General features: G+C 35.1%; 1 protein-coding gene across 2 annotated transcripts; it reads left to right on the plus strand.

Moving 5' to 3' along the window:
* The first annotated feature begins 50,674 nt into the window (after positions 1-50,674).
* LOC149580742 (protein MOR1-like) lies at positions 50,675-98,610 on the plus strand. Of its 2 annotated transcripts, none has more exons than XM_089793327.1 (54): positions 50,675-51,143; positions 68,713-68,818; positions 71,353-71,476; positions 74,567-74,646; positions 74,886-75,063; positions 75,179-75,243; positions 75,482-75,564; positions 75,790-75,875; positions 76,064-76,177; positions 76,275-76,394; positions 76,536-76,638; positions 80,533-80,669; positions 80,836-80,901; positions 80,977-81,097; positions 81,179-81,222; positions 82,469-82,540; positions 82,651-82,746; positions 82,855-82,960; positions 84,951-85,063; positions 85,190-85,277; positions 85,383-85,483; positions 85,597-85,704; positions 85,824-85,929; positions 86,024-86,103; positions 86,206-86,355; positions 86,462-86,537; positions 86,752-86,876; positions 86,977-87,087; positions 87,171-87,320; positions 87,451-87,525; positions 87,629-87,710; positions 87,790-87,920; positions 88,004-88,105; positions 88,195-88,269; positions 88,352-88,447; positions 88,587-88,688; positions 88,784-88,885; positions 88,990-89,172; positions 89,305-89,416; positions 93,733-93,809; positions 93,896-93,975; positions 94,399-94,461; positions 94,638-94,776; positions 95,041-95,163; positions 95,266-95,343; positions 95,455-95,613; positions 95,692-95,850; positions 95,941-96,038; positions 96,176-96,332; positions 96,484-96,600; positions 96,752-96,847; positions 97,040-97,111; positions 97,212-97,500; positions 97,598-98,610. In XM_089793327.1, exons 1-54 carry the CDS (start codon positions 50,981-50,983, stop codon positions 97,876-97,878), a joined length of 6,120 nt encoding a protein of 2,039 aa, XP_089649453.1. In that variant the 5' UTR covers positions 50,675-50,980; the 3' UTR covers positions 97,879-98,610. The 2 variants fall into 2 exon arrangements, with proteins under 2 accessions (XP_089649453.1, XP_089649460.1); XM_089793334.1 differs by having other exon boundaries at positions 50,708-51,143; positions 87,629-87,698.
* The last annotated feature ends 45,569 nt before the right edge of the window (positions 98,611-144,179 follow it).

Consider the following 144,179-nt stretch of genomic DNA (forward strand, 5'->3'; position numbering starts at 1 on the left):
TGTTCTCTTATGTGTGATCTATTATTTTTTGATAATGGTTATATTTGCATGTAACTATTATTTTGGTCTGAGGTTAATCCTAACAAGAGGTCCCTCTTTGAGAAATCCATGTATGAATTTAGAACAAATAGACTATGGAAATTTTTTTGGTGATTCATTATTTCATCCTCCTGGTTGTGAATATGTTGTGAAATCTAAAGATGCAATGGAAGAAACAAAGGATCAAGTATTTTACATATTTGATGATACCCCGATTCTTGATGAAGTTGAAGTAAAATTTTATAATAAATTTGATCCCATGTTGGATGAATGCTATCTTTTTGGTAATGTGAAACATGATTCTCGTGATCATGGAAAGAAGAATGCCATTATAGACTATAGCCGAGAGGCCAATGAAAAATTTCTTGAATATTGTTCTCTTGAATTCAAGATCTTTCTTAATTTGAGGAATGATATAGAAAAACCATTTGAAGATGAGGAATGGTTTGACAATCTTTGGTTGTTCAGGAAAGAATGTTGGGTTGCCAATTTTTTGCATACTATGAGCTTGAGTTTTAGCATTGAAGAGATCACCATTTGGCAATGGTCTGAAGTTGCTCCACTAAGGCACAACCTGCTACTACAAAAAGGTTCCTACTTCTCCAAGCCAATAAATGGATTCACGAGTTCTTTTTCTTCTCGTTCCCATGGTAGGTTCTTCTTCCTACCTTTTTATATATTATAAATATTATTTTTGTATGTGTAGTATTAGTTTGAATAATGTGCAAGCTTCGTGCTTGTTAGCAATTTAGGCTAGTTGGTTTTGCCCTCTTTGCAAGAAAATGCTTGATTTTATTTTCTCAATGGATCTATCACCCAATGGATAAGGCACTTATATGTTCCCAGAGATTGCTAGAGTTATCTATTTTTATGCCAAAAACAATCCCATAGTTAGAGGCCCTATTGGTACCCATATAGACCCTAGTAATGAAAGTTTTAGTGTCAAGTATCGAACCCCAACTAAGTTCAAAGTAGTTTGAAGTAGTTCATTTTGTTGAAGCAGGTTCAAATTGTAGACACCTAAAAACCTGTAGAAAATAAAGTTTTTTTTTATTTTCTGAAAGAGTCCTGATGACATCATCATTTATTAATTAAATAATTATTTTATTTATTTATTTATTTTTATGCCGTTAAATCCCTTTATCTTAATTTAAAATATTTAATTAAGGAATCCCTCCCAAAAATGTTTAAATCTTATTTAAACATTATTTCCTTATTTATTAATTATTTAATTAATAAATTGACCAAAAATCCTAAAATAAATAAAAAATTTATTTTTTGCCCAAAACTTGGCCAATTTCCTTAAGACCACTAACCTCTTCCAAAATCTTCTAATCCTTCTTTAATTTTGATTAAAGGCTAATCCCATCATTTCCTACCCCTAATCCCAACTCAAAATATTTAATTAAGATTAAATATTAATCCTCATGTTTATTAAAAAAGTTTTAATAAATATCTCCTCAACCCAAACCCTTGAAATAAATAAAACTTTATTTATTTCCTAAAAATCTAATTTATCCTCATCCTAAGAAGTTCTAGACTCTTCTACAAAGTCTTCATCCTCATCCTAGGAAATTCTAGACTATTCTAGAAAGTCTTTATCCTCATCCAAAGTCTAGACTCTTCTAAAAGATGTCTTTAAACCTAATCCTAATCCCCTCCTAACCTTGTGACATTCCCTAAACATGGGTTAAAACTTACTAACCCAAGCCAAAGTTAACAAATATCTCCTCCTTCACCCACCCTCATTAAATGCCATCCACTTGTCTATCCCTAAGCTAATCCTAAACCATCCTAATCCATCCTCTAATCATTTGCACAAGCCTAAACAAGCTTAAAACCTTCCTAATCAAGTTCAAGTCGAAATTGCTCTCATCACCCTCAAAATATCTCAACCATAAAACTTTATGAAGTCCACTAGGTCATAAATGACTCTTACAAGCCCTTTTATTGCTCTTACAAGTCATTATGAGGGTCTTTATGAAGATTTTATCCCTTGAGCCTCCTTTGTTGACTCATCCTTCCCCTTTCCTCCATCCTCTCACCATGTGACATGTGTCACTCCTTGATTGGTTGTAAGAAAGCACAATCCATGTGCTCTCCTCTCATGCAATATAAGCCCTCCATGAGCTTTTTCCCATCCTTGCATCTTAGCCCTCAATCCCTCAAGCCTCTTGCCTATAAATTGGATCCTTCCCCTTTGCAAAACAACACAATCCATGAAGTAAAGTCATAATGCCATTTTGAGAAGCCATTTTACATCAAAACCATACACTCACACCCAAATTCCAACTCCATTTGAAGCCCTTTTTGAAGCATAAGCTTGAGCATACATCCTATCTATTTAGACAAAGCTACTCAACAAGAGAGCTTATCATTGAGAGAGCCTATTAATGGCTCATATTCTCAATTGAGAGCTCATCTTAGTCTATCTTGAAGTTTATGAATTTTGTTTAGTTTGTAGAAGCTTTATTTAAATTTGGTTTCTATTAGCATACTAACATTGCTCATATACACAAATGAGTTTGATGGTTTAGAAGTCCAAGTACCTAGTTTGAGTTTAAAGTTCAATGATCTAGTGCAGAGGTGTAGAGATCATTCTATTTAAGTTCAGATAACTTCATAGGAAGTTTCACTAGATTTATCAAGTTCATTTAGGATATATCAAATCAATGTTTAGTCTTCGAAATGTGTAGCTACATGGCCTAAACTCTCAGATATATATGGTTCAAAATGTCTAAGAGGTCATATGCCTATATTTCCTTGCAATATAAAGAAATTTTGAATGTCTTTCCAAGTCTTGATTGAATCATGCAAGAATTGGCATATCTAAAGGATTTAAATTATCCTTTGCAACGCTCAAAGGAAATTAGAGTCAAACTATAATCAGTTTAGACAGATTATAGAATGCAACTCAATTATGAGAGCATGTATAATAGAAGAATGTGCCCCGGATTTAGACGAAATATTAGTGACAAGTCAACATGAATATAAATGGAATGAATATGATCTCCACACATTCTTAAGCATGATGAGGGTGCAAATGTGCAAAAAGGATTTGGCTCATAATGTGGTTTGTTAATGACTCATCCAAACTACAATGAAGAGTGTTTGATAAAGTGGCAGATTCAAGCCCTATGGATGATGATGGGAATGCTTTTTGCTTTGTTGACTAAGCAAGTTAGAATATGCAGATGGTTTCTCATAGCAAGTGATTCTATTCAAACAATGATTGGATGGCGATAGAGGGATGTCACCCATCTGATAAAATGTGCAAGAAACATATTGAGGCTAAATCTCCAAGCTTGGTGAGATTTAGAAGGTTTGTATTCAAGAAAGGTAATATCATTGCTTACAAATGGTATCACATCATTCCCATAATGTTTAATGCATAATGGAGAGTAGGAAAATGAAGAACTTAAGCATCTTTGGAGGTTTTCCATTGTCTTCTCTTAGTATGTTCGTTTTGAATGACAAAGTATGAGCATGGCAGTGGATATGTTAGAAATGACTTTGAACTACTCAAGAAATTATCCAATAAATGTGCCAAGCACTAAGACATAAAGATAAGGGGAACCTACAAGGCATGGTAGCAGTGTGATATTAATGGCCTACCTCGATACTCTGATCATCGATGTCATTGTTGATGGATGTATCTTAATACTGTCATCGATGGTATCGACTCCCATGGATATTCATGTGCTAGTGTATATGTTCCTTGAGACTCCCTTCCATGACACTAACCCATGTGTAAAGATCATATCATGTATGCAAAATATTGACATAGATCGAGTGATGGTCTCTCATAACCCTAAAGGTACTCAATTCAGACTTTGCATCAAAGCATGCATAATTAAGATAAAAAACATTATACATGGTGGTGAAACCCTTCACATCCCCTTGACATATTTTTAGTTCATTTTAAAGTATAGACCATGCATGTAATCGGCTTGGTAGAGAAGTCAAAATCCTCCATCATCTACCTATCCTTCATAAAATCATAATAGAATCTCAAGCAAAAGAAACTCAACTGCCACTAGAGTTGATCATGGAGTCACAAGGGGCATCTCTCCAACTACTCAATAGAGTGTCGAGCATAAATGGAGACACCAAGAAGATTCCCATAGTGCTATGTGTATGAGCCTAGTCATGTAGTTAAAAGATTGTCCACCGCATATTCTTTAACTCAACCCTCTACATTAGTCGAAAGTGAGCTAGCAGAACCAAATTTGGAACCATGACAATAGTCCTTGAAGCCTGAAAACTTAAATATAGTTGTGACCTAAGAGCATCATAGGAACTCTACCCAAGTCCATGGTTGTACACAAATGTTTGACAAAATGGCTCTGGCTTCTAGGGCATGCATATCAAATAGAGAGTATTGTTCAATGAAAGCCCTACGTGTAGAGGTAGAAGAATGAATTGGTGGGCACATGCATATTGGAGTAGTTTAATCACAAATCAACACAAGGTGTAAACAAAGCAAAAGGTTTTATGTTAAATCTTGTCAATTGGAATTCAAAATGTCAAAGCAGTTGTAGAGGCAAACCCATTCTACTTATTGTGCTCCATATCTTAACACTCCCAAGCACATCTTTGTTGGTGAACAGTGAATGATGGTTGCCACCAAATCATTGGTTGGTATCTTTAGGTGAACCCAATCCATGAGGATTTTGCCTAAGCTAGAATGCCTCTGTGTGGAAGGAATTGAGCTCGGGCACACAAGTATGCAAGAGACGTGATTGGGTTGATAAGCACTATCAGTAAATTATTCATTTCTCTAAGCATATCCTTGTTCAAGAAGGTGTGAAAGAAGCATCAGATTCGACATCAAGTTGGTGATTGATCAAACTGATACAGAGGAGCTCGAGTAGAAACAAATCAATGTTAAGATCATAGATCTATCACTCGAGAAACTCAATTTCTTTGAAATAGAGAAATACTTGATTTGGGTTGTGCTTAACAAATGGAATAAAAGAGAAATGTTAAATGACCACTAATCAAACATTTTTCAATTAATTTGGTACATCTTCCCAAAATTAGATAATAATAAATGGGGATGTTGAAACATTGGCTAAAAAGACTTTAAAGCTATTTAGCATATGATGACATTATGAGATTGAGGGGTCTCATGGAAATAATTTTCAAAGGTGGTTGATAAATATAGTCTTGTGACAAGGTTTATTTCATAAAGGTAAGTAGATAAGGGAAGAATTACAAACTTCCTAAGAATGTAAAAAGACTGGGACATTTAATAAATAGTTTCAAGATTCAGTTATTATAATCGGTAACCATCAATAGGAAAGAAATAAAAATGTTGGTGGAAGAGGAAACAAGGTTCCACTTTTTAGAGTTAGAGACTGTGTTGCAACAAAGAAAGGGATTTTATTTTAAAGGGGGTAGTTCTTCACTATAGACTGGGTGCTACAAGAAGGAAAGTAATTTTATTTTTAATTGTAATGCAGGGAAAGGGGCATTTTGTTTTTAGATAATGATAGTGTATGGGAATAAGCAGAATCTATGTTATCTTGTTGTGTTCTATAAGGGGAAATATCAACATACTAAAACTTAGAGTTTAGATGCTCATATTCTGATTAATACTCATCTTAGAATGATATTGGTTTTCCTTTGAATGCCTGTCTGTTACATCTGATCATCATCACGATCATCTTTGGACTTTGTGCTCTAGTTTTTTGTGTATTTGGAAAGAAAAGTTCAACTTTCTCTCTACGTTATTTTTATAATGTAGCATTCAGGTAAATGAACTTTGTGTTATTTACTATTTATTTCCTTTTAGTTGATTAGTCCTTTCGCATCTATCTTGTGTTTATGGATAGATTTTTTAAATCTTTATTACTTTTAGGTTAAAAGCATTATCGATTATAGTGTCATTGATTCATTATAAATCATATACGGGAAGCTGTACCTGAATATTCAAAGGGCGCTTGCACATTCTAATAGTGAAGTGACCCTAATGTTAGTGTTGATTAATTCTTCTTGTCCGGATATTTTAGGGTCAATTTGTATGTATTTCTATGGAAGACAATTTGTTCACTAACACAAACATAAAATAATCTTGCTCCATCATTTGCCAATAATATCCCATTCTAAGTAATTTACTAACCAGAGATACTCCACCAAAATGCCCTCCACAAGAGCTTTTGCGAAAGCTACCAAGATTTTAGTTCTATTGAGACATCTTAATAATAATCCTTCATAAGAGCGTTTGTAAAGCATATCTCCTAGAATAATGTAATGCATTGCAAGCTTCCTAATACAATTACACGTGTTTCTTGTTGTTGATTCAAGAAAAGTACAATCTTTCAAAAAATGAAAAATGTGGGAATACCATTCATCTAAATACAAAATGAAACAATCAAAGGTAATCTTTTTAGAAATTATAGGGTTTTAAGAGTTTGTATAGTAAATTAAAAATTTCAGCATTGTTTTCAAGAAACACCAAAGAAGCTGCACTTGCCATGGCATCTGCATGTCGATTATCTTTTCTAAGTAATATTTGAATCGTATAAGAAGAGAATTATGAAAGCACATCAAGAGCAAAATCTCTATATTGTGTTATTTTATCATTCTTAGTTTGATAACATCCTTTAATTTGTTCAATAATAAATTGCTAACTTCCATATATGTGCAAGTGTTTGATGTTAAGGGATGAAGCAGCTTGTAAACTAGTTATAAGAGCTTCATACTCTGCAATGTTATTAGTACAAGGAAAGGTTAATTTATACAACAAAGGGATTGGCTTTTTCATAGGAGGAATTAAAATAATACCAACATGAGAACCTGTCTTACATTTACATCCATCAAAATATAATTCCCAAATATCATCTTGTTAAATAGCTAAAATATTATCATCAAGAAATTCTATTGAAGTAGAACATGTATCTAAATGAGGACAAGGAGCTTCGGCTAGATAATCTATTAAATCTTGTCCCTTAATGGACTTCTGAGAAACGAAATTAAGATCAAATTTTGTAAGTAACATCACCCACTTTTCCAAATGGCCAAAGAGATCAATTTGTGAGAAAAGATGTTTCAAAGGATCAAACTTGACAATCACTTTGACTTTAGTATTGATAAGATAATGCCTGAGTTTCTGACATCCATAAACTACAACTAGACATTGTCTTTCCAAATCTGTATATCTTGTTTCATAATCAAGTAAAGTCCAACTAATGTAATACACATTTCTTCCGTTACCATTATCATCATTTTGAGCTAATAACACACTCACAACCTTCGAAGTTGTCAAAGTATATGAATGAAATGACTTATCAAATTTACCCGGCTAAAAAATAGGAGGATTTGCAAGGTACTCCTTAAATTTCTCAAATATTTTCTTACATTCATCATTCCAAGAGAAAGTGGTATCCTTTCTAACCAAGGAAGTAAAAGGAATAATTCAATCAGCTATATGAGAAACAAAGTAATGAATAGCTTGTATCTTCCTTATAAACTACGTAGCTGAGAAATATTCTTAGGAGGAGGCATATTAATAATAAGATCAATCTTTTCAGTATCTACTTATATGCCTCTCTTAAAGATTATAAATCCTAATAACCTACCAGAGTCTACTCCAAAAACACATTTCTTAGGATACAATCTCATGTTGTAACTTCTAATCCATTCAAATATTTGTCACAAAATAGTAACATGATCTTCTCTTTGTATAGATTTTGCTAAGATATCATCCACATAATCTTCAAAGATCTTGTGAATGTAATCATGAAAAATCAAATTCATAGCATGTTGATAAGTTGCTTCTGCATTCTTTAATCCGAAAGGCATCATGACCCAACAAAATTTTCCCCAAGGTGTTATAAATGTCGTTTTAAATTGATCTTCAAAAAAGATAACAAAGCATGACCCACTGTTGAATCCACAATCATATCAATATTTGGTAACAAGAAATCATCCTTTAAGGATGCTTGGTTTAAATCTCTAAAATAGTACACATCCTTATCTTATTTTCTCCTTTTGAAATAGGCAAATCCAATTTAAGTAATCAATAGAATGGATAAATCCAAAATCCAATAATTTTTCTATTTCACTTTTAACTAATAAAGCAATTCATGGATTCATCTTTCAAATTTTTTGCTTCACATGTTTCATATTTGGTTTTAAAACAATATTATGAGTAACAATCTTAGTCAATATACGACATATTTGAATATGTCCAAGCAAAAATATCCTTGAATTCAAGTAAAAGGGAATGCAATTGATCACATTCATCCTGATTTGAACATTTCCCAATCTTTATTATATTTTTTAGATTATTCTCACCCATTTGAATATCAATAGTCTCAGTTATTAACAAATCACTTCTTATCAGAGGATCCATTGATAAAGGAAGAATATCTTGATTATCATGTTCTCCAAAATAAGCATATGTATTTAAACAATAAGGTGTCCTTCGTTTATGATGGAACTTAGTTAAATCTTCATAAACCCCTAAAAAATCCATTAAGGTTTCATCTTTAGGAAAAATATCCAAATTAGGTGCTTGATTCATGCCAATAAGAAGTGGGTTAACCAATTTCAAATGTCCACCACATATATGATTAACATTAAGGGGAAAAGTCTATGGCTATTTATATGGATTAAATCCTAATCCATATGTATGATGATAAATTTCATTATCCAGAGGTACTTGTAAACCTTGCTCATATTTACCACGTCCTTTCCCATTAAATCTTGATTTCTTAAGCAAATGATATCCAGAACCATACCAATCAACCATTTCAAATGGAGTCTAAGGCGTGACATATGTCACAATGTCAGAATAATCAGGTTTTATCATTTCAATCATTTCATTTAATGAAGCAACAACAAAATTACTTTTTAGTTCCTTAGAAAGCGGAGAAGGAACAAAAACTTGTTTCTCAAATTCACTTTGTTGCTTCGTGAATTCCAAATTAGAGACCTTATATTCTCCGATGAAAGTAGGATTAAAATGCAATGACCCCCAATCATCCTTAGTCAAAGAAGAAGATGAAACTTATGGCTATTAAATCTCAAGTTGTTTTTCAATCTCTTTACTTAGTTGAAGAGGCTCAGAGATCTTAACATTTTTTGCATTTAAGCAAGGATTTGGCGCATCATCCACATGTAATGTATACATGTATTTGTTATAAATGAACTAAACCTTGTGATGAAGAGTAGAAGGAACCACATGCATAGTATGTAACCAAGGTCTTCCTAAAAGAAGGTTATAATTGAGAGATCTGGGCATAGCATGAATAAGTGTAATTAGAATAACTAGACCAACTTTAACATGCAAGGTAATAATGCCCAAAGTTCTCTTTGCAATATTATCAAATCCACGTATAGGGACATTATCAGGTTGAATAGTAGTAAGATCAACCTTAATTGCTTTAAGCATCTCCATGCTACAAACATTAAGCCCAAATCCATTATCAATTAATGTTCTTTGAATGATACTCTTATTAATAGAAACAACAACCATAAGAGCATCACATTAATTTTGCACCTCAAGCAAAGGTAAATCATTATCAGAAAACACAATAGGAGGTATAGAAGGCATAACATGCATGTAATCTAAAATAAAATGAATGTTCTCTTGATTAGAAGGTGAAGCAGGAAGAGTGGATAAAGCTTTTTGTAATGCCTCATAATATGTCAGAGAATTTTGAAGTAATACCCAAAAAGATATCTTAGCAGGAGTATCACATAATTGATCAACTAAGTTATACTCCTTAAAAGTAGAAGAAAACCTAGGAGCTTGAGGAAGAATAGGTTGATAAGGTGGTAAAGATACCGAAATAATAGGCTGAGGGTTATTCTGTGTGTGATAAGCATGTGAAATGGAATCAATGTTATCAAAGAAATCCAAAGGATCTCTAGGTTTACCCTTAATTATTATTTGAAGACATCCTTTTACCATCATCAAAGGTTTAAGATATATCATTTTAGGTTTATCAATGTTGCATATAGTGGAACATTAAGATAACCATGCACACACCCTATGGTAAAATTCAATTGGAGAGGTTGTGGAGGAGAGTGAAATAGGAATAGGATCAATGGAGGTCTTATCTAAACCATGTTCATCCTCACTACCATGTACCTCATGAGGGAATCTATCCTCTTTTGTATTGAAAGCCTCATCAAAGTATTCCAAACAAGAATCATACATATTGAAATACTAAAAGCATGAAAATGTAAATGTTTTTGTAATTTTAAAGAAATTTAGCAATTTTTTGGTATTTTTGAAACATATAAATAAAGGAAATCTAATGCAAGATTTAAATCTAACACCAAAAAAGAAAGAGTTGTCATAAATAGGCTCACCAAAAGGAATAAAGTAAAAATGGATCTTTAACAATGCCTCATACATTCACCACTATTCATATATTATTTTGAAGCTTGATATGCAATAAGTAATGGAAACCTTAAAATTCTTGAAATTAGACAAAATAAGATACATACCTCATGATGGAACTAATCTAGAAATACATTTTTTCTGATGCATATGTACATTTTTTGGAAATATTGCAACCTATTTTGGATTGGAAATGTCAAGACGGAGAAAACCCAGAAAACTTTTATCCTTTTGAGAGTAGGTTCACTTTGACCCAGATAGTAGGGCACAATCTTATCCCGAGGCACAATTGTGCCCCCAAAAGTCGACCTTAACATGTACTGCTCCAATGAAAATTTTGTTCATGAATCTCAAAAGTTTTTTAAAAAGAGTATCCAAATCTATACTCTGATTCATGAAACAACACCTGCATATATCTGAAAAATGGGGTTTTTGGGGGTGGCTATAGAGGGCTTTGCCTTCATCAAACCCCCATTTTGGTGATTTCCACCTCCACAAATAGTCAGATATAATAAAATATGTGTGTGTATTTGAATGTGTAATGCTAAGATCTAATCCACTAGATCAAAACCCTAGCATGAATGTGTACAAGAAAGCAATGCATAGATTTGAATAAGATAAGAAAGCATACTAATCCCCCAAGGCTAAAGTACTCCTATCAAAATCATAATCTATAATTGCTACCCCATGATTGTATCTTTGACTGCTTGAATATTGATAATGGCAGATCAAGGAAGATAGGATCTCTCCTACTCCAAATAGATGTTCACAATGTTGTGTTCACAAAAATGCTTGATATCAACGATGGCTTGATCTTCTATATCATCCTCTTGCAATCTTGTATCTTCATTTTACCATCACTTGCATGCTTCTCATGACTTCTTGTTGTAAATGAGTGCAAATGAGAGTTTTTATATAGAGGTTTCAAGGTGAGGCTCCTAGAGTAATGTGAGGACCCATAATTCAAATTTCACCTTGAATTATGGTCCAATCATAATAACTAACTAAGGAGGGAAAATAAATAAATTAATTTCAAATTAAAACCCTTCGGCATTGGATCCAATAACCCAACATTGATCTTGAGGCCCTTCGGGATCAAATCCCAAAGAAGGTCAAGGATGACCTCAACCTTGACCTAGGTTAGGGATGATCTTGACCCTACCCTAGGTCAGGGTTGACCTAGTCAACCTTGACGTGACCTAGGGGTCTAGATCTAGCTAATATAGAAAACAAGAGATCTTGAGGATGCCTGAAGACCTAGAAATGATATCAGAATAGGACTAGATACTAGGAATAGGCACAAAGCCTTATGATGAATATGATGAAGGTTGGGAGGACCTATGCCTAAGTCCTACCTAGAAAGTAGAGCCATAGAGGAGGGATATTAAGGAGAATCTTTGAGATCCTAACCCTAATTTTACCTAGAATAAAGGAATCAACTGCAGAATGTGTCCTAAATACAATTCCATCATGATAAATGTACTAAAAGAGGGCACTAAACCTATCAAGATGGAAGTGCTTCCATTTTAAGACTATACAGTAACACTAAACATATAGATCTTATGATATTAAGTTTGATCAACCTTAATTAACTTAGTTACAGAGTCATAAAGAAAATAACATGAACACAAGAGACACCAAGATTTAACGTGGAAACCCAATTTGGGAAAAACCACCAATTGCAACTAGTTATTGTTTTTTACTCTTCCGAATTGAGTCCTCTTAGTATCCAACCCTGTTAAAGGTTACAAAAACACACTGTTAAGTGTGACCTTATTAAAGGATTTAGTTCACCTTGCAAGGAGTGGCCTTGTTAGAGGTCTTTAGACACTTCAATCTAGAAATGTCACCTTGTTAGAGGATTTGGAAAATAGTTTTTAAGCTAACTCTATTAGGAGATTTGATTCACTACTACAATTATTAGAGAGTAACAATGATATGACCTAATTTTTGATGCAACTGTATTTGTTGATTTCATATCTTTTTTCTAGCTTGAATACTTGATCCTTCTTGATCAGAATGTTCTTTTTAGATCAGTCAATTCGGATACTCTTCCAATTTGCTTCCTTGATTTATATTTTTGGTCCCATGCTTCTTCTCCAATTGAATCCTCAACTTGACCTTGTACTTATATGTTTTACCTTGTCAAGTCAACTTGAATACTATTTTAAATAAATGAAATTCATCCCATGAGTTGGCTTGAACTAACCAACAAAATTGATATAGGAAAATCCTTCGTTAGCTAACCCAACTTGGTCAACACTAACTCAGAAATGACTTTCCTTTAGACTTCCTTTGGGAACCGAGTGAGCTTGGTTAACACTCGTTCCATGTCAACTTTTCTTTGGTAACTAAGTGAGCTCAGTAGACACTGTCCTCCTGCAAAATCCCTTTGGTATTCAAGTGATCTTGGTTAACATTGGCTCTTAACTTGGTTAATACTAAAATGCTCATCATACACTGCAACTTCCTTTGACTCCTGAGTGAGCTCGACATAGATTGATTGCTCGGTATATACTTAACATTTGTGTAACATCAAAGAAAACATACAATTGAATGATTATATCCAACATCCTCAAAATGAAACCATCTCCATGCACCATGAAGCACCTGTTGATATTTCAGTCATGTTTTTTATTAGTGACATACACTTATTTAGATTGTAAGCATATACCGAGCATATTGTACAATTAACCAAGGATTTCAGTTACTACCAAGTTCTACAGTTGTTACCGAGTCCTTTGGATAGATTTTAGTTTGTGTTGAGTAGTTACTACTATGGTGATGATCAACATTGTAAAGTGTGCATCTTCGTGTATGTTGAGTTTACCAGTGCAAACTGAGTTGTGCAGTGATTATCAAGTTTGCAGTTGATGTGATTTGATTCTAGTGTTAATCAAGCTACTTAGTGTTAACCAAGTCACTCAGTTTATATTGAGCTTGCAGTGATAGTGTTGATCAAGCTATGCAGTGAGAATCGAGTGATTCAATTTATATGCTAAGTTTCACAGTATTTGTCGAGTCACCAATGCAGACCAAGTTCAAGACTACTTGGAAGTGATCAGTATGGACTGAGCTTCTACATATATCGATTGAATGATGATGTCAAGCATTAATAGTGAATGTCAAATATAAGAACCTCACCGAGCTAGTCTTCAATTTCTACACTTTGGTCAACTTTGTGATTTTGTGTAAACTTGTATTGTGGCCAACTCTGTAATTATGTAATTAGATTGGTATATACATAATGTATTGTATCACATCCAAAGTAACAAATAAAAAGGAATGTAATCATTAGAGAAAAGAAAAAGAGCGAATTAAAAAGGCTACAATAGTATAAGGAGCAAAAAAAAATTATCTATCACAGCAAGGTGGTTTGTACACTTAGAGGAATCTCATTCAGCAAACTGAGTTGTAGATCAGAGATCAGCTACTGCTTCATCCTAACTGGGGGGTCAATTAAATCCTTTAACAAGGTAGTCATAACTGTCTTGTGTAAATCTTTTTACCGAGTGCATACTTCATTGTATGTTTGTAAATCCTTTTGTAAGGTGGACCTAGCAGTCCTTATTGCTCCTAATAGGGCAGATCATTAGAAGTGATCATTGTAAGCCTTAATGGCCCAACTTTATATTGCAATACTAAAGCTTGTGGGTGTCATCCCCACCCCAGTTTTACTTTCTATTTGGAAGGTTTTTGGGTCACCAAATTGTGTGTCAAAAGTGTTATGTATGATTTAATGTTTTTAGTTTCTCATGCATGCAATTAGATCAGAATACACATGAAGGATTAATTGCTAATTAAGGATTAAAGTTTAATAAGTTACTAATTTACCCCTCCCCTCTTAGTAACTTAGCCTGTCATAATATTTCCAACAATTGGTATTAGAGCTTTGTGGTTCTTAGAGAAAAGCTTAACAGATTGAGCAAAGATCAAAGGCAATGGAGGTATTTAGACTTGACAAGGCTATTGACAATGAGAAGCTAGACTCAGAATTGGCCATTGGACAACTCAAGAAAGTAAAAGAGAAACTCTCTCAATCCCTAAAAAGAAGAAAATATCTTGCAATCCAGATGAATGATCCACTCTACATTGAAGAAAGAATTGAAGACATTAATTCAAGCAATTCAGATGAAGTTGAAGAAGCAATAAAAGAACTATTGGGAAAGAATAGTACTCTTCAAGAAGGAGTAAGAAAACTAAGAAGAGAGAAAGAAATTTAGTCAGTAAGATTTTGTGAAGTCATGGAAGAGAAAAACAAGATAAGAGAAGAGATAGAAGGAAAGAGCAATGAAATTCAGCACCTATCCCTTTAGCAAGCAAACTTCATTAATCAACTCACCAATGCAAATGAAGAAATCATGAATCTAAGATCAGAGAATGAAAGATTGCAGAATGATCTAAACATTGAAAGGCAAAACAATGAAAGAATGATAAAATGTCAAGTAGACATGAATCAATTGAATGAGAAAAATCATTACAGGCAAAAAGGAAAAGCACGAATTGGATATACTAAAGAAGGTGAATCATCCAAGCAAGGAGCTCAAAAGAATCAAAAATCTACTTGCAATCACTGTGGTAAAATAGGTCAAACATCAAATAAATGTTGGAGCAATGGAAAAGAAAAATTCAATGGAAAGTGCTAAAATTGCAATCAACATGGACATAGGGCTAATGAATGCAAAGAGAAACCTAAGTTTGAAGGCAAATGTCACAAATGTAAGAAGCATGGGCACAAGTCATCAAAATGCAAAACTAAGCTATTGAATCTAGTAGAATAGATTGTAAAAACCATATTTGGTTGGGACTATGACACTTAGTGCAGATGTCATTATTGTGGAGAATTTGGATGCATTGGAATGAATTATGAGAAACATCACATGAGGAAAAGAGATACTACTAGAAGATGTTTCATTTGCACAGAACTTGGTCATCTTGCCAAGAATTGTATAAATACTAGAAGAATTGAAGATAAAAAGAAGGCAAAAGTTGATAACATCAGAAAGTCAATGAGACAGGAATAGGTTCCAAAATCTTTTGAAAATGCAAGTCTGAGCAATGAAGATCAAGTCACTCAAGAATTGGGTGACTCCACCGTTTCCACTTAATTTCTCATAGGAGAACTGGAACTAAGATACTATAGAGGACATCTAATATTAGTTCCATTATCAAGATGAAAGATCCATATCATCATTATAGATGCAAAGGGATCACCGAGTAAGAGATAGCAATCATTACTGAGTTACTATCCTTACCGAGCAAGGTCAGGTCGTAGAGTCTACCGAGCAAGGTCAGGAGTAATTAAATTTTGTGTGGTTATCGATTCATGGAAGACTCTACTAAGTATTCAATGCAAGTGAAGTGGATGACAGTCTGTCATTTGAGCAAATAATCCTACAAGGCATTTATGACAAAATTTGATAAAAAGGGTGAAATTGAAGTCATTTCTCACTGTGAATTTTTTAGAGCTATTTGTGTAGAGCGATCTTCAAAGCATTCATGTGTTTTGAGTGACTTTTTATTGAAAGTTTTTGTATTCTCTAAAACCCTACAAAGTAAAGATGGCATCGTCTAGCAACAAAATAAAGAAAGGATCAGACATGTTGGTTCGTGGTGTGGAATGGAAAGCACCAAATTTCAAGTTGACCCTTGCAATTGCAGAAACCCTAGATCTGAGTGGAGTGTAGTGTCAAATTCCTCCAAAAGTACTATTGATTAATGATATTTGTTCACATTTCAAATGTGTTATTCAATATATTGGTACACTAGAGATGGATGAATGTTTGAAGGAGTTATGCATTCATGGTGTGTTAAAACATGAGCATCAACATCTCGAGACAAAAAGCCTAACTCACATTCCTCACATGCCATAGGATTTCCAAATAAAATGGATAAGTTTTATCCTTAGTCGGGTGCACAATGGTCAGCTGTGGTTGGAACAACCAATTTTAATAACCAAGAAGATGATTCATAGGATCACTGGTTTTCTAATGTTGGCAAAAGCAAAAATGACTAAACCCACAGGTCAGGTTGAGCTAGAGAAGAAAACCCTTGCCAAGTGGGATGGAAGGGAATAAAGATAAGATATGCCATTGACATGGAATTGAAGTTCAAAATTCATGTTATCACCCACAAAATCTATAGTTCAAGCAAATTGAACAATGTATCTTGTGAAGCAATTGATTTAGCGTATAAGGTGGTCAAGAATAACCTTTCTCTTGACCCTGCCAAGTTATTGTTGAACCAGTTCAACAAAAACATGGAGAGCATCAAAACTTCCAAAAATAATCCATGTAAGTTTGGTTCACTCTTGACCTGTTTATTTTTCTATGTTAAAAAATTCTTCGCATCAAAAGGTACTGTGGTTTGGAGAAAAGACGTACTAGTCCTTTATCAGATTAATGAGTATATTGCTGAAATGGGAGAGAATTATGGAAGCATTATAGACAACTACTTTGATGCATTTAAAGAAAAGATGAATAACAAATTTAGGATTCCAAGGAAATTATTTGAAGATTACAAAGATGATATATGTTTCATGGTCGATATTGACAAAGTGTACCTTCAGGCAGTTAAGCCAAGAATAGTATGGGAAAAACCTCTAGGATATTGGGTGAACATTGATGAAACCAAAGACATAATTGAGGCATTGATAAATGAGCTTGTTGATCCTAAGGCTGCTTACTTTGGCACCTGTGATGAAGCAAAGGCCAGGATAGAATTGGAAATAAAACTCCCTCAGGCAATTAACAAGGGCAAGAAGAGGATTGCCAAATTGAAAACTAGTTCCACTCTTCTATTAACTGAAGGGAAAGGAGAGTATGAAGAAGTAGAAGATGAAGACAAATTAGAGGAAGAAGAGCCACTAAAGAAGAAGTGTAAGGCAATCATTACCAAACCTGCCAAGACGTCTACTGTTGTGTTCACAGGGAGATCATCTAAGAAGAACATAGACAAAGAAGGAGGAGACATAATCTTCAAAAGGTCTCCACCTACCTTTGAGGAAAGAATGGAAGAGTTAGAATCAGGTTCTATCATTACAAATTTTAAGGCACTAAAGTATGAGACCAGGACTACAAAGGAGCAGAAGCAAATTGAAGATATTTTAATATCTAAGATGGGTAAGTGGAAGTACTCACCTGACCAGCTAGCTTAGCAGATTTTGGATGCTTTGATGGACAAGATTAAGCCAAGATGGGAGCATGCAATGAAAACTACTAAAGATATATATGAGCAGACCCTAAGGCAACTCATGCCAAATTTAGATGACAAGGAGGTGAAGGAATCTTTGAAGAAAAATGAAGAAAAGTTAACTTTAAAATTCAATACTTGTCTTATATTGTTGAAAGATATTGAGCATGTTGTGAACGGAAGAATGTCTATCTTCTTCACAAGCTGAGTGATTTTGTAGTTAGTGTAAGTGATAAGGATGATGATGATGATGATCAGGAGAAAGATGAAGAGATTGATAATGAAGAAGTCACTCATTTTGACAATGTAGATGATGAAGAGGAATAGGAGCAAGAAGCTACCGAGGAAGATGCACAAGATATAGAGGAGATCAATCCAATAAAGATTGATGCAGTGGTCATAACCTCACTTCCTCATTCTCCCAGTAAAACATTGAAATCACCAAGCCCAAAGATAGCTTTAGTTGGATTAATTATGACCAGCACTAAAAGCATAAACACTCAATCAATCTTTGCATCGGTCCAACTCAATACTTCATTGATAGAAGTGTCAAGCACTTCATCTACTGAGTAGCAAGCTCTTCCCTCTACATTAGTTTTGGCTACATTAGGTATTTCTACTAATATTTCAACATTGAGTGCAGTATCAACTTTTTTAGCAAGTTATACCATTTCCACAATTGTTTCCATTCCTAGTATGCAAGTAATAAGTGTAAGGACAGTTGAGACCAAGCCTCAACCGAGTACACAAATTTTGGGAAAAGGAAAAGAGAAGGAAGAGGATATAGATATTGATGAGGAGATTGTCATTCCTAAATGGGATATCTCAAATCTAAATCCTGATCATATGCATATTTTTCGTGAAATTCTTCAAAAGAAAGCTAAGCAGCAAAGGCTTAGAGAAGAAAGAAACAAGGAATTCAAAATAATTGAAGATGCTACCGATATCCTTGCAGAGGATTTAAACATAGAGGTTGATACTTCTCAACCAATTTTGTATCAATTAGTAGAGGCAGTCCATAAATATAATGAATATTTGGATGGACATGACAAATTATTGCAGAGAGCTAAGAAAAAGTTTGAGAATAAAGTTTTAGAACTTATTGCTCAACAAATTGCCACATCAAGTAGAATTATCCACTATTTTAGGCTCCCTAGAGACCTCTTGCATCAATGTATCTTTACTTTTTGGTAAACTTTGTGATACATCAATCTTCACTAAGGAAATAAGAGATAAATTGTCAAAGATTGATGAGAATCTAAAGGAAAGTGTATAGCAATTGCAACTTGACCCGAGTTCAAACTCTACCCACTTCAACAAGATCAAATTTTTGACAGATAAATAGGTAGAATTGCTAAGAGAAGAGGCTAGAATAAGATCCACATTGATAGATATTCAAAACATGATTCTCCCAAACATGGATGCACTGTAGAAGCATATTGCACATTCAAAAATGCTCATCCATGACAATAACTTCTCCATTGCAGACCATATGATAGAATTGCCAGTAGAAGTGCAGGTTGCATTGCACACATGCAAGGTGTTGCAGGAGAATTGGAACAAGACTTTGGCACTTATCCTAAAGGTACACTCAGATTTCTTGTCAAATTTTGGCATTACTATGTAAATATATTGCATAAATCTTTGGCATTAATGTCAAAAAGGGGGAGAAGAAGATTGGAGAAGATGTGAGGAGAAAGGGGGAGAAGATTGAAAGATGATTGGAGAAAATCGTAGATTGTAGAGAAAATGTATATCGTATAAAGAGAAGATGTAAAGTATACTATATATTATGTATGGGGGAGCATTACCATGTATAAAAAAATATATTTCTTACAAAATCATTTTGAAAAATCCCAAAAATAGCATACTTTACCAAGTTGGAGACATAAGGTGATGGATAAAAATGTTCTTGAACATTCTTGAATTCAGTTTTGACTGATAAGTGTTTTTGTCACTAATGCCAAAGGGGGAGATTGTTGACATTCCAGTCATGTTTGTTATTAGTGACATATACTTATTCAGATTGTAATCATATACCGAGCATATTGTACAGTTAACCAAGTATTTTAGTTGCTACCGAGTTCTATAGTTGCTATTGAGTCCTTTGGATAGATTTCAATTTACATCAAGCAGTTACTACTATGGTGATGATCAGCAGTGAAAACTGTGCATCTCAGTGTATGTCAAGTTTACCAATGTAAACCGAGCTATGCAGTGCTTACTGAGTTCGCAGTTGATGTGATGCAAGTCTAGTGTTAAATGAGCTACTTAGTGTTAACCAAGTGACTCAGTTTATACTGAGCTCACAATGATAGTGTTGACCGAGCTATGCAGTGAGAATCAAGTGATGTAGTTTATATGTCGAGTTTCACAATATATGTCGAGTTACCAGTGTAGACTGAGTTCAAGACTACTTGGAAGTGATCAGTATCGACCAAGCTTCTATGTTTACCAATTACATGATGATGTCGAGCATTGATAGTGCATGTTGAGTATTAGCACCTCATCGAGCCAGTCTTCAGAACCCGAGTTTCTACACTTTGGGCGACTTTGTGATTTTGTGTAAACTTGTATTGTGGCCAACTTTGTAATTGTGCAATTGGATTGGTATATATATAATATATTGTATCTGTAAGAATTTGCCTTAGGGAAAAATTCACCCAAGAATAAAGAACTCAAACACAAGCACAACTATAGACCGGGAAGAATATGATCAAAATATCGATATGTATTCAATTAAATGTTAATAAAAGTACACTAGGAGTGCCTGTATATAAAGGCCTCTGAGATGCATCTAGAATGCCTAAGAATCAACATCATGATAAGTCATACAACCAGGCACATGTCCACCAGATATGGGTTATCCTCCATTAAGCACGGAAGTAAGTGCAATGATGAGAGGATAAGCCTACAAGGGTGTAACACACAAATTTATGTTGTAGACAACATGTGCTAAAAAAGGAGTGTGAATAACTGTGTTGTCTACATGACAACTTAGTGAATGATGCAAACTCCAATGTTGTAGACACCATGTGCTGAATTAGAGTTGCGTACTTCTGTGTTGTCAACATGACAACTCATAAAGGTACACAAACTCCTAAGTGTCTCACAAAATAAATAATAAAATAATGCAATATAATAAAATAATGCATTAACCTAAGTAAACTTAAGTAAGTGTAAATAGTAAATATGTATTTACACCAACACCCCCCCCCCCCCCTTGAGTGCAACTTAGGGGAATGCCCTTAAGCTTATGAAAACTAGAATGAAATGCAAGATGGGTCCTGACATATAAGCAATGTTAGGTACCCATGTACATAATGAAGATGCAATCTCTTATAAAGTGGAGAAAGAGGGAAAACTTCATGGGAAAAACCCTCCCCCAAAAAGAGAGATGAAAAGACAAGATGCATGGATGGATGGAGTAATCAAGATCCCCCCATTACAACATACATCAAGTATATACAATAGTGAAGAATGAGAAGAACAAGACCTCATAAGAGGAAAAAGTCCCCCCCATAAGAAAGAAGAGGAAGAGAGACAAGGTAGTCCCCCCCCCCCCCCCCCCCCCACCCAATGAAGAATGTTGACCAGTGATTGATGCTCCAAGGAAGAAGCTAGTCCATGAGTGTAGAATGATGTTCCTCCCCTTAGGAAGAAATAAAGGCAAAGGTACAATCCTAAAGATGTATGGTGGCCCTAAAACCTACTCAAGTGTCCCTGTGCCGATGCTGATGTTCACCTCTTCCAACATTGCTGAAAAGAATGAATACAAATCTAGCAAGGATGTCTGTAGAACCTATCCCAATGAGCCATCTATCTCCTCAACTGATAAAGAGACCTCCAAAAGCTCTTGTTCATAAGGATCCACAATCACATCAACCTGTAAAGATCGATCATGTAGAGAATGGACATGAGGGTCAAAGTGAGCCCTTGCAACAACTATAGAAGGATCATCTTCATCAAAGAGAAGATGTAAATCATGAAGGTTTTCTCCCAAATCTATGGTGTGTGACTCCATGAACAAACCTACAATGTCTGCCATGTAGTCATCTACTGAAGGTGGAACTAGAAAACAAAGTGTACCCTATTGTGTTGGACCTATCATTGTGGCAATGTATGCATGTAGACTATACATGACATCTCACTGCAACTATTGATAGAACCCCATGTATCTGAATCTGTTGAAGCACTATCATTGGTGTCACTATTAATTTCCACAATTTATGAAGTGTGGAGAGGATTAGAGGATAAGTTGGGTGAACTTTCCTCAAAGTGAACATCCTTCTTCACAAAAAACTCATGTGTCTCTAGATCCATAAGTTTGTAATCCTTAACACCATCTTCATACCCAATGAAAGTACAAGGCATAGGTGTTGGTGCCTTGCATCCCTTGGAAGATATGTTTGCCCATGTTGGAAAACTGAAGACTTTGAAGTGACTCACAATTGGTTTTTTGTTGCACCATGCCTCAAAAGGAGTCTTCCCATCTAGGGCATTATGAAGAGACCTGTTAAGTATGTGAGTAGCACTGCTAATGGCTTTGACTTCAAGTGTTGGATCAAGAGAATTTCCTTTTATCATGCAACTTGCCATGGAATTAAGAGTTCTAATCCTCAGTGTTACAACATCTATCTTGTGCGAACTGAATGCTAGTGAATTTTAAAGATCAATCCCCTCAAATTTGCAAAAGTCTCTTAAGTCTTCTGTCCACATATATGCTTTCGTTGTCCATCCGTAGAACATTGATGGCTTTCCTTTATTTGTGTTCAACATGAATCTTAAAGGCTCGAAGCTTATCAACCACTTCATTTTTGTGATGAAGGAAGTAGACCCATGTGAATCGTGAAAAGTCATCAAAGAAAGTAAGGATGTAGCGGCCTTGGCTGACTGAAGACACTACAAAAGGTCCTACTAATACCATGTGAACCAACTAAAGAATAACTGGTGCTCTTGAAGACTTCCCTTTATCATACTTCTCTTCAAGATGCATATCCACTGAACATGATGAACACTCACCCTTAGAAAAGTTGATGTTAGGTAGACCTTTGACCATGTGTTTTGAGCAAAGTTGCTGAAGAGAGTAAAAGGCAAGATGACCAAACCACTCATGCCATAGTTTGGTTTGTGAATGTGAGTGAGTTAACAAGGCTTAAGAAGGAGACTTAGGCACAAAGTGGGAGAAGGAATAAAGCATCTTGTCATGATTGACTTTCCCCACTGCAGCCAATGAATCATCTCTAAGACTACGCAACATCATTGAATCTAGAAGCAACTCAAATTTGCGACCATCTCCAAGGTGAGTGATTTGGTAAACTGAGAGGAGATTAGAGCTAAGGTTTGGAACATAGAGAACATCTTTGAATACCCCATTTTCCATTTCTACATGTCCTTTTCCTTCAACTTCCATTTTTGTATCATCTCCCATGAAGATGTGTGATACCTATGATTGCTTCAATGAAGAAAAATCTCCCTTTGAAGAACCCATGTGATAGGAGGCACCTAAGTCAAGTATCCATTCTGAAGAAGAACTTGTGTTTGCCATAAGTGCTTGCCTTTTTCCCTTTAAAGAGGTTGGAGTTGAATCCTTGGAAGTACTTGGTACTTGAATTTTGTTCTTCTTCAGTAGGTTTTCCAACTCATCGATTATTTTAGTCTTGCAATGATGCTCATCATGATTTGGCTTGTTTTAGTATGCACAAAAAAGTTTATCCTTCTTTTCATTACTCCCCTTCTTGTTAGAAGAAGAATTGCCTTGTTGTGAGGAGGATTGTTGTGTCTCTGATTGTGATTTCTACTTCCTCTGCTTCTTGTTGTTGTTGTTAGAACTTCTTCCTCCTTGACTTGATTGGTGTTCATCACTAGCCACCAATGCTTTGGTCTTTGATGTCGTGAGAAGTCCCAAATCTATCAAGTGAGATTGTTCAACAATCACCATCTCTGCAAATGCATCAAATGTAGGCTTCTAGAAAGCACTTCCCATGGTTAACCTGTGAGTATTATAACTTGAAACAAAGGAAGCATACTCTGAAGGTAGAGTCTTCAAGATGTAATGAATCAACTTGTCATCATTCATGGGATTCTCATAATCTTTAAGTAGTGTCCTATACTCATTGGCTTTGTTGATTTAATCATGAATTGTGTCAAAGTTGTTTGGATCTAAAAGAAGTAAATCATCCTCAATCTGAAAGCCCTTTTCCTCATCCACCTTACCATACAATGATTCAAGTTTGTCCCAAGTAGGTTTAGATTCTATGAAGCTGGCAATGTGGAAGAAGAGATCTCTATGTACATAACTCCTAATAATTCCTAAAGTTGAATTGTCTATAATTTTCCAATCAATGAGTTATTTAGCATCAGTGGGTTTTGGAATTGTACCGTCAACATAAAAATTTAGATCTTTTGCCATTAATCTACTCCATACAATATCTTTCCATGTAGAATAATTGCATGAAGTTAGAAGTGAAGCTTTAGGTGAACCCATGATGTAAAAAAGGAAAAGAGCACACAAGAGAGACACAAAAACACAGTACACCCCCCCTCCCTTTCACTCAATCAAAAGACCACCCCCCCCCCCCCCGCCACCCTCGAAAAAAAAGAAGTTTTTGGCACTTTATCTGTAGTGTATGTATAATAGGCCACTTGTCAAAATGAGCAAAGTGGACTTCTGATTTTGTTTTTTACAACTACCTTTTGAGGCCCAAATCTGTCACTAAGCATTGTAGCTCAGATGTACAACAATTTTGAAAAGTAATCAAAGCATTACAATGCGAAAAAAGCCCTAATTTTGAAAGTGAGATTTTTGTCCACACAACCCCAAAATTTGACTATAGATCTAGAAAGTAGACAAAAAATAATGTACTTTCAAAAAAATGAAACCTATTTTTATGTCCAGATGAGCTCGTACAGAGCGTTTGAAGTTGCAAAATGCAGGATTGAACAAGTACAGTTGCCAAAAGATGCAAATTGCAAAATAACCTTGCACTAAAACTAGAAAAGAACACCACTAAAAATTTGAAAAAATTCTACCCAAAATTTAAAAAAATTGTACCTGATTTGGAGTTCGGATGATCGAGTTATGGCCTCGCAAAGTCAGGCTACCAAATCAAAAAGCAAACTGAAGAGGGGTCTAGAAGGAAAACTATGTGCTTAAATTTGATGGTCAAACAACTATCACAATAGTTATAAAATTCTTGGTTTTGAAGGTCAGATGGCCATCAAATTTGACCTCATGTCTGGCTGATGTCAGCGAATAAACAGCCTCCCTGGTGATGTAGTAGGGCCATACGATGATGTGGTTGTACGGTGGCTTACTTGGATTGTATGGTGGTGCACATAGATTGTACAAAATGGTGATGTGTACAATGTGACAAAGCACCACATGTCACTATTTTATTCATGGCTAATGTATTGGAACTCTGCGTGGGAAGCCAAGGTGGAAGTCCACGTGTCCTAGTCCGCACTTAGCTGGCTAGGTCCTCGTGGTGACTGGGACTGGTACTTGTGTCCATCGTGGCAGACAAGTGAGCAAGGATGTGGCGCTAATGTACATGATGTGAACGCGTGTCCCTATCGTTGGCCAGCGAACAATGAGAGTTGCCAATTTTCAAAATCTTGGTGCCGTGAATCTATGCTAGAGGGAAGACTGCTCAGAACGACATGTAGTTTAAATTTTTTAACTTAATGCCAACCACCGGTGAGGGTCATGCTGAACAAAGGATAGACTTTGTCAAATTTATTCTCTATGACATCGGATGAGTTTTACGGGGGATCGATATTGATTTTTGGCAAGGACATTAGTCCCACATTTCATATGGGATGTCCTCCACTGTGTTATAAAACACATAGCTCGTAGGCAATAAAATAAAGCCACATAAATGGGCTTGACCGATGAGTAGGCAGCCACTGAGTGTGCTAGCCAAAATTTGTGGAAGCCAAAATTAATGCCCAAATGTTGAGGTGACCCGCCAGTAACATTGGAATATGTTGCTCCTTAAAGGAATATTCTACGAAATATTCTCTGCACAGGGTCAGGGTGTGACTACCTAGTACCTAGGCAAAAAAAAATCTCTGATGCCCGAAGGGAATAATTTTTTTTGAAAAAATACAGATGAAAATGACAAAGAAAAAAATTTCCAGATCTGAATTAAATCAAATTACAGATCTGAAAAATCATACCCGTACTTGCAAATCAGGGCCTCTAGGTGCTAATTTGCAAAAAAAAATTGCCTCACAATCGAATTTAGCCTAGGGTAGCCAAATTTATAACTGATTTGCACTGAATTGACATTTCGAATGCAATGAGGAGGTTAGATTTGGCTCTAGATTCTCCCAATTTCTACAGATTCTCCAGATTCAAGTCGAGGTGCTAAAGTGTCAATGGTCTCAAACGACTATGTGAAGAGAGATTCTCCAAGCTCTTATACCATGTAAGAATTTGCCTTAAGGCAAAATTCACCCAAGAAAAAAGAACTCAAACACAAGCACAACTATAGACCAAGAAGAATATGATCAAAATATCTATATGTATTTGATTCAATGTTAATAAAAGTACACTAGAAGTGCCTCTATATAAAGGCCTTTGAGATGCATCTAGAATGCCTAAGAATCAACATCATGATAAGTCATACAACCAAGTACATGTCAACCAAATATAGGTTATCCTCCATTAAGAATGGAAGTAAGTGCAATGATGAAAGGATAAGCCTACAAGGGTGTAACATGCAAATTTATGTTGTAGACAACATGTGCTAAAAAAGGAGTGTGAATAACTATGTTGTCTACATGACAACTTAGTGAATGATGCAAACTAAAGTGTTGTAGACACCATGTGTTGAATTAGAGTTGTGTACTTCTGTGTTGTCAACATGACAACTCATAAAGGTACACAAACTCCTAAGTGTCTCACAAAATAAATAATAAAATAATACAATATAATAAAATAATGCATTAACCTAAGTAAACTTAAGTAAGTGTAAACAATAAATACGTATTTACACCAATAGTATCACATCCAAAGTAATGAATGAAAAGGAATGTAATCATTAGAGAAAAGTAGAGGAGCAAATTACAAAGGCTATGATAGTATAAGGAGTAGCAAAGATTTATCTATCACAACAAGGTGATTTGTACACTTAGAGGAATCTCATTTAGCAAACCGAGCTGCAGATTAGAGATCAACTACTGCTTCATCCTAACAAGTGGATCAGTTAAATCCTTTAACAAGGTAGGCCTAACAATCTTGTGTAAATCTCTTTATTGAGTGTATACTTCATTGTATGTTTTTAAATCCTTTTGCAAGGTGGACCTAGTAGTCCTTATTGCTCTTAACAGGGTAGATCATCATAAGTGATCATTATAAGCCTTAACAGGCCAACTTTACACTGTAGTACTAAAACTTGTGAGTATCATCCCCACCCTAGTTTTGTTAGAGTAAATAATTATTTATTCTATTTACTTAAGTTTACTTAGGTTAATGCATGTAGTTAATAGTTGTAGTGATGAGTTGTTGACAACACGAGAGTTTGTTCCCTTCTAGCACATTACACCTTTTTGTGGAAGAGTACTTAGTTGTCAACTTTATCTTCTACCTCCTTCCAGCTTGTTCTACAAGCTTCCTTGAGGCCTTTATATTCGGTTTCTCTCTCATTGTAAATTCATTCATTCACATAGCAATTTCATTTTCCTATTGTGAAATATCTTTCTCTTGCATTGTTTGCTTCAAGCTCTTGCTCCTTTGATTTCTCTTCAGCAAGCTATTTACATGCAGGTGATCTTGGTGCATTGTGGAGTTGGATTTTATCAACTTCTACATGGTATCAGAGCCTCCCTGTTGCTTCTTGGTCTGAAGGATTTTTGAAGCTGCGATTCGGAGACACAAACCCTAGTTTGTTGGTGATTTTTTCTTCAATCGGGAGGAAGAATATTTTTTTGGTATTTGGAGAAAAAGGAGAAAGAGGGTTTGACATAACAAATCTGACATTTTTGGGCTTTTTTCTTTATTTTTTGGAGGTGTGATGATGATGATTTAGAAAAAATAATAATAGAGGTGATTTTCAAACAACGATATCTCCCTCGTATGAACTCGCTTTTTCAAGCAAGTTTTTTTTGTTTTGGGTTGAATTTCGTGATCTACACATTGGTGCAGGTGGTTTGAGATCTCTGTTCCTAAATTTTTCTACAACTCACAAATCTCAATTTTGGCCACTTTAAATGCTTTGTACGAGCTTATCTAGACACATAATCAAGTTCCATTTTTTTGAAATTGTATATTTTTTGTCTACTTTCTAGATTTGCAATTAGATTACAGGTTTTGTGGACAGAAATATTGCTTTCAGAAATAGGCCCTAAATTGGCTATTGTAGTTGTACTAAGTATAGAGCACCCAGATCATATATTAGGGGGGTTAATTGATCTCTTTTGCATTGTGGGGGGGGGGGAGCATTTTCCTTTCTGGAATCTCAGAATAGACCCTTCTGCTTCCATCTTCTTCTCATGTCAAGAGGCTTATGGTCATGTCTGGATGAGAACCAACCTGCTCTAACGCACCATTTTGAGGTTCTTCAGCACAAGAAAATGGATGAGACCATGGGATTGATTGCACTAAACATTTCAGATATTATGCTATTCCACTTGGATGGTTTGACCACTCCTAGGGCTTATTGGCTCAAATTTCAGACTTTGTTTGGCATAGTGAGTGAGATCCGAGCACTTTAGCTTGATGCAGAGTTGACTTCTTTGTCACCAACCAGCTTTCCCACCATTAAAGACTTCTTGATGAAGTTCAAATCTTTGTGTGTAGTTTTATTGGGATGTGGAAAAACCAAGACAGATGATGAGTGTATCTTTTTGATACTCTCAAAGTTGAGGGGACAGTATCAAATCTTCTCTTCCACTTTCTACTCCACTATGGATGCCTTGGGTGATAGACATAAGATGCCTTCATTTGAGATATTTTGTGATCGGTTAACTCATGAATAGTCCAAGATCACTTAGATGGATTCACTTTTAGGTTCACAATCATAGGCATTGCTTACCAAGGATACATAGGAGCAAAAGTTGAAGCAGATATCAAATTCGCCTTTTACTGGTTCATCATCTTCTTCTAAGAAGAAGGAGAAAAAGAAGAATCAAACTCCTACCTGTTCCTATTGTTGAAAAGGATCTCATGATGAGTCACGTTGTTTTCAGAAGAGATTTGATGGCTATGAGAAACAGATTGCTGATTTGCAAGCTCTTCTTTAGAAGAACATTGTTTCCTCTCCATCCTCTTCTACCTCACAAGGGTCTTCTTTTCAGGCTTCTTCCACCTCTTCGACATCTACACCGAATCTTGGAAAGGTTCATGCATTAAGAGCTTCCATTGCATCCCCTTCACAGGTCCCTTGGATACTCGATTTAGGTGTTTCTCACCATATGACATCTTCTCAATGTGTCTTCTCCACTATTGAGGCTTCTCCCATTCCTCATATTCTCATGGGGAATAACATTGCCCTACTAGTCTGCGAGAAAAGTTTAGTTCACATCCAGGATGGTATATTTAGTGATATATTGTATGTTCCATCTCTGTCTGCAAACCTTCTCTCGATTTCTCAGATTACATGTAGTGGATCAGGGAAGATAGTTGAATTCACTGTTGATTCAGTCTTCATTCAGGATCGTGCAAAAAGAGGTCTTATTGCTATAGGTGTGGTTGATCCTTCCACTCATCTCTACACCTTCTTGCACTTTGGTCCACCATCTCCATTGTCGGAGCACACTTCTCTCTTGCAGGAGCATCATGTGGTGTAGTCAGAATACTTGAACCTTTGTATTGTTCCTAAGATCCTCATTTTGACTTCCACACCACATCCAATTGAGGTCTTTTCTCTTTAGCAAGATTCTTCTTCTACTCTACTTGATCCTCCAGCTCTATTGATTGAGCCTTCAAGTGTACCTGTTTTGGATTCTACAGTGAACATTCATGACAGTATCAACACACCTACTTTGGGGATTCCCTTTCAGGATCCTCATATTGAGCATTAGCTAGGCCTTCTAGTTTTCCCTCTCATTCAGGGGTTACCTTGTTTTGTTCCCTTGTTTCCTTCGTATTGGAATTTCATTGGTTCGATTCTTTCTCCAGGGGCTCCATTATTCTGGGGGGGGCTTTGGTGTCTTTTCTATCTCTCATGGGTGGCTGGTTGTACTTATGGTTTTGAGAGAGTCTCTTGAAACATTTTCGGTAGAAGTTGTCCTTGGGGGGTCTTGTTAAGGCCTTCCTTCCTTGTTTTTTTTTAGCATGTTTGTATTTACCTCATTTTGGGGGAGGGTTTTTCCCATGAGATTTTCTCTCTTTCCTTGTTTTCAGAAGTTGCATTTCTTTGCATTGTACACGGGTACCTAACATAGCCTTGTCGTCGAGACCCATTATATATTTCATCTTAGTTTTTGTAAGGTTAAGGCATTCCCCTAAGTTGCACTTATGGTTGGGGGGGGGGGGGTGTTGTTAGAGTAAATAATTATTTATTCTATTTACTTAATTTTACTTAGGTTAATGCATGTAGTTAATAGTTGTAGTGATGAGTTGTTGACAACAAAAGAGTTTGTTCCCTTATAGCATGTTCCACCTTTTTGTGGAAGAGTGCTTAGTTGTTAACCTTATCTTCTACCTCCTTCCAGCTTTTTCTACAAGCTTCCTTGAGGCCTTTATATTCGGTCTGTCTCTCTCTCATTGTAAATTCATTCATTCACATAGCAATTTCATTTTCCTATTGTGAAATATCTTTCTCTTGCATTTTTTACTTCAAGCTCTTGCTCCTTCGGTTTCTCTTCAGCAAGCTATTTACATGCAAGTGATCTTGGCGCACTGTGGAGTTGGATTTTATCAACTTCTACAAGTGTTACTTTCTATTTGGAAGGTTTTTGGGCCACCAATTTGTGTGTCAAAAGTGTATGCTTTAATGTTTTCAGTTTCTCATGCATGCAATTAGATTAGATTACAATTTCACATGCCCAAAATATGCCAACAACCCATCATAATAGCAAATCTAAAACCCTTAGATCTTCAATAAACAACCTATGAAACCCACATGTCTTGCTCTTTCTTTCATTCTTTCATGCATTCTCATGGATTTAATCTAGGGTCACAACAAAACCATAGCTCTGATACCACTTGTAAAGAAACTTGTAACCAAAATATAACAATTTCCACATAACCCATAATAGATCTAAAATAAATAAGCACTTAAAATACACATACAAAAGAATAAACAACATACCCACATAAGTATGACACAATATATACCCTGAGAAACCCTCAACAAGGGAAAACCCTAGCCTCCAAAAACATCCATCACCATGTATTATTCAACAAAAAACCATTGTAATACAACCATGGAAGCCTTCAAAACCATAGCCACAACCAAGAAATCCACGTGAATAAGAATAAATCCACACATCCGATGCCATGCTTCCAACCTTCACAAATGCTCCCTTGGCTAACTCATCTCACCTGTTCTTGCTCGACTTTCTTTTTTGTTGTTTTCCCTTGCATCTATAACTATCCTTGTGGTTGTTTTTTTAGTAGCAAGCTTCCATAAAACCACCAAGTGGTATTACATAAACAATGTGCTACCAACCCCATATTTAATATTTTCCTCAATATTAAATAATTACATCAAATATTATCACAATGTTACAATACAACTCATCAAGTATATCCCATGGGAATCTCTACTTCTTGTACACCCATCTAAGTACTGTTAGGTACAACATTACATAGTAAAATAAAATAATATTGCATTATAAAAATATTATGCAATGTGTGCAATACACGTAATTTCAATAATATCTTCTAATTTGACTTAGGTTAATTAGATTAATAGAGGTGCTTTCAATATGGTCAAACCCCATATTGATTATAGTTTGAGAAATGAATAATTTATTGTATTTTGAGAAATGACTATTTTGTTGTAATTCATTAGGGGTTATTGGTAATGTTTATGAAAATAAATCCAATTAAAAAAAAATGGTTCACTTAGTCTAGTTGCAAGGCAAGAGCTGATAGGAAACTCAGTACAGTTGATAGGTTTTATCTCTCTCTAAACTTGTAGGTAGACTAAGTTTCCAATTGTATTATGCCAAAGTGGATTATTCTACCTTAATTTTATGTAACTTTGCACTCTATTGTGCCTTAATGGAGGAAAACAAAGAGGTTGTCTATAAGATGTATACATCTCAAAATTAAATTTTCTCTTTTGAAAAATCCTTCTTGTATGGTTGTATTGGTTGGTGTTTAGACTTCCATCCCAAGCCAAAGAAAGGTAACTCATATAAAGTTAAGTGGTAGGTGTTATTTCTCAACACACCCTCTTTTTATGATCTTTTGATTGAATGATGACCTGTCAATAAAGACATGGAGAGGAATCCCTCAGATGGTCACTTAAGTTCAATAGGTTTTTGCTTGATTAAGACCCCCAATACCTCTTGTTTCAAATCACTATTACTTATATTAAAGCTTAACTTCAAAAACTAGATATACATAGATCAAAATAATACAATATTAAGGCCAAACTCATAAGATTTAAGGAAGAGAATTAAGTATACCAGATGTTTCTATAATTACTCAAGCTACAAACATAAAAAAGAGTATATCAGTACAATAATGCATATATTATGTAGAGATTCAATTAGTATTGGAAGACACTGTCAAGGATATTATTCGAATAAATTCTTTCTTCGTTCGTTCCTACCAATCCCTGTTTAAATGGAGACTCTGTATTTTAAACTTTAATCTATTTTATTAATATAATATACAAGGACTAATAAAAAAAGGATAATATTCGAAGAAAATTTGATTATGAGTATATTAAATATCTTGATTGGAATCTTTACATGGAGGATTTGGAACATGCAATGACTTAATGAACCCAAATAAAATTCTAATATTGAATTTTTCTCTATTGTATTCTATCAAACTATGTATGAACATATTAAGGATTACTTTTACCTCATCAATCTGGAAGCAACGAGGTAAAGATTATTAGGTCATGATATTAATCAAACTTTAATCTAGAGATAATTCCCAAAAGTAAGAATGGGGATTCTCTACTAGGATGACATCCAATCACATTGTTTAATACATTTTATAAGATTGTTGCTAAGGCCTTATCCCTAATATTTATACTTGCAGCTAAGAAAATGGATATGCCTAAATAAATTGGGTTCTTGGGAGAATGTGTCATTCTTGATAACTTAAATTTGGCTTAGGAAACCTATGTGCAAGCACAAAAAACTTAGGCAAAATGTTATGCTGGTGAAGTTTGACTTCGACATGATATATGACAAAATGAGGCAAAGAATTATCATAAAAATGCTTCAGTAGTTGGGGTTTGATCCCAAATTTTGCAAACATATTAATGAGTTATTATAATATGCCAATAACCTATTGATGCCAATAATACGGGTAAATTTTTACCTACCACAAGCATCGAGCAATAACAAAGCACTAATTGTCTTCATTAGGGGCTATTCTCATAGCTTTCGATAAGGATTAGTTTTATGTTATTGTTCGAGGGAACCAACAACCTAGCTAGTAGTTAGCTCCTAAATAATGAGATGTATTTTAATAAAGTAAATCAATCATTTGTATTTTTATATATACTATTAATGTCTTGTGGAATGAAAGATCAAATAAAAGGATATTGATATACAAATGAGTATTTATTATCCTTGAGAATTTTATTATCTAGTCATTATCATCACTCCCTTACTCATATTTATATATGAGCATTTTCTTTGATCTTTTCCTCTAATAATGTTATTGCAAGAAGAGGGAGATTGAAACTCAAAGGGAGCCTATCATTTCATTAGAGGCAATCTTGAAAGAGAGGGTGCAGATAGAGGATATGATTCAGTCAACCTTCGATGATCTCTATCATATTGATTAAGAGGGAGTAATCTATGTTGAGATGGATTCTCTGGTGTCCAATAAATTATAGCAGTCAAGAGGAATGTCACTCATTAATATACCTTATGGTTATGTGATTTTAATGGGCCCACCCCTCTGTACATCACAAGGAAGTGACAACTTCCAAGTGATGTCACTTGTATTTGCAAAAGTTATTGCAAGGTGATGAACTTACAATAACTTAATTTTCTATTGTGATGGTTATTTTATGATGTCTATGTAGATTGTGATAGATTATACCTTGCATGGTGGATGTTTATATGGTAAACATTATGATAATGTGTGTGCACATACCTTATTAACATTTTTGAGTATATGGTGAATGTTATATGAATTGATGTTCTAGAGGCCATTACATAGAGTACATGGTGAATATCATATGACTTGATATCTGGGGGCCATTACTCAAAGAGTATTTGGTGAATATCATATATTGTGGAGAGCAATACTCAAATGTGATATCAAAATGGTGAATATCATATGTCAATATTTTGGAGACCATTGCCTTTTTTAGTAAATGATGAATATCATATATTCTAAAGGCCAATACTCGTGATAATAAAATGGTAGATATCTTTTGATCAAAGATATCCTTAAAAAATTTCATGCCTAATATTACAAATGGTGTAATATTTGTCTTGTGTTTATCCTCACTAGCTAAGAGTGAGTGTTGATGTTTGGTGACTTCCATCTGATAAATCTATATACAATTATAGATGAGATATAATTTATATATACGTGTTCATCATATATGAGATATAAGTTTATATGAGACAAATTGATAATTAATATAATAAAAACTTATATATATATATATATATATATATATATATATATATATATATATATAAGTTTTTATTATATTAATTATCTAGTTAAGGAATAGACATGTTCCATAAAGGGACATGTCTCTTCATCATTTATTCTCAATTTAATAAGAGGTCACTACCATTTGAAAAACACATACCAAATATTATGGCAGTGTTATTACATTTGCACCAAATATGGGAAAACTGACATAACCAACTTGATAGTGATAGTTCCCTCATTAGGCCATCTCCATTACAATAGTCCATCAAATAGATTTCTCCCCTTTCACCTTTTATCCATGTCCTTTCCATAGATGTCATTGGGTATTTTATACAAAAAATTAATCAGAAACATGTATGTTATTGACAATCATGTTGCCCTTAATTCCCACTTTGTTGATGATAGTTTATCATTCAATCAAAATTGTAAACTAGAAAATAATAATGTTATTTTAAAGTTATATATTTATACTATTCTATTGTGGGTCGTAATATTACTTGGGATAAAAATAAATTATTACAATTATGGCATATATCATTCCTTTTTCAATTCCTAAAGAATGGAAGCAAATCAAACATTGTTGGAATATTAGAGATTTGGCATCCTTTTTGGGTTAGTGTATCCTTAGTTGATACGTGTCCAATTAGTTTATAGTCAAACTAAAAAATAAAATCTTCAATTGGGGGAACATATATCTTTTACTTGCTACAATGATTCGAGTACTTAACATGGTTTTTTCTACTTATCATGTTTATTAATTGCCCTATTGGATGCCCTTAAAAAAAATACAATTGCGAACTAAGCAAGATGGATCAACAAATTTTGTGATAATTATGATGGTATATATGGATTTAAAGCCTTCCCATGGTTACATTGGATTCAATTCATAAATAAAAGGTGGTTTAGGGCTATTGTATTCCAAGACGCAAGGATCTTGCTTATTAGTAATGTAAGAATTTGTCTTAGGGAAAGATTCACTCAAGAACGTAGAACTCAAACACAAGCACAATTATAGACCAAAAAGGAGTATGATCAATATATCAGAGTATGTCCTCATACATTGCTTTGTATTGTATGTTCAGATTGAGTGTACGCACTAGGAGTGTCTGTATATAAAGGCCTCTTAGGAAGCACCTAGAATGTCTCTAGAAAGAACTAGGAGATAAGACAAGCATGACAACTAAGCACATATCTTATCCATCATTCTAGATGAGAGGATAAGAATGACAAGGTGTATCTCAAGTAGAGATGTTGTAGACACCACGTGCATAAAAGAGGTGCGAACTCTTATGTTGTCAACATGACAACTTACAAGAGTACACATACTCCTAGATGACTAATAAATAAATAAATATTAAAATAATGCATTAACCTAAGTAAACTTAAGAAAGTGTAAATAGTAAATACTTATTTACACCAACACCCCCCCTTAAGTGCAACTTAGGGGAATGCACTTAAGTTCACAAAAACTAGGATGAAATGCATAATGGGTCCTAGGTGCCCATGTACATAATGAAATGCAATGCAATCTCTCAGAAAGCAGAGAAAGAGGGAAAACCTAATGGGAAAAATCCTCCCCCAAAAAGAGAGATAAAGAGAGTAGATGCATGGATGGATGGAGTAATCAAGACCCCCCCATTATGACATACATCAAGTATATACAAAAGAGAAGTGGGAGAAGGACAAAACCCCCTAAGAGGAAAAGGTCCACCCCAAAAAGGAGAAGAAAAGGAGATAAAGTACTCCCCCCCCCTAAATGTAAGGTGTCGACTAGTGAGAAATACTCCATTGTAGAAGCTGATCCATGACCGTTGAATGATGTTCCTCCCCTTTGGAAGAAATAATGGCAAGGGTACAAATGAGATGCTTCCGCTGTGTGTGGAAAGATTCTCAATGATGAAAGGTGTCTTTGAACCTTGTTCAAGTGTCTTGGTGTCGATACTGATGATAGCTCCTTCCAAAACTACTGAGAAGAAGTGTAGATCGAGCAAGGATGCATGTAGAAACTATCTCAAGAAACCAACAGTCTCCTCAAATGACAAAGAGACCTCCTACAACTGTTGTACGTAAGAATCCACGACAACATAAACCTGTGAAGATCGATCATATAGAGAATGGACATGAGGGTCAGAGTGAGCCCTCGCAACAACTGTAGAAGGATTATCTTCATCAAAGAGAAGCAATAGATCATCAAGGAAGTCTCCCAAATCTACTATGGGTGACTCCATGAGCAGAGCTGTAATGTCTAGCAAGAAGTCATCGCCTGGAAGACAAAGTGTACCCTGTTGTGCTAAAGTACATGAATCTGTCACTGTGGCAATGGATGATTATTCACCCTGAAGAGAAGACAAATATCATCTAGGATGTCTCCCACATCTTCAATGCGAGACTCCATGAACAGGCCTGCAATGGCGAGAAGGAAGTCGTCGCATAAAGGTAAAGTGGGAAGACATAGAGGGTCCCACTACACTGAATCTGAAGCATTTGTGGCAAAAACAAGATCAGTAGGAGAAACAGGAGCATCTGGAGGTGTGATTGCATTTGGAGTTGAAGAAACCATAGCTGGAGTGACTGGATGTAGAATGTCCTCTAGAGATGGAGGAACGCATGGATCTCCATATGCTTCCCAAATAGACATCCAAATATCATGAGGAAAACTTGCCATTCTAAGAGGAGCAAAATATTCCTTATTCATACTGTTATATAGAAAATGACGAAGGTGCACAAGATGTGTCCAATTAAAATGTGGTGGCAATGAATAGAGATAAGGAAGGAATTCTTGATGGTATCTTAGATGATCAAGTATCAAAGCACTCCATTTGTGATAGTTCCTTGTTGTTAATTGTGGTCTAATACCAAACTGACATATTTGACAAGACTCCATGAGATCAATGAACCCCCCCCACCCGCCAATGAATGATTCAGTGCTTTGTAAGTAATGCGTGTACAATAGGCCACTTGTCAAAATGTGCAAGATGAACTTCTAATTTTGCCTGCTACAACTATCTTTTGAGGCCTAAATTTGGAACTAAGAACTGTAGCTTAGATATACAACAATAATGGAAAGCAATACAATGCAAACAAGACCCTAATGTTGAAAGTAAGATTTTTGTCCACACAACCCTACCATTTGAATGTAGATCTGGAAAGTAGACAAAAAATAATATACTTTCAAAAAAATGAAACCTGAAAAGGAGTACAGATGAGTCCGTACGGAGTGTTTCAAGTTGTAAAATGTAGGATTGGATAGGTACAGTCGCTAAAAGATGCAATTTTTGACAAATCTATTCACCGAAAATAGAAATGAACAACACTAATGAAGAGTTTAGGAAATTCTATCAAAAATATATAAAAAATTGCACCGAATTGGAGTTTGGATGACTGAGCTATGGCCTCGTAAAGTCGAGCTACCAAATCAAAAAGCAATCTAAAGAGGGGTCTGGAAGAAAAACTGCATGCTTAAATTTGATGGTCAAACGGTTATTGTAGCAGTTATAAAATGCCTGAGAAGGACGATCAAACAACCATCAAATTTAACACCGTTAAATGCTAACATGGCAAAAAATTACCCTCTTGGTGATGTGGTAGTACAATCAATACACATGGAAGAGGTACGGTCCACATGGCAATGTACGACCAAGTGCGAATGATAGGAAGGATGACATGTGTCAAGGTATAGTCTGTACATATGTCAATGAGTTTGAAGTTCTCGCAACTAATGTTGGTGATAGGTGGTGGGTGCCTACATATCCAAGGACGTGCTTATGTGGCAGCGAAGTCGGCAGTTGGTTTGGTTGATTGGATGTCTGCCACGTGGACTACTAAAATATTTGTGTCCTTATAGTCAGTGCCAGTTCTCAAAGTTGCTGGAAAACTTAATGCAGAGCCAGAAAAGGAAACACAGGCTGGGAATTATTTTGCGTGGCCAGAAAAGTTTATCTGTTATCGCCAAAGATGTTTTGCGAGCAGTTAAGCATTTGGTGGGAAGGATTGTGGTACAACGCAGGCCGAAAAAAACTTTAGTTGGCCATAAATTGTTTAACCCATCGGGTTTTATAAATGTTGTCCCACATGCGTGGTAGTAACGCAAATTGCACATTTTTGAAATGCCAAGCCACAAAGCCAAATACAAATAGCCCACTGGTATTGGGAAATTTGGTTGCCATATGTTCTCGACTGGTAGTTGGAAACTAGTGTCAGAATATGTGTAGAGGTTGTCGAAAAATGTAGAGGTACTATCTAAATAATAAAGGAATGTGTGAAAATGTGAGGAATATTCCTTACGTGTACAGGGTTGGGGTTTGACAACCCTGTTCTGCAAAAAAAAATTCTATGTAAGGGCAACAGATAGAAAAAAATTTCAAAAATTTGTAGGAAAATAAATACTGACAAAAATATTGAGATATGAATTAAATTAAATTGCAGATCCGAAAGATCATACCCGAACTTGTAAATCAGGGCCTTCGGGTGCCGATTTGCATAAAAAATTGCCTCACGATCAACTTTGGCCAAGAGTAGGCAACTTTATAGTTGATTTTCATTGAATCAACATTTTGGACGCAATGGCGAGGTCAGATTTGGCTCTAGACGCTCCCAATTTTTATGATACTCCAGATTTGGGTCGAGGTGATGAAGCAACAAGATGGTCTTGAATGACTTTGTGAAGAGAGATTCTCCAAGAGCTTTGATACCATTTAAGAATTTGTCTCAGGGCAAGATTCACCCAAGATCGTAGAACTCAAACACAAGCATAATTGTAGACCAAAAAGGAGTATGATCAATATATCAGAGTATGTCCTCATACATTATTCTGTATTCTATGTTTAGATTGAGTGTACACACTAGGAGTGCCTATATATAAAGGCCTCTTAGGAAGCACCTAGAATGTCTTTAGAAAGAACCATGAGATAAGAGAAGCATGACAACTAAGCACATGTCTTGTCCATCATTCTAGATGAGAGGATAATAATGACAAGGTGTATCTCAAGTAGAGATGTTGTAAACACCATGTGCTTAATTAGTGTGCTAACTCCTGTGTTGTCAACATGATAACTCACAAGAGTATGCATACTCCTAGATGACTAATAAATAAATAAATATTAAAATAATGCATTAACCTAAGTAAACTTAAGTAAGTGTAAATAGTAAATACTTATTTACACCAACAAGTAAAATAGATATAATATTATGAGGTGATGAGCCTTGGAAACTCTTAGGTCACCTTCATATTTATCTCTCTACTATAAAAAAATAAATGGAAAAATGTGGGATACATAGATAAGATTTTGATGACTCCCTTCTTCTATCTAAGAGCTTCCTTTCCTTTGTAATCTATCTAGAAGGTCTCCCAACATGTTTACAATTGATTAAGATGGAAATAGTCTCTTCAAGATGGGTTCAATTTTATGACCTCTTCTATTTGATGGAAGACATTAATACTATATCATGGTCAACCACTTGCAATTTCTTTGTTTTAACTAGCTCAATACCTACTCAAGAAAGGGGGTACAAAAATTGAGCACATATTTGAGATTTTAAATCGCTTAATTATGTCTAAGTGGTATAGGTCCAAATTTTCTTCTAGGTTAAATATTAAGTACAAAGGCTTTATAAGATTTACGAAATCACTAATTCTCAAGGAACATTTTTATGAAGCTACATGTTAGGATTCGATAGACAAAAAAAAATAGTTACATGCAAATACAACCAATATCACAAAGGAATAAAGCACACATAAGTGAACAAAAGACATAGAGATTTAGTGTAGTTCAACCAATCCTTGGGCCACATCCACTAAACAATGAGTCCAATATTATTATCCAGTAACTTCAACCTGTTACAATCTTCAATTTCCTTGCAACTCTTGATACCGCTGTAAGAGGTTATATATTCACCTTAGGAAACCCTAACTCTAAGACAATACTACCCAAATGATGTCGGCTTGAAAAGTTAACCATAAACATGTACTTGATGAGTCAACATTAGGAAATGGTTTATGAGTCAACTAAAAATCCATGACAAGTTAACCATTTTTTTGGGGTCGATGTCCCGAACCTCGTGAGTTGTGAAAAGTGTAGAATACTTTCTTGATCGATCACTAAACACCAACACTATGCACTTCTCTTCAATGCAATGCTTTCAAAGATTGCCTTTGGTCTAAGACAACTCTTTATTCTACCTTCCTTTGAAGGTCTACCTTAATTACCTCTCAAACATGAAGCTTAATCTAAGACTTAATATTAAAGGGGGTTTAAATTTAAAGATAAGTGGAGAAATTTGAGTTTCCAAATCTAGCAATCTTGAGTTTGAGGTAATGCCAAAACTTTGACATGGAATATCCTTCACAATAAACTGTTAGCTGGGGACATTACATTATTAAAGGCTACACCAACTGAATTCCCTTTTTGTCAATGTTGTGAAAGCATAAAACATATACCTTGTGGACTTATATATTTTGGGTTTGATTTGGAATTGGTTTATCATCCTCTCATTGAGTAGTATAACAATAATTTTGCATCCTTGGTTGTTTATTAAAATGGTTGTTGTTCACTGGGGCCTTCTCACCAACATTAGGTTTATGTGTGCTGAAAGTTGGTGGGTTCGTCTTCTTCAATAAGTCCAGTACTTGACCTATTGTGGCTTCCTCAGGTTTCTTACCTGCAAGAGTTTTATCATTCTCCTTTTTATTGTTCTTGGGATTGAACAACTTTGGATCATCTCTCTTTCCTATTACTAGATGCCTTCCTATTGTTTGCAATATCCACTACAACCTTGTAAGCATCCCTTAAAGTTTTGGGATCCCATCTCTCAATTGATAAGCCATTTTACTGTCAAATGCATTGAAATATGTTGTAAGCCAGACATCTTCATTCAATCTCATAACCTGAAACAATTTGTACATTCCCTTTTGAAACCTTACATTGAAATCAAATGTAGATTCATTAGGGTTCTTTTTAATGTTTTTGAAGTCATTCAACATAAAACTAGCATTAGTGTTATCTCCATATTGTTCTTTAAACAACTTTTCTAAATCACTCCAAGAACTAATGCTATCATTGGTGGTCTCCTAAACCAATCCCTTGCATCTTCAGTCAATGAGTGTACAAACAATTTCATCACCACATCCTTATGTTCAACTTCAAAATCATTCAACATATCTATAAATATTCTCAAGTGTTCCTCACCAGTAACAACATTATTTCCAAAAAACTTGACAACTTTCTCTCTAAGGTCAAATAATATTGGGTGTGGAGAACTAGGGATTCCTAAGAATGTCATTCGTCTATACTTTTCCAGGTATATGGGCTTCTTCTAAAAAACAACAGTATTGGATGTGCTTGCTAAATTGGCCTGGTTATGAACAACATTTTGAGACTGTTGTACTTGAGCATTAAGAATCTGGATACTGGCAGTAGATGACGGAGTAGGGGCAAATTGAGACATAGTCTGATTGGAAACTATTGGTCCACAAGCAGCTACAAAAGTTGTGGCTTGGGTGGAAAAATTTGGTCATGAGGCTAAGGCTGAATTGGATTTGATGGACTAAATCTTTCTCCTAGTTTCTGCTGCCTGAGCTTCATTTTTAACCTTCTCAAGCTCTTTTGCAAGATCCTCCTTCTCCTTCTGGCCTTTTCCAAGTCAAAATCTAGTTTAGACATGGGAGGGTTTATAGATTTACTTTATACAACTTGAGGATCATTTATTTGGATTCCTACAACATTACCTATCCCTTTATTTGTGGGCTTGACAATAGGTTCTATAAGGTCTACTTGGGCAGGTTTGTAGGGTTGGACTTGGGATATGACAGGTTCCTACCTTTGGCTTATAAGCTTTTCTTGTTCTAGAACCTTGGATCTCAAGTTGTTAATAGCCCCAAAGACATTAGCATGAAGGACTAAAGTCCTTTCTTCTAACTTATTGTTTTGCTCCTTTAAGCTAACCATCCTTCTAAGCAAGTTATCTCTTTCAACAATGGCATTCAAGGTGGCTTGCTCTCTTTCTTTCTCTAAATGAGCATGTTTAGCTTCTTCTTCTGCAATCCACTTCTTTAAAACTCCTATTTCTAAGTATACCTCTTTTGGATCTGCAGTAGTGGCCTCTGAATTAGCAGGATCGTCTGGATCTATAAGGTTTGTCTTTGTATATGGAACTTCTTTAGGATTAAAAGGATCCTCCATTACATTCTTATATCCCAATCTATGATTCATTTCATCTATCACATCTGGTCATGTCCTTATCTTGATAAGTTCTTTCATCTTGCAATGGGGTGCTAAATATTCCTCCTAAGAGCCTTATGGTTTTTGATTCAGAGCTTAATGAAGAAAATTCTCTCCCCACCACTGGTTGATATTGAGAGTTTACTGATGTACTACCCCTTGGTTTCCAAGTGGTATTTACTTTTGCTTTCTTTTTATTTTGGTTCTTCCTACCATCTTGGGGTAGATCAGTATATAATGGTACATCAAGATTGGCTCTAGTATAGGCTCATGTACTTTTCCTCTTGTCAACCATTTTCAGGGTATTATTTACCAATAAGCACTAGCTTCAAAACCTTGATCGAGTTGCCACCTTATTCTAGGAAAAAATATGTATTGCAATAACTTGTTGACTCAGGGGAAAATATCACAATACAATATGAATAAGTTTGACACATACAAAGAAACCAATCACAATAGATCTGGGACTACAGTTCTTACTTTGATAGATAAGACACTTTAAAAGGACTATATACATTAGTGTACACCTGTGATGACTTAGGGTTTTCTTTTTCTTTTTTTAACTACTCCCCATAAATAGTTATAGGTTCTTCAAATCTGGACCCAACTTTAACAAAATCATGAAAGATTTTATACTCTTTTGGCTCTGCAAAACCAAGGCGGGTGTACCTGAGGGATAAAAGATTTTCAAATTGATACTACATACACATTTTATTCATTCCATGGTATTTTATAGCAATATACATCCCTTATAACAGATTTGTCACAATTCATCTTAAATCTACAGGTAATTATGGGCAATAACAGCTAACCAAGATTCAAAGATTCAATGTAAACGAGTGCTGACTAGCTTTGACATTCTTCAAACATTAAAGTAAAATTGATTTTGTTTTTAAGCTTGATGCTTATTCATGATTTTCTCCATATGTAAACTGAACTAGTTGATCAGTGCCTCATCCATTGGGATTAAGAGTTTATCCAATTTTTGGACCTAATTGACTGCATTGCAATCAATATTATCAACAATTCTCATTTAAAACTCATTCTTACATATATCCTCTCTACTACCATGGAAATCCTATCATATTCACTAAAGCATTTACCTAATTCATTGAATTAAAAATAATAGTGAAATGATATACAACTTATCCTAATTGCATTCAATTGAACAAGCTTTGCTCTTGCAATCTCAAGATAACCAAGTAATAAAATGGAGACAAGATTCAGAAAGAAAAGATATGGTGACAATTCATCTTTCTATTAATTCTCTTTGAAAATTGTATAACAACTGAAATAGAACTCATAATGACTCAAGATAAGACATTAAGATCCTATAGCATGACTGTATTCTCAAATATTTGAAAAGAAAATATATCATAGGGTTTGCATCAAAGATTGGGCCAAACAAAGCTTAGTAAAACTAAATTTGTACAATGACTCGGGCCTTTTCTCTAGCCTTGGGATCTCACTTATACAATGTGAGATGCAACAAGCTTCGGGCTTAGAGAGTACTAACAACTGTCCTTAATAGAAAAATATTTACATTGTTACTATCATAAAAGACAAAAAAATTTGCAACATCAAATCTTTACATCATAAATATTCTTTTATGGGACCATTTTTTGTTACACCTTTTGTTACACTTCTTTATTGACAGGAAACTAATGATTGGCTTTATTGTTGTCGTTGTTTTTTAGAAGAAGTAGCCAACAATTTTGGTCGTGATGTATTTGGCTTTGCTTGTTGCAAGCTTACTTCAACTTGAGGCTCTCCATTCATATCATCATGTACTGTTAAAACAATAGTTATATCTGATTCCCTAGTTGCCATACCATTAGTTGGGACCACTGTGCTTATCTCTGAAATTGGTTTCTTTTCTTTGTCTTCTTTTGTATGCACTGATGTATCAATTATTTAATTCTCATCCTAGTCCACATCATCTTCTTCTGTTTCCATTTGCTTTACATATACAAAATCCTTCATCCATTTGTTGAAAATTGTGTCATCAGGCCAATCAAAACTCAAGACCTCGTGCTGCTTCTTAATCACAAAATCCCCTATTTTATGGATCTCAACAAATTCTTCTCTGATGGAGTTATAGAATAATTGCACTTAAAAAAAATCCTCATTTATCATTGCCTGTAGCAAATGTCCCTTTTCACTTATGACTCCATTTATTCTTTGGCACAATAAATCATCTAATTCTTTGCCCCATTCTTCCTTTTATTTTATTCTATTTATCTTCTTAAGTGCATGGGGAAAGAGATCAAAATTCTCACCTAAATATCTAGCAAGACAAATCATTATCCTTTTTTGCACTGTAACTTTTCATCAAATTCAGACAAATCATTAGTCATATCAAAAGTTTTTTCTATTTGTTCACAAGATAAACTAATAATTGAGATACAGAAAAGGGCGATATCTTTATCCCTTCCACCCCATTTATTCATGATGGGTTTTAAAGCATCTTCACCGTCTTTTATTTCTTCCCACGTGTTTACTATTTTTACCAACTGCTCATGAAATGTTCGCCAATCAATCTTATCTACTAAATATAAGATTGTCTTTCTGATTCTATCTTCATATAAATCATTTAATTCTATATGCAAGTTCTAGAGTTTATTCTTTTCTTCCTCACATTCTTCAGTAGTATAGAATTCTTGCCTCTTTGGGGTATCAGGTAACTCTATGATAGGAGTTGACTTGAATGGTTCAATTGGGGGGTGAGGATAAGTAATTTTGGGCCTACTTGACTCTCCCACTTTTCTCTTTCCTAACTGTTTATCCATCCAAGCTACTTGAGTCTTCAGCTGATGTATCCTATTCTCTCTCCCCTCATATGCCTTTAATATTTCTTCAAACTTGGCATTTAGCTCTAAGAATTTACCTTTATCCTTTTCAACAACTACTACCCCAAAATCCGTCATTTCCCTAGTCATTTGTGTCAACTTCTCACTATCTACCTCATTTGCCTCGTAAACAATATTACTACTTATATGCTTAGCACTAGAGACTTCTTGTATCCTAGTCTTGTCTCTCTTTTCAATAGACCATATCACCAATGCTTGGTGATCATTGTTGTATTTTAAACCTCTATGTGCTTGCAAAATTTCCTCCTTAGTTTTATACTGAATATCCTTTCTTTCCTAACAGAGTAAAAAATTATAGCATTAGCTATGTCCCATTCAGGTAATATCAAAACTCCTAAATCTTTCAATAGTTGCCTTCCCCCTTCAGGGGTTAGTTGTGCAAATTCCTCCATGAAGTTAGTCTTAACCTCTTCATCTATCTCAGAGTCCAACTTATTTGGTTACTCTGCTTTTATTGATTTACATCTAGCCTCAAAATTGCCAATGTTTCTTCTCCTCAAAAATTGTGCAAATGCTCTAAGACTTTACAAAGTTTTCATCATCAATGAATTTTTTGGAGGCTTCTGCAATTACAGGATCTATTTCCCTACCTCTACAGTCAGCAATGGTAAGATCAAAAGATGCCACATGAGGCTCTTCAGGTACTCCTTCTTCCATATCAGTAGTTATAATAACAATGTCCCCTTCCACTCCAATTTGCCTCAGTTGTTCTCTTGGAGATGCTTCATCATCTATTTTGAGTGGAGTCTAGGATGGTGAATATTCTATCGCATGAGAAGATGAACCTTGTTCCAACCTTTGCTTCTTGGGGGTATTTGTATTAGGTGGCCTTTCTGATCTTGGTCTCTTGTATGGACGAACATACTGTATATTCTGGGCCACAACATATCTGAACTTTGTTTGCAATGTATATTGACCTGGAGTCACAATCATTCTACTACCCATCCTCTTCTCGACCTCGGTAGCCCTATTTGGGTATGCTTTTGTTATAACCCCTTTCTTCTCGTTTAATGTTTGCATGATCCTAGCAAAGTTGTTCATTAACACATCTACTTTCATTCCCCAATGTTTCTTATCTGATAAGGGATCATATTTTGGCTCAAAAACATTTATAAAGTCTGAGAGTTTTCTATAGACTATCCATTTTTCTTTTCTGACCTCTTATTCTTGCAAAGAGAACTTATTTTTTATTATATCCTCAAGAAAATATACAATTTGTGTTTGAACCTTAGCCTTACTCCTTTCCCTGAGGAGGTCATAGAATCCTTTTGAATCAACAAAACGGGCATGGGATTGGGCCATTTGATATTTATTTAAAAATTTCCCCAAGTTTCTCCATCCCTTATTAACAAACACAAAGTCATGAATGACAGTAACAATTAGAAAGAAAGTACCTTTGGATTTTCCTAACAAATCCCTCTATTCAACTGATCCGATCTACCATAACAATTCTACAATTCCTACCTTCAAAGGCACTTGGTATGGCAACACACGGGGTTTTCCAAGAAAACCATAAACTTTGAAGATAGTTGAGACAACATATGGGATGATACCTCCCCAATTATGACTTACCAACAACCCTTTGGCATGATCTTTAGGTCTTATTAATTCTAACAGGGACTATGCTATTCTAGGGCTATCCCCTCTTAACAATAATTTGAGCCTTGAGGAAAAATACCTATAAAATCTGACAAAATTGGCATCAATGGCCTCCCATGTCATGTCTACACTCCACAATTGAACTGGGAGTTTTTCTCTGTCTCTTTCCAATTCTAATTTCATCTCTTTGGAGAAGAAAATAACTCCTTTATATAGACAGATATACATTAACATTGAGTACCAACAAAAAGGCCTATTAACTTTAGCCCAGGCTATTCCAATTAGACCATTATGAAATTCTTTAGCCAAAAAGGTAGCAAAATTCAAAATTGAAATCATTCCATATTGTAGAGTTTGAGCCACAATAAGAACAATAGATCCTTGGATGTGATCTAGCTCATCCATACCAAAAATTTTGCAAAGAGAAAAGTATAAGGCCTATGCCCTAGGATTAAAATATTTTTTCAACAAGGGCTCTGGGGTATTTTGTGTGACCAAGGGCAATGGCCCAATTTTAACAAAGTGTTGTTGCAATGGCCCTCCCCTTAGATATACCCTTTGTGCATCATATCTAACCTGAAAATATTCCATGTCAATTTTCTCATGGACGACATGGTTAGAGTTTAACTTGAAAACTTCTCTTATTAGCTTTGGTGAAACCCTAAAAAGGTTATCCCCTACATGGTTCTTTACAATCCTAGTAATTGGATCATACTTCTTGGTCATATATGCCAGTAGGTCACCATCAAAGAAATTTTTGGGAGAAATCAGTTTATCTATGTCAAATTCTTAGACATTGCTTATTGAAGTATCTAATTTCCTTTCTACAAACCATTTCTTGAAGAGTGATAAGCCTCCCGTAGACACCTTTGCATCCCTCAAGTAATTTGCCTTATCATAGAAACCCTCACTAATTAGTAACCTAGGGTTTTTTGGGATGAGTTCTCTACCCTTGGTCATTTCATTCATTGATAGTGGCATTTGTTCCAAAAAACCATCATGAACTAACCTTTTCAAGTAATCTACCTTGCCAGATAAATCCTTGCGAGGAGGCATTTTTAAAGTTACCCTAATATGATCACGATTTTTCAATCCTCAAAAGTTTCAGACAATTTACCCACCTTTTCTTTGTTCTTCATCTCTGTAAATCACTTCTGCAAATCGTTGAAAACCTTGAAAAATTCTTGCCCTAGCTCTTGGAAATGCTTGCGCTGTGAGAATTTTACGATCTTGTGGCTCAATAATGGTGAATTCCAAATTTTACTGTAGCATCAAACTCGTACGAAGTGGCCTTGATTAGAAATAGTACTCCTTAGTCACAAATTTGCACCATATCATGAAGTTTGAAATTTGACCATTGATTATCAAGCATCAGACATCTTTCTTTAAAAGTTAAAAGCTGCATTGACTCCCTTTTAGAAATTTCCACGTGTCAAGTAGGTACTTCCTCGCTTTGACTAAAGTTCAGTCATTTTCACGAAGTGGTGAAGTGCTGATCGTTAATCTTCGATCTTCTAAAGATCAATCATCACGAAAAACCATTACAACTTTACAATCATGGCTTTAGAATTACAACCCACTAGTTCACTCATTTTCCAGCTTGGCACACACACAGACCGTCCCACCAGTTGTCATATTCCACATCATAATGCTTTTCCACCCTAGCATGACTAGGCAGCTTTTTGAGTAAGTGGTCCCACTTGTCCACATGGCAAGCAGGTGCTTCCCGGCTTCAACTAATGTTCATTCATTTTTGTCTTGCGGGAATGCACTATCCATTGATCTTCCCAAGATCAATGACGTATATAGATCATGCCTTTTAAAACTAGTCAACAGAGTCAACCACTAAATGCATTGCCTTTTTCCAACGTGTTCTAACAATTACCAGTAGTATGTACCATATTACTACCTTTTAAGCTTGTGGACCCATGACCTCATCAAATGTTAATGCATTAGGTAAACTCTTTGCATCTTCATGAAGCGGTAATACGCCCACTGTTGATCATCAAAAGATCAACGACTTAATGATATGATGCCCCAAAAGTGTCCCTACTGTCTAGCTTGACCAATGAGATTGCCGAAAATTCCAATGTGCACTAACAATTCTGCAATAATTTTGAAAAGGTTCTAACAAGCTTTGACAGGTTCTGACATTCTCCAGTCTTTGCGGTGCATTTAAGACTTAATGTCACCAAGTGCTACGTGGCACAAAGGTGCTTGCCCGCATTTACTAAAAGTCATGCAAATTCTTAATGCAGGCATGCGATACTTAGGAAATAACCATAGTTAGGGAACTGCCTTTAGTGAAGGGTTTTATTTCGTGAAAATTAATTTAAAAAAGAATAGAATACGGGAAAATAAAAACTTAGGATAAAGGTTTTCCCGTGTATTGTATTAAATATTACTTTCCATGAATTTGAGAACTAGGCGTAAAAACAAGGGTTTATGAAATTTGAAAGATTTCATCTAGGGTTTTAACAAATTTCATAAATTTTAAACACAAAGCTAGGGTTTTTCACTATAGGGTGTAGCAAAATCATAAAGGGTGAAAAACCAAGCCAACAACTTTCTCAAGACAATTGCATTAGTTCTAAAAGTTCCATGTTCAGGCCTTGTTCAAAAGATGCAACTCTCTCAATTTCTACATTTGATATAATTGATTCTATGTAATGGATATATGTAACCTATTTTTTTCTTTTAATTTTATAATTTTACTCGAGTTACCATTTTATTGTAATTAACATTGATCAATGAAAATAAATATTTATTTTATTTGAATTGGACAACCATTTATATGTCAAAATATTAATATTGATTATTTCTAAAATAAATACCACTGAAAAGAAAGATACAACTCTATGGAAGTTGCAAGTTTAAATTAGACATATAAAAATAAAATAAAATATTCATTTTAAAACAATGATAAGAATTCTAAAATTTGAATTATAAATATATGTAAATAATCAAAATCAATAAACAATAGAATAATTTATGTCTTTGCATATAGTAAATATAATCTATAATAAAATATTTTTTAATAAACAAATAAAATAACTCAATTTGATAGGTGTATTTAAATATCTTATACTAATCCCATTAACACTAGCGAATCAAAACATTAACAAATGGCCATGGATTTTTTAATTTATCTATGCACTTGCCTTTAAGTTGAAAATGTCTCAGGCTTGTCTTTTACTGAATTTCATAATCAGATTTTAAATTTGACTAATTTAAGCAAAGCATTAATCCCAAAATTTTCCCTCACAAAAGCCCGCAGCTCAACAAAATTCGAAACAAACTAACCAATCATGACCTGCCCGTTGCCCGGCACTACTTAAATACCGAACGTTGCAGCCCCGGGCAGGCTGCCCTGCGGCCCGTCCTCCCCGCTCCTTGGCGCCACGCTGACCGTCACATTCAAACACGGTCCTCACCTGCAACAGCCGGTAGACCCCTCCTCACCCCTCCACGTGGCAGAAATCGACCTTCGACTGCCGGTCAGGACCTAAAAACTAATCAAACATCCAATATTAAAAAGCCCAAAAATTCAACGGCACCTAAAAAAACTTAAAACTATTTACAACATTTCACGAAAAGTAATTATTTTTAAAATAAATTTACGGCAAAACATTTGGTTTTTTTTAACTTCATTTTACTCTCGCCCTTTCTTCTTCTTAGTCGTTGCAGAAGAAGAGAGAATACCACGCAACAGCGAAAACAAATCCAGCGGAAGGGGAGAAGAAAAAGTTTAGATAAGATATAAGTAAAATTATTTCACGTTCTCCGGTGGTTCGATCGCAAGATCTCTGAAGAAGGCAGGGAGGCAGGAAGTCATAACCCCTAAATCTTTGCTCGGCCTGCATTTTGAACCCTGTCGGAGGTCACATTGCGCTGTTGGAGGAGGTTTTCTCAGAAACTAGTCTGGATTGGTAGGGTTTATTTTTGAAAAATGTCTACGGAGGATGAGAAACTGTTGAAAGAGGCGAAGAAATGGCCGTGGGAGGACCGGCTGGCGCACAAGAATTGGAAAGTCAGGAACGACGCGAACATTGATCTTGCTGCTGTCTGCGATGGGATTACGGATCCAAAGGATACGCGTCTCAGAGAATTCGGTAGGGTTTTCTTTCCTAGTGATTTTTGTACCGCAAATACTTTTCCTAATTTTAGATATATTGCTGATGAATAGTAGCAATGTGTTTTATTAATTTGTACTTTTGTAAATATTTGAAAGTTTTTTGTTTGTTTAGTAATTTATTTAGAAGTTTACTGTTTATAAGCATTTCAAGCCTTTCGTCTTAAGTATTACGAGCCTTTTGTTTGAAGTACAACGAGCCTTTCGTCTGCCTTTCGTCTGAAAGTGTTTTGAGCCTTTTGACTGAAACCATTGAAAACCTGTCGTCTGAAAAATCGTAAACCTTTGCCCGAAAATTGCATGCCAATTCCAATTTTGCAAAACGATCGTTATAGCTTGCCCTGTTTGGTATATTTGATAATGTGTCCCTGATGGTTGCCACGGATGGCTTTAGAACTCTTTTGTAGTATTTGTGCATGTGAAAATTGTTTTAAGAGATGCAACTTGAAGTTATTGGAAGCCTTTTGCTTGAAAATATCACCATTGTTTGGAAATTTTCACGTTGAATTCAACTTTTTTGTAATGATAATATTCCCTCGATTTGTGTTTTTAAGAATTTAGTTGATATGTATTATGGATGGATTTGGAACTTGTGCGGTATTTGTGGGATTTAGAATTGTGATAAGAGAGTTGTTTTAGATGTGCCTTAAGCCTTTTGATTGAAAGTGTCAAAAACCTTTTGCTCAAAGCTATCATACTTCGTCAACTTTGCATAATGATATGGCAGCCACCTGCTTGCTCAGCTCTTTGTGGTTATGTTCCCGAGAGTTGTTGTTGGAGGCCTTGGAATTGTTGTCTAGCATTTTGCTTAAAAGCATTTGAGATTCTATTTGAAAGTGCTGTAAGCCTTTTGTTAGAGAAATTGCAGCCAATTCTAATTGGCATAATGATAGCAATCCCTTGATTTGCTTGGCTGATTTGCGGTTACTATACGACAATTGTTGTGTCTTACTCTGGAGTTGACAATTGTTATAAGAGGTTGTAAATTTAAATTAATTAGAATGTATTGTAAGCCTTTTGTCTGAAAATATCACATGGGCCTGTTTGCATAGTGGTTGCAGTCTAATGATTTGTATGGTTGATTTCTGGTAATTGTTTTTGGGTTTTTTTTCTGGGGCCTTTGAATTGTTAAAACTTGAAGGAGTTTGGTTAACGTTTGACCTCTACATCGTAATGTACAAGGGGTTGAGAAGATTATTAAGGTTTTACTTTTTCCAAATCTCTATTCTTTGCAAAGCTGCGTCTGACTTGATTGGTTGTGGACTGTAGTGGCAAAGGGTCTCAAGTGTTTTCATCCAAAAGAAGGATACCTTGGTCAAAATGGAGTGAAGGATATAAATATAATGATACCTAGGCCACCATATAATAAGTGGGATAGAAGGATACCTAGGCTCAAGTTTGTAATCTGTGTCTAGCACTAGTTATAATAGCACACAGCCCAATTGATCTTCCATTGTGAACTTCAGGCCTTTCATATGCATTGTTTATGTTTCTGTATTTCCAAAGATTATATCTAGGGCTCACATTGCAGGTCTTTTGCATGAAAAAAGAAAATTGCCATGCTAAATTTCAATAAGAACATTTTTCTTGAAAATTCTTATTTGGTTGGTTTTCTGTTGGTAGGGCAACTCGAGGTTATACCACTGCTACTTGTCATTCAAGAATTTGTCAACAATCATAAGAATTTTCAATTATATTGATTACTAGAGTGGGGGTATTACAGATATTATATTTTCTTACTTTAGTTATAATATAATACCTGGGTAATTCTGTAGCTTTTTCTGCCTCACATTTATATTACTGTTATTATTTTGTCTTTGGACTTACATCTGATCTGCTTAATCACAATAAAAAGATTGTGAAGGTCTTTTTGCATACAATTTCATGCATAAGCAAGTACTTGAATTTCTCATCACTAACATAAGTTAAAAGAGGCTAAATCTGTTTCTTAGTCATTTTGAGTCAAAATATAATTTTAGGCTGCACAAAAGTTAGGATATATGAAATAATCTGGATCGTGAACTGATTTTAGGTTGTTACTAAAAAACTAAAATATAGAATCCACAATGAGGACTAGATTAAAATGGTATGCTAACATACACACACAAACAATACCGTTTTTCTCCCTTCATGTGCTTGTGCAAATATATGACACTACATTTATATTTAAGAAATCTTTATTGTTCCAAAATATCTAATGTGTTTCAAGGTGTGTGCTCTTCATTTCCTTGTGATGTGCAATGAAGCACTTGGTGTGCAACATGGCTTAATTGCCTCCTGCATTTTACAAGTCTAGTGGTTGTATCGAGCATTAACGAGTTAATCTTTTGGTACAACAACAACTAACAATTGGTATTAGTCCCTAGGTTATAAGTTTGAACCTTACACTTGTGTTGGGGGATTGTTGCAAGGCGTGTGCCCTTGGTCTCCATATGATGTGTAGCACAACGCTTGGTTGGCTTCTTTCCTTAATCGCCTTTCATGTTCTATAAGTCTAGTGGTTGTATCAAACATTATAAGGTTAATTTGTTGGTGCAACAACAACTGACATAATGTATTGTGCTAGTTGGTGAGGGGGTTCATGGAGTGTGTGTAATGATTGTGATTGTGTCTAAAACTAGGGAAAAATGGCAATTGATGTAAGAAAAAAGAGTAAGGACTTCATTGTATATATCAAAATTATGGACAAAATATAGAACATAAAGGTCTATTCTTGTGTGTATTCATTCCTCCCCTTATGGCCCTTGCACCTCTAAAGAAGATTCCACTTGTACATATGTTTTTTGTCCTCATGTGAAGGAGATTACTAACTAAAACCTTAAAATATCAAAATGTGAAGATCAAGTTTTATTGGTAAGTTATTTGCTTCAAAATTAGGAGTTTGAGGAAAGTGATAAATCAACTACCCTCTATCACAAAAACATGATATAGAATTGTTACCAAGATATTTGATCATCAACTAAGGAGCAAAAGTCTCTTAAAATAGGAGTTTCAAAAGATTTGTTCATAATGGATAAGAATGACAACTAAAAAAAGTGAGGATACAATCTCACTTGAAAGAATAAAATTTATTCCCAAAAGCTATCTAAAAGATTTAATTGACCATTTAAAACGTTATATAATGATGTTATTTAATTCCCTCCTCATCAAGTAGGAGAATGATTACACATTGTAGGTTATTTACTGTTGGCTTATCAAAACTTCTATTCAAATCCTAGACATAATTTCAAGTGTGTGCTTGAACAACTATTTTTCAAGGATAAATTTTCTTACATTGCTATTGCCATTTGCAAACTTGTTTTGTTTCATGCATTCTCACCTACCTAAAAAGATCAACTTATGCCCATTTTAAGTTGACCTACGGGAAACAATTGTGACATAAAAGGCGTGAGATGCAACATGAACAACATGATATTAATGGAAACATATGAAGATGTTATTTCATTGTGGTATTGTTTGAGGCTAGTGTTTTTTTCGTGAAGTTGATATTTTGCAAACCAAAAAGCTATGTTGCACTATGATATCTAATGGGCAAATGTGCTACCTTGGCAAGTAGTTTCTTATTTGAAGTTGCTTATGGAGAGCCACTCTTCTTCTTCTTTGTTGAGGTAAACAATCCAAATGATAAATGCAATGAAAGGCAATGGTTTGCTTATTCCAAATGATATACCATTAGATTTTCTATGTGGAAACTCTTGAAGTGCTCAACAAAGGCAAACTTTTGACATAATCATGAAACTAGAGATGTTAAACTTCCATAATCTGTTAAATCTTGAGCCCAGAAATCAGATGATAAACAACAATAAAGAATCCATAAAAGAGATACAAACAACACCACAAGATATCTTGGGAAAACCCTTCTATAATGAAAGGGAAAATCCTAGCCACAACAATTTTTTTTATTGATCACTGTAAGAATTTGCCTAAGGCCAAAATTCACCCAGGAACTAAGAACTGAAACACAAGCACACAATAGACCAAAGAGAGAGAGAGAGAGTATGATCAGAATGACAATGTATTCAATATGCCATAATTAATGCAATGTAAAAGTACACTAGGAGTGCCTATATATAAAGGCCTTTGAGATACATCTAGAATGCCTCGTAATCAACACTATGATGTGTCATACAACCAAGCACATGTCCACCAGATATGGGTTATCCTCCATTAAGCACGAAAGTAAGTGCGGTGATGAGAGGATAAGCTTACAAGGGTGTGACACGCAAAACAGTGTTGTAGACACCATGTGCTAAAATAGAGTTGCGTACTCCTGTGTTGTCAACATGACCACTCAAAAAGGTGCGCAAACTCCTAAGTGTCTCACAAATAAAAATAATAAAATAATGCAAAATAATAAACTAATGCATAAACCTAAGTAAACTTAAGTAAGTGTAATAAGTAAATACTTATTTACACCAACAATCACAAAAGTTCAATTATACAATCCTTTTGCTTGAAGCAAAATATATAACCAATAAAGAGACTCTTCACATAATAATCGAAAGCCTCTTCGATTTCCCATAACTTTGATAATTAATTACAATTCTTCAAATATTCATGCCTCAACGTATGTGAATAACACGTCACTTATAGTTTATATTACAATAAGTGTCATTTTCAATTGAAGGTCATCATAATGGTAATAACGTCTAGATTTTGAGAGGTAAAGATCTTTATTGCAGCTACAATCTTTAACACTCCCTCATAGCAAGAGAGGGAATCTTCAATTGAGCAGTCACATAAGGCTGCAACAAAAATTGTCAATGATAAAATTTTGATCATACAGATTCAAAACATAATTCATGGAATCATTCAACATGAAAACCTGTAACAATTATTCATATTCATGGAATCACTAAACTCAAATACCTATAACAATTACTCATATTCATAAAATCACTCAACATGAAAACTTGCTAAAAGTCATAATTAACTCCCATCATAGGTTCTCTCAATGAGAACTATCACGGAATCTCACAACATGACACTAAGAGGTCAATTTACTCATTGTTAATAATCATGGAATCACTCAACATGGAAAGTTGTAACAATTACTCATATTCATGGAATCACTCAACATGAAAACCTGTAACAATTACACATTCATGGAATCAATAAACATGAAAACTTGTAACAATTACACATATTCATTGGATCACTCGACATGAAAACTTGCTGAAAGTCATAATCAACTACCAATACAGATTCTCTCAACATGAATTGTTATGGAATTTCTCGACATGACACTAAGTGAACAATTTACTCATTGTTAATAATCATGGAATTGCTCAACATGAAAACCTGTAACAATTACTCATATTCATGGAATCATTCAACATGAAAGATTTGTAAGACTCACAACTAAGCCTTTAATCACAAACTCTTGCAACGTGAATTGCCATGGAATCTCTCAACATGACATAGAACTCCCGTCACATAATCTCTTAGTGTGATGACATCATGGACTCTCTCAACATGATGTTCACTATCGCATAGTGAAAGAGTTATCAAAGCTGATCTTACAATCTTATCTATTCACACAAGAATAGAAATAGGAATAACAAAATAAGACTTAGTTCCATTGAAGTCTCAAATTTTACTAATACCGCAAGCATCACAAGCATATGTGAGAATGAAGGGATTTCCATAAGTACTCCCTCTAAAGCTAAAACATCTCCCTCTTAGTCAAAAGTTCACTTTGAATGCAAAAATATCTCCCCATGATTGCAACCAACATTCTCATGTTCATTAATCTCTCATCAATCAGAATGTGCCCTATAACCACGAGAGATTAGTCAATTCATCATAAATATTAATGACTTATAATACCCACTCTAATAGAGATCAAAAGTTATGCACTATTCCTAGTAAAATGATCACAAAATAGTTCTCTTTTACATAGATTGTCTTTCATATGATGATCAGAGCACTTGCTAAACTAGATGTGGCCATAACAATCTGCTTACCTCATACAAAAGTCATAATTTCCGGTTTTTTGTCTCTTTATTCTTTAATTCAACATTATGGAGCATGAACACAAATATGATCTTTCAAGCCTTTAATCTTCCAAATTCTTATACCATATCATTAGTTCATCCAAAAATAAATAAAAGATAATGATGTTTTAAATTCTCCAAATAAACAAAAGTTTAATCCAGCTCCTTGCTTGATAGCCCGACCTCACCAAAAAACAAAGTTACATGGTATCTTCCAAGCAAGTTGAAAGATGAATAGGTAGCGTCATTGCATAGTTACAAATAATCAGCTCACACACCGAAGAATATTGAAAATAAGAATGACTGAAGAAGTACGATGTTTGAGAAGGAATCTAAATCTCTTCTATACATGCTACTAATATTTCAAAACCCATGTTTAATCTTCGACAAAAGGCATAACCACAAAAAAAAATACTTAGCAGTAAAAGAAACTCGAACACTTTCCATGTAACAAAATACACCCCAGTGAAACAACTATGGATATACAAAACTGATGAGATGAAAATAGAAAATAGGCTTTATTTTAATTCCTAAAAATCAAATTGAAATAGACTAACACATAATATAGCCATGTGAATCCCTCATCAAAGAGGTGATATCCACCTTCGATAACAGATATAATGTTAAAGACAAAACACTCGGCGGTGAATAAAAGGACCTCAAAAGCAAGCCGATACAAAAGGACCTTAATCGAATAAAATCTTGAAACAACATCGATGATGATAAAAAACAAACAAGATACATAAAGATAGCAAAGGGACAACAACAAGCTGAAAATTGAATTTAATGGAAGTCGTTTCATGATAATGGAAACACAAAGGAGGGCTGCCAGAGGGCTGCCAACTTAGCAACAGGAGGAGACAAATAAAGAAGAAGAGGAAAGAGCATAAGACAAATACAAGAAGAGATCACCTGAGGAAATTATAGCTTAAGATTGAAAAAAGGTCACGATACTATCTACGAATAGATCCCAAAAAGAAGAGCCCAAAGAAGAACAGACTATAATTCAAGGAAGATTAAAGAATATTGAACCAAAGAAAGGAAATCATATGAACATAATGAAGACATACCGCAAGAATGAAAAGGATAGACACTAATGACTTAAGAGATAAAATAAACCATGACAAACATCCAAAATAGATCGGACATCATAGACTAAACCATGTATGATAAAAAGAAAAGATACCAAAGACATAACAAAACATGCAAGAACAAGGATTGGATGCCATGAAGTTAGAAACAAGCTATATAACAACTGTTTTGATATCACAGTTCATTCCTTGAAAGATTACTGACCAACTTATCATCTCTATCGCACTCCATTTCCGTAATCAGTGGATCGAAGACCAAGGTTCATGATTAACATAAAAAAATGATAAATATGCCCAATGAATGTCAGAAACATTGCACAATCTCTCAATATGAAAAAAACATGAAGACATTTACTGAAGTCTACATTTATCTCTGTAATCTCATGCATTGAACTGCATCGAGGGTCATAGAGAATGATGAAGACATATCCCATATTCTCTTAAAAAAGAATTCCACAAAGACATGACATATGCTAAAAACGAGAAAATCCTCTTCTTTAATTGCTATCATATAACCTGGGTTTGATACCATGTTAAATCTTGAACCCAAAAATCAGATGATAAACAACAATAAAGAAACTATAAAAGAGATACAAACAACACCACAAGATATCCTGGGAAAAACCTTCTAGAATGAAGGGAGAAACCCAACCACGCAACAATTTTTTTATTGATCACAAAAGTTTAAGTATTCAATCCTTTTGCTTGAAGCTAAAATATAACCAATAAAGAGACCCTTCCAATAACAATCGAAAGTCACTTTGGTTTCCCATAACTCCTATAATTAATTACAATTCTTCGAATATTCATGCCTCAACGCATGTGAATGACACATGTCACTTATAGATAATATTACAATAAATGTCATTTTCAGATGAAGCTGATTATAACAGTAATAATGTCTAGATATTGAGAGATAAAGATCTATATCACAGCTACAATCTTTAACATAATCCATTGTATATATGTTGGCAACCTTTGGGATTTTTTTGGAGCTTTTTCAAATCATTACTTTGAAGAGCTCGTTCTTAATTTAGTCACCCTTAAACCTAGATGATGAGCCTGTTGTGTTGACTGACCTCAAATAATTGAAAAATATTATTCTCCAAAACAATAGCCAACTACTCCCTTCTTAGATATCCTTCTCACTAGGAAAGTGTGTAGCTTTCTAGTTTGGCTAGTCTTCAAAAAGTCTATCCATATTGACCTCTACTTCCTTGTGCATTCTGATTACCACTTAGCCCAAAAAGTAAGTATCTTGAAGACTCTAGCTAGTAGGGCTCGTGGCATTTGTGATGATGATTGCATTGATATAGAGCTTGACCACTTCCCAAGTTATTCAAATTTGAATACATACTATGACAAACAAATTGCTACGATCTTTAAATAAGCCAAGGCATGTAGTTGTTCCAAACCAATTATGGTCGATTGTAGTGAAGCCATTGTGGTCACCCTTCTATATGTTGAAGCAATCTCTAATAAAATTGCTAAAATCCTTTGAAAGCAAGGCCTTGAGTGTGCCTTCAAGCCCCTTTTAGTGGTAAAAAAATGATGCAACCACCAAAGACTCTAGACAAATTATGCTCAATTTGGAAATTTGGAAGACTATTTGAATAGGGTCTTGTGCTTTGGTGAAATGGATTGGTCCATCGACACTAGAATCAAGGATCTCAATTTCAACTTGAGGTATAAGTAGGTCTTTAAATTTGATTTGGTAGAATAGTCTTCCCATGCCAAACATAACATTTCCTTTAGAATGCTCAATTCCTTGGCAAAGTAGAAAGTTTTCTAGGAGCAAACTAGAAGAATTAATCGCTCTCTATAACCAACTTGCTTATCACGATCGTGATGGTGAGTGAAATTTCAGTCCATGACATTTTTGTTAGATAGTTTCCAGCTCTTCCTAACTCTTGTTTTATACTGTCTCCCCTTGCCTTGTTTGTGTTCCTTAATTTTCACCTTTTCTTTCTCTTCATGTAGTCCATTTGGCTTGTCAGCCTCTTATCTCTTGCATGATCCTATAACATTTCCCAAATGTATCCTCCCTTTTTACCTAATCTTTATTGCAAGCCATCTTTTCCTATTGCTTTTTTGATCTGCATTCTAGCTTCTATTCTTTGACCTGGTTGATTATACCATCTATTGTTACCTAGGATCTGTTTGGGCCACCTTTCTTTCATTAGTTGACCTTTGTTTGCCCTTGTGGCACCCCTTGTAATGGTCTTAGTTGCCTATTGTTGTACTTTCCACCTCCAAGTTTCCATTAACATGATTTTCAGTGAAACTTATCTAAGCATAGCTTTTGTTTGTTTTGATTATTAAGTTTTCACCGTTCTTAATTGTTGTGCTCTCCTTCCCCTTCTCTTGATATAGTTTATGTTGTTTTTGTGTCTTAAATTAGGATGATTATCATGTTTTTGCCCTTTTTAGTAAGTTGTTAATTCTCTTGCATTATGGTTGTTAATTGCATTTGCTCGCGTTGTCTTTAGATCTTCTAGCAATTTTTATCCATTGAATAGCTTTATCCACTTACTTTTAAATGAATTTCCCTATTTGTTTGAATTTAATATCTATGTTAATTATTATTAACATTTTAAATTTAAATTTTCAAATTTCCTTCTTTCTTGAATATTGTTTTTGGTATTAGAGGCAACAAACAAAGCCCGACGAGCAATAGTCAATGAATTGACACTATTGGCACATTAACAGCATACAAACCCAATCTCAAAAATAGTTTTAGTAACATCCACACAACAAAACCAATTGAGTATTGACTGTCATAGCTACCTTTCCTATTACTATCAACTTCTACTATACCAATTAAACTACTTCTAGGATGATGGACAATACTATTCAAAATTCTATAAAACGTCTTTAGAGTGGACCACCTGGGGCTATACAAACATAAACAACCAAAGTTATATGTAATTGTATTAGTGATATAAACAAAAATTGAGTCAAGGCCACAATGGTCACTATTAGCACCAGTGCAAAAAAGGAAAAAAGGGATCATATCCCTAAGCTTCATTCCTCTTGCATATCCTTGCCCAATCTTCAATAAGGAACTTAAAATTTTCATTGTAATCATTGCCTTTATTGTCTTTCACACTGAACACATTCTTCTGCTACAAGGACCATAACGCTAATATTCCTTCCTCTTGCATATCCTTGTCAGCATCATCCTTGCCTATTTTTTTGTAAGGAACATAAAAATCTCATTGTAATCACCATCTTTGTTGTTGTTCACACTGAGGACATCCTTCTACAACAGGCAAAGTGGGACACTTCATGTAACTTTTTATCCATATCATCAATATCCTTTTTACTTCTATCCATCTCATTCCAAACGACCTTGCATTTATCACATTTCTCATCTACAAGGAAGCTACCTAGTATCTGCAATGGGTGACATGTCCTTTTCCTTTGCAGGCACATTTTGGGCAATTTTAATGGATTTAGTTTTAAGGTTCTTCATTACATGGGAGGAATTGCTAGCATTGATAGGGCTTGGGAGGTTCTTTATCATTTTTTTCACTCTCCCCTACTCTTGGGTTTGACTTCTCTTTCAAGTTATATGCCTTCTTAGAATTTTGGATTGCTAGCTTGGTAGACCAATAGGTAGAGTTGGTTTCTTTAGTTACCTCAATATCATAATTAATTTCTTGGCTTCTTTAGAGGCCCTGGCTTTTAGCTTGGGGGGTGTTGTTCCTTTTTGTTTCCTTCTACTTCTCCACAGACACAAGTCGAAGGAAACAAAAAGGACCTTGAAGAGTTTTAAGGGCATGATTTTTAATACATCTCTTCTTGCTTGGATTGGGAGAGTCCATCATATTGATTGGCTTCCTAGACTATAATAGGCCGTGGGGGGTAGAGAGTGAGATGAAAGTGGTAGAGCCTAAATATCAGGCCTTGATGGACAATAGTCGATTTATCACCCTAATTTTTGCCTCCATAGCTTCCTTAATAGAGTTCTCCAAGCAGTGGAGAAGATTAAACATAAATGAAATATTATTTTGGTTTCTCAAGTGGTTAAAGAAAGGCACATGGTAGAAGTAATGAACTCCAAATCACCCCTTGAGAGTACAATGTTTCATTAACATTATGTACACTTGCGCCTAGGGCTCACAAGGTTGCTCCTAGCCGGACCATTGCACAACTTGGTGGGATGTTCAACATCACGAGATAACTGATTGAGGCTAGTGACATCTGAAACCCTATTGTTTTCTTCCACTTTTGCTTTGCGGTAGAGAGACACAAGGCTTTGGCAATGACCTCCTCGTTTACCTCAAATGAAATGCCACCCATAGCCAGTCTTCTCTTTGCTCAAGAGGTAACAAATTGCAAAGAGAGGCTTTGATCATAACTTGTCATATATTCTATAAACAGAGCAACTCCCCTTCTTTACAAATGTGCCATAGCAAAATTGTTCTTGAAATCTTTGTGCTTATTTGGATCAACATGAACTCTATACCCACCATGGCATCGTAAACTACTAGAGCTGAAATGTAAAAATCCTAATTTGAAATTAGTGAAGAAGAAAGGGTCATGAATCCAAAACGAATGAAGAAAATCAGTGCTTTCATAACAATTTTGCCACTCTCTACTTCCAACTTGCAAATGATAGCTCCCCTGTGCAAATAGTCCATCATCACTAGGGGCATAAAGGAAATATTAAGTTCAGACAAATTGTGAGATCTTGCAATATTCATCAAACCGAAATAAAAATTAATGTCACGTTCACCAAAGAAGGGGTTATTCAAATTAATAAAATCCACAAGTGGCCACGTCAAACCATCGCTAGGGAATAAGGGGAAATGTAGGCAATGTGAGTACACTATGTCAGTCTGCTTCATATGACTAAAATCTTGAGGAATAAACTGATTTCTTTTCAAATTAATATCCCCACCATTTTTGACGAGTAAGGTCCATAATACATATACTCTACAAACGGGCATAAACACACCATTTACTGATTGACATGAGGAATAAACACTTTTTTCATCCCTTAGAAGGATATTCATGCTAGAAGGCACCAAGTTCGCTTACCTCCAGCATCATAAGCCATCTAAGTCCAACCCCGTGATGGCCATTGAGCTAGCAACAGCATTTCCTTCTGTAATTATGTGCTGTATAGTAAATTCATCAAACCCAGTTGGTAAAGCCCTCGCATCCTCAAGAATCCCCTCCACACAGTCCAATCAACTGTCATAACACCTTTAGTTGCTTCAGTTATCAAGTTGGAATCACCAATCTCCAAGGCTATTCTAAGACCCCAGAACAAGATTTACTTTTCCTGGTTGCTAGTGTAATCCTTTAAGGTTCCAGTACGGGCAGCTATTAAATCATCATCGTTATCTCTAATCACACCTCTCCTGACTGCTTTATACCATTTGGCAACACCATCAAAATTTAGTTGTACCAGAATGGAGGACGAGGAGGTTTCCTCTTGGTATTACTTCTGGCAAGTTCTTAGCATTGTCAACCATATAGAAGGCCTCTGAGGGTTTCCAGCTTTTAGCCCGCATACAATCCCAATTGCACACCATCGAAAGTGTTCACAGTATCCCTGAAGATCTGTTGTTTCACTCTTTCCAGATAGACCATGTGACATGGGGGGGTGGAAATTTACTTCCAAAGCTACTTACAAAGAATACATCTGTTAGGGAATTGGAAGCCCCTCTTAACAAGATTATTTTGGGTTAAAATTTTGCCATGTGTAGAGGCCCATCCAAAGAAACTGACTTTTTCGGTAACAGCTGTGAATACCAACCGTTCTTAAGATTGTTATTAATGGACTATGAAAATGAAATATTATTCTCCTCCTCCATTCATTCTTGAATTAGTTGTCTAAAACCTATGATATTAATATTTACTTTAATAAAATTATAACATTCTTTATTTTGCCAATATAACGAACACTGTTTAGCTTGTAACTACATTTAAGTCTTAAGATTTATTATTATTTATATAGTTAATATTTTTTTCCTCGGTAATATTATTTTTATTAATAGAAGAATACATTGAAAAGCTAAGCACTTTACAGAGCCATTTAAGTTCTCAACTAATCAACCAAAATCACCACCAGAGTTCTCATTATAATAATACACTTTTAAGTTCAAAATTAACCACCCAACATTATAGACATTTACATTGCAGAGGATCGAATCCTTCAAAAAATTGTTCAAAACCATTTTATCTTTAAATCTAAGCCATTTCTACCTAACCCGAAAGTAGTTCCTATGATTTCATTACAAAACACAGATAGCATAGAAAAGAACTATGTTTCTCGGGTCCTGGGAAGTGTGTGAAGTTGTGCCTTTGCTGTCGGTGCTCCTTCCACACCATTCTCTGGGACTAGGCTCCTTTGGCCCTTCTAAATCTGTGCCTCATCCTCATCAACACTTGCTTCATGGGAGCAACAACACCTCAAGTCCTGCCCTTCTCTTCATCTCTTCCAGCTTTGCCACAACTTGCTTTAATTCCAGCAGTAATTTCAAAGCTTCCCATCCCCTTCTTGCTTCCTCGTCTCGCTGTGTTTAATTCACTCATCTGATGAAATATCCCAAACAGATATTGATCCGATTCCTTTCTCAAAATATCATTCAGAACATTAACATATGAAGTTGCATTATTAAAACCCAGTAATACAAACCATAGGAAATATCCCCAATAGATATTTATCTGGTTTTTTGAATATAATATTCAGAACTCGAACATATGAAATTGCGTTACATACCAGCAGTATAAAAACCAGTAAATTCTTATAAAACTCCTTAAAACATGTTATTGCATTATACAACAGCAATACAATAACGAACATTTAAAGTCCAATCTTAAACACAGTTTTACAGTCAGATTGGAATACTAAGAAAAGAACCTGTAAGCACACATGAGACACCTAATGTGATGTCTCTACGGACAATGGGTTTGTGTCCACTGTCTGTTGGCTTGAGGGGCTATGTCCTCACATTGGCTGAAAGCTGAAGCTTTCTGAATAACTGTTGCAAGAGAGAAACTGAAAACTGAATCATAAAACAAGCATGTCTGACTGAAAGAGCCTCTCTCCTTTTAATCCACAAAGCTGTGATTCTTAGGCTCCCTCCTGGCTTTTCGTCTTATCCCTCCTTGTCACCTTTAGCCCCCCTTATAATATGAAATTGCCCCTTTTATTCATGCTCTCATAGACAATTTTAATATTATAGGAATATGCCTTTCAATCTTCTAATATCCCAAAAGGGGACATTACATCTGGCCTCCAGATAAAAGGAACAAACTTGTCATCACCCAACTCTTCCTCATTATCAAAGACTTCACTATAGTCCATGCCCTTTCCGGGCATCACCCACTCCAGAATCGATTCAATTCCAACCAAAAAGTCTTTAGGTACTGGAGTCCTCATGCCATTATCGTGGAATAAACATCTGTATTTGTATGATGTCTGTTTGATAGCTGGTCGAAAACTTCTCCCAAAATGAGAACACATTTGGCTAACCATTCATCCCTGAACAGAGACATTCTGTTGAGCCACTCCTTTGTCACTGGTCTGAAGAAAGGATTGTGCTGTTTGGACACCTTTAATGTGAATGATGTTTCCATTCTTTCTGTTACTGAGAGTTCTACAACTTCCACCTGACAACTTCCACCTAACCAGTACTCCTAAATTCTTCACTTATAAAGGCAATAATGACTCCTTTGGCAAGATGTAATAAAATCCTTTTTACACTTGTGCATTCACTGCGATGTCCTTCCTATTAAATCTCTGTCATTTCGGCCAGCTTATAAACAATGAACATTTAATTCATCACCTGTACACTGTTCATCTCTTTGTCACCTTTTGAAGGCTTAATTGAAATAATGGCCAAGCATTTAAATTTTCAACTGAAAGATTCTTAAACTCTTAAACTCTAGCTTCACCTTTACTAGCAAAGGATAAGGCCCAATTAAACAACGGGTATGCCTCTTTATTACCTTCTCTTCTGACATACAAAATTTTATTATCACTCATCACTTATCAATTCTAACTCGTCTCCAATAAGATCTACAAACCTCCGAAGATGCCATGCTTTTATTGTGCCTTCGATTATTGCCTGAATAATGATAAGAGTCACTTTCTGAATGCAACTTAGTAACCCCAAACTCTTTGCTGCCCTGACAGCCAAAAGTGTCGCTGAAGCTTCTGCTACATTGTTGGTTCCATCCTCACGTCGTGCCCCACATTGCAATGGTGTTACTGAACTAGTCCGGGATTATGAATCCTGCCTCTGATGGAGTCAGGGTTCCCTTTAGAAGTCCTGTCTACATTCCACCATCCTTCACTTGGTCTTGACCAAACCACTGACACTTCAACTTTAGATTCTGTATGATTATGTAAGAAACCAAACCCGGACAGCAATAGCAAATACTAATCAAATTTAATTTATGGTTAGAAGTAGTGACCAACGGTTTTACCTCAGCATTTATAACTTTTCTGCAATATGGCAGAACAACAATGCAATAACGTGAATGATCAAAAAGAGACTCAGAAATTGCAGTATGTTTTCTAACACATTCAACCAGATATCCAGTTACCCTGAGTTACATAAAATAATGGACGTTTAGCCACAATATTCAGAAATGTCTACACTAGTCTAAACTTATAATCTTGACATTTTACATAAATAAGCATAAGGCAAAGCAACAATGGCACCTGATGTTGCTGTGAATGGTCTGACTCTTCACTTGATCATGACTTTGATAGAGTCCTGTTTGCTAGCCTGTGTAGTTCAGACTCTTGATGGCCTGTATTAAAATCCCAAATGCTCCCACGACTGCTGCTAATGTCACTCGGACCTGCACTCCAGTTATGCTACCCACAGCCTATCAGAGCTTTCCTTCGCGAAAGACGGATCTCTTTACCTCTCCCTCTCCGTGGTTAGAAAGTAGGATAACTGACTCCTCCAAACCTCCATGTTATGAGCCGGACTGCTGTGTCTGAATGTACGTGATTGTCAGTACACCCTCTCTGCTTTGCTGATACCAGCAATAGCCTCTAAATCGCACCCTGCTGGTTGACTCTGCTGCCTCTAGTTAATCTCAGAAAATCTTTTCCTGTATATGTTTGATAGATCACTTACTTCTGAATGTTGTCCCACAGCTATGATGAATCACCATGCAAGCTCCACGTTTGGTTATGATTGAAGCGTTCGATGAGATGCTGGAGCTACGTCCGGCTTCTCCACTGTCTCAAGGGGTTTTGTCCTCAAGAGCAACCAATGACATTTCTGATAATATTACTTCCAATGGTGACAATCCCAAGAAAGCCCATTGCTTTTATAACCTCGATATGAGGGAGAGCACAAAAAGCTAGGCAATGTGGGATAAAAATCATTTTCGTCTTTTAGTCACTTAAGTTACTTTTTGTTATAAAATGACTTTAAGTTGTAAAATAATTTTATAAATACACTTCATAAAATGAAGTGACTTAACTATAGAAAAGTACTTCAACTTTAAAATATCCCTGATCGAAACCAAATAAATTCTTGTGACTGGCTGGCATCCTCTAGATGAATGCTGTTAGCCTGTCCGGATGGTAAGATAGACCAACAAGGTGACGGAAAGGTCTAGCGCAGAGAAGGGGACATTACAGATTATCATATAGTCTTTGATTAATATATTCATGTGATTGTCTATGATTATCATATGGTTGTATTTGATTAATATACTTGAAATCATTCAAAATAAATAAAACCATAAAAAAATTGTATTATATTTCAGTTTATGCATTAGGAGAAAATTGCTTGAGCCTTCACAGGTCAAGACTATAGTGATAACTTGTCAATTAACTAGATCAAGGAATGCCAACAGAAAGTTTCCTATCAAATGGAATTTAGTAAATTTAATTTTATCTTCAATAATTGATTGAATATGATAATCCTATGATATATTTGGCCTCACGGCATAATAATGACCAGGTCAATGAGGCCTTAATAGTTTTGTATCTTGTTATTGCCATGGTTGTGTTTACTCAGATGAAATCCAGTGTCCTTTCTTATTCATTTTATTAGCAAGCATTTTTCTGGATTGTGAAGCCATAGCTACCTGTATGGTTTTATGGACATGTAAGTTTGGCTGTTCTTCTTAAGACAAGAATATATAAGTAAATCTGAATTTGTTTTCCTTTGTGGGATAAATGCATAATAGGAATTACCGAAATTTGGTTGAGCCTGGCTGTGTAAGAGAGTTAAGATGTTAAGAAATTAATATTTTTTATGTGATGAAATTGTTAGTAAATTGATCAGTCTATTCTTTGTTATATCGACTAATAACCACCAAAACCACATTATTTGAACAAATTCATCTAAATTTTAGAAGCATCTTCTAGGTTGCATCCTTGTAGAAGTCCAAGTCTTTGGCCTTTTACTATGGTTTTCTTAATATATTTCTTCAAGTTTTGATTGGAAGATTGTTTGGTTTGGCTCCTCAGGTCCATATTTTAAGAAATCAGTATCAGATTCCAATGCACCAGTTCAAGAGAAGGCACTTGATGCTTTGATTGCGTTTTTACGTGCAGCAGATGCAGATGTTGGAAGGTAAGCTTTTCTGTCCAGCATTGTCATTCTTTTTAAATTGACCTAGATACCCTTGCTTTATCATATAAGTTTGCTATCATTACAACTAATGGCACGGTCACTTTGAAAGAAGTTTTATTTTGTTTCTTTGAGGTTCTACCTTGTGTTTGGTAGCACTAATGCTATGTTGTCAATATCTAAATTTAATAATGGGGGTTCTATTGGTGCCTTGACCTTTGAAAGCTGTAGCCAAGATACAATAAATAGAAATAACTAACGTATGCTGCAACCATATGATTCTGCCTACAAATACTATATCCTGACCAAAATAACACTAGCAAGAAACATAACCAACTAATCAAACCCTAACCTTAAATCTGGAACATGATAGCAGTTACCAATCACTACATAGCTACAGAAACATCAGCCTTAAAACCAGGAAAACATCAACTAGCTTTACAGCATAAGACACCCCAATGCTCACAGGACTCCTGAGAACTGACAATTTCATCAACCCACGACTCCGAGCGAGCAGACCTGCCAACTTTGTAGCAGACAAGGAAGAGAAATGGACCACGGAACATATTCTTTCTGATGACATGCTTATGAAGATAATGCCATACAAGTGGGGATAATTTGTCACTCCACTTGTAACTGATATAGGCTAAAGTGTCACTCCCCTTGGAACTACTAATGTTAAATCTCAGTTCTTGGACTAGTACCTTGTTTCTTTTCAAATCAAGGTACTGTGATCTACCCCATGTTAGAACTGATGTTAATAGTCATAGAAGCATCTAAGTACAAAGATTTAACATCTGTAGTTCCAAGTGGAATGATACTTCATCTTATTTGTGCAAATTGAGGGATTTCAACAACCTTTCTTGTTGAAATTTTTATTGGTATAAATTTTCTAGGCTAAAATGTCACTTCACTCAAAACTACTGATGCTAAATCTTTGAAAATGGAGTCCTGCTGCTAGAACTTGCCCTAGATCACATTTTTATTCGTGCAGAATGCCAACTTTAGCTATCAAATTCCATCTTCAAATCAAATACACATCAATGGGCTAGAGGTCAAGCATACTGCCTGTCCTTTGGGGATTTGACATCCCTATTAGTATCTTATCAACATTGTTTTATGACATGCCAGTGAACTGGTTTGGCAGAAACAACTGGAGAAGCCACAACTGGAGGAATGCTTTTGGAACATAAAATTCCAGTTCTCTAATTGAGTCCCCTCTACTGGTTGCTTTTGAGTTCTTGTCCACTGTTAAAACTCTCTGTTTGGAAATACAACTGGCAAAGCCAAACACCAGAGTCCTGGCACAAGAATATTCACAGAAGCCTTTGATCAGATGCTATCTCATTCATCGGCACTACTCGCTCACACCTCTCTAGTAAGAGTTCTGCCGTTGCTATCTCCCAATCTACATTCTGCTTCCGAAGTTCTTAGCTGGATACTGTATCTTTATCCTAAATTTCTGCACTGCCCAACTATAATTAAAACTCAAAATTGCACATAAGCCTTCTAGAATTGCTTTTCATTCTGCCTCATTTTTGGTACGGATTTCCAAACAAAGAGATCCTCCATGTCATTTTCCCATGTGAATGTCAAATTATGATAATACCTCATCCAGCCTTTCATGGCCTGCTCCTTGTGGCGATATGAAAATTTAATATTGCAATTCTTTAGGAGAGAGTTGACCACATAATTTTGTTGTTTCCCACCATTTGGCTTTTGGCTTTCCTACTTCCCTATGATTTAATACTCAATCCCTAAATGGCAGAGTGCTAATGCAAAGCTATTCGATTAGACTTAGAACTTGGAGTTAGATTTCTGATACCGAAGTTTTCACAATCAAATATTTTCTGTATAGCATTTAGTTTTTTGTTAATATTATTGTCCTTTTTGTGCTACAAATAGATGCTTGCTCTTCTGTTTTTTGGCTTTAACAGATCTTATTATTGGTCTTTACTTCATATATTGGTTTCCTTATTTGTAATTATGATGATTTTTTTAATAATATTTTTCAAGTTTATTTTTTGATTTTTCTTCTTATGTTTATGTTGTTTTAGTTAATTTGATTTTGATTTGAGGTGTGTTTTATAATTCTGACGATTCCTGATTTTCTTTTAGTTTTCTTTTCATTGTTGTCTTTTGTTCTATTGATTTTCTTTTCTTTCATCTTTAATTACATTTTTAATAGGTTTTTTCACAATATACAGTCCATATTCTCCTTTCCTTTATAAGGCCCGATCTACAATTTATTATTGCTTTTTCCTCTCCCAGTGATGGATCCTTTGGTGTGATTCAAAATAGTGGGTTTAAAAAAAAAATATGAGCACATTTTATTCCCGAAGCACATACATTAAAATTCCTTTTATATTATCAAATGCCATAGGGCCTATTTTTCTTTTCTGTAGGTCATCTTACTTGTTCAAACTGTAATTATGAAATTGTTTGTTCCCAACATGAACTAATAATTTCATTTGAGGCTATAAGCTTAATATTCTGTTGCTGTTTGATAATCCTTCACCTCACTTTCTGGACTGCAGGTATGCAAAAGAAATCTGTGATGCTGTTGTTTCAAAATGTCTGACCGGAAGGCCAAAAACAGTGGAAAAGGCTCAAACTGTGTTTTTGTTGTGGGTGGAGCTGGAAGCATCTGATGTATTTCTGGTTAGTTAGCATTAATTGGTTAGGATGTGAGATATGAATATTTACAATTATATTGCTCTCATTAAGTTTATATAAATTGTGTAGCTCAATTATTGATGGCTAGTCTGCAATATTTGTTTATCTGTATTGTATATATCAGCTCTTTGTATGTTTTTGCTTGTGTTTTAAATGATTTTCATTTTTTTTTAAAGGAATCAGATCTAACTATACCATTAGAATACATTTGTGTATGATTGTGTGGTTTTGCATTTTTGTGTGTAGTACACAAGGATATGTATTAATGCTATGCAAAACTAAATAACTACATACATGGTGGCAATAATACAAGAGTATAAAGCTGTTCTTGTTCTCTATCAAGCCTTTGCTCCTCACATTGAACTTGAGTCTGCTATCAACTTACAGAACTTCCGAAAGGAAATGAGGCTTCTGCAAAAGAAGAAAGACAAGAGATCACCTCGTCTTCATAAAGTTGCTTGAAGAAAATAGCATATCATTTTTGATCTAGCCAATTGTCAGATATGGACTGGGAGGCAGAGATTAGTGGATACCTTGGTTGTGGGGGTGCAAGTTGTGGGTATGGAGATTGGGAAGATATTTGCACTTGTTGAGGCTGTGGGTAACAGAAAGGTTATACTGAACTGCAACATAGACTACTCCAAGATTACACTTCACAGCATAATTTACAAGCTTTCTGAGTTTCACAAGTTTAACTTGCACGTTTTTACAGAGAGAAAAATACCGGGTAAAAGTGTTGAAGCAGGTAAAACATTGGTTAAGACACATCGTTCACACATAGGTTTTGCTGTAAAACCATGCATTTTAATTTTTAGTACTTCATATGTTGCTGAGTTTTTGCCAAGCTTTTGTTGAGTATTTGCCTAGTCAAAGATTTTGGGCTTGCGGATAACTTTTCAAATCCAAGCCTGCAAACTCTGCTTTACAGCAGGCATGTTATTTAATTGGTGTATTCAAGGGTATAAATTAATTGCAACAGATATCCATGTTGCTGGGGATAATGCCAGTGCAGTCAACTTCGAAATAATATTTTGGAGGGATGATGCAATTTTTCTCTCTTCCCAAGTAAAACTTTATTTCCTTGGCAATTACAAGTCTAATCATCAGTAATGATTATATATATATATATATATATATATATATATTTGTCCATCACAGTTTGAATAATAAAAAAGATCAGATCAGAACAGGCTTACAAATAATTACAGACATACAGTCTTCACCTTTGACCCAAATTTCAAGGTCACCGGGAGATGGGGAGACTTAAAGGTCTCCGGTACGACAATTTTTCAAAAATAGGAGATGGGGTTACTTGGAGACAACAATTATTTTTTTAATAGTTTAAAGAGTTTAATTCTAAATACAAAATTTGAAAAGACTAATACTGTAAAACTAAAAGACTAAAGTAAATAATAATAGTAATGTCACATTAATACAGAGCAAAATATTTCAAAACTCACATAATCACAATATTATATCTCATTGGTCTTAATTTTTTGCATTAATAACATTAAAATGAGAGCTATAATACATAAAATTATTTAATATTATATTTTACATTTATATTATATCAGTAGACTTGGGGGAGACTTTACTTTTTGGAATAGGAGATTGGGAGGCTTCAGGAAACTTTGTGACAAAGTCTCCAACCTCTTTTGGGGTCTCCAGAGATGCGAAAAGTATCCGAGATGGGTCTCGGTCTCTGAGACGTGACTTTTAGGGGGGAGACGGGTCTCCTTGTAACCATGGACCCAATCTTACAGTCAAAGGCATTACAAACTTCTAAGACAAAGCCCAAGCCGAACCAAACATTCAATCCACGTCGAACTTCATTTACTGAGCTAGAAGTGTATTTTCTCTGATAGGCTCAGTAGTAGTTGTGGCAACAATGTTCACTTTCTCTCCATGAAAGAAGCAATTTCCAGCAAAGAACTGAACAGATAGAACGATGATGAAGACTTCCAAGGCAACCAGCTCTGGGTTTCTGTCATGTAAATGGATCTCTTTCTATGCCAACCCCATGGCAAGAGAGTAAGCCCAAGCTGTGATGGCAGAAGAAGCACTCAAAGCCAAACTGTCTACTGTGCACACTCCAAGATGATGGAGCCCTGAAAGACATGAAGCTGCTCCTGCAACTCCCACTATCGGAGAAAAGATGGCCATAAAGCCAGTCACTTTATTACCCATTGGAAAAAACAATAGTGAGAATGAGAAGCCCACTCGTATTTTGCTTTTGGTTCCAGTAATATAACGATGCTGTGGCCTTATTGAGTGCCAGCTATATATGGTATTCAAAGAAGGCAGTCCAGTGCAGGGCAATGAAGAATATGGTGAGCAGTATTATTCCCTTTCTAGGCTACTTGTCCACACAGGCTGGTGAAATCAACAGCAAAGAAATACAAAACAGCAAGGGACCACCAACATTAGTGGTCAAGAAACTAGTACTTAGACAAGAATGGGAACAGGAACCACAAAGGGCAAACATTGAGTAATAAGGTAAACTTTGCAACTTGTGAGGAGACAGATGAGCTGCATTCTTCCGTCGAGTCAAACAACTTGTGTTATCCTTATCTTAATAATTTAAAAAGTTGAATGAAGTTGCATCCATCTCCCTTGTGATAATCATGTGTTTTGGAGCAAATATTATAGTTGTGGTGTAAGAAGAGTCAAAGTTAGGAACATAAAGATGCATGAGTGATGATCTTGCATGAGGAACACATTCAATATTTTTGCTGCAAGATTTGCAACATGTTACAATCAATTAGGCCCTAGCTCTGTCACTAATAGATGATACCATTTACTAATTAATTTAATAAAGCCCACGGGTAATTGTTGCTTATTTGCGTATTTTGCAATTTTGTTAAATTTGTTGAATAAATGTGAAATATATTGTAGAATGTTACATGCAATACTGATTTTATATTTTCATTTTATTTAAAGAGAAATGCAATGGTGACATTTTGGGATTTGGATTTTTAAACGATGATAAGATTTTTTGTTGCATGCTTTTTAATTATGTTGGTGTTAGAGAAGCGATTCTTCCTCTAATGTGTTGTGTACACTTATTGAATCCAGGAAGCAATGGAAAAGGCAATTAAAAATAAAGTTGCAAAGGCAGTGGTGCCAGCAATAGATGTTATGTTTCAAGCTATCAGGTATGTAATGTTATTTACTTTGAGAATGGCTTTAGATCTATTTGCATGATTGTGTTTGGATCTAATGTTTAATTGTGTTTTGCCATAGACATTAAATTTTTATTAAGTTTTTAATATTTATATTTCTGATGTTTCATTGTGTTTTGCCATAGACATTAAATTTTTATGAAGTTTTTGTATTTCTAATGTTTAGTTGTGTTTTGTCATAGACGTTAAAATTAAAATTTGTATTATGCCAGTGAATTTGGGACAAAAGTTGTTTCCCCAAAGAAGATTCTAAAGATGCTTCCTGAGCTTTTCAATCACCAAGATCAAAATGTGCGTGCATCATCAAAAGGTCTCACCTTAGAACTGTGTCGGTGGATTGGAAAAGATGCTGTCAAATCAATTTTATTTGAAAAAATGCGAGATACCATGGTGTGTACTTTAAAAAAAAAAAGATATAATTAACTTAGAGAACCATTGTGTTGCTACTTAATATTTCATTGTTTGATGTTTTCTTGTAACCTCAAATTTATGCCATTTCCTGTAGAAAAATGAGCTGGAAGCAGAGTTGGCCAATGTTAGTGGGGTTCCTAGGCCCACCCGTAAAATAAGGTGATTTTTAGTGTTTTATATTTAGTCTCATTGTTATACTGAGCAGGGAAAACACTTTTCCTTAGGGAAGTCACACAGTTTACAAAAAATGCTATGTGTAAGCTCTATAAGGGGCAATGCTAATCTCTAATATTAATACAGATTGAGGTGCGCTAGTCTTTGACTATTGAGAGTTTAATTTGTTCATTGTTAAATTCAAGTCTATCCAGAACCAAGTGACATTGTTTTTGTCTATCAGATCAGAGCAAGATAAAGAAATTGAGGTAGAAGCCATGGCAGAAGTGGCTGGCTCTGTACATGCAGAGGAATCTGCAGATGCAGGTAGTTAATGTAGTTTAGTTGTTTTTTTTTGTGCTTAGAAGTCAGCATAGTGCCTTAAATTGATGCTGCAAGGCACAATGTTTGTAATAATTTTTATAGTGGAGCAATATTTATTTAATTTAATAGTCTCAATGTCTCATTAGTTAACAATCTTGTATCTTGTTTGTTGTTATTATTATATAATTATATTGACATGAACTTTATCTTTGGGATTTTATGTATTAGGCCCACAAGAAATTGATGAGTATGAGCTGGTTGATCCGGTAGACATATTAACTCCTTTGGAAAAGTCAGGCTTTTGGGAAGGCGTGGTATGTTTTTGAGGTTTCAATTTTTTTATTGATTATTATGTTTAATGTGTTCTGCGATGTTGCATGTCCTTAGTTGAATCAAAGAACAGAGGATCCAACAATATTCAGCAGCATTTTTTAGTCAGGGTTAGATTGATTTCTTGTAGTGGTTTCTTTAATAATGTTATTAGCTTTTTTAACCATTTTAGAAAGCAACAAAATGGTCTGAAAGAAGAGATGCAGTTGCAGAACTTGCCAAGCTTGCCTCGGCAAGAAGAATTGCTCCAGGAGATTTTTCTGAAGTTTGTAGAACATTGAAGAAGGTAATCTTCAGGATGTTGCAAACAATTTTCAGGGCTCGATGTCTGACATACCAACAAAAAAGCTATAGTTACTTATAATTTCCTGCTGTGAGTACAGCTCATAACAGATGTTAACATAGCTGTGGCTGCGGAGGCTGTCCAAGCAATTGGGAATCTTGCTCGAGGATTAAGAAAAGATTTTAGTGGAGGATCACGCTTGCTTCTGCCAGTTCTATTGGTAAGATCATCTAATAGTAAATATTGTATGTGTGTATGTATGCTAAGCATGTAAATTAGCTGTTTGGCCTATAGAAGGCATGCTGTTCTCAAGATTGGGTTGTAAGAAGTTGTCATATGTCTCTTTTAATCTGGATTACAGGAAAAGCTGAAAGAAAAGAAACCTGTCATGGCAGAATCTCTCACACACACTCTTCAGGCTATGCATAAAGCTTCTTGTCTATCTCTTGTGGATGTCACTGAAGGTTGGTTCTTCTGGGGATTGATTATTTATTCAGCTGTGGGAAGTCATGATCCAAAACATACAAATATACATTTATATCCGTTTATTGATGAGTGTACGAGTTTTTGTTTATACGCACACCTATCTGCACGTATAATATGTTTGTATTTAACTAAAAATGGTTGTATTTATATCAATAGTAATAAAAACATATAGATCTTGTAATTTGAATAAAAAAACATACTAGTATGCATTTACAAAGAAATCATGGTTCCCTTCTACTAAAAGCACTTTTCCATGGAGTTTCCAAAGGATGGCTTCCAGTGTTAGGGGGGCGAAGAATCTAAATTTGGGTACATTGTCCAATATAATAAATTAAATATTTTAATATATATAATAATAAATTCTATCCTTTTGTTATTTATATTAATAAAAAACAGTAATTTTTTGATTAGTAATATAATAGTGCAATTTTTTTTTTAAATTTGCAAACTTTTAGATTTGTTTTAAATTTTAATCAAAGAAATGAAAATGCAAGAAAATTTAACAAATGCATCTTTGCTGGCCACATTACTTGTATTGTCCCCTTGTGCTCTCTTGTAGGGTTTGTGTTAAATATCCCAAATTGATTATATCTTAGGTATGATGGAAATATATTGGGAGGTGAAAGAACCCTCATATGATCTGGATAAAGGAGTCCGAGTATAATGCTAAATTAATCTTGATAGATGAAATCATTACAATTGCAATTACTACTATAGTGAATTAAGGATGATAATTGCTGTTTCTAGGTTTGTCTCTTTGAATGTGCAATGACCCTTTTATCAATTTGGTAATGGAACTGATTTATCACTATTACTATTCTTTTCAATTGTTATATCTGCTGTTTTGTATTTCTTTAAACTTAGATCCCTTTGTTGACTGCAGACTTATTCTACTATATTCCCTTGTGATGTTCCTAGTAATTGTATGAGTTACTGATTGCTGGCTGTTGATGGTATTCTTCATTGCTGACTCTGTTATCTCCCGCTGATTGGACACTTACCATATAAAATGTTATTTCCCTGCTTCCCTCCTTATTCCCAGTATGCCGAATGCTATTAGTACTTGTATTCGGAATGAGGAGTCTTTCCATAAAAGTCATGTCCCATAATAATGTTTAATCACAGCTCTTAGCAACAATGCATCATACCTCGTAGTTTTAACCCTTGCTTGGAAATCATCATTGTTTTCCCCAAATTAAGTTATTGACTATGGCTGCGATTTGCTTAAAGACAATTATATCTTAATGATGATCAACTGTGATTGGATTATTTTCAATTATATCTGAGATAATAGATAAATAAGCAATCACTAATCCAGATCCGACTTGGTGCTCCTTAGTCATACCTTTTGTTTCTTTTAGTATATACTGTCATTAGCAAAAACTGCTATTGGTATGGGTTTTATCCTTCCTAATCACCATCAAGAATAATAGGGTAGGCTGTGGTGTTTTGTAGTTTAATGTTTTGTATTATACTTTTATTTATATTTAATATTTATTATAATATATTTCAGTTTATATTATGAATTTCAGTGTTAAGGGTATTAATTAATTAATATATTATGATAATATCATCAATTATATTGATTTATATTATTTGTTATTTGTTATTTATTATTCATTTATTAATTCATACAATATTAATTTTTCTTGGTTATAATTTTGATTTTATTAAAAGATAAAGAAGTATTACATAAATTTGAGGAGTTTTTTGAAACCAGCTTTGGACTTGAAACAGCGAAGTCATAGCTATGAACAATCCATCTTAAAACCTAACCACTGTACTACATTGTAGACTCATTCCATGAGTTCTGCCACTGCCATTACACAAAGATGTACAATTTAACGTCAAGTTTACAAAATTGGGCATTCAATGATGGCTGAACACCCCAAAAAACTAGAGCATAATTAATAATAACAATCATTACAAACTTGACAGTTACAACTCTGTCGATGATGAGCTTTTCCCGTGTAATCTACAGATCTGCATTTTACATACAATTTCATTCCTTCCTGGATGTTTTAGATACTTAACATGATCCCACCAAATGTCATCTACAATCATTTGCTTAATGGTTGCTGCTCTTGTAGTGGTAGATTGTGTCCATTGTGACTGATTTGGGCCGATAACCGTATTGAGGAATCCCCCACAAATGGCTTTTCACTCAAATTGTATGAACTCAAATAATTATTTTTACGAAGATGACAAATCCAAAGATAGCATACAACACCTTGAAGATGTTTCATACTTATTTCCAAAAGTGAGAGTTGGAGAGTTGGAATAGCTGAAGTTTGAAAACAAAAACATATAAATACCAAGAACATCAAAACAAAAAAAAGAGATTTCATTTGTAAGAAAATGTAAGGGAAAAACCAAATAGGAAATAATTGTAGAATTTTTTTCTAGGATCCCCTTGAAAACAAATGACCACTTGCAAATGTGTAGGAAAAGCATGCCAACCAACTTGGAACATTTGACTATCAATCTTGAACTCTGAGTTTTCAATGGGGGATACTATTTTTTTTGTTTCATTCGCAATATGGAAAAGGAGTTGTTTTCACTGATTGGATGTCATGTACATTGAATTTTATGGTTAGGGGGTGAATGGCACTTAAAGACAAAAAAGTTAAAAAAGGTAAAAAATGAAAAAAGTAAGTAAATTTGCTTTTTCGATTCATTAGCCGACCATATTCTGTCAAGGTTTATTTGGGACAGACTCCACACACTGTGTACAGAATCTTGCCCGAAATCACAGGGGGATTAGATAAAGACCCTGATCCCAGATAGGATCCGGACTAGGACTGGGGTATGCTGCCAGAAAACCGGTAACATAGAAATAATATAAAGCATTTTTTGTGTACTACATATTTTTTATTTTGCATTTTTTGATGATATGGATAATGATGGGATAGCCCTGCAGATTGCTCATATAGTTCACTCTCCTGATTTACAATACAGGACATAGATCCCAACTAACCAAGTTGTTAACAATGTCAGGATTTCAGACAGTGGATTTTCTTTGGAGTACAGAATGCCAGCTGTTTATGACATGATTTAGGTTGCACAGAAGTCTTTCATATGTAGCATTCCATACAGTGCATGTTCAGCTATGCATGAGCCTCCTTGGAAAGTTTGGTGTCGATGTTGCTACTTACTTCTGCTTGTGGTTCTTAATGTGCCTGGTTCACCTTTGAATGTTACCATTTTCCTTCTTGTCAATGTTCATCGCTAGAAACTGCTGTCATTGCTGATATGTGCCTTTAGTGGGAGGAAGCGATGGTCACTGAACTTAGTCCTACAAACCAATAGGGGTACATGGTTGCATTACATGGTTGAACTTAGTCCTCTTTATGATGAGGTGGACTAGTTGTGTTTATCAAGATTAAATTTCATTTTGATTTTGCAACAGAATATGAGGAATTACTTGGGAAGATGTGCTTACGAGTTGTGAATGTGCACATGGGGATATCTAATTTCAACTCTTGATTTCACGTTTTCTTATAATAACCTGAAGGAATGAGTGATCTCAGATTTATATCTGCACCTACTTTGAATCCGTTAAAAGAATATTGAAATATAATGAAATGGACAAGATTTTAATTTTTTATATTTATAAATGTGCCTCACTATTTTTTTAAGCCACTGCAAGTTTTCAATATTCTGGAGTCCTTAGAAAGCTAAGACTTTCAGATTTGACAATTTTATATAAATTGGTTACTTCAAATGCATATATGAATGGGCGTTCAAATGTTTTCTATGTCATCATTCTGCATTTCTGATTTTGAAAAAAAAACCCAAATTGCAATTTTAAAATTTCAAAGACATTTTTATTTGTTAGTTGAGGAAATTGTTGTTTCAAATATTTCTTGCAGACGTGAAAACTGCCACCAAGAACAAAGTTCCTTTAGTACGCTCTCTGACGCTAAACTGGGTAGCCTTTTGTATTGAGACAAGCAACAAAGCTGCAGTTCTGAAACTGCATAAAGACTATGTTCCAATTTGTATGGAGGTAAATACAATATTTGTCATCTCTACAGTTGAAGTAATTTTGAAGTTGAAATGAATGCGTATACTATTAATTTCTTAAATATTATGCATAAATGTTGTGTGAGTTGGGTATGCATCTCTGTCAGTGTTGACCATTATCTTAATAGTTTTTGGTTTAATATTGTTAGTGCCTAAATGATGGAGCTCCAGAAGTTAGAGATGCTGCATTTTCGGTATTGGCAGCTGTGGCAAAGGTATGCCAATGTTAATATATGTTATTTTGGATTTTTTTAAGGTTGATGCTCATTGGACTTGTGGTTTTGCATTAGCTTGTTGGAATGAGACCTTTAGAAAGATCATTGGAAAAACTTGATGAAGTAAGAAAGAAAAAGCTTTCAGAAATGATTGGAACATCTGGGAGTGGTCAAGCCACAGCTGCACCTTCATCAGGTAATATACGTGACTGTATTATTTTTTCTCAAGAGAGACATTGGCTACAAGTATCTGAATTGAATTGGTGTTGTTGCTCAGGTTCATCACGAGCTGGAGCTGGTGGTGTGACATTAAATTCTGAGGTGATACTTTGGCTATATTTAGGATACTTTAAAAATCAAGTCATTTTTGTGTACATTCAACTTTTTAAAATTTAAATGGCTTCTTGTTTATTTTCATGGCGATAGTTTTGAAAATCCAGCTATTGAGAAACTCATTGTTAGAAAGGCAAGAATTGGAAATTGAGATTTTCATGGGTTATGTTTCTTAATTTGAAAGTTGAAACCTATGTATGATGTTTGACTATCCGTCAGCACATCAAAAGCAAAAACATTGGAGCCCCATCTTTGACTTGGATTTTGTGGCTTTGCAACTCAAATCAATACATAAATTCCTTAAAAAACATAAATTATATGCACGACAGTTACAAACCATATCGAATTTCAAGCACTGGCTAGACCATGGGGAAACAATCTATCGTGGTCTGTTTGGACATGTTTTTACTTTAGGAGGCTTTAAGAAATGTCAAATTAGTCAATTTATGTCAGGACTTGTATGTTACTAAAGTAGCCTTCAGAATAGTGATGATGAGTTATTACCTAAGTCACAAGGTTCAAATTCGGATTCTTGTCAATCACAAAATTTGGATCAAACTTGGCAAGGGTAAAAAAATTGAAATTCAGATGAAAACCGACATTAAATTTAACTTATATAAATTTATTTATTTTTGAATATAAGTAATATTCACAAAATTGTCAAAATAGTTTGACATTGCTAAATAATTAGACCAAATAATTCAATATCATTTTAAAATAAAATAATATTATTATACATAACAATATTGCATTTAATATCATAAATTTCTGATGAAGTTTGAAAAGGGTAAAAATTCTCTGAAATTCGAACTCCATGAATGAATTTTGGTGTATCCTATGACTTAGGTTATTACCATCACTTATTCATTATGAATTGCATGTTTACTGAAAGTCTATTTGATGCAATTTTATTGAGAATCTTAAGCAGAATAAACGAGGTTATGATGACTGTAGTTAATAGCATTGCAAATGTTGGGTATACGAGTATCTATAAGTTTTTTGATTTTCAGTTCATAAGAATGTGCTTTTAGATAATGCAATGCTGCATTTAGATCATAATGTTAAAAGAAACGATAAAAAAAGATAAAGAGATTCTGATGTGCTGACAGGAACAATTTCTTATTTAGAATTCTCAATAAATAAGAATCTCCCTAGATAAACATGCCATTAGTGTATATACCATCAATAGAAGTATCCTAGGGGATATTATTTAATCCTAATGTCTGTTATGCAGGCTGGTGAGAATGGCTTTGCCAAGAAATCTGCTGCAAGCATGCTAAGTGGGAAGAGGCCCCTCCAACCTAGTGTAAGTTGTGCTTGTTATAACTATTTTTCTTCTACTTAAGTTTACTATTGTGTTTTGCTTGAAGTTTAAATTTCAGTCCTCACCATGTTTTGAATGCAATGAATATAAAGAAAGCTGTGCCAGGACGGTCAGGTGGAGGAAAAAAGACTGATGGGAATACCCAAAACAAGGCTGTTTCTCAAGTTGAGACACCTGAGGACATTGAGGTATTTACAGAAAGGGTTCAAATTTTAGTAAACTTATTAGATGATTGCTCTTAGTGAATGTTGGCAGATTTGTTTACAATAGTGTTTGTTCATTTTCATCCGTTACAGCCAGGGGATATGAGTTTGGAGGAGATTGAAGGAAGAGTAGGTTCTCTTTTTCAAGCTGATGTACTTCCAAATTTAAAGAGTTCAGTTTGGAAGGAGCGCCTTGAAGGTTTGGTTCTATAGAATTAACATTATTGTTATTTTGATTATTAAGATGTGTGTTTTATAGAGCTGACTCCCAATTAAAATTAACAAAAACTATAAGAGTCTATGAAAAGGTTAAACAGCCACAAAAATAAATCCAGGAGGATTAACATTATTACAATGATCTGTGTCTTGCTGTAGTTGTTGGAATCAGTGAGCATATGAATAGCACAATATTAAAAACCACAGGCTATCTAATAATTTTATCAAGAATGCCGAGCAAGATTACACTGTTTATAGAATAGTGTTTTTAATAATTCTTTGATTCCCATGAATAATCAACCACAAAAAGCAATCAACCATTAATTACATTGCAACATATGAACTGCAAACAAACAGAGCTTTTGGATCAGCAGATCCAATAGTAATTTTTTATTATACACTATACAGAAAATAGTAACTGTTATGTTTACCCAATTTACCATAGCATTTTCAAAAGCAGTGATCATTTTACTCTCTAGCCAAACAATATATAATTAGGTTCTCCATGATCTTTTCAAGTTGGCACTGTTAATTATGTTGTTGATTTCAGCTATGGCTATTCTATCTTCTAGTTGTTCTTGATTATGCTTTTATGATTAAATTTATGTGCGATTCCTATTTTCTGTTTATTGATATTGAGATGAAGATTATATTTTTATCGTCTGATTTGCCCATTCCGCTTGGTCATTCTGGGGATTGATGGATCACAATTGCATAGGAACTGCCCTTCCTGGAAAAAAGTTACAACAATGCATCCCTGTGTAAAATCTTCAGTTCCATCCATAACATGTTTGTAGTATTTTTTTAAAATTTCCAGAAATAGTTTTCAATAGTTTTTAGACTAAGATTTTTTTTTGTACTATGGAAGCTTGAAATAATTTTTCAATGCCTATATGGTTATAACATTTTACAGAACTTGCTACGAGGATGTACAATCAGAATAATGCTTCAGCCTGGACAAAGTAGCTCAAATGCAGGTTGTAAGATAATATTATAATCTTAATAAAAATATGATATAATAATGTATAAAACTAAATAAGTGAAGTTCTGTTTTGCTGAGGCTGCTCATAAATTGATGGAAGTAGATAGCATGTTGGACTCAGAAAAACCAATTGCAATCAAAGAAACATATTGCACAACATGGGCCACCGATATTGCATCATTTCTTTTGTTGCGACTATTTATGACGAGTTGCAGGGACAAATAAATGGAAAGGGTTGCTTCAATGCACATCATATTGATTGATTCTCTCTGTTCCCTGAACAGAAAAAAGATTCAGCATTTTTTCTAAGTCTGCAGGCTTTTGTTTGTTCTTTTCCATGGGTATGGCTTTAGCTTGCCCAGGATGGATCCACAAGTGACCTGGGGTGCCAGGGCTGTCTCATTCCGAGTCTTTACTAGTCAAATTGGATTAATCCACAAAAAAATCTATCAAAGATTTGGTAAATGAAACTGCCATGATGCTTTGACATCAATTTGAAGGCTTACTGATGAAGATCCAGTACTGCACAAAAGAAAGACTGTCTAGTATAGTGCATATTAGGAATGATTACTGTTGTACAATTTAGCTAGCCTGTGGCAAGAGTAGATTGACTTCAATGACTCAAGAAACCTGCAAATGACAAACACGGATAGATAAGTTTTATTTAGTTGATGCAAGTTTGCACTTACATCCTGGATTCTACTTCATCACTAAGGCTTCCACAAGGCAAAATGCAGAAGGCACAATATAGTGTTTTAGGGCCAGTGCTGTTTTTTATTATTAAACTCTCTGCAAGGTAAAAATTAAAAGAAAGGGCCTTATAAAAAATATAATATTTAGTTATAAAATAAATGTTTTTAAATTTAAAAAAAAAAAAAAAAAAACCCTTACTGTGCAACATTGAACTAATGTTTGAGTCCAAATGTATGTCCTCTAAATTGTTGATATTTCTGGAGTTCTTTTGTTTGACTTGGGTTTGTTTGATACACAGCAATGACTTCTCTGAAGGAAACAGTTGAAGGCTTGAGTAATCTTGATCAAAATGCTGAAATTTTGGTCCGTTTACTTTCTACTCTTCCTGGATGGAGTGAAAAGAATGTGCAGGTATAAGTCCTCTTTAAGGCAAGATTTTTGGAGATTTTTTATGTTTAATATCTTGGAAGACTCTGTGTTCCCAATAACTTGTTCTGTACTCTGGTCCAATTGTTTTTAGAACTATTACTGTTGCAGGTTCAACAGAAGGTTATTGAGGTTGTTACACACATAGCTTCAACTGTCTCAAAATTTCCGAAGCGATGTGTAGTTTTGTGTATTTTAGGTATGGTGTATACATGCTGAGATTGTAAGTAGGTGCAAAAATCATTCTTTATTTTAATTTGATGTAGGGATGCAGAAGTTAAAGAAATGTATATGTTTTGTATAGGTGTTTCTGAGAGGGTATCTGATATAAAAACGCGTGCCCAAGCTATGAAGTGCCTTACTGCTTTTTGTGAGGTGGTGGGTCCTAGCTTTGTGTTTGATCGAGTAAGTTGAAATTTCATTTTCTATTTAAAAGCCTCTTGATTGTTCTGCGGTAATTAATTATGATCTTTAAGTGCCTTTTGCTGGTCTATATTCTTGATTTTCTGTAATTGCAGTTTTTTAAGATCATGAAGGAACACAAGAATCCTAAGGTGATGAGTGAAGGTTTACTGTGGATGGTCACAGCTGTGGAAGATTTTGGGATTTCACATATAAAACTCAAGGTACTTATTTTAATTACTAGGTTATTAATTGATATTCTATCTGTTGTTGAATGGTCTGGTTATCTTGATTTTTAATTTCTTTCCGAATGTTATTGTAATCTCAATCTGTAATGTTGTAGGATGTAATTGATTTCTGTAAGGATATTGGCTTGCAATCTAGTGTCGCAGCCACAAGAAATTCAACAATCAAGCTTATTGGCATTTTGCATAAATTTGTTGGACCAGGTTGGTTGTATAATTTGAATTGTATTATTCATGTTTGTCTACTAGGACAACTCATTTGTGATAGTGAACTGAAATTTAATTTTTGTATGCACAGATATTAAGGGATTTCTGGCAGATGTAAAGCCTGCACTTTTGAGTACTCTTGATGCTGAGTATGATAAAAACCCATACGAGGTGACTGGCTAATTCTTGATGATATTTGTATAATAGATTGTTATGTTTTCAGAATTTTTTCGGTGTAATTGCTTATTATGTATTCAATGCTACAATACACAGGGACCTGCTGCAGCTCCAAAGAAGATAATAAAAGCTATAGATTCAGCTTCACTTTCTGGTGGGACTGGCTCTGATGGCCTGCCACGTGAAGACATAAGTGGAAAGATTACATCTAATCTAATTAAGAATTTAGGATGTGCTGATTGGAAGGTATATAATTCTCTAATATTTTAGTCTGTAATGGTATCATTTTTGCACACAACTTATAGTTTGCAGAAAACATTTCAAAGATTTTCTTCTGCTTCTGTGCTATCAGGTTCGTCTAGAATCAATAGAGTCAGTAAACAAAATTCTTGAAGAAGCGAACAAACGTATCCAGCCTACTGGAACTGGTATGTGTTTCATTTCTGACTTATGGGTTAAGTGTAATGTTTATAGTACTACTGTGGCTAAATAGCTTTTCTTCTATAGCAAAATGAAAAACCTACAATATGCAGTTTTTTAATTTAGATGCTAAAAGGGTTAACTGCTAGTAGCCTGGGTAATAAAACTGTTTTTGTATAGATTGAATAAACTGTGATGTGATTGCCCTTTTCACTGTTGCAGTGGAATTATTTGGAGCATTGAGAGCTCGTTTGTTTGATTCAAACAAGAATTTGGTGATGACCACTTTAACCACCATAGGGAATGTTGCATCCGCAATGGGTTCTCCAGTTGAGAAGAGCAGCAAGGTTTATAATTCACTATTAGATTTTTGATGCCTAAAGTATGGATTTCACTATTAGTTTAAATGTTTGTCTGATTCACTCCAAGGTTCTTTGTAAAATGCAGGGTATCCTTTCAGATGTTCTTAAATGCCTTGGTGATAACAAGAAACTAATGCGGGAAAGTACTATCAAGGCGTTGGACTCATGGGTTTCTGTAGTTCAACTGGATAAAATGGTACGTTCTTTTAGGTTAATCATTTTAAAAATAATTTGATTGTTATTTGGCATTCTGTATTTCAATGATGTCTTCTATGGCAGGTCCCATACATAGCTTCAGCATTGTCAGATGTCAAACTTGGTGCTGATGGTCGTAAAGATCTTTTGGACTGGTTAACAAGGCAACTTACAAAACTTAGTGATCAACCCGACCTTAACCAACTTTTGAAGCCTACAGCATCTGCACTTTTGGTATGATTTTTAATTTGGTTACCATTTGCTATTCACACATTTATTCATCACTTGTCCTTCCTATGTGCAATGCCTACGATAAATGTTTTATTCTAGTAAGATGCTTATTCAGATTATTTGTACCATTCAGGATAAATCTGCAGATGTCCGGAAGGCTGCAGAAGCTTGTATTTCTGAATTAATTCGAGCTTGTGGACAAGAAATGGTGGGTCATAGTCAGGCTTTCCAATTATGGACTTGATTATTTTTCTCTTCCTGATTTGGGGCAAGGGGTTTAATCTCTTATTTAATTTATATTTTTGACTCAGGTAACCAAAGGCTTGAAGGATTTGCAAGGCCCTGTACTGAGCGCTGTACTTGAACGCCAGAGATCTGCAGGTGCACTACAAGGTATTGTTTAAATGTTTTTGTGTGCCCAAGTGCTCTTAGATTTGTTATTGACATGTAACTTTTTTTTTTGATTTTTTAGAGAATCCTGAGTCATCGCGGTCAACTACATCAAGTTTAGGGTCAAGGGCGGGGAGTAAGATTGGGAAGCCAAGTTTGAATGTCAGTGGTGATCGCCCATCTTCACGAAATGGACAAAGAGCTACAGGATCTGTAAGTCATTTTTCTCCTTTTGAAGAAGCTAATTAGTTGTATTTATTATTTAATATGTCTTGATGAGTATTTTTTCTTTGCAGAAACCTGCTCAGGTGAAGGTTTCAAAACAGGCAGCTGCTGTAGCTGCTCAGGACCTTGCAGTACAGGGACAGGCTTTATTTAATCTGAAGGATTCAAACAAGGTTGGAATCTTGAAAGAAATTTGCTTACACTTTTTGCTTTTTTACTGCCACTGAAGACAATCACCTTGCTGACCTCACAATAAATACAGGAAGAGCGGGTGAGACTAATTCCTCGCAAGCACAAATTTGAAGAGCCACGCCCTGAGCAAATTCAAGAAGTTGAGGTTTGTATTATCACCATGTATAATTGTCTACTTGGTGAATGGCATCCTTTTCTAATGGGAGTTTGACATCCTTTTGTTGTAGAATGATGTTGTGAGGTATTTCAGAGAAGATTTACATCGAAGACTATTGAGTCCTGATTTCAAGAAACAAATTGATGGGCTCGAGTTACTGCAGAAGGTGGGGATGTGAAACATTTCTGTGGTATTAATATGAAATGCTTAGTTAAGAAGATTCTGTAACAATTTGGATATATCTGTAGACAAATCCTTTGGAAAGTATTCTCAGTAGTGGTCATTCAATTGTTTTTTGTTTACAGGCCATTCCTTCTCATGGAAGGGATATCATTGAGATAGTTGATATTCTTTTACGTTGGACAGTTCTACGCTTCTGTGAGTCGAACACAACGTGCTTGCTAAAGGTAACTGTAAGACAGCCGGTATCTTGACTCCTGATGTTTGGAGAGTAACCAAAATGAAGTGACCACTCCTTATGTGTCTTGCTCTTTGATTCCAGGTTCTTGAGTTTCTTCCTGAATTATTTGAGGCATTGAAAAATGAAGGGTATACACTTTCTGAGTCTGAAGCGAGCATTTTCCTTCCTTGCTTAATTGAGAAGGTATGAAATATGATAATATCTTACATTTTTCTCTTCTAGAATTTAATTGTCAAACAATTAGAAGATCAAGAATTTTATATTTATCATTTCTGGGTTTTTTGCAGTTAGGACATAACATTGAGAAAGTAAGGGAAAAGATGCGGGATTTAACAAAGCTTATGACATGTATATATCCCGCATCAAAACTTTTTACATTTATCTTGGAGGGTCTGCGATCAAAGAACAACAAAACTAGAATTGAATCTGTAGATCTCATTGGATTTATGTTAGATCGCTATGGAATTGAGGTATGGAGTCTTGATTGGTTGTTCTGGTAAAAATAAATTTTGGAACCATTTCAGTATTTCAAAATTGACCAAATTGTAAATGAGCAAATATGATTATAATTCCTGACATTTTGGTTTGCATGTCTGTGGCAGCTAGCTGGACCTACAAAAGCATTACAGGCTGTTGCAGCATTGACATCGGAACGTGATGGCGAAATCAGAAAGGCTGCACTAAATACATCAGCGACTGCATATAAGATTCTTGGTATTATTTAGATGAAATATTTTCCTCGGCCAGTTCTTTATGCTTCTCAGTATTTGACATAGTATTTTTGAGTATTTGATTTAAATCATGTCAAAGTAAATTTCCTTTAGTTGACAGTCAAGCTATCAATCTGGCTTGTTTATACCTGTACGATTTTGTTATGAGAAAGCAAAAAGAAAAAGCAGTACACTAAATACATGGCTACATTTTTTCACCTTCAAAACATCTGGAATTTCTTGGATAGCCCAAGAAAGTTAGTGTTGAACTGTAAGAATTGCCGTGTATGCGAATAAAGTCATCTCTTATCCCTTTGGACATGACTTTACATTCTCTTTTGTTTGTTATTTATATCTCTAAGTTACCAAAATGCTGGTTCTGATGCTGATGCTGATGCTGATGCGGTTGCGGGGTGCTGATGCATGGATGCAAGAATTTGTTTTTGGGAGATTTTGGATGCGTCCATATATATATGAACATTCATACGATAATTTCTGTATGCAAAGAAATGCAAGAGATATACAAAAATAAACCATTCCATAGCATGATGCTTCACCATTGGTAGTTCAACTTCAAACTTCACTAACACAAAATGACTAATATAAAAATTGAAATACCTATTTAGTAAATTTAAAATTACTCGAGTTCAAGATTCCAATGCAATTTGAATTACAAGATCAAAACTTAGTTCATGATTCAATGTTAAGCAATCAAGAGTCAAGACTCAAGCTTCACTAATCAAATTCAGTAATTCAAAATCATAAGGATTCTCAAACCAATCCACATTCTCAGTATCATCAATATAATACATGCTAAAATTGATGTCTAAAACACCTTTTTGCTGTGGGGGCTTTCTAGATGGGCCCAGATGCTTCCTGGTTGCTCCCAGGAAACACATCTTGGGCCTGTGGGTTCTTGCTGGATGCGTTGCAGCGCTTCCACCAAGAAGCCACAGTCCCAGGATTCGCATTTTGGGAGAATATGGGCAGCATCCTAACACAACCAAGCATCTAGATGCATCAGAAGCAACATCTGGGGATTTCGGCAGAGAATTGGTATCTAAGATTTATCCAGATACGAAGCTTGAATTGACATGGATTCTTATACATTATTAGACACAGATATGGCCAATCTCCATTTGTATACTTCTTTTTTTATTAATTAAAACCTATGTTGCCGGGTTTGGAACTTGCCACCCGGATTCGGGTCTGGGTTCGCGTAGCCCGGATTGGCGTTCAGGTTTACTGTGGGTCTGGGCAGGGTCTGGATTTTGGACTGTGGGTTCATCCCACGAACCTGGGATGACTGGTGGAAGAATGGTCCAAAAAATGAAATAAAACACAACTTAAAATAATGTTTTTAAATATTTTTTTAATTTAACCCTAAAAGGAGCCTAATAAAAAAACATTTCACTCTTCTAATCTCTCATTTGCTCTCTCTTTTTGGTGTGCCCATTTTGCAAATTTTAAGAGAAGGTTGTAGAGATTGATTGTTCCAATGATGAGGATCTAGATATAGTTGCAGCCGGGGATGAAGCTAATGATCCCTTATTTTTTGATGACCCATTTGACTGTTGAAGGGCATTTGATACTATGATCATTGATAAACTATTAGCCACTTGCCATTTATCATTATGTTTTAAATTTTATTATTTGATGAACTACTCTATGTTTTGAAATTTAGTAATTCAATGTATGATTTTCTTTACAATCATGAACATAGATTAGTCAATGGGTATTTAATGTTTATCTTTGACATTTGGCATTGATAAATGATCAAACAACATATATTCATACTAAGGAATGACTAAATTTTGCAATTATGCACATTTCTCTTATTTTTATGTATATATAATGCACATATATGTATAATGCATATAAATATATACACACTCATGAACCCTCCCATGAACCGAAATGGGATATTTTTTGCCTGAAATTGGGAACTTGAAGACGAACCCGAATCCGTCCTTGAACTCATATCGGTAACTTATATTAATACTATTAAAACTTCAAAATTCAAGTATATGGAATTTAATAAAGAATGATAATTTAAGCAAAAAAATGCTCTTTAACAATCAGTTATGAATTTAAAACAACTCAATATTTTTATTAATTTTGAAATATGTAAACAATAGATGCAACAACCATAAAAAGATAACCAAACACAATAACACCAGATATGTTAACTAAGGAAACCCTTCATCAGAGGGAAAACCCCAACGGTAATGATGCCCACAAGATGATGTACTAATAAAAGATCCTCGTGAAAGTTAGGACTTTGTTAGGAGCCAATGAAATACAATTAGTACATATGAGTCCTAGTTAGGAGATTTTGAATCCCTGTCAGGAGATTCCAACCTTGTTAGGAGATGTGCCAGCCGTAGTAGAAGTTGAAAGGAGGACATCTGAACCCACTGTTCAAATAGCCTTAGACTGTCTTCACTAAACTTCAGGATAGCATATCCAAAATTCTGAACTGACTAAACAACAAATTCTTTGCCAATACATTTCCTTTGAAGCTCACTGTACATACTCAACATCAATCTCTGCTCTGACCTTAGCCAAATTCGCATTCGGGCTTGCATACAAAACAAAATGATCTCACTGATCCAATGTTACACTTACAACCAAGGAAAGTGACCTTTCCTTTATACCAAGTCCTAAAACAAGTAACGTGTCGGCCTTGAGGCTTTTCCAATTTACAATGAATAATATAGGAGCTCATTAAGATGTAGATTACATGTTACATTACAATTAAACGCTTTCTTCAAAGATATTTAGCAATAGTTGCCTCACAGGAACAAACATGCTGAACAAACTTCATAAGTCAGCTCAAACTGAATATCTGATTTTGCCATCTTGAACATGTCTTTGGCCATCCTCTTATTGTGCTGAACATACTCCCATCTCTGCTAAAAGATACAACTGATTTACCAATACCTGCTTTCCAGTAACTCTTTCTGAAAGCTACCTCTAGAAAACATCGCATAACTTTGATATGTCTTCACATCTCTTTCCTTGCACATAACTGTAGCATCTGTACACATCACTAAATATATTCTCAAGTGTGCAGACCCCAACTCATCGACCGTTACTATGCCAAACGTTTCTTCCTCTGCAAATCTGGCTGAACTAACCAGAAAACTGACAAACAGAGTCATGAATACAACACATAAGCACTCAATCATTTCTCCAACAAGACTAACATACTCTGCCATAAGAATACCGTCAACATTCATGCTAACAAACATTACTTTTTCTCTTTTGAGATGTCAATTTTTATTCAATTTTTATTTTATACATGTTATTGAATTTTACAAAAAATGCTTCTTTTAGAGTTTTTAACTTTTAATACTTTCTAAGTTGCCAAGTTGAAAACTTTAGGCATGTCAAGTACTCTCTGAGTCTGAGTCTGAGAACTATACATGAATATATTTAGACACAAAAAGCTTAGTTACTGATTCGGACACGTGAATCGGATCTGTGGATTTGCAATTTTTATTTTTTCCCCAATTAGGAGCCGTGAAGGATTCGTGAATATATATATATATATATATATATATATATATATATATATATAAGAGAAATATATAATGAGAAAGCAAATTTGAGGTGAACTGTTTTTGGATGTGAAATAAAGGGGTCATTTTAGGGTTAGAAAGCAAAAAATATATTTAAAAAGTCATATTAAATAAGTTAGACCGATAAAAAACCTTGGTCTGCCTGTTGTACCTTGAGGATTTGTGCCAGATTCGTGCTGATCCAGGCAGGATCCTTGTTTTATCCACTGTGTAAAACAAGGATCCTGCCCAGATCAGCACGATCCAGGCATGAATCCGGATATGGATCTGGATCGGATCCGAATCTGGATCTGGGGCATGAATCTGGTAACTAAGGCAAAAAGTAAAAAGAGATACAGCATTGTAAAATTTACATTTATAAAACTCAGAGTCATTTAGATTGGACAAGTAGGACAGTGATTTGAATTGGTGATTTAGTAGTTTCTGTAAGTATTTTTTTAGAAATTATGAATTGTATCCCTACATCAAAAAATTATTTCGTTACAGTTTAATGATATACAGAGGGTAACCATCTCTACGAAATTTTCAACTTCCATTTCTTTGAAATAAGTTTCCTATAATTTAGCTGCACATTGGACAGGATATTTTTTTTGTTATATAATTCATTGTCGGCAAGACTAAAAGGTTTCTTAACAAATAGAATACTTATTCTTATTCTTATGGTTTTGTTCCCATTTTAATCATCATTTGTTTTGAGGAATTATAGAAACAAGATTACAACAATCTTTTCTGACAGGTGAGGATATTTGGAGATTTGTTGGTAAACTCTCTGACGCTCAGAAAAGCATGCTGGATGACAAATTTAAATGGAAAGTATGTATTTTGATCATCTGTTCTTCGGCTGAATCTTGTTCTAAAATCTTTGAATTTTTCTTACCTAAAACACTTTATATGTTTAGGCTCGTGAAATGGAGAAGAGAAAGGAAGGAAAGCCTGGTGAGGCTAGAGCAGCTATGAGACGATCTGTTAGGGACAATGGGTACTGATCATTAATTTTTTCAGGCCATTTTTTTAGCTTTCACCTACTGTTAAATGCTGTATGCTAGAGGAATGTACTTGTACCCCATATTTGAACAAAGTCACCAATAAATCAGTTATACTGTAAATTATAACCGATTCTAGTTTTACCCCATTTTTCTTTGTTAATCTTACATACAAATGCTTTGAACACTTGGATGAGAGAGGAAATGTTATCTAATCTTTGTAACTCAAATATCAAGCAGTTGTTGTAATGAATTATAAACAAATATTTGTTTTTCTGCGAATCACCTATTTACATTATGATAAGACTCATCCCATACCTATTATGATATGCATTTTTTTTGTTTAGCAAGACTTTTAAGTGTACGTAAGGAAATGACTCCTATATTTTAGAGTAGTTAATTGTATTCTTGCTTTGCAGAAGTGAGACTGCAGAACAAAGTGGAGAGGTCCTACTGAAGCCTTCTAATGCACATGTGCCAAGGTACACTAGTAATTGTGGTTTTGGCTGATGAAGAATGTATATATTGTTTTTGACTGCTTGAGTGAATATTTTTGTTGCAGTCTTTTTATCAAGAATCAACTTGTAGTTTTTTAAGACTTCGATTTAATATCTTAAGAATTCTAATTTTAGCTGATTTATTATTTTTCATGTTACAGTGTAAGGGTTGACAGTATCCATTTTGAGTCGTCTAGGGAGTCTCACATGCTTACAGGCTCTCAAGCATTGTCATTGCCAATAGGGCCAGCTGATTGGAATGAAGCTCTTGATATAATTGCCTCTGGTTCACCAGAGCAGGTAGAACTCACATAATAATTTTTTTATGGTTCCACTGTTCTGCATATATTCTGCCTTATGTTCCTTTTGTCACATTTAATTATTGCATGGTTGAATGCATTATAAATTTATAGTAAATATGTTATTCTTAGTTTGCTTTTGCAATCTATGTAATCTTAGATCTCTTTTGGTAAGATTAATTGTTCATCATCATTAGGGGGTGCTCAAATTACTGAAATAAATTATATTAAATTTTCTTCTGAATTATTTCATATATGCTTGCAGGCAGTTGAAGGCATGAAGCTTGTCTGTCATGAATTGAGTCAAGCCACCAATGATGAAGACAGCACTGCAATGGATGATCTTGCAAGAGATTCAGACCGGCTTGTATTGTGTTTGACAACAAAGGTAAAAGGTGTTCGCTTCGTTTAGTTCTTAGTTTTCTTTATCTTTTTTGCTAAGGATCTGCTGTGTAGCAATTAATGATTAACTCTTGCATTTTATTTGCAGGTAGCTAAGACATTCAATTTAAGTCTCTCTGGTGCATCTTCAAGATCATGTAAATATGTCTTGAATACTCTCATGCAGGTATTAAGCATACTTGACTAATCAATTAGTAATGGTTTTTGATATGAAGCATTTCTTTTTCATTGAAATAGTTGGGTATGCCTTTTGCTGACTTCATAATTTCGTTTACAGACTTTCCAAATAAAGAAGCTTGCCCATGCAGTAACGGAAGGAACTCTTAATAGTCTCATTACTGAGCTTCTCCTGTGGCTTTTGGATGAAAGAGTTCCGTTGATGGATGATGGAAGTCAGCTGCTGAAAGCGCTTAATGTTTTAATGCTGAAAATTTTGGTGAGAACCTTGAATTGAGAGAGTGATTTTTTTGTTCCTCATGTCAAAACATTCTAATTCTTTTGATGTTGACTGCAGGAAAATGCTGACCGAACTTCAGCTTTTGTAGTTTTACTTTATCTGTTGAAGCCTCTAGAACCTTCAAGGTGGCCTTCTCCAGCATCTGAAGAAGTGTCAATTCTCAGACATCAGAAATTCTCTGATTTAGTTGTAAAATGTCTCATCAAACTCACAAAAGTAAGTATAGCACAATTAATCCCAAATGTAATTTGCAAATCTGAAACTTCACTTGCTTCATAACCTTTCAAATTCATATTGATTCTGCAGGTTCTCCAAAATACCATTTACGAGGTTGATCTTGACCGTATTCTTCAGAGCATACACAATTATCTACAGGAACTTGGGATGGAAGAAATTCGGCGGAAGTATGTAATTCTGTTTAGTGCATTTGGATACTATAATATATTTATTATTTATCAGAACTGTAAAGTCAGAAGCTCATGACATGGTTGGAGCTGGATGCATGAAGCAATTATACTGTGGTTCTATATTTATGTTGCAGAGCTGGAGCAGATGATAAACCATTGCGGATGGTTAAGACTGTACTGCACGAGTTAGTTAAGCTCCGTGGAACTGCAATCAAGGGCCATCTTTCAATGGTTCCAATTGATTTGGAACCACAGCCTATAATTCTAGCCTACATTGATCTTAATCTTCAGGTAACATAGCTGCATTTGATTTGTAGTTTATATCAATGCGAGAATTCAGAGACATGGAATTAGCAACCCTACATCTGCAAAAATATTAATGATATAAGCAAGCAATGTATCATATGCTGAAGTTTCCAAAATTTCACAATATTTGGTATAGACTATGGCAGCGGCTAGGATGCTGACTCCTACTGGGCCAGTTGGTCAAAGTAATTGGGGAGACTCTGGTGCAAATAGCATGTCTCCTGCAACACATTCTGCAGATGCACAGTTGAAGGTGGCACATCCCAGAAGATTGGTTCCAGATATTTATTTAGTTCCAGAAGTTTTGATTTATTTTCTGGTAGTTCTTATCTAAATCAATTGAACTCTTCTGTTCTGAAAAATTAATTAGTGTCTATTCATATTGCACGTGTCCCTTTCCACAGCAAGAACTTGCTGCAGTTTTTAAAAAAATTGGAGACAAGCAGACTTGTACAATTGGCTTATATGAGCTCTACCGCATAACCCAGCTTTATCCACAGGTAAGCTTTATGAGTGTTCTTATGTGGCATTCATCTTTGCATTTTCATCAGTGGATAGAATGATGAACATGTGTTCCTATATAACTATAAGATAAGCAAATGAATTGTCAATTATAATTTGTCAATTATAATGACATTTGTTTCTAAATAAGGAAATTTATAACTCTGCTTACAAGTAATAAGTTATTGCAGGTAGACATCTTCTCACAGCTTCAGAATGCAAGTGAAGCATTTCGAACATACATCAGAGATGGACTAGCACAAGTACGAATTGCAACTGATATTTCACCTAAATAGTTATTTTCATTTGTGAGTGCATATTTTTTCTTGAACTTATATTTTTTCTTGGTTTTTTTCTATATAGGTAGAAAGAAATGCAGCAGCTGGAAGGACACACTCAAGTATGCCTATATCAACACCACCTCCTGTAGCATCTAATTTGTCTTCTCCAAAGTTCCCTCCTCCCTCTCCTCTTAATCCTAAACTACAGCTAGCCAGGTTAGAGAACACGCATTCCAACTTGCGTCCTTTTCCAGATAATATTGACAGCAATGGTGGACCTCCATCAGCAACTCCAGACCACTCGGATATAAAAAGGGTTCCCCATTTACGGTCTCGAGAAGAAAGAAATGAAAATAATGCTATGTCAGGAGGTATTCTACTCTGAAATTTTTCATTGATGCAAATGTTTGTTTTTGGTCTAACATGTAGACTTTGCCAAACTGATGTCTTGAACAATGTGCTTTGAAGGCAATATGGCACCTCTTGGAACTTTGGATGCTATCAGAGAGAGAATGAAAAGTATACAGGCAGCTGCTGCTGCTGGTGTAAATGCCGAAAATGTACCACTGATGTCCTACTCAAATGGAGCCCTTCCACCATATTCTCGAACTATTGTATCTCATCAAACAGAATCTCATTTTCAAGAAATGCTTCCCCAGTCTGGGAGTGTTCCTCTGATGGACGAAAAAGCTTTGTCTGGTTTACAAGCTCGAATGGAAAGGCTTAAGAGCGGTGCAATTGAACATTGAAAAAAACAAAGCAGGTTCTTTTACTACAATCGAGATTTACAATGCACAAATATGTTATGAATGTTTCTTGTAAGAAGCCTTCAAAACCTTTCAAGTGCTACTGTGGTTATGGAAATGAGTTTGTTGCAGTGTGTACATGGTGTACACTTGAAAAATGTAAATACTTAGTAATCAAATTTAAATCTCACTCTGTATTTAGGGGTACTGGCTCAATTTTTTTAATCAGTTGGAGCACTAGGAATGGTGCTTATTTGTAAGCTGACTGATTTGATAGTCCAGTGTGTTTCCAATGCAATCTGTAGATCGGCATATTTTTATTACAATCCACCTCAGAGTTCTGAACAGAATATCATGGCAACATGCCTACAGGGTTGGGAAGGCTGTATAACAGAGGTAATGGTTGAGTTAGAACCTTATGGCAGATGGTAACAACTGAAGTCTGAAATTAATAGGTATACAAGTCAATGTTATCAGATTTCCACAATGAACGAGGTAAATGAGTTTCCAAATTAGCCTTTAAACTGTTTTGATCGATCAAAACTGAAATTCATTTTGGGCTCGCACACTGCAATTACCGATCACTCATACAAAAATTTCAGATATTTTATGGAGTTTTACTCATATTCCAATATTCTATTAGTAAGATTTGATCTTATTTGTATCGCTTAAGAGAGGCGAGCTCGTAATGACTTTGTTTTTAATTTAATACTCATTGACATGGTTAAAAAGGCAGCATAGGATTTACTCGATGAAATGGAGTAAATTGATTTGTACTTCTTCAACAGCCAGTTTTGAATTGATTGAGTGAATTATTTACATTTATTAATTACAAAGTCTAAAGAAATAAGCGTCTTCCAGCATTTTTTGCAAAGCATTGTAATTTGAAAATGAATGTCTTAAAATAGTTATACAACATTTATTTACTTTTTCCAACATATCCACTTAATGATACATGATTATGGGGAATTTCTATATCTTGATTCCCTAAGATGTTCCTAACGTGGAATGCAAGGAAATTAGTCTCAATTCTTGAATTCTACATCACAAAACAATGTATCAAATGAGAAAATGTAAAGACGAGTCTAATCAAAATGAAAACCAGCTATTCAACTTGGAGAAAGCCAAGTTAATAATAAAAGATTGAGATCCTTTTCAAGGCTTTAACTAAAGAGTTCCTACAATTACCCTGATGGTGAATGTATTGTTCACTGTGGCAAACACTACTAACCCTAGCAGTGAACGGGAGGTTGCTGTTTGCTAACTGGCAAAACTCAAGAGTAGATGATCACACTTATGTTGATATAGGAAAATTTAGGGCATACGTTTTGGACATGGGTTTTGGAGATTTTATATGTTTGCGGTGAACTCAAGCAGGATATTTATTCATTGCTGAGTCGGAGTTATCCCCCCCCCTCCCCAGATCTGTATATAGGGGAGGGGGGGTGCCTAAAGGACCTCCTTGGATAGATCGATAGACGGAGGACCCCTCTATATCTATATGGCAGCGACCTCTTCATCCCGATAGGGCCTTAACCGATAGGCCTATTTGTGTTGTGGAAGATGTCCAATGGTGTAATTATTTACTAAATCATCTTGTGGACTTGTAACAGTTTATATATAATGGTGTTTTTTTCATGGTTGTAAGATGTCGGGCATGTGTAGATTCCTTTTGAGATGAAGGTGTCAGAAATAATCTTAGCATTTTAAAGATACTTAAAAACAGATTTGTAATTGTGAATTAACTATCAAAACTGACCTTGTTTGCCCATAAAGTACAAAAAGGAGAAAATATTAAACTAAAAGAGAGAATCATACAAGTCCTTGGTAGACATGAATACCAGTAAGATTTCACAATTGGTAACACAATAATAACAAAAGAAGTGCAACCTACCTCAACATATGAAGAGATAAGTACTAACACATGTAGATCAAGATAACCAGAGGTGAACATGTTTCATCACATCAATTGAACAAATATTAATGATTCACATAGATGAATGAAACAATCACTACTTCAACATGCTAAAAAATTAACAATTGCAACTCAGAAGAACAAGTCAAACATATGAGCAAATACTTTTTTTTCGTCAAAGGCCACATCTAGAAAACCTTGGGTTAAGTACACATATGCTACTTAGGGCACAAAAGTTATACCATTTTATCATAATAACCAATAATATTTAGGGCAACAAAATCATTGTAACATCCCTTTTTTCCATTGCTAATTATGACAATTAAAAGTAAATAAAAAACTCGTCTATATTTTTATTCACATGAATGAAAGACAACAACAACAACTATCAAGTAAGCCTATCTTATACAGGTAGTTACATTTCATGATCAATCTGTAAAATCAACTGATTTCCTAATACAATTAAAAGGAAATTGATTTTTTAGCATTGGAGGGAATAACCGATTAAATGATATTAACCTTCTAACTTTTTTTCCACTTGAAATATCAAATATCATAAAAGTAACATACCTCTTACCAGAAGATATGGAATGTAGATTGTATCTTTGTCTTGTTTAAGTCTTGGCATTTGATAGAGAGAAGCATTGCTAAGGTCTTAATCTCCCAATTGCATACCCTCAAGTATTCCCACACAATCTCAAGCGAGAAAGGCCTTTCCTACCTTGGAATTAGGCCTGGGATGCCATTGTCGAACCACTGAGCATCCTAGTGTTAGAGTACCAACCCACCACTCATTTGACAACAAGATCTATACATTGGACTACCATGAGTTGACTTAGTTATTCAAGGTTGTTATAATTGAATACTTTAATTCATGATCTCATCTTGTTCTTGCAGGGAAGTTCTCTCCTCCCACCTTTTTGGCTTGACCATTCTGGCGCTTATGGGTGCTTCCTAAGAGATCTTGTAATTAAATTAAGTTCTGGTATCAATTTGTGTATTCTAAATTCAAGATCATTGTACAAAATATTTTTCATGGCATCACATGTTCTTATTTTAGAGGCATATTGCCAACACCTCTGTATAAGCCAGTGAGAATAAAAATATGCACACAAAGTATTTTGGTGCTTGCATAAATCATATCATATACAAAATCTAAAAGTGGTATATAAATACAAATTACTTCCTGTAATCACGATGGCAACTTCTAATGTTGACAACAATGTTATCAACACACAATCCTCATGCTTGGAACATAACACAGAATAATGAATGCATAGCCTGCTAAAAGAGATGTGTTGTCTTGTGTGGTTAGAGATTACTGTCCTCGTCTGGCAGGTGGTAATGATAATTCTGTAAAAATGAATGCAAGAAAGCCTTGGCAAGTTTGATGCTACATGGTAGGCTTTTGAAGGATATGGAGCTTGCTCGTAATGAATTTTGTTGTTATAATAGTCTTTGGCTTATTGCCGACTGGGTAAAAGAATGCTCACATAGCCTTGGTGAGAACATAAATAAATAAGCCCACAAATGCGTGCTTGGTTGCAAGAAATGTTGAGATGGCAGACGTAACACCAAATATCAGTTCCATAAAGAAACTACATTTCCAATCGATTCAAATGAGTAACTCCATCAGTTGAGATATTTGAAAAGAGCATTTGAAAAGAAAACCCTGATGGAAAGATAGGCAATGGCTTCAAACAATAAGGAACACACATTACTGATAATTATAAAGGTTCTCCTTCTGAATGATTTAAAAATATATCGACATCATGATATCTTTGCCACCTCTATTTGTGCGTCTCACATACACATACATGTGTGTAAATTTAATCATTTATTTCTTTTGTATCATTATATTGATTTACACACACACACACACACACACACACACACACACACACACACACACACACACACACACACATGTGCAAGTATAGATGTCATGATATCACGGTCTCAATTAATGAATTATAATAGGGGGCTCCAGAATGATCTCAAATAGAAAAGGTAACAATTTATATTATTATTAAATGTTTAATATTTTTCTTTAATTGATAAGTGTTATGAACTGACTAGTTAGCTCATGGTTGTCCCTTGGTATACCCTTTCTTGCCTAGCTGTTTTCCCTGCCACGGTCATCAAGACTCATACCTGTTGGCTCAACGGTAGGTGGTGCTCCCTCATTCCCAATTTCTTTCTAGCAATGCTTCCCCCCTTCGACGTCCTCCTAGAGGGAATAAATTCTCCATGATAATATCACATTCCTTAATATAATCACAATTACTATAAGAAGTTATTATTCATATCCACCATATCAGCTAACAACCATTTCACTTCTCATGAATTCATGATGAATAAACATTCCAAGATTTCAAGGTAACATTAAAATAACATCATAATGATTAACTTACATGCCATCTAAAATCGAGATTATAACTATTAACCATCTTACCATTTCACATGAACCCTCAACGACTATATGAACATTTAAATTGAGCCAAAAATTGGGATGTAACATACCCCCCCCCTTGTGTTTCATCGTCCTCGATGAACTTTGCCATTTTAAACACTAGAAGAACGTTTAAGATACAAGAGATATATAACATCATGATTTTATCTCATTCCAATTTGAATCAAATCTAAGCCATGATCAAGGTCTATCATTCTTTTATCTAAATGCTTCAGAAAATGGTTACGTGATATCATACAATCAAAAGTGAAACACACACTCACTTGTGTTTACTTTATCGTACCTGTGCCTACTTCAACATCACTTTGAGTTGATCATGTTTTAGGATATTCTATTCCATATTCCTGTCATACTCATGTAGACACTCAAAATATTTTTAGTTCAATTCTCATAGTGATATCTTGTGTGAGAATTTTCAGTGTTCAATAATCAAGAGTAAGATAATCATTTAAATATTTATAATTCTTCAACTAACATGCTTTAGATCATAACTTGATCACATAAATTAAATCACTCATACATACCATTTGGTATATGGTACTTATTGAGTAGGTCATCCTTGTAAGCTCACATATCACTTGAAATGGTTAATGGATCCATGTTTATATTTATGTAATCTTGAGCCTTGATGCCCATCTTATCACAATAATATTTCATTAGAATTATCATTTCATGATAGAAATATATTTCATCTCTAAGACAATATAAAACAAATTAGTATGTCTTGATATTTCATTACAATATAAAATCAATAGAGTGTGTCAAAAGGTAAAATCATAATATACTATGAAAGGTCACCATACATCTAATCTAGATCATAGCGGTTAAGACAACATGTTACAACACTATCTGTATCCCAGTATCCTAAGCCCTTGGACTACATGCCCACACACAATTCTCGAGATGGGGGTGTGACCAAGATGCTTGTATGTTCTATCCATGACATTCCAATTGTGGCTCGAACCTTAAGTTCAATCTCTCCACAAAACTTTTACATCTCCATGGGACTCTACCTATAGAAATCCCATCACTTAGCCAAAATCAAGTTCATAAGAATATATATTATATCCAGTTTTGTTTGTTTATTTCATATAATACAATTCAAATCCATGTACCTATGTGCGCACTAATTTACTTTGGTCATTTCATATCGAATGAGACATAGTTCAAATGTTTAGATTTAAGAAAAATATTGTAAGTTCTTTGAAATCTATTCAATCAAGTTCCATATTGAAAATCATTACCTTTTAAGCTGAAATTTCTTTAGCTCAACCCATCCTTGGGTCATAAATTAATCATAAGCATTTGAAACATATTTACATAGGGTTCTTGTCAGGTAGGTAGATCATCTGGGCATGCTCACCAATCACCTGTAAAGATTTGGGAATCCACTTTTCCCATTCATGTGACCTAGGCTCTCATGCCCATCTTGTCACCATAACGTTTCGAGGAAAAACTCAAGTCAAACAAAAGTTACATCTATAAATAAGCATTGATGGTTTTAATTATGCAAGTGTGCTTACTCCATACTGAAGCACAAATTGTGATGTATGGCCTTCTCCTCATTTAATCAACATTGGAAAAGATCATCACTTTCATGATAAAAAGAATTCTCAAAATCATGGTTCACAATTTTCAATTCAAGTCCAAAAACCAAATATTAATTACCATTTCATATGAACAAGAATGTAATTGTATAAAGAATAATGCTGAAAGCACACAACTAAAAGAAATAACTAGTTATGATCAAGGTTTAAATAACATTGCATCAAGGGATACAGAAACTAGTTTGTACTATGTAAGTCTAGGCATCTGTGTTATTTTATAGGATCTCTGATAGAAATAATAATAGATTTATATCAGACTCTTACTTGAGTAACTTGAATGCAACAGGTAGATACCTTCAGAATGCTTCAGATATGCTGTGACTGGAATGTCGAATGCTAACAAGAATGTATTTTGCAATCTGCAATGTTTCTTTGTTAATCCTGGGATTACAAGTATGTTATGTCTTTCACATTGCCTTGTCCACTGATGAGAACAATTATATATACAATTGTGAAGAGTTGTGACCCCGTAGGGGCATGACTCTACGTGGCCAAAGGCCACATAGGGTCATGATCATAAACTACTGTTTTGTTAACCATAAACATACAACGGTTTAATCATGCCCAATAATATGTTCGATAATGATCTTAATGCTTATCAAAGGCAATACAAGTAAGACCCGATCCCTAATTGGAGATGATAGATAAATCTAAAAGTAATCCAATGCAGTCGTAGTCTTAATAATGATAGAACCTGATGTGAATGGGTAACAACAGTAATATGCTTGATCTGAATCATATCTATCTAAATTATATGTATACATATGTACACACACACACACACACACACACACACACACACACACACACACACACACACGCGCGCGCGCGCGCGCGCGTATATATATACACACACACACACGCGCGCATATATACACACACACACACGTGTATATATATACACACGTGTACACACACACACACACACACACACACACACACACACACACACACACACACACACACACACACACACACACACATATATATATATAGCATAACATATTCAGATGCTCAGTATTATTTGATTGAAGCTAAACTTTTAACACTCCCTCTTTAGCAAGGGAGCAGTAATAAAGAATCTACATATTAGAATATCCACACATAATACATTATCTGACACTACCACTCTAAGAAATAAAGACTTGTCAAATAACATAAATCACAATGCTATGAACACTATCATAACATAAATTATGACCCTCTAATTTCCGAAACAATACCTAGAGTAATCATACTAAATTTTTTATTCATGACTTCCCAAATATCCGAACCAACAGTCATAATAACAGGCCTATCATTTGTAAGATCATCACCTTACAAAGATTACCTTCTGGATATATATGTCCATGAAAGATCGTCACCTTTCATTACATATTTGAAGCAACAATCACAAAAGCATAAACATATATGAATTGAAATTAAATTCAATGTTCAAAATTACAATTTAATCATACCATGTTTTTCTCTGAAGTATACCAACTTCACTTTAGCAAGAGCTTTGGTAAAAATATCGGTTGTTTGTTCATTAGTACTGACGTACTCAAGTTTAATGATATCTCGATCTACCATATCTCTGATGTAGTGATAGGGAATTTCAATATGCTTTGATCGATTGTGAAACATTGGATTAGTTGATAGTTTAATACAACTCTGGTTATCACAATGAATGATGGTAGGCTTTGCCAATAGTGGCATGTTCTGATGGTTAAGTTGTTGAGTTGTTATCTTGGCCATCAAAGTTCAAATCTCACGGGGATGAGGTCCCTCGTTTGTGGCCTCACTGGTTCATAGCTCCAGGTCAAAGTGTTTACCCCTTTAAAAAAAAAAAGAATGATGGTAGGCTTCAAGGTTTCTTTGAATAGATCAAATAAGAGCTTTCATAGCCATACAACTTCTCTAGCTCGAAAGGAGGTGGCTATGTATTCTGCTTCTATAGGCCTTAGTGCAACTGAGGACTATTTCTTGCTGAAATAGGAAATCGTCCTAGACCCAAGATTGAAGCAACATTATGAAGTACTCTTACATTTAGTAGAACTTCCTGCCCAATCTGAATCTAAAAAACCATGAAGATTTATCTTGACTTGATCATATTTGATTCCTATGCCAATAGTTCCTCTTAGATATCTTATAATATGTTTAGCTGCCATCAAGTGAATCTTCTTTGGTGTAACCATGAATTGACTCAAGGTGTTAGTATCATAGCATATGTTACGACGAGTATTCACTAAATATTTCAACGAGCCAATGATTTGTCTGTAGAGAGTAGGATCAACAGGTTCAGATTTATCCATGTCATCCTTCAGTTTATGTAGATTAAAGTTCCATAGGAGGAAGTTGGTCTGTCCATCATTCCAAACTTAGTTAGAATATCAATAGTATATTTTTCTTGGTTTAGAAAGATGTAGTTTCCCTTTTACCAAACTTCCAGTCCTAGGAAGTAGTGAAGAAGACCCAAGTCTTTCATGTCAAACTTAGCTGTCAATTCTTGTTTGTATTTTCTTATTAAATGTTCTTCACCTGTAATTAATAAGCCATCAACATATAACACTAGAATAATCATATCATTTCCATCTATTTTGAAATATAGATTAGGATCAACTTCATTTTTAGAATACCCTAGCTTTATAAGATAACTATCTATTCTTTCATACCATGCTCTTGGAGCTTCTTTGAGCCCATATAGTGCTTTCTTTAACTTGCATACATTAGTATTCTTGTTGTGAGCAATAAACCCTTCAAGTTGTTCAATGTACACTTCTTCAATTTCACCATTTAGAAAAGATGTCTTAACATCAATTTGATGGACTTTCCATCCTTTAGATGTTGTAGACTTTCCCTCCTTTAGATGTTGTAATGGCCAAGATTGTTCTAACTGATGTATGCCTAGGAATTGGAGCAAAAGTTTCCTCATAATCGATACCTTCCTTTTGTGAGAAACCTCGTGCTATGAATCTAGCTTTGTATTTTTTGCCATCAGGTGCATGCTTTATTTTGTATAGCCATTTGGAAGAAACTATTGATTTTTTTTTAGGTCTAAGTATAATGTCCCATACATCATTTTTAAATATTGAATTGTATTCTTCAATCATGGCTTCCTTACAAGGTTGACTTGATAAGGCTTCTTTAGTGTTAGATGTTTTTGATTTGATAAGTTTTGTTGCTAATGCAATGTAACAAGACCGAGTTCTTGTTTTCTTGCTTTCTTTTAATACTTCATCAGGTTCAACATGATTTTTTTCTATGAATTTTTGGCCTAAATGGTCTCCTTTTATTCTTGTTATTTTCAACATCATCAGAAGTAGGTATAGGAGATAAAGTTTTGTTCTTCCTCTAATTCTCTATCAGATGATCTTCATTTGTCTCCGTGGTAGGTTCTGTGAATATCTCATCATTATATTTAGAAAGGTTGAAGACAACATCTTCTTCAATTTTAACATCTGTGCTGATTTCAATTTTTCTTTGACCTGGGATATATACCCTGTAGCCTTTGGATTTTTCACTATACTCGATGAGAATTCCTTTCTTTCTGGATGGTTCTAGCTTTGTTCTCTTTTCTTTAGGAATGTGTACATAAACTGGACACCCAAATATCCTTAGGTGACTTAGACCTGGTTTGATGCCTGTAAATACTTCTTTTGAAGTGGTATTGTCTAAGGCTGAGTGCAAACATCGATTTTGAATGTAAACAACAGTGTTAGATGTTTCAACTCAGAATGAAGTATGAAGGTTTTGATCATGCATCATAGCTTTAGTTGATTCAACAATTGATCTATTCTTGAATTCTGCAACTTCATTCTGTTGAGGATTATAAGGTACATAAAAATCCCTCTTAATCCCAATAGTAATGCAAAAATATTTAAAAATTTCAGAGATGTACTCTCCTCCATTATCTGATCTTAAAGTTTTGATTTTCTTTCCTAATTGATTTTCTTCTAGAGCTTTGAATTCTTTGAATTTTGAGAGTACTTCATTAGATTCCTTTTGTTTTAGGAAATAGTTCCAAGTTCTTCTAGAATAATCATCAATAAAGATTACATAATAGAGGCACCCATTTAGAAAGGATACAAACATGGGACCACATAGGTCAAAGTGAATGAGTTCAAGCATTACTTTAGATTTATGAACACTTTTGGGAAAGGTTTTCTTGATATTTTTACCTAGGGCACAACATTTGCAGACACCTAAGTGATCTGATTTTAGATTAGGTAACCCTTTGACAATTTTCCCTATCGTTGATAATGCTTGGAAATTTAGGTGACCTAGTCTCTTATGCCATATTTTTGTAGACTCTGAGATTTCATGACTTAGTGTAAGATTTTGTTGATTACAAAGCTTATATAAACTCCCATCTCTAACACCAATAGTGATAGCTTTCTTGATGTTAGTATTTTTAGGCCAAGACAAAACTTTGTCTTCTTGAAAAGCAATTTTGTATCCTTGATAAGAAAGGCCAGATATAGAGACTAGATTTTTTTTAATTCCAGGTACATATAAAACATTTTTGAGTTGAAGAGTAATGCTAAAATTTTGTTGAATAGAGCAAGACCCAATACCTTTAATTGGACGTCTGGAGTTATCCTCAATGGTTACCTCTTCTGAGTGGCATTTTGAAAAGTTTTCAATTTTATCTCTAAAGCCTGTTATGTGTCGAGATGTTCCACTGTCTATGATCCAAGTGTTTTTGTTTGAGTTTAACTCACTGGAGAGTGCTAGATAAAATGCATGCTTTTCTTGTACTTCCTCTTTGTCTTCTTTTATTTCTACTAGAGCATCTTGACTTCTTTTACGTTTAGGGGAAACATTATGAGAGTGACCAATTTTATTGCATTTAAAATATTTCACTTTTGACCAATCTCTTTTCTTTTATGGTTTGTTGGATTCTCTCTTATTTCAATTGAATTTTCCTTTCCTGTTGAAACTTGCTTGAAGTGCATGAATGTCTCCCTCTTGATTTAGGTTTATCCCCCTTGAGAATAATATTGAATCCTCTTGAGTGCATTCATTCTTGAGTAATTCAAATTTTTGAAGCTCAGGTCTAGAGCTTAGTCCTCAAATAAAAGTTTCCCAAGATAGAGGAAGTTCCCTTAGGGCAGTCATGGTAAGTTCTTTATTATCAACTTGACTTCCAATTGTGGAAAGTTGATCTTTTAGTTCAAGATTCTTAGAAAATAGGAAGTAATAGTTTCCCCACTATTCATTTTTATGTATAATAAATCCTATTTTAATATCAACAACTTGCTAGTATTATTGATTTCAAACGTATTCTTGATAGTGGAGAATATTTTAAATGCTGTAGAAAGGCTAGAAATAGATGGGAGACTATGATCCTTAACAGTCTATAATTATTTTCATGGCTTTATTGTTGTGCCCTTTCTATGTTGTTTTGCTTGGATCATTTTCTGGGATAGTTTTATTTGTTTCTACATATTCTTCTAATTCCATTTCTCTTAGGATTATCATGACACAAATTTTCCATGAAGAAAAGTTTGAAGCCCCCTCCAATCTATCCTCTAACCTTACGTGGTTAACCATTTAAAAAATAAAATAAAAAATGGCAAAGTTTGAATAAAATATAAATTTTATATAAGTTCTACATAAAATTTCTTATTATTATGGCTCTAATACCATGTTATTTTATAGGATCTCTGATAGAAATAATAACAAATTTATATTAGACTTTTACTTGAGTAACTTGAATGTAATAGGTAGATACCTTCAAAATGCTTCAGATATGCTGTGACTGGAATGTTGAATGCTAACAAGAATGTATTTTGTAATATGCAATGTTTCTTTGTTAATCTTGGGATTGCAAGTATGTTAAGTCTTTCATATTGCTTTGTCCACTGATGGGAACAATTATATATACAATTGTGAAGAGTTGTGACCCTGTAGGGGCATGACTCTAAGTGGCCAAAGGCCACGTCGGGTCATGACTCTATGTGGTCATAAACTAATGTTTTGTTAATCATAAACATACAATGGTTTAATCATGCCTGATAATATGTTCGGTAATGATCTTAATGATTATTGAAGGCAATACAAGTAAGATCCGATCTCTGATCGGAGATGATAGATAAATCTGAAAGTAATCCAATGTAGTCATAGTATCAATAATGATAGAGCCCGATGTGAATCGTTAACAAAAATGATATTCCTGATCTGAATCATATCTGTCTAAATTATATGTATACATATCTATACATATATGTATGCATATTATCATTTGTGTATATATATCATAACATATTTAGATGCTCAGTATTATTTGACTGAAGCTAAACTTTGAACAATCTAGACCTAGTGCGATCCTCACTTATTCTCTACTGAGAATGACCGTCCCTACCTGAGATAAGGCATGTGTACACCACTTTGGTCCTGCCACCTGAGCATCCTAGTGTTAGAGTGTTGACTAGACAACATACAAGGTTGTGGATACCCTCCATCAACCTATTTTCTAATTGCTAGCACTCTGACCTCTAGTGATCACAACATCAATCTTGCCACTAAACCTACCTTGGATAGGGATTTCCAATGGACATTGTGTGCCCAATCACCCACAACTTGACTTGACAATTATGTTAATTTCCTTATTTCTGAATCATCTTTACAATTTTGAAAATTTATCCATATGTCCAATTCATATTGACTACACCATCATCTTAGCCCTTCCTAGCTATTTTGGATGATCTCTGGTATGATTTTCCAGCTTACATTGTAAAATTCTTAGTTACGCAAAATAAATGTTCATCCTATCTCATTCAACATTACATTTTTAGCTTCTCTGAAAGAATGCTGGGCCCAAGGTTCAATGTCGAACCCAGAGCTTTGATATCATATGTAACATCCCATTTTTTTGGGCCTTAGCCAACAACTAGCGTATCTTTGAAATATAATCACTACTTCACATTCATGAGAAGGTAGTTATAACCACTATCTTACATGTTCATGCTAAAAAGATTAATAGTTACAATCAATTTGACTGAAATATCATAACTAACAATTGAAGGCATAATCAAATACAACTAAATTGAGGATTTTAAGTTTACAATACCCTAAATTCTGAAATTGGAATCTGCCTAGGGAAACATCTACAAAACCCTAGGTTAGTCCACATATACTGCTTAGGGCACAAACGTTATACCACTATATCATAATAACCAATACCATTTAGGGCAACAAAACTAGTGTAGCATCCTTTTTTTTTCAATTGCTAACTATGACAATTAAAAGTAAATAAAAGATACATCTATATTTTTATTCACATGAATGAAGGACAATTATAACAACCATCAAGTAAGCCTATCTCATACAGATAGTTACATTCCATGATCAATTTGTAAAATCAAATGATTTCACTGATTTCCTAATACCTTTAAAAGGAAATTGGTTTCTAAGCATTAGAGGGAATAAGCGATTAAACAATATTAACCATCTAACTTTTCTTTTACTTGAGATTTCAAATATCATAAAAGTAAAATACCTATTACCAAAAGATATTGAATGCAGATCGCATCTTTGTCATATGAAAGTCTTGGCATCTGGAGAAGAGGAGAAGTATTTCCAAGGGTTTAACCTGCCAACCACATATCCTTAAGTATTCCCACACAATATCAACCGAGAAAGACCTTCCCTACCTTGTAATTAGGCCTGGGACACCACTATCCAGCCACTGAGCATCTTGGTATTAGAGCATCAACCCACCACTCATCTGAAAACAAGATATATACATTGGACTACCATTAGCTGAATCGGTTATCTAATGCTGTTATGATTAAATAATTTTATTTTTGATCTCATCTTGTTCATGTAGAGATTTTATCTTTTCCGACCCTTTTGGTTTGACTATTCCAGTCATTATGGGTGCTTCCTAGGATATCCTGTAGTTAAATTTGGTTCTGGTATCAATTTGTGTATCCTAAATTCAATATCACTATACAATTTTTTTTTCATGGCATCACATTCTGTTCTTATCTCAGATGCATATTGCCCACACCTAGATCTAAGCCAACGAGAATAAAACTATGCACAAAAAGCATTTCGGTGCTTGCATATATCACATCATATACAAAATCTAAAAGCAGTATATAAATACAAATTACTTTCCATAATCATGACAACTTATGATGTTCACAATAATGTTATCAATATAAAATCCTTATGCTTGCAACATAACAAGGAATAATGAATGCATAACTTGCTAAAAGATCCCTTGTGTGGTTAGAGATTACTATAATCATTTGGAAGAGATGAATGCTAATTATGTAATATGAATGCAAGAAAGCCTTGGCACGTCTGATGCTACACGCTAGGATCTTGAAGGATATGGAGCTCACTCCCAATGAATTCTATTGTTGTTACAATCCTTGGCTTATTGTCATGAGGGAGAATGCAATCACATAGCATAAAAAAAGATTGGTAAAAGAATGATCACATAGCCTTGGCAAGAACATAAATAAACAAGTCCGCAAATGCATTGCTGGTTACAAGAAAGGACGAGCTTGCAGACATAAGGCTAGATATCAGTTCCATAAAGAAATTACAATTCCAATCAATTCAAATGAGTAACTCCATCAATTTAAATATTTGAAAAGTGTATTTGAAAACAAAATCCCAATGGAAAGATATGTAATCACATAAAACAATAAGGAAAAAATAAGAATAGCTTCGACGAAGGCTCCTGTCCATGTTGCTCCTGTGGTTCAAAATGCCATTTCTCCCACCCATCATCCTTAGGATGCTACTGGTGATACCCATTGTCCTCAAGATGTAGTTGTGGAAGCTTTCTTCCCCCCTACAGTGGCTCAGTTCCCTGCCACAGGTCCTGCTCCCGCTACACCTGCTGTGAATGCTCTCTGTTATCCTGATGCTTACCCTGGGTCTTGGGTTGCTATGGGGATATCTACAATTTCTTATGCAAATGTGGCTTCTTTTGAAGTAGGTATTAGTGGTCCAATTTTGATGAAGGGGACCTGTTAGGCCGTGCTTATTTCTATAAGTAACCCACTTGTGCTTCATCTAGATTCAAAAATTGTTGATGAGATTTCCACATACATGGAGGATTATTCTTCTAATGTTGCTATTTTTTTGTTTTAGGGGTTTTGGTCCTCTTTTTCGCATTTTCGTGCTTAGATTTCCAAATATTGGGAACCAATCATCTCGAATTTAGTTCAGATTTACCTTGTGGCAAGGGGTTTTTTTTTAATTGTGAAATTTACAAATGCTGAAGATAAAAATTCCATCCCGTGCTATGGTTTCTCTTGGGAGGAGAGGTTCCCCTTGATGGCCAAACCTTGGTATCATGATTTTGATATGACTATAGAATCTCTCAACAAGATTCCTTTTTGGGTAAGACTGTCGAATCTTCCCCTTCACTTTTGGCTGGACTCAGTCTTGGAAGCTATGGGGGATGCCCTTGGGGACTTCTTTTTGGTTGATTTAGATTTTTCTAATATCTGTTGGTGTAAATACGTACTTTACTATTCACACTTAAGTTTACTTAGATTAATGCATTATTTAATTATATTGCATTATTTTATTATTTTTATTTATGAGACACTTAGGAGTTTGCACATCTTGTGATTTGTCATGTTGACAACACAAGAGTATGCAACTTTATTTGAGCACATGGTGTCTACAACACCGTTTTGCGTGTCCCACCCTTGTAGACTTATCCTCTCATCACCGCACTTACTTCCGTGTTTAATGGAGGATAATCCATATCTGGTGGACATGTGCTTGGCTGTGTGACACATCATGATGCTAACTTCTATGCATTCTAGAAGCTCTCTTGTAGTCTTTATAATCAGGCACTCCTAGTGTACTCTTGAGCATCATGTTATTGAATACATTGTTATTCTGATCATACTCTTTCCATTTTTGGTCTACAGTTGTGCTTGTGTTTGAGTTCTTAGTTCTTGAGTGAATTTTTCCCTTAGGCGAATTCTTACATGGTATCAGAGCTTGGAGACTTTCTCATCACATAGCCATTCGAGACCTCTTGCTTCATCACCTCAGCTTGAATTCGGAGTGCTGCAAAAATTGGGAGCGTCCAGCACTAGATCTGACCTCTCCATTGCATTCAAAATGCTGAACCGATGAAAATTGACTATAAGCATGCCTACTTTGGCTCAAAGTCGACCGTGAGGCAAATTTTTTTTGCAAATCGGAACTCGGAGGCTCGATTTGCGGGCATATTATTAATCTGCAGGCATTGATCAAGTATTTTTGGCCTGGCCCCAACCAAAGCCGACGGCCTGCCATTTCTCCATAAATACCAACTGGCACAGTGAATAGGTGTCCAATCCCGGCGCGAGCCCCTCAACCCAGTGATCGATCACACATCAGCGGTGAGCTTTTCTCATTGTAATCACTGCGGCTGTTTCATTAAAAATAGCGCATTTGAAGCCATTCCCACCGATGTGGGATTAATGGTTTGATGGTGCTCACATCTCCGTCGCTCGCGCAAGACTGTTGTAGCAGTTTTCGACAATTTTTGGTAGCTCCGGCAACATTGCACACCTCCATCCGCAACATATTCCCCGCGCAACGTTGGTGGCTTCTTGGAAGGGTTTCAGAGTTTTCGACGACACTGTCGATTCATTTTGAACTGCCACTATTTTTACGGCTCTTGGCGAGGATTTTTGCATTTAACATACCGGCACCTGGTCACAGATCCGACGACGCGTTCTGTTTTCCCGCCGATTGTGGTGATCTTTCGGTGACCCCTATTTTTCAGGGCGCAAACTCACCGCTGCTTTTGTTGTCCGGCGAGATCTCCAATGACCTCGTGTACAAAGTTTTTTCAGTGTTTTTCAGCGAGCATTTTGCATTTTGTCGACGACTACTGCTTTGTTAGTTCCTCTGTGGTGATCTACAGTTCTTTCTCCGGCAGAGGCGAATAGACATCTCCGACGAGCATTTCAATACTCCGGCAGATTCAAACGCATTTTTCGGCATTTTTTTAATCGCCCACATCTGTGTGCTTTTCATCCACGTGACACAGACTTTCGGCAATGATTTTAATCGCCCACGTCACCCATTATGACACGAAAGACTAAGACTACCACGTAACTAGTGGAGCCCATGTTTTCTGCCCCGTTAGCATATTTTGTATAGTACAGATTACTGACTCATTTGCTACGTCAGCATTGGGCACCTTTTTATGCTGATGTCATCACTTTGATAAGATAAATTTGACGCCTATCTAGACGTCATTCTCTAGCATTTTTGAACTGCATTGACGACCGTTTGACCATCAAGTTTAACTTCACAGTTTCTCCTGTAGACCCCTCTCCAGATTGCTTTTCAGTTTGGCAACCTGACTTTGCGAGCTCCTAACTTGGACATCCGGACTCTGATTTAGGTGCAATTTTTTTTGAAATTGGGTAAAATTTCCAAAATTTTCTAGTGGTGGTGGTGTTTTCTGGTTTTGGTGCACAAATTTTGTAGAATTTGCATTTTTTGGTGATGTACCTGCATAATCCTGCCTTTTGCAACTTCAGAAGCTCCGTACGGGCACATCTGGTCACCTTTTCAGGTTCCATTTTTTTTGAAAGTTCATATTTTTGCGTCTACTTTCCAGATCTGAAGTTAGATTTTAGGGTTGTGTGGACAAATTTCTCACTTTCAAAATTAGGCCTTCTTTGGCATTGTAAAGCTTTGATTCTTTTTTCAGAATTGTTGTAAAACTAAGCTACAGTGCTTAAGTGATAGATTTTAGCCTCATAAGGCAGTTGTAAAAGCCAAATCAGAAAGTCCACTTTGTTCATTTTGACAAGTGGCTCATTGTAAACGCACTACTTATAAAGTGCCAAAAGCATCTTTTTTGGTTGGGTCTTTTGATTGAGTGAATAGGGGGGGTGTCTACTATGTTTTGTGTCTCTATTTTGTGCTCTTTCATTTCTGCATCATGGGTTTTAAATGTCCTCCTTTAACTTCACGCAACTATTCTAGATGGAAAGATATTGCATGGAGTAGATTAATGGAAAAAGGATATAGTTTGTATGTTGATGGTACAATTACCAAACCTACTAATGGTAAAGAACTCATTGATTGGACAAGTCAAGACCAACAAGCTTTAGGTGTTATCAGGAGTTGTGTACATAGCGATCTTCTCTTCCACATTAAAAATTGTTTAGAATCTAAGGAAGCTTGGGATAAACTTGAACAATTGTATGGTAAAGTGGATGAAGAAAAGGGATTTCAGATTGAGGATGATCTAATTCTCTTAGATCCTAAAAATTATGACACAATTCAGGATTATACCATCAAAGCCAATGAGTATAGGGCACTTCTTAAAGATTGTAGAAATCCCATTAAGGATGATAGGTTGATACATCACATCCTGAAGAAGCTACCTTCTGAGTATGCCAACTTTGTTTCGAGCTTTAATACTCATAGGTTAACCATGGGATCTTCTTACCAGAAGCCTTCCTTTGATGGATTTGCAGACATGTTGATTGTTGAACAATCTCACTTGGTTGATTTTGGCCTTCTCAAGTCATCTAAGACCAAAGCCTTAGTAGCTCGTGATGATCAGAAATCTAGTCAAGGGGGAAAAAGCAACAACAAGAAGAAGCAATGGAAGCAGAAAAGACAATCTGAGACACAACATGACTCCTCTCAACAAGGCGGTTCTTCTTCAAATAAGAAAGGAAGCAATGAAAAGAAGGAAAAACTCTTTCGTGCATATTGCAAAAAGCCAAATCATGACAAGCATCATTGCAAGACAAAAAGAATCGATGAGTTAGAAAACCTACTCAAGAAGAACAAGATTCAAGTGCCAGGTACTTCCAAGGATTCTACTCCTAACTCTTCAAAGGGTAAAGGTCAAGCACTTATGGCCAACTCAACTTCTTCTTTGGAATGGATTCTTGACTCAGGTGCCTCTTACCACATGGGTTCTTCAAGGGAAGACTTTTCTTCATTGAAGCAATCAAAGGTACCACACATCTTCGTGGGAGATGATGCAAAAATGAAAGTTGAAGGGATAGGACATGTTGAAATGGAAGATGGAGAATTCAAAGATGTACTCTATGTTCCAAATCTAAGCTCCAATCTCCTATCAGTTTACCAAATCACTCACCTTGGAGATGGTCATAAGGTTGAGTTCCTTCCTGATTCAGTGATGGTGCGTAGTCTAAAAGATGATTCATTGGTAGCAGTTGGGAAAATCAATGATGACATGAGGCTTTATTCCTTTTCCCACTTTGTGGCTAAGAGTTCTTCTTCAGCCTTGTTAACTCACTCTAATTCAAACAACAATTTATGGCATGAGCAGTTTGGTCACCTTGACTTTCGCTCTCTTCAGCAAATTTTCTCAAAACACATGGTCAAAGGTCTACCCAACATCAACTTTTCTAAGGGGGAGTGTTCATCTTGTTCAGTGGATATGCATCTCAAGGAGAGGTATGATAAAGGGAAGTCTTCTCGAGCTCTAGTTGTTCTTCAACTAGTTCACATGGTATTAGCAAGACCATTTGTAGTGACTTCAATCAGCCAAGGCTACTACATACTCACATTTGTTGATGACTTTTCAAGATTCACTTGGGTCTTCTTCCTTCATCATAAGAATGAAGTAGTTCATAAGCTTCAAGACTTCAAGACTCATGTTGAACACAAGTCAAGGAAAGCCATCAAAGTATTAAGAGTGGACAATGAGAATAGATATGTTGACAGAAGACTTAAGAACTTTTGCAAAATTTAGAGGATTGATCTTCAGAACTCACCAGCATTTAGTCTGCACAAGACAGATGTTGCAACTGTATATGAGAAATGTTAGTATGCTAATAGAAACCAAATTTAAATAAAGCTTCTAAAAACTAAACAAAATTCATAAACTTCAAGATAGACTAAGATGAGCTCTCAATTGAGAATATGAGCCATTAATGGGCTCTCTCAATGAGAAGCTCTCTTGTTGAGTAGCTTTGTCTAAATAGATAGGATGTATGCTCAAGCTTTATGCTTCAAAAAGGGCTTCAAATGGAGTTGGAATTTGGGTGTGAGTGTATGGTTTTGATGTAAAATGACTTCTTAAAATGGCATTATGACTTTACTTCATGGATTGTGTTAAAATGGCTTGGGAGAGGATTCCTTAAATAGGCAAAGGGCTTGAGGGATCAAGGGCTAGGATGCAAGGATGGGAAAAAGCTCATGGAGGGCTCAGATTGCATGAGAGGAGAGCACATGGATTGTGCTTCCTTACAGCCAATCAGGGAGTGACACATGTCATAGGGTGAGAGGATGGAGGAAAGGGGAAGGATGAGTCAACAAAGGAGGCTCAAGGGATAAAATCTTCACAAAGACCCTCATAATGGCTTGTAAGAGCAATAAAAGGGCTTGGAAGAGTCATTTATGGCCTAGTGGGCTTCATAAAGTTTTATGGTTGGGATATTTTGAAGGAGATGAGAGGAATTTCGACTTGGGCTTGATTAGGAAGGTTTTAAGATTGCTTAGGATTGTGCAAATGATTAGAGGATGGATTAGGATGGTTTAGGATTAGCTTAGGGATAGGCAAGTGGATGGCATTTAATGAGGGTGGGTGAAGGAGGAGATATTTGTTAACTTTGGCTTGGGTTAGTAAGTCTTAACCCATTTTTAAGGAATGTGACAAGGTTAGGAGGGGATTAGGATTAGGTTTAAAGACATCTTCTAGAAGAGTCTAGACTTTGGATGAGGATAAAGACTTTCTAGAATAGTCTAGAACTTCCTAGGATGAGGATGAAGACTTTCTAGAAGAGTCTAGAACTTCTTAGGATGAGGATAAATTAGATTTTTAGGAAGTAAATAACGTTTTATTTATTTCAAGGGTTTGGGTTGAGGAGATATTTATTAAAACTTTTTTAATAAACATGAGGATTAATATTTAATCTTAATTAAATATTTTGAGTTGGGATTAGGGGTAAGAAATGATGGGATTAGCCTTTAATCAAAATTAAAGAAGGATTAGAAGATTTTGGAAGAGGTTAGTGGTCTTAAGGAAATTGGCCAAGTTTTGGGCAAAAATTTTTTTTTAAATTTATTTTGGGTTTTTTGGTCAATTTATTAATTAAATAATTAATAAATAAGGAAATAATGTTGAAATAAGATTTAAACATTTTTGGGAGGGATTCTTTAATTAAATATTTTTAATTAAGATAAAGGGATTTAATGGCATAAAAATAAATAAATAAATTAAATAAATAATTAATTAATAAATGATGATGTCATTAGGAATTTTTCAAAAAATAAAAATACTTTATTTTCTAAAGGTTTTTAGGTGTCTACAGCAGCTACGAGGATTAGGATTCTCAAGACCATGGCAAGTTGCATGATAAAGGCCAAGTCTCTCGATCCTACACTTGAAGTTGAAGCCATTAGCAGTGCTACTCACATACTTAACAGGTCTCCTCATCTAGCCTTAGATGACAAGACTCCTTTTGAGGCATGGTGAGGCAGAAAATTGGTTGTGAGTCACCTTAGACTCTTCGGTTGTCCAGCATGGGCAAACCTATCTTCCAGGAGTTGCAAGGCACCGACACCTAGGCCTTGTACCTTTATTGGTTATGAAGACAATGCAAAGGCTTACAGACTTATGGATCCAGAGACTCATGAAATTTTTGTGGAGAAGGATGTTCATTTTGAGGAAAGTTCTCCGAGCTTGTCCTCTACTCCTCTTCGCACATCATACATAGTGGAAACTGATAGTGACACCAACGATAGTGCTTCAACAGGTTCAGACATGTGGGGTTCTGTCGACAGTTGTAGTGAGAGGTCACATCAGTCCAGTCCACGTGCTTATATTGCCATAGTGAAAGGTCCAACTCAACATGGTACATCTCGTCTTCCAGCTCCAGCTTCACTTGACTTGGGAGACAAACTTGAGGACATACATCTTCTCATTGATGATGATACTTCTACAGTTGTTGCGAGGGCTTACTTTGACCCTCATGTCCATTCTCTACATGATCAATCTTTCGAGGTTGGTGTGATTGCGGATCCTTATGAACAACAATTAGTGGAGGGCTCTTTGTCAGTAGAGGAGACAGATGGTTTAGTGGAACAGGTTCAACAGACATACTTGCCAGATCTGCATTCATTCTTTTCAGCACAGTTGGAAGGGGTGAACTTCAAAATCAGTACAGGGATACTTGAGCAAGTTTTTGGGCCAGTACACATCTTCAGGACTGTACCTTGGGCTTTGTTTCTTCCTAAGGGGAGGAACACCATTCTGCATTCTTGGACCAGCTTCTTCATCGGAGCAGTTTTCACTTGTTGGCATTCTTCTTTTGGAGGGGGAGCCTCTTCTGTCTCTCTTCCTTCTCTTATTCTCTTATGTATATACTGGATGTATGTCATAATGGGGGGGTCTTGATTACTCCATCCATCGATGCATCCTCTTTCATCTCTCTTTTTGGGGGAGGGTTTTTCCCATGAGGTTTTCCCTCTTTCCTCGCTTTATGGGAGATTTGCATCTTCATTATGTACATGGGTACCTAACATGGCCTCATAGCTGGGACCCATTATGCATCTTCATCCTAGTTCATAAGCTTAAGGGCATTCCCCTAAGTTGCACTTAAGGGGGGGTGTTGGTGTAAATACGTACTTTACTATTTATACTTACTTAAGTTTACTTAGGTTAATGCATTATTTAATTATATTGTATTAATTTTTTATTTTTTATTTATGAGACACTTAGGAGTTTGCACACCTTGTGATTTGTCATGTGGACAACACAGGAGTATGCAACTTTATTTGAGCACATGGTGTCTACAACACCGTTTTGCGTGTCCCACCCTTGTAGACTTATCCTCTCATCACCGCACTTACTTTCGTGCTTAATGGAGGATAATCCATATTTGGTGGACATGTGCTTGGTTGTGTGACACATCATGATGCTAACTTCTATGCATTCTAGAAGCTCTCCTATAGCCTTTATAATCAGGCACTCCTAGTGTACTCTTGAGCATCATGTTATTGAATACATTGTTATTCTGATCATACTCTTTCCATTTTTGGTCTATAGTTGTGCTTGTGTTTGAGTTCTTAGTTCTTGGGTGAATTTTTCCCTTAGGCAAATTCTTACAATATCTATAGGATGATGTATGCTCTCATCCTTGTGGAGATTGATGTTTGCAAGGGGCTCCCTGAAAAGATTAAGTTGGTTTCTCCAAATGGTTCTTGGATTCAACTTTTTGATTATGAGGGTATTCCCTTCAGATTTAAGAAATATCATAAGACCTACCATCTCATTGTGTGATGCTCCTTTGACAAGGTTAGATCAAAGAAATCACCTTCTTGGTCGTTGGGCATTTTAGATGATCACTATATGGTTCAAAAAGTATCCATGGATGTGGATGGGTTGGATATCTCTTCTCATATTGATCTTTCTATGGCTGAGGATTTTTTTGTTGTCTCTGATGATTTGAATGATGTCCCTATGACAAATTTGACTCAAAATATTGCGGCTATCCCTTCTTCTACCACTGTATTTGATGATTTGAATGTTGTCCCTTTGGCGGCTTTGATTCATAATGTTGCTATTGTCCCTTCTTTTGCTGTTAACTCTATCCATAACACTATTGCTAGTGCTGATTCAACTATTTTATCTCCTGCTACGAGGGTTTTGGGGGTTAGTAGTGGGGCTCCCCTTTTCCCTAGGGTTTGGCAAAAGATTGCTAAGAAGGTGGAGGATGGTTGGACATTAGTTAAAGGAAAAAAGTCAAATCCTCCAAACCTTCATTTGATATATCTTTACGTTCTCAAAAGATTGGACCAAAATGTAAATCTTGACGATCTGTGGCTTTTTGTGTTGTTTTCCCTCTTGTTGGGAACTTTGGTGTGTCCCTCTAGTTTGTTGGGTGGTGTTTGACAATTTTTTTAAGATTCTTCATTGTTATATCATTCTTGTCCTTTTTGTCAAGGTTTCGGGTCCTTTCAAAACATATTTTTACTTAATCAAAATAAGGAATAAATATTAATGATAATTATAAAGGGTTTTCTCCAAAGGATTTTAAAATATGCTAGTATCATGGTATATTTTCCACCTCTATTTGTACATACACATATACATACATGTGCATTAATTTAATCATTTATTTCTTTTGTGTCATTATATTGATTTACGCACACACACTCACATATGCAAGTATAGATGTCATGATATCATGGTGTCAATATATGGAGTATATGTTGGTCTCATATTGGTTTTGACAATTGAGTGTCAACACACTTAACCAATTCTTAAGTTGATGTTGAGTATAATATAGACGCTGAGCTATAGTATGTGTTGAGCTAGAAATTCAATAGGTGCCGAGTGAACTTCAGGTGCCGAGAAAAGTTTGTGTGCCAAGTGATAAGAGATGCCAAGTCACTATAGGTGCCGAGAAAAGTATAGATGCTGAGCAAAACAAAATTACTATAGGAGCTGAGTGAGATAGAATTTCTATATGTGCTGAGCATCAACAATTAGTAAGTGTCGAGTAATACAGAATCAACATATGAGTTTGTGCTTTCACAAACTTAGATGTAAACTATTTTTGAGCCGACTCAGGATGAATCTTGAAGGATCTTGAAGATAAGATCAAATCTTTTGCATTACCTATGTAATCAACATGTAACTAATAAGAAAAATGGAGAAAGCATGCAAGCAATAGGAAAAGTAAAAGAATTGAGAGGGAAAAGAAGAATGAATTTTGATCATAGATTTATACCTAACTCTAAGTCTTCGAAGCCTTTAAAAGAAGGATGAAACTCCATTATGTGTGTGCATGAGTAAGAGTTTATGGGAGAATGCTAGCGAAGTGCAGAGGGATGTAAAGACTTAGAAAGAGCAGAACAACATTGCAGAATTTAGTTGATCAAGAATAGAGTATCAAAATTTTGAGGAGAGATATATTAGATCAAGGAAGGATCAGAATAGACAGAGTAGAATAAGGATATGGAATCAAAAATTGAAGATTGCAAGTCAACAGGTCAAGACTTTCTAATAATTTCTACCCATTGTATTAGGAATGAAAATCCTATGATGATAGGTTGATTTAACAACCATGTTGTAAGCCTTTAAACAAGGTGCTAAATCCTTTAATAGGGTAACATTCCAAGTGAGTGTTTGTAAATCCTTTAACCAGGTCACTTTTAATAGGGTGTAAAGTCTTTAATAGGATAGGCCTTTCATAGGGAAGACCATTGGAAGTGATCAAACTTTGTAATCTTGAACAGTTACATATTGCTACAGTGATACTTTGTGGGTGTCATTCCCACCCCAATTTTACCTTCTCATTTTGGAGGGTTTATGGGTTACCAAATCTTGTGTTGTCTATTTTCATGCATGTATTTTCTTTCATGTTTATTAGATGAATTAGATGCATGTAAATGATTTCAGCTAAAATTTTTTAGAGGTTAAATATTGTTACTTTTGATTCACCCCCACCTCTCAGAAATAAATCTTCCCACTTGTGAATTCCAACAATTGGTATCAGAGCCTAGTCCTCACAAGGAGGAGCCTTACAACTTGGAAAAGAGATCTAGAAATGGAAGTCTACAAACTTGGGAAGATCATAGAGAATCAAACAATTGATGTACAACTTGCTCTACACACTTTGGAAGAGGCAAGAGAAGAACTGAGAAAATCCTTAAAGAGAAGAAAAGAGATTGCCATAGCTAAGAATGATACACAATACAAGGAGATTGACACCTCAAAATTATTTTCAAATGGAGATTCCAAAGAGTTTGATGTAGCAATAGAAGACCTGATGGAGAAGAATAGAGCTCAAGTAGAAGAAATTAGAACACTCAAGATTGAACAAGAATCAAAAGCCATGATGCTTTGTGAGGTGACTGAATAGAAGAAAAGAGCCATTGAAGATAAGGCTATGCTAGAAGAAGACAAGAGAAACCTTGCCAACAGATTGGAAGAAAAGTCAATTGAGCTTGCAAGAATTTCAAACATGTAGCTAGACACCTTAAGCCAGATGATGAATGCACAACATGAACTGAATGTCAAGGACATTGAGATCTCTACACTAAAGATGCAAAATGAAAAACTAAAAAATGACCTAAAAAGAGAGAAGGAGATTGCAGAGAGCTTCAAAAAAACAAATGAGGCCATCAAGTACTTTGAACAACTATTGAAATCACCAAGGGCTAGAAATGATACCTCAGGACTTGGTTACACCAATACTAAAAAAGGAGAGTCATCCAAGAATGCAGAAGAAAGGAGTAACAAAGGTAAGAATACTAAACCTACTTGTCATTTTTGTGGTAAAAAAGGACATACCTCTAATGTATGCAGGAGCAAGAATGCTCATTAGCATGACAAACCTAAGAATATGAGTCACTGTCATAAGTACAACAAGTAAAGGCATCAAGCACATAACTGTAGGACTAGGACTATCAGAACACCAAGATTTGAAAGTCATTGCTACAATTGCAAGAAGTATGGACATAGAGCTTTTGAGTGTAGATCAAAGCCTATGTGGATACCTAATCAGCCAGCAAGGGGAAATAACCATGGACATAACAACAATTGGGACTACAATGTACCAGATATAGCTATTAGTACTACCAAGAATATGGACACATCCCTAAAAATTGCATAAGAACACATTTTAGTGGAAACTATAGTAGATGACTCAGCCAAACCACATGTTTTAATTTTTTGAAGACTGGTCATATCAGTAAGAATTGCCCAACAAGGTCAAAGACACCCAACTTAGAGATCAACAAAGGAAAAGAGAAGGTAGATGTTGAACATATCAGAGGAGAAATGAATAAGACATGGAAGAAGAAAGATGGAAGTAGCACATCAAATGAAGGGATTACTTCATGTAAAAGGTCAAGTGGTCACACTTGATCAAACTAAGCACAAGAAGGCATGCAAAATTGATATACAAAGCTTTATCATATATTAGTTCCTAAACAAGAAAGTGCTAAAAAGAAGAAATCAACATGAGTAGAGATGCAAAGTTAAAACTTCAATATTTCATAAAGTGTTTCCGAGTTAGAAAAGTTTCCTTTAGATGCCGAGTAAAATTCTAGTGCATGCCGAGTTGATTGCCAAAATCAATAGAAGCCGAATGACTAGTTACAACCGAGTTGGTAGTGGAAGCCGAGTGAAGAGAAATTTCAATTTAAGTTGAGTGAAGGATACTTCTGTGGATGCCGAGTGGTGGAAAGACAATGGAAGCTGAGTAATGCATAAATGCTTAAGAAGTCGAGTAGATAGTTGTAAATGCATTAAGCATTAAATGCTACAAAAATAGGGTATATTATCACATTTTGAATAATTTTTTCCTCATCACAAACAAAGAGCAAAGACAAAGAGAGTGTAGAATGAATTCAAAGTAGAGAATCCAACATTTGAGCCAATTTCAACAATGATTCAACATAGTTTCATTGAATTCAAGGTATTTACATTTGTGCTGAGCTACACAGTTTTAAATTTCTTTGCGCTAAAACCCTAGCTAGCACAAATGGCCTCTAGTTCTAGGAAATCATAGGAGAAAGAACCATTTGAGGTACAACTAGTGTCAAACGAAGTGAAACAACTAGATTTTTGGCCAATCCCAGAAGTGGCATACAAAAATGACCCAATTGAAGCCCTATCCGTTATACCCCCTAAGGTAGTCATGGTCCAAGATGTTAGAAGATGTTACAACTGCAAAACTAGAGCCATAGGAGATATGGAGATAAGGGAAGCCTATGAGAGATTGTGTGAAAATGGAGTTTTGAAAGAAGAGTATCAAATTTTTGAGAAGAAGGGTTTGATGCATGCCCTAGAATTCCCCACAGTTTTCAAAACTGAATGGATCAGGATAGTGCTTAGTAGGATTCATGATGGAAGTTTATGGTTGGAGGATGGTCTAGTAAAAATAAAAAAAGGATTGTACATAGAGTAACAGGGTATCCAACCCTAGATCAACCAAAGACCCTTAGAAGTGATTCCAAGGAAGCAATTGAGAAGAACATTGGTGCTGAATGGAACAGGAGAGGAATGGCAATAGACACCATCCAAGACCCTCTTGTTGACTTTGTTGTTAGGTTTATTGCACATATATTTTACCAATCCAATAGACTTAACAGTGTACCATGCATTGTAGTGGATGTGGGTTACAAACTAGTGAAAAGGGATCATACCTATGATCTTGTAGAATTGAAATTGCAACAAATCAATGAGAACTTAGTAGCAATAAGGAGAACCAAGGGAGCCCAATGCAAGTTTGGTGCAATTTTGATTTGCATATTTTTCTATGTATAGAATGAATTTCCATCTTTTGGTAAAGTTGTCTAGAAATCAAATAGGTCTATAATAGCTCAAGTTAATGAATATATAAAACAAATGGGAGCTAATTTTGAGACTCTAATGACTAGCTATTTTGAAGACTTCAAGAAGACCATGAAGCAGAGGCTAAGAATACCAATTTTATTGGTAGAAAAGCATGTAAATGATGTATGATTTCTTGTAGATATTGACTACACCTATATTCAAATAGGACAATATGTTCCTACAACACAAAGCCAAGGTGCACCTCCTAAAATCATTTTCATTGATCACGGTAGTAGAGAAGAAGCTAAGGAAGTAGAGAAAACCTCCAAGGAAAGAGAGCAAGAGGCAATACAAACATTGATAAATTTGCCTACTACAGGGACTCCTACCAAACAACTGAGCACTGATGCAGTACCACTGCAAATCTCAACACAAGGCTCAAGCTCCACCAAGGTAGCAAGGGTACTTCATTATGGAGACCCTGCACTTCATATGCTTCATCATTTCACTAGCTGATTAGTTGGTAAAAAAAACACCTCTCTCCATTGGAGAAACAAAACTTTGAGTTTCTCCACAAGGATGAAGAAGCTTGAGTTTCATACTGCACTATTAAACATAAGTAGCCATTCCCCCTTCAAGGTCACATAATTAAACTACATAGTCTAAGCATCATTCACCACCACTTTGCATCAATATCAATTATCTCTGGAAAGTTTCCCTCATGCCATAGAAATCTTCATCATTGAATGTGATACAACTATGGAAGATACCACTCATAACATGTTATTCAACCATAGTTTATTTGAATTATATTGTAATGACAACTCAAATACCCTATTTGTACCAGAGACCATTGCAACTACAATATCAAAAGAAAAATGAATATTTTGTTATGCTGGAATGCTAAAGATTCCTTTACCACTCTTAGTTTAGTCCTTAATCTAAAAATACATTTTCATTGTAAGTTTTTGATAGTTTGAAAATATTTTTTTTCAACAAATGCATTCTATGCATATCACACAACCACCCAAATAATTTTCAAACATTTTCCTTACTTTTTCTTTGTGTTTCCACATTTCACCTACATATTTAACACCATCATTCAACAATTTCTAAATTTTGTATACATGTTTCCTAAACCTATCCTAGAACATACAAACCATTCTCATGATATAGGAGTACTATATGATAAGAGTGTAAAACTGTTGTGATGTGAACCCTAATCAGACTTGGAGGTTTATTCGACATGATTTTCTCCCCATATTATTTCTATAGGGGTTTGGGGGTAGAGCCCCCTAGATGGGGTCAAGGGGAAGTGCCCAAGGTGCGCTCTTGGGCACCTCCCTATCGTAGTTTAGGGTGGGGTCAAGGAGCAATGCCCTTGCAGAGGTTTTTGAGGGCAGCACCCCCGAAGCCAAAAATGACCATATATTATAAAAGGTGTCAGCTACTATTTTCCTATTGGATGAATTATTCAAGCCCTAATTGTGTAAGAGGTAAAAGGATTGTGTAAAAGGGGTTAGGGTTAGGGATTTCATAATGTAATGGTGATATTGTAGCTTCTTGCAACAGTATTGAGATATAAGGGATTGCGGATTGTAATCACTAGATAATGATAATATTGGACTTTCTATTGGTGGACATAGCTCAGGGATTGGGTGAACCACGTTAAATCTTGGTGTCTTGTGTTCTCTTATGTGTGATCTATTATTTTCTAATATTGGTTATATTTGCATGTAACTATTATTTCCATTTGAGGTTAATCCTAACAAGTGGTATCAAAGCTAGACAATTCATTTTTAAATTTTTTTTTGTTAGCCAAATTATCGTCATTTTTTTTAGTGATCCTCTATAGGAAACTCTCATGGTTGAGTGGGAGTGATGGTAGATGAGAGTAAGTTGAGGGTTGACACTTTTAATGGGTAGAACTTTCAATTATGGAAGATGCAAATGGAGGACTATCTCTATCAGAAGGACTTATGGAAGCTGTTGGAAGGAAAAACTAAAAACTAGGAAACTATGACAAATGAGGAATGAGATATTTTAGACAAAAAGGCACTTGGAAGCATTATCAGTGACATTTAACATTACAAAAGAGAAGATTACTGAAGAGTTGATGGAAACCCTAGCGAAATTTTATGAAAAACCCTCCACTTTAAATAAGGTATTTCTCATGAAGCCTTTATTTAATACAAAGATAACAGAAGGTGGATTTGTTGTAGATCATTTAAATGAGTTTAATAATGTTACTAGTCAGTTATCTTTTGTGGGTATCAATTTTGATGAAGAAATTAGGGCTCTCTTGATTTTGTATTCTTTTCCTGAAAATTGGAATGGTTGCGAGTAATTCTATTTCTAGACCTAATACCTTAAAATATGATGATGTGATCAGTGTTGTTTTGAGTGAGGAAACTTGTAGAAAAACCTCAAGTGGATCTACATCAGGAAGTGCTTTGAATGTATAAAGTAGAGACAAAACAAATGAGAGGAAATAATTCTAAAAATTGTGAAAAATCAAGAGGAAAGTCAAAGGGGAAGAGGTCTCAATCCAGAGGCCGAAGAGATTGCTGGTACTATGGGAAACCAGGGCATAAGAAGAAAGATTGCTAGACTTGAAAGAAAAATGAAGTAGATAAACCATAAGGGAACAAGGAGGAAAATGTGGTAAGTAACAAATCCAAAGAGGATGCTTTGCTTCTTGCTTTAAGAAGTATTGATGATTCATGGGTTTTAGATTTTCGTGCTTCATTTCATGCTACACCTCATAGAGGTTATTTTATTGATTATGTCCAAGGAGATTTTGGGCTTGTTTATTTGGGGGATAATGAACCCTATCAGATTGTTGAAAAACAAAAAGTTAAGATTAAGTTGTAGAATGGGAATCATTGGCTACTACATAAAGGTAAGACATGTTCCAAGGCTAAGTAGGAATTTAATTTTAGCAGGGCAACTTGGTGATGAGGGTTGTGTGTAGTTACTTTTAATGATAAAAATTGGAAAGTTTCAAAAGGTTCCCTTGTAGTAGAAAAATGTGTGAGAGTAGGCACCTTATATCATTGTACATGTCATACTGTTCCTTCTACTTTGATTGTTTTAGAGAAAAATGAATGTTCAAGGACAATTGTTGCAGTTGAGCAGGGAGAACAAATAGCTATTGTAGATTTTGATACAACACTATGGCACCACTGACTTAGGCACATGCGTGAGAAAGGTATGAAAGTACTTCATTCAAAGAAAATTTTACCAGGTTTGAAATGTGTTAATATGTATTTCTGTGAAAGTTGTGTGTATGTAAAACAAAATAGAGTGAGTTTTCTAAAGATTGAGAAGGAAAAGAAAAGTGAGAGATTAGAGCTTGTACATACAGATGTATGGAGACTAGCTCATGTATCTTCACTTGGTGGCTCTCGTTATTATGTTACATTTATTGATGGTGCAACTAGAAAAGTATGGGTTTATTTTCTTAGATATAAATATGATGTATTTCAAACTTTTAAGAAATGAAAATGCTTGGTTGAAAATGAGACTGGAAAGAAATTAAAATATCCCTAATTTGATAATGGTGGTGAGTATTGCAGTCATAAATTTGAAGATTATTGCTCTGCTAATGGTATTCATAGATAGAAAACTGTTCAAAGGACTCCAAAGGAAAATGGAGTGGCTGAATGCATGAACAAGACTATAATGGAGTGTGCAAGAAGCATGAGGTTGCATGTAGGGTTGCCCTTAAACATGTGGGAAAAGGCTATCAATAGTACTATATATTTGATTAATAACGGTCCCTCTACTCCTTTAGACTATGGTATTCCAAAGGAAGCATGGACTGGTAAGAAGGTGACTCATTCTTTTCTCAAAACCTTTGGTTGTGGAGCATTTTCTCATATAGATTTTGAGAATAGAATCAAGTTGGAAGCTAAGTCAAAGAAATGTGTATTTGTTGGATATGGCATTGATGAATTTGGTTATAGACTTTGGGATTTTGAAAATTGTAAAATTGTAAGAAGCAGGGATGTCATATTCAATGAGAAAGTGTTGTACAAAGATCTATTGTAGCAACATGAGAAGAAAGAAAATGATTATGTAGTGCTAGATAATACTCCAAAAGATGATATTCCAACAATTCCTCATGATCTGCAATAACCACAACAACAAATACCAGACACCCTAGTGAATGTTAGATGGTCAATAAGGCTAAGTAAACCTCCAGAAAGATTTTCTCCTTCCTTGTATTCTATTTTACTTAGTGATGTTGGTGAACCTAAATATTATGATGAATACTAAGATTTAGTGAGAGTCTGCAATGAAAGATGAAATGGACTCTTTGTTGAAAAATAACACTTGATATTTATGCAACTTGCCTGTAGGTAAAAGGGCTTTACAAAATAAATGGGTTTAGAGGTTGAAAGAAGAGGATGAAGGTAAGAAAATATTTAAAGCTAGGTTAGTTGTAAAAGGATTTGTACAGGAAAAGGCATTGATTTTGATGAGATATTCTCTCCTGTTGTTAAAATAACTTCTATTCGCACTATTTTAAGTATTGTGGCTACTAAAGATTTATATTTAGAGTAACTTGATGTTAAAAAAGCCTTTCTTCATTGTGATTTGGATGAAGATATCTATATGAAACATCCACAGGGATTTGAGGTCAAAGGTAAGGAGAACTTAGTGTGCAAATTGAAGAAACGTTTATATGGCTTGAAGCAAGCACCTCGACAATGCTATATAAAATTTGATAGTTTTATGCATGAGCATGGCCATAGTAGGTGTCATTTAGATCATTGTGTTTATTTCAAGAGGATGAAAACTACATTATTTTATGTTTATATGATGATGATATGCTTGTAGCTGGGTCTAACATGGATCACATTAAGGGGCTAAAATGCTAGTTAGCACATGCATTTGCTATGAAAGATTTTGGGGCAGCAAAAAAAATCCTTGGTATGAAGATTTACAAAGATAGGAAGAACAAGAAATTGGCATTATCTCAGGTTGATTATGTTGCGAAGGTGTTGCAATGTTTCTCTATGGAGAATGGTAAAGCTGTCATCACACCTTTACTTGGTCATTTGAAGTTGACTAAGGAAGAGGAGAATAAGATGTCCAAGTTATGCTTCAGTTATAGGAAGCTTGATGTATGCTATAGTATGTACAAGGTCAGATATGACACATGCAGTGGGAGTTGTTAGCAGGTATATGAGTCATCCAGGAATTGAGCATTGAAATGCAGTTAAATGGATTCTCAGATATATGAGAGGAACAACCAATAATTTTCTACATTTTAGGGGCTCTACTACTAGTTTATAGGGGATATTGATACTAGGTGGAGTACTATAGGTTATGTATTTACTATTGGTGGGGCAGCAATGAGCTTGGTTTCTAGGTTGCAGAAGATTAATGCTTTATCCACTACAGAGGTAGAGTATGTTGCTACTATAGAGGTAGCCAAGGAGATGATATGGCTTTAGTTCTTTATGGAAGAGTTGGGACATCCACAAAGGGATAACTATTTGTTCATAGATAGCCAAAGTGCCATTCATTTTGCAAAGAATTCAGCTCTACATTCAAAAACAAAGCACATACAGTTGCAGTACCATTTCATTCATTTAGTTTTGGATGATGGATAGTTAAAGTAGGAGAAGATACATATAGATGATAATCCAGTAGATATTTTTACTAAGGTAGTAACAAGGGAGAAGCTAAACTCCTCTTTAGTTTCCATTGGTCTTCTAGAATGAACAGAATAAAAGAACAATAGAATCAAGGGTGGTTTGATATTCTAGTGGGAACTACATATTTAGTAGTGCTATGATCAGTCTCCAAGTGGGAGGTTATTGTTGTGGAGCCTGATTAGTCTCCAAGTGGGAGGTTATTGTTGTGGAGCCTGATTAGTCTCCAAGTGGGAGATTGTTGTGATGTGGAGCCTAATTAGACTTGGAGGTTTATTCAACATGATTTTCTCCCTATATTATTTCTATGGGGGTTTGGGGGCAGTGCCCCTATGGGGTAAGTGCACTCCCTATTGCAGTACAAGGTGGAGTCAAGAGGCAATGCCACTGTGGGGGTTTTCAGTGGCAACACCCCCGAAGCCAAAAATGATCTTATATTGTAAAAGGCATCAGCTGCTATTTTCCTATTAGACAAATTATTCTAGCCCTAAGTGTGTAAGCAGTAAAAGACTTCTATAAAAGGGCTTAGGGTTAGGGATTTCATAATAAAATGGTGATATTGTAGCTTCTTGCAGTAGTATTGAGCTATAAGGGATTGTAGATTGTATTCACTAGATAATAATAATATTGGACTTGCTATTGTTGGAGATAGCCTAGGGATTGGGTGAACCATGTTAAATCTTGGTGTCTTGTGTTTTGTTATGTGCGATCTCTTATTTTATAATATTGGTTATATTTGCATGTAACTGCTATTTCTGTTTGAGGTTAATACTAACAATTTTTTTTTTTGTAGGATTGATTATTGGGCATACAAACTCACTAGACCATTTAATCCTCTCCTCTTCTTTTCTTTGTGTGATTGACTATCAAGAATAGAAACTCGTTAGACTATTTTATTCTACCTTTTTTTTTTTTGTTTCATGGGATTGACTATCGAGCACACAAACCCATTAGACTATCCATTCCTATCCCCATTTGTGTGATTCACAATAACGAACATAAACCTTAATGGGCAAGTTGATCACACCCCCCTTATCTCTCTTTATTTCCTATTAGTGATATATCTCTTATTGTGATTTTGGTATTTGATGAAGATTCCAATTTCTTAGGGGTAAATATGGATTTTGAGTATGACTTAGAGTACTTTAGCCTTTATGGCTTGGTATGATTTCTAGGTTATCTTTGAACCTATGCATTGTTCCTAGCTTGATGATTCCTTTGTCTCCTAAGTTGTGATAAGATCATCTTTTTCTTTTGATGTACTTTATCTCATTCTTGAGGCAATTCATAATCTTGCTAAAGTGGGGGCTAAATGTATCATCTTAAACTGGATGCACTTGCATTTGAAGACCTTTTAGCACCATTTTCCATAATTCATCTCTGGAACCATGGATGGACTTGTGCTCAATGTCTCTTTTTTCTCTTATCCTATTCCATTTCACCCTTCTTTTTCATCTCTCACTTTTAGACATGGTCTTCTAGGTGTCATTTTGATACCATTTTCACCATATCTGCCGTTCAACTCACTATCTTCTAGTTTCACCTGTACCCTCTTTTGGACCTTTATGAGGTCCTTCTGTCCTAACCTCTGGGACCAAGTCAACCTGGAGTGGAATAGATCAAATTTTTGTAGACTATGTTTACCCAAGTTGACATAGTCCAGGATTGGGTCAACTTAAGTTGACCTAGTCCCTGGTGGTTGTGGGTTTCGGGGCTTGAAAGTCCTCGGGTTTGCCAATTAGTTAATTTTTCTCCCTCATCAGCCCGAGTTATTTTCCCACTTGAAAACACATATATAAGGAGGCTTGGAGGATTCACTTTGATATCTCATCTCATTCATGTCATCTCATTCTCAAGACATTTAAGAATTCAAGACAAGGAGTTCAAGCATTCAAGTAAGCAAGAGAGTTTTCTTCATGCATTCAAGGATGCTTTGTGGGTATTTCCTTTTCAAGATCTAGCTTATTGTTGGCCATCAGGGGAGGGGATCTAAATTAAGGCATTCATTATCTTCTTCATTGATGCACATTTACATGCATGGCTCGATGATGTGGTTATGGTAGATCCATTGTGATTGTGGAGACATCCTACATCCTTCATACCAAATTCAAGATCTACAACATACATCATGAAAAATCCTTATTAACAAGGGTTTCTGTAGGAAAGGTGAATATTTAAATTTATCTTGTTTTTTTTTACATTAACATTTCTTAATTATGGTTAATTCCTTAACCTAAGACTTGACCAAGGTAAGCCCTCCCCCCAATCCTTCTTTTTTGTGTTGATTTGCAGGATATTCAATGAAAGATTTGCAAATATGGAAGTTCCTTTTTTGGGAAATTTTTGGAGAAATCAGTGTGAGGTTGTTGAACTATGCCAACCTAGTTGTAGGATGTTTTCCCAAGTCTACCTAGTCCTTTAGTATCCATTTTTGAGAAATTTATGGGTTTTGTTCCTTTTATTAATTTATTCTAAGATCCGTGATCAGAAATTTAGAAATAGTTCAAATTTGTGAGTTTTAGAGCTAAAATACATCTTCCTCTACACATTTCAAGACGGTTCTTTTATTTTTTTATTTCCTTTCATATCTTTACCCTAGATTTATATCTTAATTGGATACTTGTCTTTACATAGCATCTAGATCTACATTATTTAAGCAATTAGTTCAATTTCACATTCACATTATCCTATTAAGGGCCAAAGAGTACATTTTCTTGTATCACATTCTTCTTTATAATTCAAATTTAGCATTGGCACCCTTATTCCTTTGGGTTCTAGCTAATCTAATTTGGATCATAAGTGGAATCATATTAAAAATTTTCCTTCTTTCCCTGAATATATAATTGAATGGCTTAGATGCCCAAAATTAGGGAGTTTGCCTCCCTCCCCCCCCCGAAACAATTACTACTTTAATTCCTTATGATATTGTTGTTTGCATTCATTTTGAAGTTCATGTTTAGTGGTCTCCTACTTGGTGTTCTCATGTTATTTAATCTACAAAATCTTATTGTATGTCACAAATTTTTGTAAATATGATATGATATCATATTGTTTCCATGTCTACGTCCAAATTGATTAGTATTTTATCTGTAATCCCTAGTAATATATCCAAAATTGTGGCACTTATAATACATAATTTCATTTCTTATGAGATTTGTTTCTCCAATAGGTCTACTAGCTATAGAGTTAGTACTTTCATACATTCCATTATTATTATTATATCTAGGTTTCCTACATTCATTAGCTCTATGTCCATAAGAAAATAATTATAGCAATAATTAGAAAAGGGTTTAGAATACTTACCCACACAATCCTTCTTCATATGCCCAAGATGATTAAATGCAAAGCATCTTCTATTAAATTGTTTCTTCACTTCCTTAGGTTGTTCAGGTTGATAAGGCACATCCTTGTTCAGTTCTTCTTGATGTTCAGGTTGTTGATTCACTAGATTTGGTTCCTCAATAACTTTAGATCCTTTATATGATTCTACTTTGGTATATCCAATCCTTGTCTTGTCATAAATAGGTCTTTTTGACATATTATTCTCATCAAACTTTTTAGTGTTGGAATAAAACTTCTCAAGATGTTGCTTTGTTTGTGTAAGCTCTTCGTTGATAACTGTGTTGTACTTCTTAATTTCTATATATTGTGACTTTGTAGTCTCAAGTTCAAATGTCACCATGGTAATTTTGGATTTCAGATCTATATTCTCATATCTCAAATTTGATTGAATTTTCTTCTCATCTTCCATCATGCTCATCTTAAGATTAGTGATCTTAAGTTCATGCTTTATAATATCATTCTCCTTCTTAATCTTAGAAACTACATCACTATCCTTGATTTGATTATTTAACTCTTTCTTCTTGGATTTAGTTGATCCAATATACTCTTTAAAATTTTGAATGAAATCTTGTGCATCTCTAAGTTTGATCTTCATATTATTTCTATTCTCTATGACAACATCAAGTTCCTCAAGAGCTTCCTCTAGGTTATTTTGTAGCTAGTCCATATCCATAGAGATCTTACTAAAGCTATTAGGCCTTCTTTGAGTAACTGTTCTCTGATATGAATTGTTAGAAATAGGGAATATTGAGGGGGGGTTGAATTAGTTGTTAGTTTATGGTAATTGACCAGGGAAGTACTGTATGCTCACCATAATTCCTCGATGGGGTTTGGGGCTGGGCTAGGCATCGAGTAGGGGTTTAAAGGTGGAAGCCCGTGAGAAGTTATTTTGGGGGTATTTTATTGGCTCTTTTTTTCTGGGAGCTAATATGTTGTAATTATTCCAGCCCTAATTTTATAAGTGACAAAAATCTTGTTAAAATGGCTTAGGGTTAGGAATTTCATTGTGTATGATGTGATTGTAGCTTCTTGCAGCGATATTGAGCTCTAAGGGATTATAGGTTGTTATCATTAGATAATAAAAATATTGGACTCGTTGTTTGGTGGATGTGTCCAATGGATTAAGTGAACCATGTTAAATTTGTTAATCTCAAATTTAGTTTTGCTAAGTGAGTGTCTATACACTTAAGTCATTTACTTAGTTCATGTTGAACAAATAACATATGCCAACCACAACATATAAGTTAGAGCATACCGAGTAAATAGTGAGTGCCAAGTCACTCATATGCCGAGTCACTCAAGTGCCAAGCAAACAATATATTTTGAGTGATTCAGGAGCCGAGCAAGTAGTGCATGCCAAGTCATTTAGACACCAAGTGACAACACTGAAGTCATAGTTAGTGTTGAGCACTAGGGACTCGAGATGCCGAGTAACATAGTTTTGTCATAGTTGTTTGTATTGGCACAAACTACTATGAAAACCATTTTTAGGCTGACTTAAGGATCAAATTATGATATTATGATGATAAGGATGAATCTTAAGTGAGAATCCCTATGTATTACATGCACCCAATCAAAAATAAGGAAGTTTTAAGTGGAAATATGGATGAATCATAGTTGTTGATTCATACCTAACGCTAAGTCTCCTAGATCTTCTTAAGGAGGACAAACCCTAAAGCTTCTTATGGATGAAAGGGAATGAATGAATGATCAAGAAGAGTTTTACATGCACAAACTAGGGCATTCATGGTGATCAAGGTATTATGATTTGAATTGCATTGTAGAATCAGTTAAAGAAGAATAAAGGAAGGAAATAGTGAAAAAAAAAGAGACATTTGATCAAGAAGGATCAAGGACACAACAATATAGAGGTGATCTGACATCAAGCAATAGAGTGCTAATCACAGGATCATTGCTAAGACATTCTAATAGGTGAATCAATTGAATTTCTTAACATAGTAGTCCTAACAGGTTGTATTGAAATCCTCTAATAAGGTGCTTACTTAATTGTGAGTTGAAGTCCTTTTACCTAGCACACTTCTAACATGGTATTGAAATCCTTTAACAGGGTAAGACCTAATATTCTTTGTAAGCTTTTAACAGGGCACACCTTTCATAGGGTAGATCATGTTTCATGATTAAACATTGTAACCTTCATTGGATACACTTTATTACTACAGTAGTGAAGATTTTTTTGGGTGTCATCCCCACCATAGTTTTACCTTCTCATTGAAGGGTTTTTGGGTAAACATATGTTGTGTCATATATGTGTGAATGATTACTTGTTTACATACTTTAGATGCATATTCTTTACATGGTATTTCAGTTTACTTATTGAATATTTGAGATGGATGTGTTGTGAATGTTTTTATGGGTTAAAGTTTAAATGCACTGATTCATAACCCCCCCTCTCAGAGTTTACCTTTCCTATTGTAATTCCAAAAAAATATTTGTATCTTGTGTTCTCTCCTATGCACATTAATATTTTTTGATATTGGATATATTTGCATTGATTGTTATTTCTATTTCATTAATCCTAACAAGTGGTATTAGATTCTAGTTATTTTTTTAGCTATCCTCTGCAGGAAAGTCTCATGGTTGAGTGGGAACCATGGAAGACGAGGGTGAGTTGAAGGTTGAGAAATTTAATGGGCCAAACTTTCAGCTAGGGAAAATGAAAATAGAGGAATATATTTATCAAAAGGATTTATGGTAGCCATTGCAAGGAAAATCCAAGAAATTGATTGCTATAATAGACAAGGACTAAGATATTTTGTATAAAAAGACACTTGAAAGTATTCATTTATGTATGGTGCAATCAATGACATTTAATATTATAAAATCAAAGACAACTAAAGAGTTGGTGCAAGCCCTAGAACAGTTGTATGAAAAGCCCTCAGTTTGAAAAAAGGTATTTCTCATGAAGCATTTATTTAACATGAAGATGGAAAAAGGTGGATCTATAGAAAATCATTTAAATGAGTTTAGTATGGTTACTCATCAATTATATTCTATAAATGTTAAATTTGTTGAAGAAATTAGGGCTGTGTTGATTTTGTGCTCTTTTCCAGAAAGCTAGAATGGCTTGGTAATGGTTGTGAGTAATTTTAATTCTAAAGCTAATTATGATGTGAGGAAAATTGTAGGAAAAGATAAGGTGGATCTACATCAAGAAGTTTTTTGAACACACAAAGAAGAGACATAACAAATGAGAGAGGAAACAATTATGGAAATTGTGAGAAATCAAGAGGAAAATCAAAGGTGAAGAGGTGTCAATCAAGAGGACCAGGAGATTGCTAGTAATGTGGGAAACCAGGGCAAAAGAAGAAAAATTGCTGGACTTGAAAGAACAACGAAGGAGACAAATAAGAAGGAAAAAAGGAGGCAAATGCTATAAGTAAAAAATACAAAGAGGATTCTTTGCTTCTATCTTTAGAAAGTGTTGATGATTCATGTATTTTAGATTCAAGAGCTTCATTTTGTGCTACTCCCCATAAAGATTATTTTCTTGATTATGTCCAAGGGAATTTTGGACTTGTTTATTTAGGGGATAATGAACCCTGCTAGATTTTGGAAAGGGAAAGATTAAGATTAAGTTGCAAAATGAGAATCGTTGGGTACTAAAAAATGCAAGACATGTTCTAACGCTGAGTAGAAATTTAATTTTCAATAGGAAAACTAGGTGACGAGGGTTGCACAATTACTTTTATTGATAAAAATTGGAAGGTTTCAAAGGTTCCCTTGTAGTAGAAAAAGGTGTGAAAGTAGGCATCTTATATATTTGTATAGGTCATATTGTTCCTTCTACTTTAATTGTTTTAGAGAAAAATGAATGTTTAGGAACAACTACTATAGTTGAGTAGGAAGAACAAACATATCTTGTAGATTCTAATACAACACTATGACACAAAAAACTTGGGCACATGAGGGACAAATGTATGAAATCACTTCATCCAAAGAAAGTTTTACTAGGTCTGACATGTGTCAATATGTATTTCTATGAAAATTGTGTATGGAAAAAAGAGAGAGTTAGTTTTGTGAAGAGTGGAAAGGAAAAGAAAAATGATAAATTAGAGCTTGTGCATTGGTGACGCTCATTATTATGTTACATTTATCGATGATGTAACTAGAAAAGTATGGGTTTATTTCCTTAGACATAAATTTGATGTATTTATAACATGTAAGAAATAGAAATGTTTGGTTGCAAATGAGATTGGTAAAAGATTAAAATATATTAGATCCGATAATGGTGCCAAGTATTAAAATGATAAATTTGAAGATTATTGTTCCACTAATGGTATTTGTAGGTAGAAAACTCTTGCAAGGTCTCCACAAGACAATGGAGTCGTTGAACACATGAACATGACAATAATGGAGCATGCAAGGAGTATGAGGTTATATGCTAGGCTAACCTTAAACATATAGGTGGAGGCTATCAAGACTATTGCATATTTTATTAATAGAGGCCCCTCTACTTGTTTGAGTTATGGTATTCTAGAGAAAGCATGGACTAGCAAAAAGGTGAGTTATTCTTTTCTCAAAAGCTTCAGCTGTGAAGCATTTTCACATATAGATTATGAAATAGAACCAAGCTAGAAGATAAATATAAGAAATGTATATTTGTTGGATATGGCATAGAGGAATTTGGTTATAGGCTTTGAAATTTTGAAAATCATAAAATTGTAAGATGCAGAGATGTCATATTCAATGAGAAAGTGTTGTACACAGATCTATTATCACAAAAGTTTGCACTCTTGTCCAAAGTTTTTACCTAAGGACAACCTTATGAAACATGGAAATAATCTCCAAGCTATGGGACTTGAACTATGAGGTCGAGTCTCTGAAGAAGGCAATCTTCCTTTGCTATCAGGATGAACCTAACTACTATTGGAGAGGGAAAGGGAGAAGGAATGCACAAAAGCAAATCTACCTACTCTAACCTAAGGGGGTGATGCACCAAAATAGAGTTTTTGAACTTATCTCTGCCCACAAATGCATAATTAACCAGTTATAACCTCAAAGAATACATATTTAGACATTGTTTAATTCAAAAACCACATGTAGATTAGACAACAAAATAATTTTATAGGAAGAACTTCACTTAATATCATTCAAATGTCAAAAGTAGATACAATAATGCAAATTGCAGAACATAGAAAAAGACATTAACCAGAGGCAAAGAACTTTGCATGGTGTGCTAATGGCTAAAAGATACTTAGCAGGGGATTGCAATGGTTCAGAGGCATGAGAAATTATAGTAGTATGCATGAAAGAAATACTAGAGAATTAGAGAAAGATCAACCCTTACAAAGATTACAAAATCTGCCTTTATAGTTTAGGCATAACTGAGGTTTTTCTAACTGGAGTTACCCCACAACCACTATCTTAAATGCTTAGAGAATAATCATAAATCTTTGGAGAAAATTTGATCTTGGCACAAATTCAAATACAATGAAATCCAATATTTTTCCAAAACAAAGCCTTGAGAAGACAAAAAAACACTATTAAGTTGCTTTGACCAAGTAGATGGATAAAACCAGAGGTGGTGGATTTTTTTCCTTCATTCAATAGGCATTGCATTCATTAGAGAGTGGTTATAATTGATCATGAAGATTAGATCGTGAAAGAAAAACATCTCTTCCTCATAGTTGGCTCAATGAACTGACAAAGTCAATAGGTCAACTGAGTCTTGCAATCAAGATGGGCCATGTTAGCCAATAGTCTTATTTTTTTGCCACCCCACAAAGTCTCCATGCATTTGACCATATCACTTTTAACTAACCACACCACCCTCAAACTTAACCACCATAGTTAACAAAAAATGTCAACCCAATTGCCAATGTTAACTATAGTGTTATCTCCTTAGGCCTACAAAGAGACATGTCCTTTAGGCACTTCCCTACAATGTCTAATGTCCTAAAAATTCTATAATGTGGGAAAGTAATAATCATTGATCTATGAAAGAGTGATGATCGATGAAAATATTTGTCATTACTGTGCCTACCCTTTTACCTTTCAAGCCCACAAACCACTCAAAATCCACCTCAGCATGACTTGGCATCCAACTAGAACCACTTTTAAACCCTGGTAGCCCACACAAAAGGACAGACCCATCGGTCCATATGTCACAATGTCGCTTGCTTGCATTGTTAGAAAGTCTAACGAAAGATGAAATGCAAGAAAGTGACTGCCAATAAAACCCTAGCCATATTTCAACTCATACTGGCATATCATCATGGTCAAAAAGGTGACCCGCAAGAAATGGGACCCATATGGCACATGGCAGTGAGGTTCTTGCCCACTCTATATAAAGGTCATTCACTTTGAAGAAGCATCAAAGTGCCCACCATAGATCTGTGCAAGATTTGACGACGTAGAAAATTACAGGAGCCCCAAAAGAAAACTTAAGAGGATATGGAAATATTAGAGGTTCCTTATTTAATTATTTTGTATTTACATGGTATTTAAATATTTAAAAAGAATGGGAAGTGGTTGTTTATCATTTAAATTCAAATGTGGTGATTTTGGCAAGAAGGAAAATTTGGCCAACAATTTTGGCAACTCAAAGGGGATGCAAGCCAACTATGTAGAAGACTAGTGGCTTGAAGTATCCATTGGGCTAAAAAGTCATAGAAAATGTGAGAATCTACCCAAAAAAACCCTAAAATCACCAAAAACATACCTAGGAAACCTCAAAATTGCCTCTTTGTAACTCAAACCGAGAACCAAAATCCTCTGCAACCTCTACAAAACACATGTACTTGTGCACTTATTTGAAAATAAGAACCAGAAAGGAAACTAACATAATTATATATATGAAGTACTCATCTTTTATTATAAACAAGACTTAAGATATATTCCATTAACTGGAATAGGCAAAATTTCACCATTGGGCCTACTTAATTGAAAATAATTGGCCTATTTGGAACTAATAACTGCATAGAAACCACTCCATAGTGTATTAAATTTTGAGTGCCTCCCTAGTTTTTCCCTATCTACATCCCATTTTAGTAATAGATCACCTTCTCTAAATATTCTGACCCTAGCCTTCCTATCAAAACTCTTTTTCACTTGTTGCTGATGTGTTTCTAGGGTCTGCATGGTCTGTTTCCTTTTCTCTTCTAGTTCCATTAGTTTTTCCATTCTTACTTTTGTGGCATCATTTTCTATTAAATCCAACTGATGAACCAATTCTAGGGATGAAAACTCTAATAAAATTGGAAGCCTTGCTTCTCTGCCATATACCAAAATAAAGGGTGAATTTCCTATCGCCTTCTTAGGTGTTATTCTATCAGCCCACAATGCTATCCTCAACTTTTGATGCCATCACCTCTAGTTGTTTTCTATAGTCCTTTTCATAATCTTGATTAAGTTTTTGTTAGATGATTTAGCCAATCCATTTTCTTGAGGTTAGTAGTTTTAAGATGCACTCAAGTAGATATTAAGATCAATCGCCCATGCACAAATCTAAGCTCCTAAAAAAGAGTTTGCATTATCTAAAATAATGGTTGGAAGGGAACCAAACTTGGTCATAATTCCATCAAGGAATTAAACAACAGAAGATTTTGTGGCATCCTTTAATGCTATTGCTTATGTCCATCTGGTAAAGTAATTTGTAGTAGCTAAAATCCATTTATGAATAAAGATGGAAGGAGGATTGATAGGGCCTATGAAATCCAATCCCCATTGAGCAAAATCCTGGTCCACTTGAATGGGATGAAGAGGAAGAGCTACAAGTCTTTTCTTACCAGAGAAGAAATCACATTTTTCACACTTCCTCACATACTTATGACAATCATGGAACATGGATGACCAATAGTAACCAACCCTCATGATCTTCATTGTAGTTGTCCTTGCTGAAAAGTGGCCACCATTAGGACCATCATGAAGCTCTTTGATTATTAATTTAGCTTGGTTTGTATCAATGCATCTCAAGAGGTCTCCAGTAAAATCTCTCCTAAAAAGGATACCATCAACTATGGCATAAGGAATTGACTGCAGCCTATACTGTCTCCTTTTAGTTCTATCCAATCCTTTAGGGTATCCACTTCCTGTCAAGAAGGTCATCATTTCATCTATCCAACTTTTTGGATTATTGTTTCTTGCTTCCTGTTGTTCTATCAATATCATGGAAACTTCCTCATCTGACTCCTAAGATGAGATCATCTGTTTGCACAATCCCTTCCCTCTTACCAACTTTGTGACCTATATGTCAACATCATATTCCATTACCTTAGTAATCCAACCAACTCTCTTCTCACTAACATCTTTACTAAAAATAAAGTCCTTCACACTAGCATGGGGTACCAACAAATGGATCTTTTTATGAGAAAAAAGGTGTCTAAATTTCTTCAAAGCTTTGATGACTGCAAGGGCTTGATTTTCTACATAACTGTATTTGTTCTCATATTCCTCAGGTCTTTCACTAAAGAAGGCAATAGGCCATTCTTCATTCTTATCATTTGTTTGAGTCAAGATAGCAGAGATAATTGTCTCACCACCTAAAGTATAAAGAATGAAATCCTTCTCAAAGTTTGGGTTGATGAGAGTAGGGGTTGAGGCTATTTTTGCTTTGATTTCTTCAAAAATTATCTTCCCTTGCTTGGTCCATGTGAACACTACATTCTTTTTAAGCATGGCTATAAGAGGTTTCATCATGGTAGCCAAGTTAGGGATAAACCTCCTCAAAAAAATTATTCTACCAAGAAAACTTTGTAGACCTCTCATATGACTAGGAAGGGAGAGAGAAAGTATTTCCCTTGTTCTCTCTAGATCAATGGTTAAGCCATCCTTTGATACAATGTTTCCTAATAATTTTTCTTGATTGGTGGTTAAGACACACTTACTTGGGTTAAGGGATACCACAAACTCTCTACACCTTATGAAAACTTGGCTAAGATGACCAAAATGATTTGCCATATTTTTTGAATACACTATGATATCATCAAGGTAAACCAATACAAAGCTTTCAATCATGTATTTGAAGGCCATATCCACTTCCTTTTGAAACATAGCACCTGCATTTATTAGTGAAAAAGACATCCTACTATAAGCA

Source organism: Cupressus sempervirens, chromosome 1, assembly GCF_028749045.1.
Source record: "Cupressus sempervirens isolate cs-2001-9-10 chromosome 1, ASM2874904v1, whole genome shotgun sequence".
NCBI lineage: Eukaryota > Viridiplantae > Streptophyta > Pinopsida > Cupressales > Cupressaceae > Cupressus > Cupressus sempervirens.

What these genes read in the sequence shown, in the direction of transcription:
- LOC149580742 (XM_089793327.1), top strand. Translation starts at nt 50,981, where the DNA reads ATGTCTACGGAGGATGAGAAACTGTTGAAAGAGGCGAAGAAATGGCCG. An exon ending in TTTGTAGAACATTGAAGAAG is followed by an intron (nt 76,178 to 76,274) that starts GTAATCTTCAGG and finishes CTGTGAGTACAG; the next exon opens with CTCATAACAGATGTTAACAT. An exon ending in TCAGAGATGGACTAGCACAA is followed by an intron (nt 97,112 to 97,211) that starts GTACGAATTGCA and finishes TTTTCTATATAG; the next exon opens with GTAGAAAGAAATGCAGCAGC.